Consider the following 135,638-nt stretch of genomic DNA (forward strand, 5'->3'; position numbering starts at 1 on the left):
GTGTTTTTTGCTTCATTTCCACAATTGGTTAGATCGCTGCTCTGTGCCTACCTTGCAGCCTTTTGATTCTGATTTTTGTTCTAAGGCTACCATTCAGCCTTTGTTTTATGGCTTCTCTTGTTGCTCTTTCAGCTCAGTAAAATGTGTTCTCAGGGATGCATCAGAGCCTCTCTTAGTTCGTGAAGTGAGAAATCGAAACCATACACTCTGTGCTGCAGTCAGCTTTGCGCTCTTGTGGCTTTGCTGTAAAACTGAACCATATAGTATATAGATTTAACTCCTGGGGCTTGGTTTTCCATTGAAATGCTGATAAATCAGGATCCGTTTCTAATCTCTTCAGAGCCTGGTGTATTTTTTTCCCCTGTGATCTGAGTATGTGATGCACAGCACATACCAGTGTTTTCTTCTCTGGTTCCACTTGCAGCACATTAATAATCCTTTGACCAGCTAATAGGTTTATGTTGTTAGTTTCTTGATGATTCATTCATGTGGCTTGGCAATCCTTCAGTTCTCTAGTAATCGTGCAAGTTCATTGAAGGATATGATTTCATGGTTACCTTGGGCAGGAGTCTGTGTAAACAATTGGAGCTGAGACGTCATTCATAGATTGTACATTTTCAGTCCTTTTAATTGGTTTATCAGAAGACTCTGATTGCTGCGCCACAAATTTGTTCCCTTCTTCATCAGCCCCAAAGTTCCTCAGCTTACAGCATTCAGTACTTCCTTCTTTTGAGCTATTTTTGGGCAGCCCAGGCTCTTTTACATAAGAAGGGATATAGGTTATGTTTGTGGTGGTATTTTTCAATGGAGAGTGTACTAAGTGATTTGTTGAATTAAATGCTTCTGAGAGTGAATGCAATGTCATCTCAGTATTTGGTATGAGCTTTGTTAAAGGGACAGTTAAATTAAAAATGTAGTTTAAAAACTAAAACAACCATTTGTGTCACCTTAGGTTTTTGGTTTTTTTTAAACTGGAAGGAATTTTAAAATCTAGCTTGATTTTTCACCATTTATTACTTGGAGATGTGGATTCTATTCCTGGCTCTGGCACTGACTTGCTATGTCACCCTGGGCAACTCACTTCCCCTCTATGCCTCTGTTTCCCTTCCCACCCTTAATGTGTAATGTCTATATTTAGATTGTAAACGCTTTGGGGCGAGGACTCTCTTAATATGTGTGAATTCAGAGCCAGGCTCAGGGGGGCCTTGATCTTGTTTGGGTCTTATAGATACTACCGTAATACAGATAAGCAATCATAATTTTATTCTGCCTAGATAAGGATGACTTCTTACTCTTCTATTTCATGCATGTACCTTGCAGTCTAACTCTGGCCCTGATTCAATAAGGTATTAAAACACCAGCTTAACTTTAAAGAATGCAATTAGTTCCATGTATTGCACTGGGACTATTCCTATAAGCTTAAAATAAAGCATGTGTTTGAGTACTTGGCTGAATGGGTGCATTTGGCATGGATTTATGTTGGCACTTCCAGAATCAGTAACGTGGTTTGAAATCAATTTTTTTTTCTATTTTAAAAATTCTCTACATGGTAATTTTATCTCCACCACAATTAACTGCAAGTTGATTTCATTCACTTGCCAGTGTTTACATGATTTAAAAAAAAATTAAATTGGAGGGTCTGCGTATAAAGGAATAGAAATTATTCAGTTTTCTTCCCTGTAAAATGACTGTCAAAGCTTGAGTAATAGTAAAAGATATTTTGATACTGAAATGAATGGGCATCTCCATTAATAAAACTCAAATGTGCAATAGTTTTAATTTATTTAAAAATTTTGGCATGCGTCTATTTACAGATCATTGAAACAGGTTAATCTGCTCCTCATGGCTTTTCTGGATGTGAGACTCCTCTCTTGAAGAGTGCTTCATCTTAACATATCATGGATACCTGGCTTCATTTCTTTTAATGTTGCAAATAGAACAAATATGGGCCAGATCCTGAACCCAGGGTAGTGCTTATTATTGTGACGAGTTCCATGAAAGTCAGTAGGGCTCTTCAGAATACTTTGCGCTAGCCCAGTAGTGAGTGTTTGCTGCAACAGGCCTTCTGGTTACAAATCTTTAGGTGACAGAATCTTTTCCTCTTGCTTTATTGTCCTTGCCTGAAGAAATATATGGGATACACTTGTTCCTTAGAACACTTAAAAATTTATCCTACTACTATTTGGGGGAGGGGGGCACATTCAAGGATGCATTTTAAGTGCCGTCCTAAGTAGGGATGGACTCTAGCATGTGCTGAAGTGCTTTCCTGAACTGGGATCTGTGTAAGGACGTAATCCTACTCCCATTGACTTACTGGGAGCGCGATAAAGCTCTTAGTCCTCCTGTTATTCCTGTTCATGAATCTGAAAGGTCTAGAGGATAAATCTTTGCATGAGGTTTAGGCAGGAAGTCTCCAGTAACAGGAGTAAGAATTCCTTCCGCCTGGAGTGTCTGCTCATTTATGCATCGTATATATTCATCTTTACTTAAACTGTATATAATCTGCAAGTTGGCTGGTGTTTACATTTGATTGTTACTCCTTGGATTACCTAAGGAGTGAGTAAGAGGGTGTGTGTGTGTGTGTGTGTGTGAGAGAGAGAGAGAGAGAGGAGTGTGTCTTTATGTACACAGGGAGGGAACAGGTCAGTTACTGTTTGTGTGACCGTATTTCACAGTGACCCCTCCCAAGATTTAGGGCCTGTTGTGCTAGGCACAGGACAGATCCTGCCCCAGACGGCACCGGGTTTAAACAAGCAAGACAGACCAAAAGCTGGGAGGGAAAATGGACAGAGAGGGGTGAAGTGCCTTGCCCAGGGTCACCTAGCAGGTCAGTGACAGAGATGGGAGTAAACCCTAGGTCTCCTGACATATAGTCTAGTGCCCTACCCACTAGCCCTCCCACTCTGAGTTGATCTCTGATTTGTGGCAGCCGTATATACATTTTTTTATTTTAAATCAATTTGTCGAGTAAAACAGTCACTATATTTCTCCATATCCTGTGCTTGGCTGAGTCCTGCACTCCTGCCGATTTTATAACCGTTGAATGAAGCATTTCACCATCCGAATGCTGTACGTCAGGCTGCCGCATGGCTAGCTTGCTCACTTATGTTGATGTGGCTCATGTACAGTGCATCTAATAGCTCTAAATGAATTTTGGGAGCTTTGGTATCTAACGGTGTTGAGAATGGGGGAAGAAATGTCATATCAGGTGACTGTTAATGTAATAATTACCATGGCTCGTGTTGTCTGGTAAATCATGTACGGTGCTGTGTCTGAAGCCACATATCTTCTCTCATTTCAAAATCAGCATGACTTTGTTCGCCGAGACCGGCCGCCCCGGGTTCTAATTGACCTAATACAAAGGACGAAAGATGCTGTACGTGAGCTGGATAACCTTCAGTACCGGAAAATGAAGAAAATCCTTTTCCAGGAGACGCGGAACGGACCACTGACGGAGTCCTTGGAGGAGGAGGAGGTACTGTAGATTGTTAGAGTGCCCTGTGGTTCAGCAGAGATGGAGTGAGGACGGATATGGGTGACAGCCCCAAGAGAAGGCAGTTACATTAGGTTAGGCATATGCACATGTTGGTGGCTTGAGAGCTCTATTTTGGACTTCTTTCAAAGACACAATTTTTTTCTTGAGAGCTTTGCAGAAGAAACTCCTTTTTAAGGAGGATTTTGAAGGAGAAGGTAGTGGCTTCTCAGGCCAGGTCAGGGAGGGAATAGGCAAGGTTTTAATGTGGAGCAGTGAAGCTTGCTTGCCAAACAGTGATTCGGAGATACTTAGAGTGAGGGAAGTAAATTTTCCTAAATCCCATAAACTGCAGTTGTGGGGAAGGCTTGTTCAGGCATTCTTTTACCGTTTGGCCTCTTAACTTGCTACATGGTGTTAGATTAGACCTCCACCCCTGATCTCAGGAGCACAAGATTTTTAGGTCCAAAGTGGGGTCCTGACAGCATTTGTTTGTGTGCACGCTTTATAAATGGATGCCAAGAAAACTCTGTGAGATATTAAATATATACTTCTAAGTCATTGTCATCCTTAACACAAGGAGATTCTGCTTTTGGATTGTGCTGTCTCACATCCCACTCACCTGGAACTGCCAGAATCTGGATGTGTTCATCTTTCAGGCACACTACAAAGCTCACCTCTGGAGGGAATGGGATGAGGGTGGCATGGGGTTATTTTATTGGCATGACATAATTGTTATTGAGCTGGATTTAATAATAAATGTGTGGACAGCAGGTTTAATGGGATTTTCGTGGGGTGGTTTTAAATCCTGTAAAGGATGCCAAGAGCTTGATATGGGCACTTAGTGGTGGAAGAGGAGACCAGCCGACCTCACTCAGTAGTGATCTCACCAGCTGGGTTTTGATCATCTGATGAAAACAGCGTAGCTGCAATGGAGAGCTTTTTAGGGATGAAGAGATGAAATTAGGAAGCCCACAGGGAAAGTAGAGGAAAGCTGAGGGTCAGGAAAGCCACCCCTTCCTGGGAAGTGAGTTCCACCAAGACACAGTCTCACTCAGCGGCTTGAAATGTACAGCTGGGGCTTGTAAAGGGTACAAATGAGGTGCTTTACCTTCAGTGACTGATGGCCTAGACTCTTCTAAATAAAGGCAAGTCTGTTTAATAGCACCATCGCAACATTTTCCCAATTGCTGAGACATTTCTATCAATTAACTGGCCTATCCTGAGCCGAAAATGAAATCAGATAAGCAGAGATGCTTTTTTTAAAAGTTCTTTGATGCTAAAAAATGAAAACCACTGTTTGATACACAAAGCCAGGCATAAAATTAAAATCTGATTCAGTTCAAACCGTCAGCTGTAAACAGCCCAATTAAACAGTTTGCAGTAATTGACACTAACTGTGCTTTAGAGAAGGAAACCAGTGATTTGTCAATTAATGATTTTAAAGGAAAATTATTTAATGTCACTTGATGTGGGCACATTTGGATAAACTGATGTCTAATGGTTTGGTGCATAGAAAACCTTTTCCACTGAGCCCCTTCCTATTATGTGGCCTTGACTATGTGTATCTTTTTCCTACAATGCAGGAGGCAGATGTGAAGGGGAGAGGTCAAAGTTCAGCACGCTGGGGCTAATTTTTTGGGCCAAATAGATCAGTTGTGCTATTTTGGGAGGAGAAAGAGTCTTGGGCTTGGAGGTGGGGGCATCTGTGCTGGGATACAGTGTGGCACTGAGAGCACTTCTGAAGAAACACCCGCCTGTTCTTCCAGTTGGAGCAGTGCAACCAGGGCTGTTTGCTGTGAAGGAGAATGGTAGCTATGCAATGGGAGCAGCAGCAGCACCTGCCACGAAGAGCAGAGTGGAGCAGGAATTTCCATTCTAACCCCCCTGTTGTCAGTCACTTAGAATTTTCCAAAACTTTCAGACTGAAATTCCTAGGCTTGGTCTCTGCCCAGGAGTGTTCTCCTCCTCCTCCTCTTTGCCCACCCCCCCACCAGTGAAAGTCTGAACAAAATAATTTCAAGGACAGCAAGTAGGGTGGAAGGGGAGTACTTTCCCCATTTTAATGTTTAATAGCTCTAGTGCTGGGGTCAGAGTGCTGAAATGTATCACGATGCAGCACCAAGAAGTGCCTTGGAGTATTCCAATAAAATTTGGTTTTGATATCACTGAATTACAGTCCACAGCTCATGTTGCACTGCGTTTTCTCACTAAGCTTGTTCAGTGTGTCACTAAGGGAGGCCATGTTGCGCACATGTACATGGCAAACTTAGCAGTACAGGATAAAAATTAGCAAGGAGGCACAATGAATGAAGATGTAGCCTCAGTCACTGCTCATCTTGTTAGCAAAAGCTGCCTAGCTCCTAAAGCCTACCCTGGAGGGGGAGGGAGGGAAGGGTTCCCTCCAATAGGCTTCCTAGGGAGTGCAGGAGATGTTTTCCCTATTGTGAACATCACTGGGTATATATCCAGTGAGTTCCACATCTTGGAGCTTTGACACTTTTTTCTAAAGGAACTCCCATCAAAAACTATCAGGAGAAAGTTAAGGTTACATGTTCAGGCACTCAGGTCAGGAAGCGAGAAATTTCAGGTTGTATGTGCTGCCTCAACACTGTCCTTTGTGCACACGCATTCTTTAATTAAATACCCATGGAGTGTTTCTCAAATGCTGCGGTATAATAGGTGGTTTCTTCTGCCGCTTTAGATACGCATGTGTAACTTGGTGTACAATTGTTCTTTCTTGTACATGTGCATCACTGTCAAATGCGATTTTTTTATTTTGGTTTGGGGTAATAAAAAGCACCCACACACAGAGATCTCTGCCAATTGCTTATCATTACAAAACTAAATACACATTTCAGTCAGCTAGCCCTTCTACCAAACAGCAGCTCTTACTACAGCTAACAGCCTATGAATTGGCTAGTAAAGTCCCTCTCCCCAGCTCTCTTCAAAGGCCAGACCAAGCAAGATGGCCCTGCACTGAATTTTGACTAATCAGGGCTATTGTGGACCAGAGATTGGAGAGCATTCCAGAGCCCGAAGTCCCTTATAGAGAATTACCTCCTCTGGTGATAACCCTTTAACTTAGATCACTTTATATAAATTCTCTTCTCTGTAAGCCAGTGCAGGTCAGACTAGCCCATTATGATTACCCAACTGATGCAAGCACCCAGGAAGGAAAAATATTGTAAGATGCTACTTTTGTGTATTTAAGTTTGTAGAAAAAAGGGCATGTTCTATCGTGGTGTTTGAGAAATAATTGAGATCATGTAATTAAATGTATTGTAATGCTTTCACCTATTGTAGTACAGCCTCTTCTGTGGAGTGATACTTGATGTATCTTAGTAGAAACTACAGGCATCATTTAAACTGACAATGTCATTTCTGTTTGGCCTGGACATCAAGGTTGAAACCCCTGCTCCTGGGAAAAGTGCCGTGGGATTCTTAAGGGATCACAAATAGTTGAGACCCCAGTTTTTACATCTCCGATACATGGCACCTCAGCTAATCGTGGCTGGAGCATTATTTCAGTACAGACTTTGAGGGAGGAGTGCCCCTTTCTTAATCACTGGCACTACTTACAGCAGCACCTCAATGTTCCCTGGTGGGTTCCCATTCAAACACTAATCATGTCCAACCCTGCTTAGTCTGAGAGAGACCTGGCTTGCAGCCTGAGATGCTATGGCCACAGAGCACAGAATAGAAAACTGAGTGAGAGCCTCTGGTAACCTTAGGGTGATACCTGGTTTGGCCTTTAGGAGGTGAACAACAAGGAATTTAGGTGCTGGAAAATAGCGGCAGAGAACCTGTAACTGCAGGATTGCAGAGCAATGTTGGGCACTGCAGGAATATGCGACAGGCAGTTCATCTCTTGCAGTGTTTGTAATTCTGGTGCCCCTTATTTTGCAGGACAGTGAGCATGGATCAAACCTGAATCGGAAGATGGACAGTCTGGGCAGCAACCATTCCATCCCAAGTATGTCTGTGAGCACAGGCAGTCAGAGCAGCAGTGTGAACAGCATGCAGGAGGTCATGGATGAGAGCAGCCCTGAACTGGTCATGATGCATAATGATGAGAGCACAATTAATTCCACATCCTCTGTGGTGCACAAGAAGGTATGTTCTCCGGGACTCTCTGCAGCTTCATGCATTGGCTTCTGTCCCTCGGGTTAGTTCAGGTTCCTTAAGGCCCAATGCAGCAATGTGTAGTGAGTGCCCTCGCTAACCTCTTGAGAGTAGGAGGCTCAGCAGACTCCTGTGGGATCAAGCTCTTTTTATTGTTTCTCTTCTGGCTTTAGCAACTAAATGATCTTTGAAATTAATCATGAAAAGATGTTGCTGTGACGGCACAGTCAAATCCAACCATCGAGCAGGTAGGTTCTCTGCATGCTTCCTCACCCAGCTCGGCATGTGCCCCGTCATCCTTGCCTGCAACACCTCTTAGGGTTCCGATCCTCAGGCTCCTCTGAGCAGTTGTGCCACATTGTGTGTTGTGGTTTGAAGTGGCCACATCTACTAAGGCACCACTTAGCAGTCACAGTTTGTGACCAAAGTCTGAGTTGTACTTGGATCCTTCCTCTGGACAGGAGCATAGCACACAAAAGCACTCCTGCGAGGTAAGTTTTAAAGCAAAATTCCACTCCGCCCTGCTCTTTCATTCTCTCTTTCACGGATTATCTGTTCTGCTTATTAGAGTGGCAGCTTCAGAGGTGAAGTCGTCTAGATACAGGCCAGGCGCTAACCCTGCACTTGCCATTCAGAATCAACTTTTACATAACCCTAGTGGTGTCCGCAAATGATGGACAGGAAAATCGAGGTGGTTTCTGCAACTGGGTTTACAAAGAGTTTGAAAATGTATATAGTGGTGTTCTGCAGCCAGAGACGCTAACATCCCACTGTATAGTACTACAATAGAAGTGTGAGTTTCTCAGTGGCATGATAACCGCAAAGCCTAGTTTTAACCATTTAAATGCTTATTCTTCTAAACAAGCTTGTCTAAAAAAAAAGAAATAAAACAAAACTGTAGTTTGTCATTGAAAATGACAACGCCTGCAATGTAAGACTTTTCTCATGTGCTCTCAATTGTACCTTCAAGCAATAAATTACCAGATATGTATATTTATAAAGGTACTGATAGGGAATTAGCATAATTTAGTTCTAGTTTAAAAGGTACTCCCGGATTTACCTTCTCAAATATGCTGGAAACCCCACCTTCAGCGTTAGCCCTTTTTAAGGAAACGGTGGTGAAGTATGAAACACCAGTTCGCGTATTCCCCCAATGGAGGGAAGGAGATGCTCCAGAGGTTTTATGCTGTCCCTGATCATAGCTGGAGCTTCTTCTCGTTCTACGTAGGTTTCAGAAATTAAATATTTTTATTCTTTCTTGTTATGTATTTGCATGTATGCCCAGATATACAGGATGCACTTTGAGGGGGATGATGTGGATGTTTGTTTTCATAAGTTACAATGATTTTACTGGCTTGTAAATGTCACTGCAGCTCATGAAAATAAAATGTGTGCAGCTCCTATCGGGCATGAATTGCATTTATTTTAAATGAATGGAGTAGCTCTTCATTTTAAGAATAAACTCATTTTGCAGTAATTTTACAATGCTTCCTGTGTATAAATACAGGATGATTGGTAGGGTTATGGTCTAGTTTTTCAGGATTTGTATACAGCTGTCAGTGTCTGGTGCTGAGTGTCTTCCATCTCAAGTAATGCCAATGAGAGTTTGGTGTCTAACTCCTTAGACCTTTTGAAAGTTCCCACATACCTCTTGGCTTACATGCAATGTTGATGCAGTGCTCATGACTGAAGACAAGTATATTACTGATGACATGGCTATGACAGGTATACTTGTTGGCCAGGAGAGTATTCTTGCATAAATTCATTGTGTACACGTCACTCCCACTGTATGAAATTAACATTTAAGACACCAACTAGCTGAGTACATTTCTTTTCTCAGAGCTTTACAAGTGAAGGAGCAGGCCTGGGCACTCATTCATATCTGTGATTTAAGGCACTTTTGCTGACTTATAGATCACTGAAAAATGTGTTCTTAGGCTAATTATTTGTTCTTTTTATATAGTGGTTATCATTAAAAAGTCAATATTTGCCAGCATTTGCCATCAGTTACCACAGCACACATTCTGAGAAAATCACTGTTCTCCCCCGTACTTACAATATGATGGATCTCTGGTAACATCTGGCAAATGTTACCTTTTTGTTGTCTTCTGCTGTATTTGCATATACAGGAAAATGCTGAGTATATACATAGATATGCAGTATAACATATATACATCAAAGTTATATTCTATATGTAGTTTTACCAGTATTTTATTAGTTTGGTGATAGCAATTCTCACATCTAGCTATATTTGTTATAAATGCACATGCCTGCTAATAAAAGCTAACTGCAGAGGTTAAAACACAGAAGTTAAATTGAAATAGGCTTTATATGTGTGTATTTACAGTATTTGAAGATAGACATTTTAGTTTCTTAAAGTTTCCTCCTTTGAAAAGTTTGTTAATGCAAGTTTGAGACTTCCTGTTAACTTAGTGCCCATATTAATTATGTCTCTGTGTGATCTGTGCTCTAAAGTATTCCACACCAACTGGTGTTTCTACTGGCAGTTGAAAAAGTACCATGGGAACAATAGGTTGTTAGTATCACTCGGGATAAACAAGTCATGATGAGCTCGGGTCCAGTTAAAATGAAGTCTTCATCTTCAGTTTAACCAACTTCTAAAGCAAAAGAAAAGAATGCTGATTTAAAACAAGTCTCTGAGCTTGATCTAGCCACTAGCCATCATCTAGTCTCACTTAACTCACATGCTTTCACACAATGGATTTGACCCTTATCTAAGTAAAACAAGTGCCATGTGCATTTAGGATGCTCTGTAAATGATTATTAATAATAATGCAGTCTCATGTATCCGAAAGCTATTAGAACATCACACACTGGCAAAATTACATAAGGATGCTAATGTTTTAAAGGAATCCAGCTTAAAATATTATAAACCCATCAATCTCTTCTTGCACACATTCCGCTTAAAAGTTTGTAGTAATTCAGTGGTATCATGAAAACTACAGGTCCCATCATACAGTTCTCCTTCCTGGTCTGAGAGGCCAGTCTGGATAGGAGCTGCAACTGATTTCTGTTTTATGTAAATTTGAGGCAGGCCTTTGGTTCTTGGCAAGACACCAATGAAGTCCTTGGTTGAGCAAAGTTTGGGTGCCCCTGGCAAAGATTCTAAGCATCACAGCTGTTCCTAGCTATTTTGAATGCTAAGTGAAGCATAAGAAGCAGGCCAAACCCCTTGTACTGGCATGTTCACCTCTGTTAGACAGCCATAGATTTTTAAAAATAAAGAAATGGAGCATGCTTTCTGGCCAAAAATAAATGAAATGACCTTGTGTTTCTCATCTAGCTGCTCTGATTACAGTAACTCTTTAGTACTTGGCTCATGCGTGCTATGTTTGTGAACATCATTAGGCTCTGCAGTGAGAAGGTGTGTCCAAAGCCCTTCCTAGGCACATAATCGCTGACAGAGAATTAAAGCCCGTGGCTGTCAGTAGCATCTAAGCTTGTGTTTCGAATAAAGGCCACTTGAGCTCATCTGCTAAAAGTCCAGCAGAGCAAGACTGAGTTCTAGATGGGAATGTAGGGGAAGGCTGCCCTCTGTAGGCAGGGTGAGTAGTTCTTCATATCAGCTCTGAGCCAGCTGTTACAGCTGGCACCAACAGAGCCCATGACACACAAATGGGCTAGAGTGGCAGGCAGCTGAATGCCTTCCACAGCCTCCCTTTTCTGAATCCCATTGCAGCTGTAGGACCTCCTGAGGGAGCAGTTTGTTGGTCCAGTGACCAACACCACATTTCTTAAAAGAATGTCTGTCATGTCTCCATCCAGGTCCCACAGGCTACCTGGGAGCTTTTTCCTTCCCAGTGTTTGCATCTTTGTATGCTGTGTTAATCTAGCTAGTGTAATGGCGAGGCATCTCACTAATTTACTAGCTGAAACGTGGATCAGTCTCTCGTTAGAGAGAGAGTTGGGTAACTACTTCTCTAGCCAAAGATCATGTTACGTATGGATATACATTCCCCTGGTCATCTCCCTTTGGAAGTGGAGTCAGTCATTCACTCAGGTTATGGATTGCGGGCAAAATGACATCTCGAGTGCAGACCAAACAGTTGTATCTTGGAGGAAATTTTTTTTTTTGCCAGTTGCACTCTGAATTCGCTATATGCTTCTAAAGCCACGTGACCCAGAAACAACAAAACCCACATGCCATCAGTGAAGGTATTCTGAAGCAAAGTAAGGATGACGATCTGTATCTTGGGAGGACAATGTTGTGTTTCCTTGCTTACGGCATCCAGATACTATTTTGCTCTGTGCATTAGAAATACAAAGTGTTGGTCAGGTTTGATTTGTCCATCCTGCATAACCATTTGCATGGTACCCCAGAGATGCTCTCTGCTACTCGTTTGGACTCCTGCATAATGCTAGCCGGGGATAGCATTTGAGAATTGCCTTCTTAGAGTTTAATCAGCAGTTACAGTTGCCTTTATTTTATAGGGAGGAATAGATGCTGGTGCCATCATAAGCATAAAGCACCAAAACCCATTGCAGTAATGGCAGCAGGAAGCATGACTATGTTCCAGATGTCGCTTTCACCATAAAACATGTTGACTGTGGCGGTAACTCTTCATAGCCAGACAGAGCATACTGTGTGTCCCTTTCGGCATTAGCTGCAACGGGACGTTTTTGGTGTATTAATATTTACCAGGGTGCTGTTCAGCAGCATATGAGCGCCCTTCCTTTTCGGCTCACACACATCACAGATGACTTATTGTCAACCACTCCGTCAAACTGACGCTGCAGTCATGTGTCTTGTGGTGTTTTGGTAGACATTGTCCTAGCTAAATATGCCAAGTGACAGGACTTGGAGCACTTCCTTGGGAGACTACATCACAATATTTCAGCTAGATTGGGTGTAATGAGGGCAGCATTTTTACTGCAAATAAAGATGGTGTCATTTTTTTTAAAGTATCACATTCCACGTTGTTGTTTTTGTTCAGCCACAATGCACAGCTGCTGCTGGTGTGCTTCTACCAACACTAAGCACTTAGCATTTCTTCATAATATTATTTCTCTGGTGAAACCCTCAGGATGTCAGATTGTAAATAAATACCTATTTGTATAAAACATTTTTTAAATAAGAGATCTGAAAGGAGCACATTTGTTGTTAATCTCCACAAACAAAATCGACTCCTCTTTTCTCTGCCCAATGTCCTGTTGCAACTTAAGAAACTTTCCAAATCATTAACTACAAATGAAAACAAAGTATGTTGCATAGACATGACTCCTCTCCTCTCCATGATGCATATGTGGCATCCTGGCTGGATCCAGTGATGAGAGGGATACTGGATGTGCAGCCAATATATGTGGAGTGGATGGGATATATAGGGGTATGTTGCCCTACAGGCTGAGATTTCTGATTTACCCCTGGAGAACGAGTAAGATCTGATGGAATTTTCCTTCCGGTTGGGAAGGATGAGTGGGGACTTTTGGAGCCTCTGGCTCATCATAAGTGGGGAATTCAGGGCTGTGTGTGGAGAGTAAGATGTGATTATGTACTTGCCCACCTGCCTTGAATGATTCCAAGCCCTGATATTGATGTGGAGCCTTTTCCAAAAGGACTCTTGTTGAAATGTGACCCTATCTGCAGGTTGTTGATACAGCCAATGTGTTGTGTTCAGCTGATTGTTTTATTCCTCCCCCCCTTTGAATTCTGGGAAATGGAGGAGGTTGTCACGGCTTCGTTGTACATTCCCTTTAGGGTCCTAACCACGGTTAGTTCAGTCACTCTGCCCTTCATATTTGTGTCTAGAAGGCTGGCAGTTCTCATGGTCTATTGCATACTGGTAGCATCTGTCCTCTTGAAGTGTCTGAGGGGAGTTTGCTTGCTGTGCTACTGCTTGTTTCCCCTAGCAGCAGTCAAGATACAAAATGTCTTTTGAAAAGGAAAGCTTGGGAATTTAGCTTCTTGCCGATCAAATGTGATCAGCATTGATGCAGTTTTTCTATGTATATGAATTTCTCCAATCAAATTTCTCAGCTAAGATCATGGAGACTTTTCTCTAATATTGTGTCGCCTTGATTCTTTGCACTTAAATACGCCTGCTTTACCTTTCACAGAATTGCATGGGCAACGATGATTTTATGTACTGGAACAGTCAAGGCAAGCTGTGGGTCTGCTCATGTTCCCATCAAAATCAAAGGCAAAATTCTCGTTGACTTCTGTGTGAACAGGCTCAAACCACATATACTTAACATGTTGAGTTCAGCTTTGTTTCATACATAACTTGCTCATTCCCAGCTATTGCTGGCTTCTGCTCTGCAGATATTTTGAGCATGTGCGCGAAGGTGGTTTCAGGAGTGTGTCCTCGTCCATGCAGCTCTTGGGCATGGGTCCGTTAAAAAAAAAAAAAAAAAAAAAAAAGACCCGATTAAGCTAATTCTCATGAGTGTGGTCATTAGAAAACTTGATGAGACTATGTGGTCAGAGCAGTGTGGGGGATATTGTTGGCACAATGCACTCAGTAATCTGAGTGCTAGGAATATGGAGATGTCCTTAGAATGTTGCAGTAGTGTAGTGGGTTAGCTTTTAAAGATTGTTTTTCAGTGAACAGAGGAGGAAGGATGGTCTTGGGTTGATAGCACTGGACTGGGACTCTGGAGATTGGTGTTCAGTTCCTTACTCTGACAGTGGAACCTTGAGCAAGTCACTTCACCACTCAGTGCTCCAGGTTCCCGTCTATAAAGTGGGGATGATAGTACCTTACTGCCTCACAGGCGTGCTGTGTGAATAGTCATTATTGCATATAAGGTACTCAGATGCCTATTTGAACCCAGTTATGTGCCTTATGCTGTCCGAGTCAACAAAATTTAGGCCTGGATAGACCCAGATCCAAACTTGCCCAAACTTTGGAGTGTTTGGATCCAATGCTCTGGTTGTAGAGGTTGGCCTGAGATGCCAAGTTTGGCTCCTAACATCATCAAAGACCCATACAAGGGAGCTTGGAACCAGGTTCCAGATTGGACCCATATCTGCTGAAAACTAATAGATGTTGCTCAGGCTATTGGCAGAATAGAAGCAATAGATGGAACCTACAGACATCCATTCTGTGTGCTTGTAGCTAGACCTGTCTCTCAGGAGCTGTTGGCCTCACCGCCCAGTGTATGCTTCACTGGCAGAGGGAGAATGGGGTCCTTGTGGCTCATTTGTCTTAACTCCTTTTACTTATTTGGTGCTAGCTGTCACTGCTACGATGTCACTTATAGGTCTTGACAACTATAAATATTGGATGTATATTTTTTCTGGCCAACCTGATACATTTCTCTGAATATGTTGCCCTGTTAGCTTACCCAAGGTTGCTGGAGATTTTGCATGAGGCAGAAGCCCCCAACCCTGACTCAGGGATTCCAAGGACAGTCATTGGGCTTTTGTCTACACCAGGTTCTCCAACCATTAAATTTTCCATTCTTTTTGTGTGCTTGGTTACAAATTAACTGCCATGTCCCTCAACTACGTCAATAAAGAGCTGTTGAAAGATTTTATGTTATTCACCTCTTGCAGACTGTTCTCTGGGCTGCCCTAAGATGCTGCTGCACATAAGTCAATGGAAGTTGCACATGAAGATGTGAGGGCACAATTTTAATCCTTGAGACTCCACCCCTTAGAGAATCCAAGGGATCTCACCCGCTTATTTCTTACGAGGGGAAATTAAAATGAATGAAACAGAGTCAAAGAGAAGGCATCATTTCAGGCTGTCTTGTGGAAAATGGAAAGGCGGTTACTTCACTTAGAAAACCTTTTTTTTACAGCAACTTGATTTTTTCCTAAGAATGTTTATTAGATTGCATTGACCTCCACCACACTAAAGTAATAGCTGCTGTCCTGCTAGAGCTAAAGACCTACGTCTTTTGCACACCCTCCCTTTTCACCAGACTCCCAAACAGGACATTTCTCTGTGCCTTGCTGGACTCTGGAAAATCGCCGTGTTTTAACCACTGGTGTCCCTTCCCCTTAAAGCTCTGAATTGAGACCAAGGTCCTGGAGCCAAAAAGGAGCGCATCAGCCTAGCTGAAGGTTTATTGGGGGTTGTAGCCTGCATTTCACCCTGGCCACTCACTCTTGTCCTTAGGTTGGTCACTCCAGAACGCTTCCGTAATCTACTTCTAAAAATGTTCCAAACTAGGATTCCGGAAGATTTATTTTTAGTGCCTGGTCCATCTGCTTGGAACACCATTGCCTATCCTATCAATAATGTCTTTTAGAGCCTCAATCACCTAGAACACTCCGGTCCTACAAAGCTTCATAGATTGATTATTTTCCCAATAGACCCACAAACCTAATTAGCTGAAAAATATTCTTGAAATTTAAAGATTTGATCATGATATTTCAGGAAAGACAGGAATCTGAGCTTTAGCTTCATTCAGGCATGTTATATATATTTTAGACCCTCCTCCCTCTCTAATGCGCACACAGCTGAAAGCTAAAATTCAGACTAGTTTCAAGAATGGCTGCTCTCTAACCTTACGGAGTGTTTGCCCCTGTCAAAAGTAATCGGAATTCAACAAAATGCCCAGCATCAGAATGACAAAAATGCAAAATAAAATAAAATTATTCTAACAGTCCAAAGGCTTTCTATTTCTAGAAGAGACTTCCTTTTATTAATCTCTTTCTCTCCCTGCCCAGTCTCCAATTTTTAAATCTTCCTTGTCCCCTCCTGATTTAGGTGTGGCAGGTTGTTTAGCATCTTCTTTCTTGCCTGGAGGGAAGATGCTAAAAATACAGGGATCATTGTAAATTCTGTTCTGTGATAACCCTGGCTATTCCTCCCACTCCGCCAAAGCTCAAATGTGAGATGTAGCGTAGAATGCAAAATCTTAAAATGAGGGACACAAGAAAAACGGTTGGCTCTAGGCACCTTTAAAATGGTATGTGGTTCAGTTCTGGATATCTACATTTCCTATATCCTTTACTTTCCTGCTACATATTGTTCACTGGAACAGACCCAGGCCAGTGTGGTACAGGAGTCTGGTAGAGGACAAATATACTAGTCACTGGCTGAGTAGTTTTCTGTTCCCTGAGTGACCAGAGGAGGGACTGCACTGGAGTAATCAGGAACCTTCTAGAACCAATTCAGGCAGACAGGCTGATTAGAACACCTGCAGCCTCAAGGCAGCTAATCAGGGCACCTGGGTTTAAAAAGGAGCTCACTCCAGTCAGGGAAGGAGGAGCTGGAGGAGAGGAAGTGCGTGTGAGGAGCTGGGAGCAAGAGGCGCAAGGAGCTGAGAGTGAGAGGGTGTGCTGCTGGAGGACTACAGAGTACAAGTGTTATCAGACACCAGGAGGAAGGTCCTGTGGTGAGGAGAAAGAAGGTGTTTGGAGGAGGCCATGGGGAAGTAGCCCAGGGAGTTGTAGCTGTCATGCAGCTGTTACAGGAGGTACTATAGATGGCTGCAATCCACAGGGCCCTGGGCTGGAACCCGGAGTAGAGGGCGGGCCCGGGTTCCCCCCAAACCTCCCAGCTCCTGATCAGACACAGGAGGAGCTGATCCAGACTGTGGGGAAGATCACTGAGGTGAGCAAATTTGCCAATAAGTGCAGGACCCACCAAGATAGAGGAGGAACTTTCTCACATCACCATATAGAAAGTGCACGAACTTTTGTAAAATGGTGATAAATATGGATCTAAAATAAAGTCAGTGTGAGCAGTGTGCTCCTAGGAGGCCAGGAAGAAGCATGTCAAGATGCACCTTGTCTGCAATAGAGTTGTTTCACACAGTTTCCTACCAGTAGTGCCCACCAGTGGGAATACTGGTGTAAACTAGCCAGTAACTGTGTTTTCTAATCTTGGTCAGCGCTGGTCTAGAGGACAGGATGGCTATGAAGTCAGTGGCCATCTGCAGTGTTGTCCCCACCAAGTGTTCAAAAATAATGAATCAGGCCTCTGAAAATCAGGAGCTTTTTAAAAAAATTAGTTTGTGGATCTTTTTATTTGCCTTCCGATGTGAGGGCCTTTGAGTCCCATTTTCAGCCTTTACTCTATAGCTACAAGGGCTAGAAACTTTCATGGTGTTTTTTAAAAGAAAACAGAGATTCTCATGTAATTGACTTCAGGAGCTGGGCTTTAATACCAAATGACAAGAGTTGGCAACTCTGTCTGCTCCAGAGCTTCCACCTTTGCCAGGTCCTTTCAATCTGCACTGGTGAGAGTGGCAGTTGGAATTCTTAGGCAAGATGTCCAGGATACTGACCTGGGAACACAGTTCGCAAATACTTTTTCCTTTTGGAAGTCACCTTTATAGCCATTTCTCTTAACAAGTCAACAGTCCTGGACTTTCACAGGCCTGTCTGGACCGAGGACATGGATTTTGAGCAATCGACAGAATACTGCTTTTTGTTCCAATGCTTAGAAGCATGGCATTTCAGCTGCAAAATCACTACTTCTTAAGCCTTTGACAACTAGAGAGTGAGAGATTTCAGAGAAGACCATTTGTAGTAAACCTATGAGCTGTCTCTTTAAATAAAAAAAAAACAAAAAACCCTTTGCGAGGCTGTGGAGAGAAAGTGCTAGAACCGTGCATGATCATGACTGGAAAGCAGGATCCCTGAGTGGTCACTGAGTCTTCCCAGCACAAGATCGGGAAGCTGGTCTCTTCAAGCCTGCAGTGTTTTCAGGCGAAATGATCCTTCTTCAGAGCAGCTAGCAAACAAAAAGATCAAATTAAGGAGAAAGCAAATCTTGAGAGGGAATGAGGCAAAATCTTGCTCCTGTGTTAAAAAGGAACAGCATCTTCCTGGCTAGACATGGAAATCACATTTTTAAAGGGATTATTTGGTTGCAGCGCTTTAAGCAAATCTTTCTGAAGAGTCTCATTCTTCTGCATTGCTTTGTGCTTTTGCTTCGTTTTGTTGCACATATGTAATTCTGGAGGTTAAAAAAAAAAAAAGAGAGAAATTCTGCCTGGGATTCAGAAGGCATCCCACTAGCGATCAGCTGACATTCTTAACTGAAGGCTGCAATGTGTTGCTTATTCATTTTGTACTGTGGGAGCTGCAGGGGCTAGCAGAGAGCTAAACTATGCCTTTCAAACAGCAGTGCTTGTGCAGAAAGAGGGGTGAGAAAGAGGCAGCCGGCGAGGAAAGAGCACAGCTGGACTTTCTCCTTGTTTTTATCCATTTCTGCAGGATCATGTATTTATAAGGGATGAGGTGGGCCACAGGGATCACAGGCCTGAGCCGCGGCCTACCCAGTCAGTCCAGAATCAGGCCCTCCACTACCGGACCCGAGAGCGCTTTGCCACAATCAAATCAGCATCTTTGGTAAGCGAACACCCCACCCCACCCCTTCTTCCTCTCTGTCTCTTTGGCTGGGAAGAGGATTAAGAATTTTCTTCTCATCCATATTTTTTTTTGTTGGCATAGCAACTAGATATTGCACAGAAAGGGGGGTGTGTGTGTGTGTGTGTGTGTGAGAGAGAGAGAGAGAAATGTAAAAAAAATCCATTCTGGGTGTGTTTCCAGTCTATGTAAAATCAAACACATTTATGAGTGAAGTTGATTTCCTCTCTGATTTTTTTTTTTTTCTATATTGCATCTCTCTTGTTAGTGGTGGCTGCTAGTAAGAGACTAATCAGTGTGCATGCATATATATTTAATTGCACGTGTATAGGTAATAGATTTTGGTTTTGAACAAAAAAAAAAAAAAAATCAAAGTGTTGATGTATTTGATCATTTTAAAAATGAGACAGTTACCTTCCAGGGATGAATTGCTGGCTATATGTGGCTCATTGATTTATTTCTTTCAAGCTACTGTATTTACTGCATTTTTTCCTCATTCAAATCCATGAAACATTGCCTGGCTCCAGTAAATGAGGGTTTACAGCAGCCTGTGGTCTCACAGAGAGAGAAGAAGCGATTGGTAGGATCAGGCAGCATTTGTACTATTGCAAATGGGATCGGTGTAGATGGCTTTGTAGTAGCAAAAGGGGTGTGTGCCGGAAGAGTTAGTTTTCTTGCCTCCTCCACCATCTCTCTGTGTGTCTCATACACACAGCCTGAAATCAGCAGCAGCCTTCCGAGGGAGGAGAGAGATGGCATAAGCAAGAAACGGGGTCCTAAACTGAAAATAATTGAAATATTGATTATTTCAGCTGGACTGACATTAGAGGTCACATGGGTCAGAAGATTTACAAAGTATCCAGTGTCTGGCCATTGCATTTGCTACCTATTATGACATCATCGCAGGCCAACCCAGAAATTACAATGGGTAACCCTCCCCCTTCCTGTTTTAGTGTGTCTCTGAATGATTCCCCCTCCCCCATCACCACCATTTGCTGATTCCCCATGCGTGTGTGTTAACCTTAGGTTAAAGCCTGTGCAGTGGGGATATTAATATTGTTTGTGCTGCTGAAACCTAAAATGAAGCAGTGGAATTCAGACTACCACCATTCCTGTAGGCCTGCATCTAGGGGAGTGAGTTTCTTTTCCCAGGTGTACTTCTGAGTAACACATGCTCTGATTGTTCCATCCTCCCCGCCCCCCCAATTCAAAGGGTGACCTAGAAACCTACACATTAGAGGTCTTCGTACCAGCATTCCTGACACAGCAGGGACCTCAGATAGCCTACACCCTTTCTCTGATATTCCCGTGTTGGGAACTGTCTTTTGTAGACTGTACAGTGCCAAGCAATTGTCTGCACTGAACAAGTAGGATAGCTTCTTTCCAGTGAAGATGGAGTCTGGGGGGGGACAAACGATAAACTACTCAAAATGTCATGGGACAAGCCAAATAAAACCCCATATCTGTTCTGGCATCTTGCTGGCTGATACGTTTTACCCGCCGTGGAAGGCTCCTCGCTACCGTAACCCCATCACCAGAGGGCATAATTCCTGGTCTCTTTCACCTTGTAATTCTCCAGGGGTTCTATTCCTTCGCCTTAATACTCAGTTAATTCTGCTATCCACAAGTTATTGTAGGCGATGGAGGAGTTTTGAGAGCCATCTGCCAGGCAATAGAGGATGCTCATGTGATGATGAAATGCATTGTCCAGACATCTCCCTGAACTTCTCTGCTCAGGGCAGCTGACGTCCCAAGGTCACTCCGAAGCCCCACTTCGTGGCAGCCTCCTCTGGGGCTGATACTCTATGCACTGGGTCTCTGGGATACTTGGATTTGCTAAAGCGTCTCTTCCTACGTGACCAAATCACCGTATAGTTAAAGGGGTTGTGAGGTTAAGTAGGGAACTTTCTTTTTTCCTGTCATTACCACGGGGCATGTTCCTGAGGCGAAGTACGTTTGGGGTCATGCGGGGCTGATTTGGAGTTCAGGTGAGTGCAGCGGTGCATGCGCACCATAGTATCTCCTGGCAAGAGTGAATAGGAGACTGATGATAATACCCGCTGGTTAAATCCATTCAGAATATCAACAGCACCACTCTCTTCTTGGGTGAAGCATGGGATTTCCTTTCCTCCATACGTCTCCATCCTTCTGCTTCCAGTATCTGTATCCATGGACACCTCCCTGTCCTTTCTTATGCCAGAAATGAAATGAAATGAAATGACAGGAAAGCAACATACAGTAGCAGTTCATGTGGAGGTTTTGTTGTTCCTCCCTTATCCGAATACAAAGAAAAACATTAAAATTGTTTTCCCCATAAAAATCTGTCACGGGTAGAGGAGATGTAGTTGTATGTGTGGCTATTGCAATCTTTTGTGTAGGTTTTATTTCACTTTATAATGGGAATACTTATTTTCTTTCCGTTCAGTTATATCAGTGGCTTTTCCCCCCTTTGATTCAAAGACCTTATATATATAACCTTTTTTTGTGGTTATATGCCTCTACAGTTGCAGTTAATAATTCTGTGGAGGGGGGAGGATTCATAACCTATTCTCACTCCAGTCTGTTTTTGGGTGAGCGTACAGAGGGAAAGCTCAGAATTGCCAGAAGAGGGTTGGTTACTTAGTGAGCATCACATGGGAGATTTCTAGCATCCGTGCAACCAGCCATTCAGATCTCAATGGTTCTTCATTCTTCTAGTTGATTTTCACTCTGTTGCTTCCATAAGGTATCTTAAATGAGGTGCTGTCTTCTCTACATGGACGTTAGATCCATTGGCATCTTGTAAAATAAGAGCAGGTTTGATTGCTTCCCCCACCCCAGACTGCAACCCATTGCTATCCATCAGTTGCTTTCTCTGGGTTCTGCTCCCCAACCCCCGAAGAGTTGTACAGTTGTGAGAGAAATAATGACTATTTCATAAAGGCCATGGACTGCGCTGATGCTGTTAGTAGTGATCTCTTGGGATGAAAACCTGTGAAAACATGCATTGTTGGGATGAAAAATCATCTTCCTATGAGATTCCCTCAAACCCCCCAGTCTGAGAGATGGACAGCACTGTAGATAAAATGCATTCTGCACTGGGGAGGGAAGCAGGTGTATTGTAGAATAGCTGTCCCAGCTGGTTGAATTCAGAAACAATATCTGTGATCTCTGAACCTTCAAGTTCTCCCTGGTCTGAACTTGCTGTAGTGCAGGCTCTCAGAGGAGATGGGTGTCTCTAAAAAGGCACTGTCAATTTGAAATGTAGTCCATAGCCAAACATTAGTAAAGTGATTTCAGGTAGCTTACCTGCCCCTGAGCCCCATGATAAATGTTATGGTTATACAGTCACACTTTCCCGTTGATTTTAAATGTGTTTTTCTGCCCTGTTTCTGCATGAGAGCACCACCCAAACAATAGGGAAACTGACTGACTTTACAGAAGAAGCAGTGAGATGGACGACCAACAAAGTGCTGCTGGAGGCACAAAGGAAACAAGCTGTGAAAACAGAAATATTTTTTTCTCTAATCTCTTTCAGAGACTGTGACCTTAGGTATTTTTTATAACAACAGTAGATAAAAATTATTCAGGCAGGAGTGTGATTGTTAACTTGGTGCGTCTTTTAAGGTCAATTTTAGTCCTCTTTTGGAGCAAAAGTTCTCAGATTTGTTCATAGTGTGGGCTACTGTTAACATGAGCTGCCTTCTTTCTCATTGTTTATGATTCAGACCATTTGCAATTCCGTCACATGCCTGTAGCAACAGGGACCATCACTTACATGGGACAGTAAGGAGAAAGCATTCCATGGGCTTTTTGTTGATTTTTATGCAATATAGGAGCTGTCAGCCTTGTGTGCCCTGCCACTTCTCCACAAATCGTGAAGCACATGTTTTGCAGATCACCAGTGGTCCATAGGCCACAATTCAAGAACCTTCGCTCCGGAGCTTGGAAAACCCCAGTTCCCCTCACCTGGAAAGAATGCAGAACATGCTGCATCTTGATCACAAATGCCAGGCAGCGTCCACCCTGAAAAGGAAGTTTGTCAGATCCATGCATTTAGAGACAGGATGGGGTAACAGTATTATCTGAATTTATTTATGGCTTGACCCCTTTTTCTGAGGACCCACACTTCTGGATTCCTGTCTTCATAGTTGTTCACTTAATCTGGGTTTTCAAGATGATGGTCTCTGGTGCTTAAAATCCTAGAGAGTTAGTGGCAGTAGCAATGTGGGTTCAACTGAAGGCTGCCTTATTCTGTTTGGAATCAAAATGCAGACCAGGGAATCTTGTATTCTCACTCTGGGACCTTAAACTCCTTAGGCATCTGGTACATGAAGGCAATGATCTATGGGGTCTGACCACTGAAATAACTTCAGGCCAGTTGGACTCCAAATACAGACATATATATTTGAATTAATACAGTGTTTTCTGGGTCTGTTGAAAATCTATGGCATTGATGTGTCTCTCTGGACAGAATCACCTGACTGCTGAAAAAGTCTTCAGTTGATACTGTCCCCCTGTTCTGTTGTCTTCTCATTCATAGTCCTTTTTTTCATTGTAAGAGATTGGGCATGTTTTCTTGAAACGCTCCACCCTGGTAGCAGGGGCTGATATTTCTGGAAAATGGTTATGTGAATTCTGGTTGCTCATCTCACCTGAATATGAGAGGTAGGCATGGCTCTCTGGGGAGAGGATATGGTGTGCAGGCTGAGTAGTGTGTAGGGAGGAATCTAAGTAATAGCTAGGGCTGGAGAGGAGGTTTGAGCTAAACTTTCTTACTGTTAATATCTGTTAATAAAACCAAATCTCAGGGAAGATGAGTCTGGATTCTACATAATGTGTAGAGTGGCTGGGAGCAGGCTGGAAAAGACACCTGGTTACACATGCCTTAACCATACTAAAGATAGGGGACAAACAAGTCTTGGTCAAAGCTGTTGTATTTTATTCAGCCTTTCAGTTCTGTAGCTGTCCTGACAACTGTTGTATGTTCGTTTCAACACAGAGCTTTAACAACATCTCCTATGTTTAGCCCTGAAGTATTCTGACATTTTCTGATCATCTGGGAAATACTTTTGCAGTGAACAAATCAGTCTTCTTCCTTTATCTGTTATAATCTGTAGGATTATGTTGTTCATAAAGCACTTTAATGTCCTTGTATAGGGCCATTAACATGTTGTCATAGTGCTTCCTCGCTGTTCTTATGACTTTGTGTCGTTAACATCTGACTGACCTTCACCCCCATCATACCCATTTGAAGACTGTCACTCGTCTTGTCATAGTTGGTTTCGCTTCCTATTGCCGGTGTACAAGTATATGATCAGTCTAGTTAACTTCAGAGTAATGTCCTTCGACCCTTGGTGTAAAGAGGAGACGCTTGTTTCTCTGGCACATGTTTGGCTTGAACAGGTTGGTTTTAATACAGCCACAGGTTGTCCCTGGGAACAGAGCTTGATTTGGACAGAAAATGGATGGTCTAGGTGGATACATTCCTCTGAATTAAATCCATGTTTCATTTTTTTCCTGCAGTGCTAGTGGTTGCGCATTTTGTGCCATAAATTCGATTGTTCTTATCAACAGTTATTCTGGGCCTTTGACTTCAGTTTTACTGATGATTCATTGTTACGTCCTGCTCGCTGTTCTAAGTCCACAACATGGTAAAGGCCTTTCAGCCCTCCATCCAGATCTGCTTTTCATAGCCCGCTGCAGAACAAAGAACTCTTCAGCCCTAGGAAACGGTTTGGCTGGAATGAATTTAAGCGTGCAGCCACCATGGTTTCACTCTACAGAGCCAGTGCTGTTGTTCCCAATGGCATCTCAGTTATCTTGTCAAACTTGAACTGTTTTGTTGATTTAGATGGTTTCGTTGATCGCTGCTTCTTGTCAGCTAGTTGTCTTAAAATGCTGGACTGGCCAATGAGTGTTTAATAACCAAAAGCATTTGTTTTTCTTCCTTCATTAAAATTCAAGCCATTCAACAGCCCTTGATGCATCCCATCCTAAGTCAGTGTTCAGCTGTTACTTCTTAACACCTTCTGGCGGCTGTGATGATGCAGTACCTTCCACTACTTTTTCTGTGGATGCTGTGGTCACCACTTAACTACCCACAGAGAAATTCAAAAAGAGCCTGAGGTCCCCCAAACTGCAGAGAAAGTTGCCACTGTGCATGAGAATAAGGGCTGTTTTTGTTTTGTAAAGTTTCCATAGTCTCTGTCAAAGATCTGAGCACCATTTGCTTCTTGCTCGATCTGTGGAGCAAGTGTGGAGTGCAGGCCTGCAGGGCTACGGTCTCTGATCCCATGCGCCATCCATGCCAGGCCCAACGTTCACCCGCAGCCACTACCTGTGAATAGCAGCAGATAGTGAGATGGTGGTTTTGGTAGGCAAACCTACGGTCCTACCTTTTTACCAAGAAAAGATGGTTGCGGTCTGTTTGACAATGCTCTCCTTTGAATGGGGAGCACTGCAATTGGTATTTTCTTCTTAAAATTCCTGGCATAACAGGCTCTTACATCTCCTTCACATGCCTGCACTTAGAACATGGAAATCTGTGCACCCTGTGAGTTTGTTTCAGCTGAACAGTGTTTGTAATCTGCTTAGCCCATATGATCCACCTTGTTAATACTGTTCAGTTATGGAACAGTGCGCCCTTGTGTTTGGAAACACTGGGTCCAATGGGCGGGATGGCTCTTTAAGGAGCGTGTGGTACCCAGCACCTCGCTTCTGTGTGTGCCACTTGTGGGAATCTGAGCACAGGGAGATCTGCCTGTGTGTGTGTGGATTGTCAATAGAATAAAAACAGGAACACGGCTTCCACATCCACCGGAAGCAGAAATAACACTGGCAAGCACATTTTGACGATCATTCCGGAGCAACCCATAAGGAAGGATGTAAGGCTGTTGCAGTCGCTGGGGGGGGATAAAAATCAAAGGGTAGAGAATCCTTATGGGGTGGAAATCAGGTATAACATATAAAGTGCAGATATAGATGGCCAGATGCAGGGTTTCCACCATGATCTTTAGTGAAAGGAGGGTGGAGGCCAGCACCCAGCAGTCTCAAGGTGAACCTGCGAAGTGGGCGCAATTTAATAAGGAAAAGTGCTGACCTGGTGCATTCTGGTGTTTCTCTAGGTTAGAGTGTGGGTAAGGGAAGGGACTGTCGGGGGGTAGACGATGAAAGTGAGCCGCCCTCCAGAGCTTTGAGAGGAAGCCTGGAATGAGGAAATGAGCATTTAATAAGGGATAGAAGTGGAACCAAAGCAAAGGAGTTTTGTTTCTCCCCCCATGTCATGACCATTTTGTGAACCCTGCCCGAGATGGACTCTGTAGGTCTTAGAGCTGCCTTTGTTTCCAAGTGCTCCGTAGGGTTCCCTAACTTGATCAGCGAGGTGCCTGCCTCTCTTCTGCGTAAATGGCTGGGCATTTCCTGCAAGGAACATGGCATGTTCTGTTACTGGACATGCCGTGAAACCCCTTTATAATGTGGAAAGATCTGGCTGTGCATCCCAGGCGAGAGGCGTTCCTGGCCTGTATGCTTTCTCGATGTTGAGCCGTTTGTGACATTAGACAGTAGCTGCCTCTATAAAAACCTGGAGCAGTGTTCCCAGGGAGTTCATTTGTGAGTGCTGGGACTTTGCTTAGCAGGTAAGTAGCTGTGAAGGGGAGACTTGCCTGCAAAGGGAGTCTCTAATGACTTTTTTTCCTTTTCAATGACATCAGGTTACAAGACAGATCCATGAGCATGAGCAGGAGAACGAGTTGCGGGAACAGATGTCAGGTTATAAGCGGATGCGGCGCCAGCACCAGAAGCAGCTGATCGCCCTGGAGAACAAGTTGAAGGCCGAGATGGACGAGCACCGCCTCAAGCTGCAGAAGGAGGTGGAGACCCATGCCAACAACTCGTCCATTGAGCTGGAGAAGCTGGCCAAGAAGCAAGTGGCTATCATGGAGAAGGAGGTCAGTAATTATATGAATTACATAGCTGGGCCGGGAGACTGAGCAGGAAAGCACTGCAAGTGATCTCCAGGGAAAGACTGCTCAACCATCTCTAAAACATGTATTTTGGGAGCTGCAAGTGACAACTGTCTGAGGGTGCTTTGGTAGCTTGTTTTACCCAAACCAGCTGGATCGCAGTCTAGTTCCTAATGGACAGGTGTCCCCAAGCACCAGTTGTCAGTGACTAGTAACGCTGCTGATTGAACTGCCCTCATAACCCTAGATATGATGGTTCTAGGTCATGGGGCGAGATGTCAATTGGTAGGGTAAAGAAGTTTGCACTGTCCTAGCCTTGAGGGTGAACGATTTCACATTTGGTTTTGGTGGAGGAGAAACAGAAGAAATTCCTAAATGTATGTGGGTGGTAAAATTTTTACAATTAAACTTTCATGTGGTTGAATACGGACAGGCTAGGACCTTGCACCGCAGGGTTTGAGAGTGACCAAATGCACAATTACAGGTTGCTTGGCAATACACTTGGTGCGCTCACTCTCTCTCTCACTCTCTTAGGCAAAGGCGACTGCAGCAGATGAGAAGAAATTCCAGCAACAGATTTTGGCTCAGCAGAAGAAAGACCTAGCGACCTTTTTAGAAAGTCAGAAGAAGCAGTACAAGCTTTGCAAGGAAAAGATTAAAGAGGTAAAGAACTGCCACGTTTCAAAGAGGTTTGAAGCAAGAACAGTCCAAACTTTGCTTTCGATAAATTTGGGCCTGCCCAGTGGTGTAATGCCCATTACCACATGGCGATCCAAATTCAGATACCTAACTCCTCGGGCCTTCAGGAACTGGGAGAGCCTGGTGTCGTTCCAGAGCAATTTACTAATATTCTCAGAAGCATCAGCTGGCTACAGGAAGGTGAATCTCCACAAAGTAGGATCTTTGAAACTGAAAGTCATAGGGAAAAGGAGAGGTCCTGGAGAATTCCCACTGGCATCCCTCATAGAGCAGCAACTTGCTCATCAGCTTTATTTAAACCATTTATAAGGCACCTGCCAATAGTCATCAGTGTGCACAGCAATTACCAGTACAAAATCAAAATAAATAAATGGCCTGCCTGTATATCCAACCAGTCCCACCCCAAACTGCATGCGTAAAGGCTGGCATTACACCGGTCAAAGGGACTAGTTAGCTTAAAGTGCAGGGAGAAAAAGGATAGCAAACGAGAAGCAGGAGAAGAGCCTCATTACAGGTGTGAATCAGCAAAGCACTTGAGTGTGTGCTTAAGGCCCACTGGAGTCCATGAAACTTAAGCATGTACTTAAGCACAGTTTCAGCAAAGTATTTAAGAAAATACAGACAAGGATAAGTCTGCAGAAATGGAGGCTTCTGCCTCAGTGCTCCAAAGGCGGCCAGCAGAACTGTTGTCCTGTGAGTGTTCCCGTCCAAAGAGCCTAGCGTGACATAGTTCTGCTTCCAGCCTCAACTTGTTAATGCGCTCTAAGGTGCAATGGTTTATCTGTGATGAGCTGTCTGACACAAGGAGTCTCCAGAACCTCGTCCCACCTTGCGTGCTAACGCTAAACAACATCAAGTCAGCTGCCCAGGTATTGACTAATTTATAGGGGGGGGTTGCCTACTCCTGATCAGAAAATAAACCAACTGCATCCCTACCCTCAGGAAGGGAAAATGCCTGAGAGACTCGTGGTGTCATTCTATATCCATATGCCCTTGAGGCTGGGGCCAGCACACTCTGCAGCCTGGGCTGAGGGCCCATTTGATACCACTGTAATGTTTCTCGTTAAATGATGGGGTATTGCCACAAGGACTGTTTTGCCTTTCCCCATCTTGTAGCAGAGCTGAGCACACTTTACGCTCCTTGTTACCTTGGGGGGACTGTGCCCAGACAGTGACTCTAGTCAGCCCTCAGGGATGTTGGAGAACAAGCAGGCTAGCCTGCCTCCATCCCATCTAGCCGACCTTCATTGAGCTGTAACGCTTGGCTGAAGTTTAAACAAAGAAAACCTTCCCCAAATACCCTGTTTTTCCAGGGGTGCTATACCATTAAAAGAGTGGAAACTCTTCAAAAAAAAAAAAGTGGATTGTGAAAGAGTGGTTACCTGAGAACTGCAGCTCAAATAGCGTTTAATGCAAGTACACGAACTGTCCAGACTATGCTGTTCTTCTTGTGGCTTGCCTGGCAAGTCTTTTAGTACATAACATAATGTGCATTTACATGGCACCTTGCGGTTGGGAATCAAAAGCACTTTACAAACCTTTCCTTTATTAAACTTTCTACCAAAAACCTTACGCATGTATGCATAAATATACACGCATGTACGCATAAATATACACGCATGTACGCATAAATATATTCATTTTGCAGCTGAGGAAACTGAGACATAGAAGGGTTAAATGACTTGACTTACCCAGGATCATAGGACAGATCAGTAGTAGAGCTGGGAATTTAACCCAGGAGTCACTGTTCCTGGAGTGCTCTCTAGCAATCCCTTTTGATACCATCACATTGTGTTCTTATCATTGCTCTCTATAACCCAAGAGATGTTTGCCTTGCCAATAATTTTAGTTCAGCTAGAGAGGGGGTGGTCTGGGGACCCATCCGGATCCTGTAAACCCCGTGGTTCCATTCTTGCCATACGTCACAGAGTTGTGTAATAAATTTATGCTTGAGAAACTGGCCAAAGGGTCTCCAAGCAAGCTGGACTGGCAGTGACTTGGAAACCAGGCCAGCTGTAGTTACCAAATGAATGCAGTGGCTCTCAACGTAGTGCCCAGAGGACTGTGTTTCACATGTGACGGGATACTTGGTAGCATTTAAAACTGTGATTAGTAATACCTATGGTGCTGTTTGGGCCCAGAGGGAGGGAAAGGAGGGAGGGATCGCTCAGCGGTTTGAGCATTTGGCCTGCTAAACCCAGGGTTGTGAGTTCAATCCTTGAGGGGGCCACTTAGGGATCTGGGGCAAAAATCATTACTTGGTCCTGCTAGTGAAGGCAGGGGGCTGGACTCGATGACTTTCAGTTCTAGGAGATAGGTATATCTCCAATTAGTATTTATTATTATTATTTATTATAAAGCCGAACTGGATTGGGGAGCATTTCACTACATACCTTAGAGGGTTTTTTTAAAATCATTTAAGATGTTACTGCCAGCCCTTGGTGGCTTTAAAGAACCATCCAGGCTGCAGGTGCTGGTTCAGACGGAACAAAGGAAGCCAGGTGTCAATTCGTCAGTACAAGGAACATGGCCTTCCAGTAGGGTGTGCTTCACTGTTAGCTCAGGACAGGTTTCACTTCTGTACTTTTAAACTGGTTCAAGTAGTCAGAATTTCCTTCTGCTGTCATCCTTAGCGCAAGCATCATATAAAAGCCAGGTGGTGTCATTGTCAAAGAATCCTAAACAGAACTGCCTTGATCGTGAACTCGGGTATTGGTGGCTAAGTAGCTAGAGCACAGAATTGGAATCCAAGCTTTTCTGGCTTCTGATCTGGGCTTTAACAGAGACTTGCTTATGCAGGCTTTGGGCAAGTCATATGTCCCTAGATCCTCAGGTGTAAAATGGAATTCAGTGGTGTAAGGTGTAGTGTCTCTAACGCACTTTGAGAGCCTAGGCTGAGGTGCTTACAGGAGCACAATGTGGTCTTGTTACTACTACTGTTGTTAAGTAGGTAAAGGGTAGTGCATAGTCACGTGAATGTACCGCTGCCATCTGGCTCCAGAGGGCTCATATGGGCATCACCTAGATAGACAAGTTGGTCCTAAGAAGCGACTCATTTCTTGATAATTTATTTGTGTGTGCACGCGCCCAGGAGATGAGTGAGGACCACAGCACACCAAAAAAAGAGAAGCAAGAGCGAATCTCCAAACACAAAGAGAATCTGCAGCACACGCAGGCCGAAGAGGAGGCCCATCTACTCAGCCACCAGAGGCTCTACTACGACAAAAACTGCCGCTTCTTCAGGCGAAAAACCATGATTAAGAGGCATGAGATGGAGCAGCAGAACATTCGAGAGGTACGTCACTCTTTAATATTTGACGCTATTTAACCTCTCACTTGCTGGACGGTTTGATTAGTTTGTTCTTAGCTGTGGTGTTCAGGGCTGTAAAGCAGAGGTTCAGGAACCAAGGGCTGTGGCTGACTGGTGATTCATAGAGTTCTTGCTAGTTCTCTGGTACTGGCTTTTCTCGCTTCTAACTGCTAAATTGCATAAAGAGCTAAAAATACATGTAACGTTCTGGCTGTTAATTTTCCAAGTAAGCAACTTCTGTAGTGGCAACAAGGCTTCTCTTGCTGGTGTGGGCAGCTCCAAGGGAAGATACTGGGTTTGGTAGTCAGGCTCTCTTGAGTGAAAGACATCTACTTGGTCTCCTTGGCATGGGATTTCTTGGGTGACCCCACTGGGCTTCTCTGTCAGGAGACCCGAGAGAGTCAGCTGCCATGTGTGCCAGCCTCGTCCAGGGTATCCCTGGGAGACTCTGGTACACTCACAAGAGCAGTAGCACAGTTGAGTGTTCGTCATGTGACGAGTGTCTACTCTGTTGGATTGGTTATGAACAGTCAAATGGCTAGAAGTAGATGTCACACCCATAAACTGCATTAAAAGAATATTAAAGCTGCAAAGTCAAGCACTCAGAAGTTAGAAATGGCAGCATTAAAGTTGCCTGTACAACCTTAATGTACCCCCTCGTGCGTATGCAGTATGATATTATGTAAGCATATCATTCAAAACTGTTTATTCCACAGGACCACTGCCTCATTCAGTGCACAGGATGGACCTGCTTTGGGATTAATCAGTATTATGTGGTAAAGGAGGATGTTGAGTCTATCTCTGCCTCTGCTAGAGAGTTCCTATGTGATACTGGGCACAGGTCGCTTACACCCAACTTTTCATAGTTGGTCATTTACTGGGTATCTGACTTGAGACCCGAGGGTCTGATTTGCAGAAGCGTGGAGCACTCACAGCTGCAACGGAAATGAATGGGAGCTGTGCTTGGAACATAAGTGCGATATAATGCAAAGCACTTTGAAAAACCAGGTCCTGGACATCTCCAAATGCGCACCTAAAATTAATGGATGCTTCAGTTCCCCATCTGTAAACAGAGACAGTACCAACTCCTTCTCTCACTGGGATTTTGTGAAGGTTGATCAATGTTTGTGAAGCTCTTGTTTGAGCATTGTAGAAAAGCCCATGAGGAAATTAAAAATTCTGCCTTCCAAGCAGGGACTGAATAGTGTGGTGTAAATAAGGCCTGGGACCACACACTGAGCAACCAGAGGACAGACTCATTAAGTGAGCACCATCCATCCTGTGCACAGAGAAGGGCAAGAGTCCTATGTTAAAATAGTATGTCCTCATCTAATTAAAGACTGTATCATAATGCAGATGCACAAGTGGGCAGAATTAAGGTTGCACAAGCATTTCCTAGCTTTTGACTGCCTGACTTTGTAATCCTGATGTTCTTGTAACATAGTCTTTTTTGCGTGAGATTTCCTAGGGTTTTAAAAAAGCAAACTGAAAAAACAGATTCCATCGTGTGTCGTCATATTGACGTGGATCATCAGCGGAGTTGGAACATGTAGATGCACAGCACAGACTCTGCCACTTGACTAATAGAGTAACTGATAGCAGTAGTGGGTTGTCATTCTCTGTGGACTGGCACTAGTGGGGAACGGGACAATTTGCCAGTGGGTTTCACAAGTATTTGCTGGCAGCAGAATCGTGAGACATGAAACACTTCAGCCCAGCTGACTATAAGCAACTGAAAACACGTTCTTATAATCGGAAGTGTCAGGCAGTCACACGGAGGTTGGCAGACAGAGAGAAATAAATCTGTATCTACACAGGTACACATGCAGGCCAAGATTTTCATCAGTGACTAGTAATTTTGGGTGCCTTGTTTGTTGGGTGTTAAGGAGTTGCCTTAAAAGCAGCTTGATCTTCAGAAGGAAAGTGCTTAGACCCTTGTGAAAATCAGGCCTCTTTGTGGGACACCCAAAATCAGGACTTGTTTTTTAAAAGCTTGGCCATTACCTTTGAACAGAAAAGTAAACGTCCGTTATCAGTGAGGTTTTCGTTCCATGGCAAGAGCAAAGGAATACGTGTAAACTTGGGCGTCTCCTTTCATTTTAGACTGGCTGGCACGGGAACTCAGAATTGCGGAAGGAGTGCGATCCATTTGTGTTCCTAGTGAGTTTTTAATGAGGATGCCAGGTGAAGATTTTTGACACAAAACATCACTGATTCCGGGGCCTGCAGTTCTGAGTGCCTGCAATCCACGAGATTCCTTTGCATAAGAGGGTGAAAGAGCATCAGTATTTTGGAGAGTCTGGCTAGTGACCTTGGTCATTAGATGCAGTTTGGTTAAGTTTAGGCATTGCATACTTGGCAGTACTGATCCCCTGCCAGAGATGAGCAATGGCTCTGAGCCTGCTTTTCTTTTCCTAGCTTAAAGCTGTCACAGTTGCTACACCAAAGGCAGGTCTGCGCTATGGGCTGGTTTACCTGCGTTCATGAGGGATGTGATTTTTGTTTTCCTGATGGTAGTTATAGTGGTGTAGAAGCCCTAGTGAACAGTTTCACCAGTGTAACTTATTTCACTTTTTGAACTGGAATGAGTTATGCTGGCATGGACCTCATCTGGAATGCTGTGGGCAATCCTGGTCTCCCATGTTTAAGAAAGATTCATTCAAACTGGAACAGATGCAGAGAAGGGCCACCAGGATGATCTGAGGAATAGAAAACCTCCTTAAAGAGAGCAGACTCAAAGAGCTGACTCTGAGCTTGGCTTGTTTAACCAAACCAAATGAAGGCTGAGGGGAGATCTGATTGCTCTCTGTAAATACATCAGAGGGATAAATACCAGGGAGGGAGAGAAGTTATTTAAGTTGAGAGCCAATGCTGACAAGAACAGGTGGATATAAACTGACCATCAACAAACTTAGGCTTAAGTTCTGGAACAGCCTTCCAAGGGGAGCAGTAGGGGCAAAAACCTAGCTGGCTTCCAGACTGAGCTTGGTAAGTTCATGGAGGGGGGGATGGTGTGATGGGACTGCCTATGATGGCATGTCACCAATCTGCAACGGCCAGCAGCAAATATTTCCAACGGGCAGTGATCGGACACTGGATGGGGAGGGCTCTGAGTTGCTGCAGATAATTCTTTCCCTCATATCTGGTTGGTGGGTCTCACGCACATGCTCTTGGTCTAATTGATCACCAGATTTGGGGTCAGGAAGAAATTTTCCTCCAGATCAGATTGGCCGAGACCCCCAGGGGGTTTCACCATCCTCTGCAGCAGCCTGGGGTGCGAGTCACTTGCAGGTTTAAACTGGAGTAAATGGTGGATTCTCTGGAACTTGAAGTCTTTAAATCAAGATTTGAGGACTTCAGTAACTCAGCCAGAGGTTATGGGTCTATCACAGGAGTGGGTGGGGGAGGTTCGGTGGCCTGCAATGTGCAGCACGTCAGACTAGATGATCACGATGGTCCCTTCTGTGCTTAAAGTCAATAAGCTGCTTCCACGCTGACGGATTGTAGCTCTTAACAATACTGGTATAGTTAAAACAGAAAAGTTTGCTAGTACAGATAATGTCTTGAGAAAACCTGCTAGACCATGTGGTGGTGGGCTTGTGCGAGGCCCAGGGCCAGAGGGAACCCTGCTGTGCAGGGCTGGTGTTATGCACTGCTAAGTTTTATGTAGTCTCATTTTTATTACTCTATTGGTTCACCTGGTCCATTCTCCAGGACAGGATTGTTCCCTATGGGCGGGATTTTCAGAAGCTCTCAGTATAAGCCTAATTTTGCTCCTACTTGTGTCAGTGCAAGTTTTATTCCAGTGCTTTGTCCAGTCAAATGTAAGTGACTCAAAGGATGGAGTTTCCATCCATCCTTTTGGGCAACCACGCGACAATCCAACAGAGTTCACTAGGGGGGCAGTTTCCTGATAATCAGCCTCTAGTGTACTTGGTTGTTTTTTGTCTGATGGCTCCTAGTTAAAACCCAGTGGAGAAATGATGTCCCCAGGAGTGAGTGAAAAGCCAATGAATTCTCCCCTCCCCCTCTGCAAGGTTAGGATAATTATGTCTGTGTCACTGCCTCCGAAAATGGCACGCCCCCTAGGCATTCATAGCCGGTGGAAGAGGGAGATCTGTCTGGATCTGGGACGGGAATGCGACCGAATGTAGACGTTTGGAAAATCCTTTGTCTGTGCGGAGATTCTAACCCTCGTTCATACAATCATAGACTCGTAGGACTGGCAGAGACCCCGAGAGGTCATCTAGTCTAGATCTAGTCTAGACCCCTGTATGCACTGCAGGACTCAGTATTATCTAGACCAGCAGTTCTCAAACTGTGGGTCAGGACCCCACTTTAATGGTTGACATTAGAGTTGCTGCGGGCTGAGTCCAACCTCCTGGGGCTGGGGCTAAAGCCAAAGCCTAAAGTCTTCAGCCCTTGGTGGTGGGGGTCAAGTTACTGACGCCCCAGCTGGGGCTGAAACCCTTGGGCTTTGGTTCTGTGGCCGGGGCAGTGAGGCTCAGACTTTGGCTATGCTCCATCCAGGGCAGCAGGGCTCGGGCGGGCTCAGGCTTCGGTCCCCTCTCCTGGGGTTGTGTAGTAGATTTTGTTGTCAGAAGGGGGTCGTGGTGCAATGAAGTTGCAACCTTCCCTGCTGGTTGTTCAGACTTGGCTTGCAATGCAAATTTCCCTGCACTGCTGTTGAGAAGTCCAGAAGGATTCCAGCGTGCCAGCAGCAGTCTGAGCGCAAGGACCCTGTGTTGGCTCTTGCTGCAGAGGCCCAAGTTCTGGGACTGGACCTTTCTAGACACTGGAGAGAGAGAGAGACACACTCTCTCTCTCCCCCCCCCCCCCCGGTGAACTTACAGTCTAGTGTGAAGCACGGCAGCTAGAACTGAGCATTGCCAAACTCATCTCATAGAATGGCCACCAGATATACGTTACATGAGAACTGCTAGTAATCCCTGCTGAGCTGAGCCCTATTAATACTGCTGACCTACAGGTGAAGGGCTCTGTGGCACCTAGCAATACCCTAATGCAGGATTATTAACAGCAGTCAGTGGAAGACCTGGAACTAGAACTGATAGTCTGTCCTAGCTTAAACTCAGGGCATGTTTGCAAGCTACAGGGGGTTGCGTGGAATGCTCTGTCCCAGTGTGCACACGCTCCAGTCACATGGCGTCAGGAGCATATCAAGCTTTTGCAAAAGCCACACGGTGGGGGCCGAATGGGGGCTCCCCACAGCAGTTGGCAGCACTGCTCTCCTGACGTGCCTTGGGGTATCCGAAATGCTCGGCCTTGCCTCGGTGGTGGTTCTGCTAGTAATTCATGGAGATGCCTTCACTCCTGGCACCCCGCAGGGCTTCTAAAAATGTGCTGGCGCTCAGCAGCCCCCTGGCATTTCCCATGCTTCCTGAGCATGCAGAAGCTGTGTTCACGTATGATCTGGCTGCACTCTGGAGTATTGCAGAAAGCATGTTGCCCGTCAGCGCCATCTGCTGGATGCTCGCTGGTAGTAAAAGGATAGTAGCCAGGTGAAGGGACAGGTTCAGGGTTAGGAGCACATTCGTTTTGGACCCACAGCACATACAGCTGTCCAGAACGTCAATCCAAATGCATGGGATGACTGGCCATACCTATCATGACTGGCCACGTGCTCACATCGGCTGAGTCTGTGCAGGAAACGGTTTGCAGCACGAGGGAGAATGAACGTTGCCTATTTCTGAGACTGCTCCTTCCAGCCCCTAGCTTCTGTTGCACTGTGTCTTACGCAGGAATTAAACAAAAAGCGGACCCAGAAAGAAATGGAGCATGCCATGCTGATCCGGCACGACGAGTCGACGCGCGAGCTGGAGTACAGGCAGCTGCATACGCTGCAGAAGCTGCGGATGGACCTGATCCGTCTGCAGCACCAGACTGAGCTTGAGAACCAGCTGGAGTACAACAAGCGGAGGGAGAGGGAGCTGCACAGGAAACACTTCATGGAACTCCGGCAGCAGCCAAAAAACCTGAAGGTATTGTGGGGCTTCCTTTTCTTCAGCTGTTTGCCCCCATCCTCTCCGCTTTGCTCTCTGCCCTCTGGCATGCCCTGACCAGCCTTTGTCATCCTACACCAAGCAGCCCCTCCTCTGGACACTTGGTATCCCCCAGGTGCTCCCTGTCCTGAGCTGGCCACCTGTGTCTGGTATACATTGCAAGCGCTTGGGCCAGGGGAAAGGCAGTTTCTGGGTTTTTTTAAGTGCCGTGTCAATGTAGGTAGCTATAGAAGTGTTTGATTATAATACTCGCAACTGACAAGGCATTCGAGAGATTTTGCTCCTCTCTCTGTCCTTCCTTCAGCCTCAGTATTGAGTCCATTGGTGAAAGGTTCTGGTGTTGCTTCCTTGCTTCTGATGTTAGCAAAAAACTAAATAAATGTGGGTGTGCTGGTCCTTGGGTGTATCCTGCTAATGCAGCCCCTGAACAGTCAGAAACCCGCCAAGCCGTTGGAGCTTTTCCTTTCATCTTTTCGGAGCAGTGGGTGAAGAGCATGCGCCTTTGCATTCTCACTTTTCAAATCCTAGAGTCCTCCAGTGGACATATTGTGGAGGCATTTGTGGGATAGAAAGATGGGGAGGATTTGGGGAGCAAAGGCACTTGGCAAACCATTGAATATGGCAACTGACCCATGGAGCAGTGATTGTAAAAGAGAGAAAACACTCTAGGTCAGGGATGAGCAAACTACAGCTCGCAGGCTGGATCTGGCTCCTCAGGGCTTTGGATCTGGCCGACAGGATTGCCCCCTGTGGTGCCGCGTGACCCGCACCGCTCTCAGAAGTAGCCGGCACCATGTCGCTGCGGCCCCCGGGCAGGGGGGCAGAGGACTCTGTGCGTTGCCCTTGCCTCCAGGCACTGCCCACCCCATGGCTGCCATTGGCCAGGAACGGGGGACCGCGGCCAATGGAAGCTTTGGGGGGAGGTACTTGGAGGTGCAGCAAGGATAGCGCACACGGAGCCCTCCGTCCCCCATCCCTCAGGGGCTGCAGCGCTTCCTACAGCGGTGCAGGGCCAGGAACAGAGCAGGCATGCAGGGAGCCTGCCCTGGCCCCAGTTTATGCCACCACTTTAGGTAAGCGGCGCCAGGCCAGAGCCTGAATCCTTCTTGCATCCTGCCCCACAAGTCCCTGCCCTAAGCCCCCTGCCTGCACCTCGCACCCCTCCTGCACGCCATCCCCCTGCCCTGAGCCCCCTCATATACCTCACACCCCTCCTGCACACCATCCCCCTGCCCTGAGCTCCCTGTGCACCTCAACCCCTGCCCTGAGCCCCCTGCTGCACCTTGCACCCCTCCTGCACGCCATCCCCCTGCCCTGAACCCCCTCGTACACCTCAACCCCCTGCCCTGAGCTCCTTGTGCACCTCAGCCCCTGTCGAGCCCCCTCATATACCTCACACCCCTCCTGCACGCCATCCCCCTGCCCTGAGCCCCCTCGTACACCTCAACCCCCTGCCCTGAGCTCTCTGTGCACCTCAACCCCTGTCGAGCCCCCTCATATACCTCACACCCCTCCTGCACGCCATCCCCCTGCCCTGAGCCCCCTCGTACACCTCAACCCCCTGCCCTGAGCTCACTGTGCACCTCAACCCCTGCCCTGAGCCCCCTGCTGCACCTTGCACCCCTCCTGCACCCCAACTCCCTGCCCTGAGCCTCCTGCTGCACCTTGCACCCTTCCTGCACCCCAACTTCCTGCCCTGAGCCCCTTCCTACACACTGCACTCCCTCCTGCACCCCCAACCCCAAGCCCCTTTGTACACCCTGCACCTCTCCTGCACCCCAACTCCCTGCCCTGAGCCCCTTCCTACACACTGCACTCCCTCCCGCAACCCAACCCCCTGCCCCAGCCCTGCATACAATTTCCCCACCCAGATGTGGCCCTAGGCCCAAAAAGTTTGCCCACCCCTGCTCTAGGTTGACTAGCCTCAAGTGGATGCTACTGGTTAAGGCCCTTATTCAGGCAAACACTTAAGCACACACTTAATTTCCGTTATCTTCCATGCAACTTAAGGTTGATAATGTGCTTACATGATTGTCTGAATAAAGGCCTAAGTCAGAAGCCTCTTCTCCCTCAGAAAGAGAGCACTGCTTGTATTAGTGGATCAGCTAGTCACCCAAGTCAGACAGTGGGTATAAGGTGATAACTAGCTGGCACTCTCCTGTATATTTGTTTTGGATGTACCATAGCCCTGCCTGCCAGCCCTCTCAGTACCCAAAACTCTCACTTTGTCCTCATGTGCTCCCATGTTTCTGCAGGCCATGGAAATGCAGATCAAGAAGCAGTTCCAGGACACGTGCAAAGTGCAGACAAAGCAGTATAAGGCGCTCAAGAATCACCAGCTGGAAGTTACTCCAAAGAGCGAGCACAAAACAATCCTGAAGAGTCTGAAAGATGAGCAGACGAGGAAGCTCGCCATCCTGGCAGAGCAGTATGAGCAGAGCATCAATGAGATGATGGCTTCACAAGCCGTAAGTGCAAAGTCCAGAGCTTCAGATCCTCTTGGTGAATGAGATACGCCAGAATTCATGCCCACGGTGAACCATGGGCGTGAATATTAGTATAGTGCAGAGGATAGAGCCAGGTATAATGTGAGCAGCTTCTGTGACAGCATCTCCTTCCATCTCTGCCAGTGCACCTCACTCCTAAGCTGCATGACCTGTTGGTCCCCACATAGCTTTGCCAATGCATCTCCTGCTTGACATGAAGGGCCCTTGCTTTTCTAGTCATGGGCCTCTCCTGTTCCGTCTTCCAGGCATGCTGAATTGTGGTAGTTTATAGGGTGAGGATTGTTGTCAACTGAGCAGCAAATAAAGACTCTTAAATGAGTTTTGCTTCTGATCTCTGAGTCCCCAGATGTCTCCTGCCTGGTGGTCTTTGCCCTCACCACTCTGCTGCCCAGATACTAGGTTTACAGTTAAAGAGCAGGCACCTTACCCAAATTGCTCAGCAATGTACACAGTGTGTGAAGGTCAAATTCACCCTTTTCCTGGGATTTGCCTTTAACGAAGAATACAAAAGCCTTCTCCCAAGACATGGATGTGGCTAGGGTTCCTCCCTCGAAGCTGCTCAGCCCACATCCTAGGTCATCAGTGCCCAGAGAGACACTCCCACTTCATTTACATCCAGTGTGGTACTTAGCCACCTGCCTCACTGAGTCGGTAGAAGTCACTTACCAATGATCAGAACCTATATGTTGACTGGGGTGTTTGAGGCAGACACTGCAAATCTCTTGCAACAAATAACTGTCTTGAGTTACTGAATGTGAATAATAAAATGCAGTGCCGCTATCTCAACAGTGGGTTTTAAAGTAATGCTTTCCACACCACGGCTCTACCAATGAGCAAGCAGATCGGTTCCATTACACAGCCCAACCCCACAAATCCAGCGGTGTTTCTATAACTGGGACCTCCAGTCTGATGGCTGCTCCCACGGGCCACTGGAAAGACAGACATTTCTAATGCAGACGCCACTTGCCGTCAGCCATCAGCACTGTTGATGCTGGGATTTGGGTCGTGTTTAGGTGAAAACTCATCAGTGAGTGTAGGCAAGGAGCAGCATGTTCCCATCTAGCCCCAAAGCAGGGAAGTAACTGGTTGAAATGACATTTTATTTTTGAACAATCTTGCAGCTACGGCTGGATGAGGCTCAAGAAGCAGAATGCCAAGCCCTGAGGCTGCAGCTCCAGCAGGAGATGGAGCTGTTGAACGCATACCAGAGCAAAATCAAGATGCAGACGGAAGCACAGCATGAACGAGAGCTCCAGAAGCTGGAGCAGAGGGTGTCTCTGCGAAGGGCCCATCTTGAACAAAAGGTACGTTTCGGACGTGCTGCCGGGCAACATCTGAATCACTCCATTGTGAATCGCTCCTTGGAGCTAGCAGTGTCTGAGCTGTCCTTGTTACAAGTTAAATCAGTGCCAGGAACTGAAGGTTTAAATAGAATGGATGTGCTGACGGAAATTTGGACAAATAATTTCAAAATGGATCAAAAGAAATGCTTTGTCTGCACATGTAGTTCACCTGTGGAACACCCTGCCTATTTGTTGAGGCACATAATCTAGTAAGACTTCTTAGAGAATCACTCATTTACATGGGCAAGGACAGCATCTGCAGTTAGCCCTTGTAATTTTACTGTCTGGGTTTAATCAGCCCTCATGCTTCAGGGCTGAACTCCAGCTGCAATTAGGAAGAAAACTACCCTGCATGGTCACATTAAACGGCGAGGTGCATTTAAGTGCTTTAAGTATCTGGCACTGGTTAGTGCTGGAGCCAGGATACCAAACTCTCTAACTAGGCCTTGGGCTGCTCTGGTGAGGTGGTCCCCAGGCAACAGTTGGATTGTCTGTTCTAATAGTGGGGTACGTCTGCCTCCAGAGAGGCCAAAGCCATCCAAGGTGTAGGATCAGGAGGGTCCCTAGCAGTTCTCCTGTCCTTAAGCCCCCTTTCCATCTTGCACATCACAGCTTCCCACTTCAATATGGGAGAACAGATGCTGCTCCTAAATCAGCCAGCAGGGGAGTCACCCTAGAGCAGAGGTTCCCAAATTGGGGTTTGTGAACCCCTGGGGGTTCACAAAATGTTACAGGGATTTCTCGGGAAACAATTCCCTAATGGCAGACAGAGCTGTTCCTAGGGACCTTGGGCAGCACAGGGCCAGTAGCCCAGAGCCCCTGGACTTCCAAGAGCTAAGTAGATCAAAGCAAGCAGGGGGAGGGATAGCTTAGTGTTTGAGCCTGGGCCTGCTAAACCCAGGGTTGTGAGTTCAATCCTTGAGGGGGTCATTTAGGGAACTGGGGTAAAAATCTGTGTGGGGATTGGTCCTGCTTTGAGCAGGGGGTTGGACTAGATGACCTCTCGAGGTCCCTTCCAACCCTGATATTCTGTGATTCTATCACACTAAGGAGATTTAAACTCAAGACTCCTTATAAGAAATGGAAAGGGAGGTGGATATTTTTTGCTGTTTTTAAAATTAAATAGGCAGCTAATCTTGTTTTTTAAATTATTATGAAGAACAAGTTTAAGCTTTGTTGTAATGTGCGTTGCTTGCCTGGACGGCTCAAGACCTGAATGCTTGTGTAGGAGGAACTCTTTGAGTTGGCTTCTTAAATAGCTTCCTGCTGTTTTACATCTGATACTCCTTGATGAAACATAGGAGCCTTGTCTTATAACAGGCTTATTCAAAGTGATACAAGCTACCAAAGTGAGCTCTTGGAAGAGTGCGGCCGTTTTCATAACGTAATAAAAACACTGTAATGATAAATAGTAATTAATAATAAATAGTGTGTAATAAGCATGTCATAAAAACAAATTTTATATTTCCAAGATCACTGCTTCTATAATTTATACTCAGGTAAAGGAGAAAATCCTTGGAAATACTCATTTTAGGAAGGGGTTTGCGAGACTTGACTTTTTAGTGAAAGGGGTTCACTGGTTGTTAAAGTTTGAGAACCACTGCCCTAGAGTGGTGGACACCAGGCAGCTAGTACAACTGTTACCCGGAGCTTGCTGTGCTTTGAGGTGCTGGCTAAAGAGGTTGCTGACTGTGCTTGTTTCAGATTGAAGAGGAGCTGGCTGCCCTCCAGAAGGAACGCAGTGAGAGGATAAAGTTTCTGTTGGAAAGGCAAGAGCGAGAGATTGAAACGTTTGACATGGAGAGTCTGCGACTGGGCTTTGGGAATTCGGTCACATTAGATTATCCCAAGGAGGACTATAGATGAGATTAAATTTCTTTTGCCATTTTCAAAAAAGCAAACAAAAAAAAAATTATGAAAAACCAACATTCCCATGTTAACGGGCGTGCTCTCTCTCTTTCTGTCTCTTACTGACATTGTGTCGGACTAGTGCCTGTACGTTCTTACTCTGTCAGGGCCCCTTCCCCTGCGTCAAGTGCCAGTGCTGGACAGCTCCTGGCGGTCTGTTTTCGTAGTACGTCACAGTATTGATGTCTCTGTGCAATGATGACAAATGTTTCAGTGAAAGCTTTGGAGACAGTTTTAACGAATCAAACAAAAGTGGATGTCTGTTGCTTTTGAGCAATCACTCATTTTACCACCAATCAATGAAAGTACAAGCAAAAAAAAAAACAAAACCCCAACCCTATATATGAAAACCCAGGGGGAGAGAGACGAAATCCGCAGCCTTACCTTAACTAGCTGCTGCATAATTTTTTTTTTATTTTTATTTTTTTTTGGTATTTATTCATCAGGAATAAAAAAATAAATTTATTAAAGATTGAGAAATTTGATACATTTTACAGAAAAAAAATCTTAATCGTGATGTACATATCAGTGGTGACATATTATTACTTTTGGAGGGCAGGGGAGGGAAGGGAGCGGGGTGAAGAGATCTCGTGATTTTTAAAAGAACCATGCTGGGCGAGGTTGGGGTTTGACCTCAGCCTTCGGCATATTCTTGATTGTATCATAATCATTTTCTGCTGTCGCAGAGAATGTGAATACACTTAAATGGGCCCACAGGTTCCCAGTAGCACAAATTGGGCTTTGTCAAATCGTGTATTTTGTGTATAGAAGGAATTTAAGGAGAGCTTTTACTTATTTTCATATTGTATTTTAACTGTTTCTCTGATCAGAATTTTTTTACTCCTTTCCTCTCCCTATCCCCAGCCACCCCGCTCCCCCCGACTTTCCAGTTCCGTATTTGGAGTTCAACACTGTCTCGGTCAGATCATCCTGATCTCTTTTTATTTTCTTTTGTTGTCCCTCCCCCCAAACCCACCTCCGTCCCCAGAATCTCAGTCATAAATACTGCATTCTTCACACTTTCAAACTGTGTATTTTCTTACAATAAAAAGCGGTAAAAAAAAAGGCTTTACCTTCTTTTGCATGCACTTTAAAAAAACAAAAACAAAAAAAAAAACATTTTTCAGGTTCCAAGGAAGAGCATGAATAACTGTCAGAGCTTTTAATTATATTTGTAAATAAAAGTGTTCATCACAATGCCTCACTGTCTCATTGTCGTGGAACAAGCAGCTCTTGCCCACGAGGAGTGGTTGTCCACTCCCAGCCTCACCCCTCCTACTTCCAAGCTGAGAGCAGAACCAGGGCTGTGGGATTTAATATTGGCCTAACACCACCCTTCCAAGCCACTGGATGCATGTGAAGCCTCAGAGTAACATCTCTCTAAGGACTCTGCTTGTGATGCGGATGGAACGGATGGTACATGTTCAGCCCAGACTCTCTATACATGGAGATGGGCAGTTCTCTCTGCATGGCATTGATCATATGAATCCATCTGCTTACAGCAAACATTTCTTTACATGGCTCTCCCTGCCTCCCCAAGAATTGGTGACTCTGATTTCTCCATCATTCTGTAACCTGCTGCTGCCTTAGGGTGGATTTGAGGGACTAGGATAGTGGTTCTCTGTGTTTTTTTGGAATTTACAGTGCAGTAAATGAATGGTCCAGCCTCCCTTCCTAGGCGGCACCCTCCTGTCCTATCTCCTCTTGGCCATGCCCTGGCACAGTTACCAGCATCTACTTTTTCTGTCCATTGTATTGTTATACTTTCCTCCCTTTTTCATCTTTAGTTCCAGCTTGGGGGAAACAGAGCTAATACTATTGTGTAGTGCAGCCACTCACTGCTCTTCAATCCTGTCCGGGTTCCTGTTTTGCTCATGTATCTCCACTCTGCTACTCTATCTTCACTCACTTTCCCTGGGCATTCAGGAGTCGGGTGCTTAGGTTTTGGCCTGAAAGGGACCAGTTTTATTGATATTGCAGCCAGCAGTGCAAAATAATAATATACATATAAACTGTTGCCACTAACGCCCACAGCCCTTACCATCTGCATGGGTACCCCTTGCATTCATAATGAGTGAGGGAGAAAAAATAGCAGCAATGCATGCTACAGAAAATGCTAGCAGAGACCAAGTTTGCAGCCCTGGAATGACTCAGAGGTAGAGATCTTCATTTGCTGTAAATGAGCATCCCTGGTAGAGCCATGCTCATTAATATCAGCTGAGGATCTGGCCCCAGATGCTTACACCGGCATTTTGTTTTCCACTAGTAGGTCACTTTAAGTGCTTTACATTTCTGTCTCCCAGGGATTGTTGGAGATGCCATTAAAGACTGGTGGAACAGCCCTGCTCACAAGTGAAATTGTAACACAGTGCTGATGCGTCCCATATTTTTCCACACAGTGCTTTGATTGTGGCTTTTACAGCCCCACTTCCATGAAGCTCATGGAGGGTAGTACCGAATATTAGCCAAAGTGTATACACAGCTGCTTTGTCTCAAAACTTACTGTTTCATTTTGGATTCACGTGTCTTGCTTCCCAGCCTGAACCACAAGTGCATTTACCTGGAATGTGCCTCTCCGCAGAAGCTTCACAGCCATTGTAACATCATCAAAGCACTTGGGAAATAAATGTTTTCTTGCAACCTGGCAATGGCCGTGCCTTCAAGGAATGGCCCTGGCCTATGGTATAATTGGGCAGGGGGTGAACTGAAGCCTCTGCAAATGGTTCGGGATTTGTATTGTTTCAAGGAAAGACATCAAATGGGCATTAGAATCTATTACTAGAGCAGGACGAGTGGTGCTGGAGCTGGATGGATCCTCACACTGTGTTTGAGTAGCACCTGCTTGTGCATGTGGTGGCTGAAAAACCATCAAGGCCATGGCTTGTTCTAGACCCAAGCTGGGAAGGAACAACCCCAGCAGCAGACTTGAGTTGCTGTCTGCCAGGTTAGCCCAGACAGCATGTGTAAGTCCTCCTTCCAGCAGATGGCAGGCGTGATAACGTGCCATGATACTCTACACAAACTGAGTGTCCTGATTCAAAGAAATGAAGGTGGTGTTGCCATCCAAAGAACAAGGGTGTTTATTTGACCTTTGCCTAAAATAAGATCTTTCATAGCAAAAAATTTAATTCTCAGGGTATAGCCCTCCCCCCTCTTTTTGAGCTGTGAAATTAGGGCAAAATGGTAGATTCTTACACCTGAAAAGGACATTTCTGAAAAGTTTGTGGTGGTGTGTTCCTCCTCTCCACTGTACTAAGCCTTTTTTGGATAGCGGCCATTGCTGTAGCAGGCAATATTCAAGGGAGAAAAACACCTTGAGAGAGATATTTCATTTTCTAGCCACCTAGTGTTTCTATTAAATGTTCTTCAGAGAGGGCAAAACCTTTGTTGCTCCCTGAATAAACTTAGCACCAGCACTTGCCGTGTGTACCTAATGCTAGTGCTAAGATGCATTGGGTCACCCTTCAAAACTTAGGTGTACAAGGAGCTCCTACAGCCATAATGCTGTTTCCTTATGCTGATAAGCATGTGAATAGTGCAACACCAGCTCTTGCTTGGATATATACATATTGCTTCGAAGTGCCTGGGCAGAAACAGGCTGAATTCTCATTTGTGCTGTGCTTGCTCAGCAAGGTCTTGGAGCCCATCTCCAAAGTTTTTAGATAAGGGGAATTGTGCTACAGAGGAGATTGCGCTACAGAGGAGATTGCTAGATCTGCAGCCCTGCCCTCATTTGCACTCAGGATTTAGATTGCAGTCTAAGCATTTGTCAGACTGTGGTATTTCAGTGCCTGGGGCAGGCCTGTTTCTCTAACAGCCCCCAGGGCCTGCTCTTGGGCTGGAGGAGTGATGCATTAAGGTTCCTACCCTGCAAGGAAGTTTAACCTGCATTACTACTAAAACACTAAAGGGACACAAATAGCTTCACAGGATGTAACTTCCAATAGAGGCAAAGTCTTTTCAAACACTTGGGGGGGCTCCACATCAAGCAGCTGTGTCAGCAACAAGGGATTGCCCCTGCCCCCAGCAAAACATTTCCTGGGCCATGTTCTGTCACAGCACTACGAATGTACTACATAACACCAGCCAGGCTCACAAAGCCGCCCTTTCACAGCTGGGTTGAACTTAATGACAATGTTCCTCGAGCCCTGTACAGCTCTGTGAAGTGGTAGAAACACTAGTTTAACTGAAGGGCAGTAATTTTAAAGAGGCTGCACCTTCACACCCTGTAAGAAAGAGTCAGTACTTCACAGGTGCAGAGAGGAAGTGCCACTTGGGTTTACAAATGTTTTCTGTTACCCCCAAACACACAGCTCCCCTTGAGCTCCAGGTGCTCCCTGGACCCTGCCCACATACATTGTAGAGAGAAAGAGGATACTCTTCCCAGCCACTGTTTCCAGAGCCTCTCCTAGAGCATGGGTTCAGCTCCCTCCCACCCCCAGAGGAGTTTAACAAAGGTGATCTGAAGCCACCTAGAATGAGTCCAAAGGCCAGTTGTTAGCCAGTGAGGCCAAGGCTTTTTCCAGAAAAACAAACAATGTTCAAGTCCACCTGTGAGTCTGTCCTTTTAATTGAACTGAAAGTAAACAGCAAATATTGCACAAACACTGACTTGCACAAAGAAGGGTTTCAATAGAAGCTAAATTAATTTTCTGGTTTAACAGAAGCTTCCTGGGCAGTTTTGCTCCCTATTCTAGTATATAGTTAAATCAAATCAAAGGGCACAGCAGTGGCCCGACACACTGCTGTGGAACAGAGCAACTCCAACCTACTGCCACCTCCAGGGAACATCTGAAAGTCTGTCCTTGGGTAGTTACTACAGTATTCCCCCTCTTACGGTAGCATCAGTGTTTAGCAATTAGTGAATTCCCTCTTTCCCCACTACTTTGCATGTCTGCATAAAGGCAGGCTTTGCGTTTTAAGAATTTATTTGCTACCATAAGTCAAATCTTTCTGCTTCCAGACTAAATTGTGAAGTTTGACATGAGATTGCAAGGGCAGGTGGGAACACACGCAAGAACCTCAGCTCACTCATACCAGGAGGGAAGAGAAACAGAAACCATATTCTCCCACCCCCAGGGTTTCCAAGACACAGGTGTTTCAAGATAGCCTAGGAGGTATAAGCAGCTCTAAGCATTTCACCATAGCAGATTTCTGTAATGGAGTAGTGCTCTTTAGGCAGCAATGGTTTTGGCAGAAATGGGCACCATAAATGGTACATTTTCCCTTTACCCCTGTCTGGGTAGGGCCTACTTGCTACTAGCAACTGAAATCTGCCTTGGTGCTTGGGAAGGACCCCCCACCCATGCAAAAGCTACATTAATACTGAAGCAGGTTCAAGTCATGGCTGTACATGGGGTAAGAGGCTCTGGTTCCACCCCGTAATTGTTTGCACAGGCAGCATAGAGCTGGGTGAGAAGGAGCCCTGTGAGCAGCAGGGACAGTGGTAGAAATTGCTCTACTCCAACACTTACATTGTCTGCCAGAAGACTGATACATCTCACTCAAAGCTAGTTTTGTTCTAGGTGATGGGATTTGGGGATGCAGGAACAAGGCTAAGAGGCTTAAGGGCTGCCCCTTCCAACTACTTCCCAGACAGCTGCTCGTAGAGTTTTGGCACATAGCTATCCCACTCTGCCTGATAGCAGGCGCCAGCCACCGGCTTTCCCAGCTTGTACTTTTTGCGGAAAGAGGCCACTTGGAACTTCCCACGTTTGTCACCAGATCGGTTCGTGAGGATGGGTTCGTTGCAGTTCAGTGGCTGCGGCTGTTCATAGACCAACCACACGTACCGGTGAAGTCCTGCAGATTGGGTGGGAGAGAGAAGAAAAAAAAAGAATAAATCTATTTGTTTTCAAGGAAAGCACTATGGTACATAAGCTTGTGATCATACACACCCCTATGTACGGGTCTGATCCACACATTAATCTTGTTATAGCATATAAACAAACCATTCTGGTATCCTACACCATGGAGGCTGTCATGAGTCAAGTATACAAGGAATGTGCTGACAGCACCAGGTGTAGACATTAGATAAGCGTGCCAGATGTTGTACACAAACAAGAGCTCTAAGACAGACATCTTACAGGACAGGACAGATGGAACTTTTGTTGGTTCCATCATTTGCCTTTTTAGCCATTTTATTGCATAAGGGTTAAGGACAAGTTTGAGGCCTTTTGGAACAAGTGTTTTAATGGAAGGACCTGTGAGAGATAATGGACTCACTGGCACTATCGTATCAACCACTTTCAGTAGTATTGTCCACTTTACAAGACTGAGGCTGAAGGCAGAAGCATGTGTTTCGCACAGATGTTAGGTCTGGAACAGCAGAATAATTGGTATTTCTCTGGCACACTCCAAGCAAGTCTTGTAAGAATGCATGTTCAGCACCCAGAAGAGCAGCAAAACAATTCCCACAGAATGTACTGACTCAGGGGAATTGCCAAGCATGGCCGTGTGTGACCCTGCAAGAATGAGGGGTCATCAGCTGTCAGTTTAAAAAGATGAGTATGGACAGTTCACACCTTTGTGCAGGTAAATATCTGCCAGGATCCTTTACAACTGAAGTTGTCACTATATTTCCCATTTTTTCCCCAGGTTTGAGGGTGGCATAGGAAAAGTGGCTAATACAGATCTGTAGGGTTTGGAAGCTGAAATGTTGGCATATACTGAACACACATGCTGCAAATTGTTCTTCAGCTGTGGTGGAGCAGTTTTTAATGCAGACTGCACCAACTCCCAAATACAGAACTGTTTTAGTCTCCTGGGCCTAACACCTGTTTTAAGTGATATAAGAGCTTAACAGATTCCCAGACAAACAACACTAACCAACTTGTCTACTACGTTTACACAGAAGAGATGTCCAGCAGCTGGTAACTCCCAGGTAAACAGATATTGAAACAGCTTCTTTACTTACAGGAAAAAAGATTTTAATACATGAACAAAATGCACCAGCTATGCCTGAATAGCTTTCAGGGTCACATTTGAACTCAGTTCTCATCTGGGAACCACACAGATATCAATTCAGTGAAATTCCCTCCTGCCCCTGATGCAGGCAATACGCTAGTCATTTACTTCCCCCCAGGGTGGAAATATACTAGCAGCGGATGGACAGTGCTTGGCCGTGCTATCCACATTGCTGCTTAGGCAGCAGTTTGCTCCGCACTCCCAGTGCAGGGGGTATACATATGACTCCTCGTTTCTATCAGGTAGCTTTGCCCATCAAGATGGTGACTTCTTTCTCTCTCTCTACATTGCACATTCCTGCTTGGGTTCCTCTACATTACGATCTACTCATTCACAGCACGGATTCGTCAGTCGAGTCTGAGTACTGGAGTATTCACTATAGCAAGGAGTCCTGCATTAGGCCAAGCAGGAACTTAGTGATATGTGGGGGATACCACTTACTAACCTGTCCCTTTGGGTGGCCCAGAACCAACATAATCAGAAAGGACACACCCACTGCTGATGTCGTTTCCTTTCATGTTAACGACCAAGAAGTGATGCCATTCCCTAAGAGGAAGAACATGCCCAAGTTAGAACCAACAACAGTCTTTACAGATTACTGGACCTGCCAAGTGAATTAAACAAAGAGCCAGGATGATGGCTGTATTTCCCCACTCACTCCCTGTCCTGGTAGAACGTCACAGGCTCTTGCTGTCCCTGCAAAGTTTGCGCCATATACACACACAAGGATGTAGTTTCACATGAATCTCATTGACTGGAACTGTTCAGATGAAGCCAAGAAGCCAGCAGGGCAGAGGTAGGTACTTCTTGCTCACCACAAAGTATCCAGCAGCACTGCTCTGAGCACTCATTGTCAGCATTCATGCTTCCCATCATTGTATGTCTAGTGGGGAAGGATGTTACTGGCTAATATTCAGGAGCAGGAGCTCTGAGTTCTCTTGCAGGCTTTGCTATAAGCTCACTACAAGGCCCCTAGCAAGTCACATCACCCTTCTCGACAATTTCTGCTGCACTAATCATCAGCTGAAAGAGACAGCATGAAAGTTCAACTACTGTTCAGCGGTTAAGCTATTGTCATTGATGGCAGACAAGAGAGGGACACTTCCAAAATTCTCCCACGCTGTTACCTGAACTTTGGATCCTTCCTGCTCGGAGCATCTGGGTCAGTAAGAACCAAGGTGTAGAGTTTCTGTGGATCGCATCCATCCCACTCAATGCTGGTTGGGCGGTTCTGAACCTATAATGATTAAGTTGTATGCCATTCATTAAACAAGAAGGCAAAGAGTCATTTGTGTAGCGAATCCATCACCCCTTCTCCAGGTGCTGTGAGCCACAAGTTACACTGGGCATGCAATTGACACATCACACTAATGTTATTACATAGACCTGTTTTCATTACACCAGAAGGGAGACTGCTAGTAGAGTACACCTAAAAATGAAGGACTTTAATGAGCTGAATGTTTTTTCCTCCACTCAGAATGTGTTTGAATAAGAACAACCCACACAAACTGCAGCGTTTGGCACCTAAAAACTGCACCTCCGGGGTAGTGACAAGAACTTCACTGCAAAACACAGAAATGCTAAAAATGATGCAAGTCTGTTTCCGTCATCCGGGGGTAGTGAAGCGTAACTAGCAGATGCATGCCACAAAGGATCAAGGTTGGAGACCTTGACTCAGTTATGGAATGCATCTAGTCTTTACCTTGTACTTGGACAGTAGAAACACTCCCTGGAGTGGTGGAATTTTCCACCCGCCTGAGCAATGGATATCCAATGTGCACTGGTGTTGGAATATACCCAAGGAGGATTCCAACCAACCACCACAGCACTGTGCTCTTAAGTACTCTATTTCCTGGTAAAGGGGTCGTGGTGTTGGAGCAACACAGGCATTACCACAACCATTTGGAGCACAACGGGCCTCAGTTTTGCTCTCATGCTGGTGCACCATGCATAACAGTACTGAAACCAATGGCGTTAGCAAACAGAGGCAAGTCCACTCTCAGTTAAAGCCAGAGGCGCCCAGGTGGGTTCATCAGGCCAAGCAGATTATTTCTGTTGGGCGCTCAGCTAGCAGGAATCCCTGCGAGCTCGCATTCATTCCTGTGTCTGTATCCACAGCCAAAGCCACCCCACCCTTAGCCGGGCAGCAAACAGGGTCAAGTCTCTGCCATTCCCCAGGGCTGGGTCTTTGCAGCAATCGCAGCAACGTCACCAGCCCCCCCGATTCCCCGACACCCACCCCTGCAAGGAGCCTCTTCTGCGAGCACCCGCCTTTCCGCCCTGCCCCCAGCTCCAGCCGGACTGTCCCGTCCCGGGGGTGCGGGGGCAGCAGCCTCCCCCGTTACACCGGCGCTGCACGTAGCCAGGCTCCTCCCGCCCGGCCCGGGGCGGGGGCTGCCTTGCACCGCTGCCCGGAGCGGAGCCGACGCCTCTGCACGGCCGGGCTCCCGGGGCAGCCAGGCTCGGGGCAGGGCCCTACCTGCGTGGGGGTGAGCACCTGGCCCAGCTCGTCCAGCTGCAGCGCCCCGTACCGCACCCGCAGGGGCAGCGCCGGCTGCTGCTCCACCTCGCCCAGGCTCAGCGGCCCGTCCCACGACCCCAGCGCCATCCTCCGCACCACGGGCTGCAAATGCTGCAGCGCGAGAGCGGGGCCCGGAGTGACGGGGGGCCCGGCTCCACCCTCCGCTCCCATTGGCCTCGATGGGCAGACGGGGCGGGGCCCTGCTCCGCTCTCCGCTCCCATTGGTCTCGGTGGGCAGACGGGGCGGGGCCCGGCTCCAATCGCTCCCGGGGCGCGGGACGTCTCGCGTTGCAGGGCAGAGGGCGGAGCAGAGCAGGGTCGCAGGCTCCCGCTCTTCAGGGCTGTTCGCTGCAGCGTGATTGGGGGCGGGGGGTACTAGCCCAGCTCCCGCCTGATCAAGGCGGGCAGCGCCGCTCCTGTGCCAATGACACCCCCCCCCCAGCCCCGTGTCCTGGGTGCTGCACAAATGCCCCCGAGTTACAATGCAAATGCACAGGCGTGAGCTCCCCCCGCCCTCCCCCGCACCATCCTGTGTCATGGGGCCACCGGGAACCTGTCTGCTCCCTGCATAGCTGAGAGCAGCCCTGAGGGTTGCTCTAACTTGCACCCGCTGCTGGTAGCTCAAAGGGACCATTGCAGCAGCTAGGAATAGGCACAATGTAGAACTGCCCCCTGGTTCCCTGTAGTAGGAGGGGAGATAGAGCTGGCTGGACTGACTCAGCCTGCCAGGGACTTCCCCCTATGCTGGAGCAACACCCCCAAGGACAATCCAGCTGTTTTACAGTCCTCCCCCAGGGCAGCTCTGAAGTGGGCCCTTACAATTTCTGCACTCCGGGGGACCCCTGAGTACCATTTTGCAAGGCTGCGCTGGAGCGTTTGTGAAGCGTCTACCAAGATGTACTACGCTTCCTGAGTTCTGTGTAGTCACAGGACGGAGAAAAGATTTTGAACATTTTCTTTGCAACTCCAAGGACTATAAACTTCCTTCTTTTAAATGAAAACTTTAATTTCTTCAGCCCAGTGTGGGGAAAGGAGTGTCTTGCTAAGCTGCCGCATGTGGGCCCTTGCGATGAAGTGACTATTGGGCAGTGGTGAATGGAGCTCAGCTTTGTATTTTTTTTATTTTAACTAAAGTCCTTAAAACAAAAAACTCTACTAGAGTCTGACCAAATACCCCACCCATGGCCTGGGAAGCAACGCAGCCCGGCATCACTTTTCATGAACTATGGGTGCCCCAAGGTACACTTCCTGCTGACAGTTACAGCCATGACTGGAACCTGCAGTTGCACAGAGGTTGCCTGAGGTGAAAGATTAATTTCCTCACTGGTTTAACCTGGCTAATCATCCAGTTAATACCAGTGACGTAAGTCCATGTTACTGTTGTAAGGGTGTTTAGGTAGTTTGAGGCACTTCCCCGAACGCTATTCATTTGACACCTTTGCAGTAAGTGTTACACTTAAACCATACTGTATAGAAGAGAAACTACTTGCATCGTCAGAATCATGTGCCTACCAAATTGCAGTATGTTAGGGCACTGGTTCTCCGCCCTTTCTACACTGGGAGCTCTCTAGTCTAGCTGGCATCCCCCTCCCGGTTAGCAATGTTGGGAAGGGCAGGGTGGCTGCAAACCCTGACCATGGTTTGCAGCCTGGGTTGAAAATCAATTAGGGTGTTGTTAGGATTGTGCAGCGTATATATGGGGCAGGTCACCAGGACTCCTGGGTTCTCTTCCTCACTCTATTACTGGCTCAACTTCTGTGTGCCTCAAAATTTCCCTATCAGTAACATGAGGATAATCATTCTGCCCTTATATGGGGTGGCATGAGGCTTACATCTAAAGCGCTTAAAGATTCTCAGAAGAAGGACCTCATTAGAAGTTTAAAATATTAGTATTAGCTGTGTGCTAACTAGGCAGTTGACATAGCATATGGTGGCCAGTTAGCAGAGTTTTCCAAAGGATCCCAACAAATGTCAGAGCAGAGGTTAGACCTGGTAACCTATTAGTGACAGAAATTCCCATATCATTCACTCGCAGCAGAGTGTGGTATTTCCAGCTGCTGTTGCAATGGGAAGGCTGGTAGGGAAGCAGCAAGGGCACCTCCTTGCATGTCTGCATTCGGGAGATAGGTAAGTGACTTTTTCTCCGGGAATCCAGGCCTGGGAATCACCTTGTTCGCCCTTCCCTGGGGTGACCAGATCATGTCCCGATTTTATAGGGACAGTCCCTACATTTGGGGCTGTGTCTTATATGGGCATCTATTACCCCCCATCCCTTGTCCCGATTTTTCACACTTGCTCTGGTCACCCTACGAGAGAGACAGAAACAGATAGACAGACAGACTTGCTTGTGCTTAACTGGGTGTGAGCTCCCTGACTCCACAATCCACAGTGTTACCCACCCAAACAATCCCTTCTGGGCACTGCCAGCCCTCACCTTGCCCTCCAGGTAACAATAGGTGCGCCCAGCCCCTGAGTCCCTCCGAAAACATCCCCCTGTAGCGTCCAGCCTTAACCACTGCACACTCCCAGAAGGACCAGCTCAGCTGTCCCCAGAGGAATAGGGTGTTTGTTTGATTGAATCGAGCTCAGCTCCAGAGTGACATCACAGCTCTGACTTACATTTATGGAGAAAACAATCATAAGTTTATCATCAAGGGCTAAGGGGTAAGAGCTAGTGAATCAGAACAATGGGGATGGTTAGCTATAAAACACGCAGACCTGGGTCTATGTTTATCAGTGGTCACTCCTCTATATAACAGTGTAGATTTTCCCCAAAGGTGCAGTCTTTTGCAGAGCTAGCTGGTTTCAGACAAAGCAGGATGAAAGCATCCCCCTCTGCCAGTGCCAGAAGCTGTCCATGGTAACTGCATCACAAAATATCTCCTTGCATTGTATTTATGTTCTTCAAAGTTCATTTTTTGCCCCGCCAGAGACAGGACAACCCCCTGGGGTTTAGTTTCTGGGGTGTCTTCCCACCCTCCTGTTGATTTCATAAGTATATTGAGCTCCCATTCTGTTGGCTTAATCTCCACTGAATGGAGGCAGACGGGTGAACATACATCCCTCTGTTCATCAGCCCTGCTGGGACACAGAGTAAACACATTTTTCAGCACGTACACACAGCCCCTGAAATATCATCTCTGCCTATGTCATGCAGTGGCTATGGGGCTCAGTGTGGCACAAGCTTTTATTAGGAACCTCATATGGCCTTTTCTGGAGCAATACTATGAAAGCAATGTGTTAGGCATAGTGAGTTTGTCAGGCCTGACAGGCATTGCTGTTAGAGACCAGTAAGTCTTTCGCCAGCGAGCGTCACAGTAGCATGGCTCTTTGTTGCTGTCAGAGGAGTTATTAGTAGGAAACCTCGTGTTTTGGTCAAGATCTGCTTTATTTCCTTGTTGCACGTTGGAGTTGGTAGGCGCCTGCATAACATGTATCTTAACATGCTCCAGGTGGGGGCAGTATGAGAAGCTGCACAGAGTGTGGTCTGATCTGCAAATGTCTATAGATGTATCAGTGTTTTATGTCCTTCTCACTGTCTCTGGGGTAGGAGGTGCATTATACAATGATTCATGGACATTAAGGCCGGAAGCCATCATCCCAGTCACTTCGTATGTAACACCCTGTGGTTCCTACATCCAGCCCGCTAACCTGTGGTTAACTTGTTGCTGGATGGTTCTGGCTGGCAGAAGTACCATTTAGCTGTTTGCAGCAGGAGTGGGTTTCTGAGGAGTTGTCTCTGCGTGGACTTGATCCAAAAGCCATTGACATCAGTGGGCTTTGGATCGGGCCCCACATGTCCAGGATACTCTGCTGTTGGTAGCGCTCGGGACATGGGAAATCAAAAGCTGTGCACTCAGGTGGATTTGGACTTTTCTGCCTACTCAGAGTTAGAACTGCCCTTGAAATCTGTGCACAAAAGGGCCCCCCCAGATATGGCTTTCACACTCCTGTGCGTAAAGAAGGAGGTCACACAACACCTCTGCGGCACTGTCTCTCCCTTTGAGGGCCCCTTGGGGAGCTCAACTGTGTTACCTATAACTCAGCCTTCCTCTGCAGTAAGGAACTCTCACATGTGTAGGGGAGAAAGGTGGTCATGGGAGGCCCTACCAGGCATTGGATAGGGTTAGCAAGGCCCCAGAGCCAGCGTGAAGTTTGTTTCACAGATGGGTTGAGGGGGGAGAAACCTCCCTGCCCTACAAGGCAGTGATCAGAGGGAATCCCTTCAAAGGAGTCCCCACAGGGGCCTGCTGTGTCTTTTGCTCTTTGCAGAATAAATATAAAATAAAGGAACGACACAGGCACGGTGGGGTTCCAGTAACACAGCATGCAAGGTCTAGCTACTGTCTAGCCCAGGGGTGGGCAAACTTTTTGGCCTGAGGGCCGCATCAGGGTTGCGAAACTGTATGGAGGGCTGGATAGGGAAGGCTGTGTGTCACCAAACAGCCTGGCCCCCGCCCCCTATCCATCCCCTCCCACTTCCTGCCCCCTGACTGCCCCCCTCAGAACCCCCGACCCATCCAACGCCTCCTGTTCCCTGTCTCTTGACTTCCCCTTCCTGGGACCTCCCACCCCTAACTGCTCCCTGGGACCTCACACCCTATCCAACCCCCCTGCTCCCTGTCCCCTGACTGCCGTGACCCCTATCCACACCCCTGCCCCCAGACAGGCCCCCTGGGACTCCCATGCCTATCCAACCCCCCATTCCCCATCCCCTGACCCGTCCCCAAGAACCTCCGCCCCGTCCAACCTCCCCCTGCTCCCTGTCTCCTGACTGCCCCACCCCCTATCCACACCCCCACCCCCTGACAGCCCTCCGCAGGACTCCCACACCTATCCAACCACTCCCTGTCCCCTGACTGCCCCCAGGAGCCCCTGCCCTTTATCCAAACCCCCTGCCCTTTATCCACTACCCGCCCCCTTACCATGCTGCTCAGAGCAGCAGGAGCTCGCAGCCCTGCCATCCGACCAGAGCCAGCCATGCTGCCCACGCTGCCTGGCAGGAGCGGCGGGCTAGAGTGCTGGCAACGTGTCATGCTGAGGCCACAGGGGAGGGGCTGGGGGCTAACCTCCCTGCCGGGAGCTCAGGGGCCAGGCAGGATGGTCCCGTGGGCCAAATGTGGCCTGTGGGCTGTAGATTGCCCACCTCTAGTCTAGCAAGATCTAGCAGCTTTGGCTGGGTTCTGGCAGCTTCTCCAACACAGAACATGGTGAGCACCACTAAAGGGCTTGCAGACCATTTAAATGGATACCCTGTTCCTGCACACAACAGGGCCTTCTCCTGCCAGGGCTTAGCAGGTGCTTAGCTTCACTTCAGTGGGCTCCTCAAGAGCATAAAACCAGTCACACACACAAATCTGTGCAGGATGATGGGTCCCAACTTTCCTCATCCTTCTAGGGGGTGATCTTTCCTTTGTCTCTTTCAATGCACTACAGATTCAAATAAATATGGCAGGATACAGTGGAGTGCCTGAGGAGCGGCAAATCAGTCAGTGCTGCAGGCACAGGAAGTTACTGTGAAGTGGACAAAAACCAGAGAGGAATCTCACAGGCCTGGTTGCTTCCCCCTGTCCCGTTTGACAAGCACCTGATGGAGAGCATCATTCATCAAAGGCATATTAACAGCGTAAGCGTAAGGAATTAGATTGTCGAGAGCATGTTCCACAGGGGACTGAATGGCTCACAAGCTTGGTAGTGACCAATTGAACACATCACCTGTAGGGGGCTGGTTCAACCCTAGGCTGGGTTGGGCGTGACTGACACTGGTAGTGGGGTAAGGTTGCTGGGGGACCTATGTGAAATAAGGGAGGTGGGTCTCAGTCTACTGCGAAAGTGGTAAGTGTTTGTGTTTGGTGTTTAAGGTCACAGAGTCAATCAGCCCTCACTGGGCACCACGCTCCGCGTGGAGATAGTCCTGTTTCCTGTGTATTTCAGGGTGACGTACGGCTGCAGTGTGTGAACAAATGATCAGTTACAACAGGCCTATCACTTAGGACATTAGCCCAGATTCACTTGGGTACTGGGGCTAGGGACGGTGCAGAGTCTGCTCTGGTTGGAGGTTAGTTTGTGCCATTGCTCCCATGCATCAGGAGTACAGACTCACCAGGGCCTAAGAACACTGGATAGTTTCTCCTCCCTCCCCCAACATGACCCTGGCCTGCCCAGGGATGCACTTTGCACCAGGAGTATTTGTGGGGTTTTACAGCCCCTTTATGGGGCCTAGCAATGAATTTGCCCCCAACGTCTCTAGGGTGCTATTTGTCCCGCTGTGTGCAGAGCCAGTGTCCTGTGCCCAGTGCCATCCCCTTGTTAGCTTTGGTAGTGGAAGACTCTTGTGTTCAAGCTCCAGGTCTGTATTTACCCTTGCAGCTTGGTGTCCCAGCTGCTGGGATGGGAGTGGCAGGTTAGGACTAGGTTAGTGTGATGCACGCAAAGGGGCTGGAAGGGAGGAGTGCAGAGAAGTCTGGCAAAGCAGAGCAATGGCAGGAGGATGTAAGAAAGGGGTTGTTACATTACAGCAGGCCACCCCCAGCTTTAAGTGTCACCTTCTTCTAGCTCCTCAGCATGTAAATGACACCAGCATACACCACGTCCCGGGCACTCACACATCGGGATGAGGGTGCGTATGCCTGAGGGATCGCTGGCACCACCGTACATGCCCTCTCTGATCTTGACCCAGTGAGTGTGACTAAGAACAGAATCTGGTTGTGAGCCAAGTCCTTATCCTCATTTGCACAGTCTTTGTTAACTAAGCTCCAGGCCTCGCTGTTTGAAATGAAATGCAGGCCGGTATGGCATGGAGATGGGCAGGGGAGTGTGGCAGGAACTTTTTAAGAGCGCGCCAGATACAGTAATTCCCGATTTAACATCCTCTCGCTTAACATTGTTTTGATGTTAAGTCCCTGCTCTGTTACAGGACATGCTCGTGTAAAGTTGTGCAATGCTCCGCTATAATGTGGTTTGGCCGCCTGCTTTGTCCACAGCTGGCAGCCCCCCATCAGCTCCCCTACGCCTCCCCCCAGCATACCCCCGTGGATCAGCACCTTCCCCCTGCTCGCAGCAATCAGCTGGTTTGCGGTGTTCAGGAGGCAGGGGAGGGAGGGAAGAGTCTGTGTGCCGGGTCCTCGCTCCTCCCCCCAGCCTCCTGAATGCCACAAGGCAGCTGATTGCTGCGAGCAGGAGACGGGGAGAGCAAGGGGAAGGCACTGATCTGTGGGGTCTGCCAGCAGGCGGGAGGAGTTGGGGTGCGTGTAGGGGAGCTGATAGGGGGCTGCCAGCCTGTTTAATACCTGTATTTAATTGCTTGTTTAAAATGCATATGCCTTATGTCTGGCAAAAAAAAAAAAAAAAAACCCGGAAACCTCCCCCCCCCCCCCCCCCGTGTACATTAATTCTTATGGGGAAATTGGATTCACTTAACATGGTTTCGCTTAAAGTCACATTTTCCAGGAACAGAACTATAACGTTAAGTGAGGAGTTACTCTGTTTGGCCCTTTGGGTAAGGAAGTGCTGTATCCTGGGGGGTTAACTGTTAATGGCCCTTCTTCATGGCCGTCTGGGATGAGCTAGGCAGCCAAGGGCCAGGGTTGCAATGATCAAGGATTCTGATCTATAGACTCACAGCTGTTCCCTTTGCCATGAAATTGACAAATTAAGAATCTCTCTCGTTGTAAAGTTCACCTCCAACCCCTCAGTCTCTGTATCAGAGTTTAGCACCTTCGCCCTGGCCAGCTCAGCAATGGGGAGTGGAGATGTAGCCCCATATATCCTCCACCATGGCCAGCAGAGGGCAGGATTCCTGTAGGATAAGTGTAAAATTAAAGAACTAAAGTTTGGTTAAGAAAATAACACTTGCACCTTATAGTTCATGGCCAGTAAGGAGAAGGCCCCAATCAGCAAGTAAATGAAGGCCGGGAGCATAGCAAGTAGTGTTACGTGTAATATGGGAGGGATGTATGGTTCCAAAAGTTAATAATAAAGTAAAAGAGCTGTAGTAACAAAATAAAGAAGAACTACCTTAAAAGCAGGGGCGGCTCCAGACCCCAGCATGCCAAGCGCATGCTTGGGGCGGCATGCCACTGGGGGCGCTCTGCCGGTCGCCGCGAGGGCGGCAAAGCTTGCCTGCGGAGGTCCGCTGGTCCCGCGGCTTCTGCGGACCTCCTGCAGCGGGAGGTCCGCGGAAGCCGCGGGACCAGTGGACGCTCCGCAGGCAAGCCGCCAAAGGCAGCCTGCCTGCCGTGCTTGGGGCGGCAAAATGCCTAGAGCTGCCCCAGCTTAAAAGAAACAAGCCCAAACCTTCCCCTGTCCTGCTGGTAAGCAATAGGTGGGGGGAGGGGGGGAAGAAGGTAAGAAAGGAAAAGCCTTAGGAAGAAAGGAGGCTGTAAATCTTCTCTAGATTAAGACTGGAAATAAGGATGAATTGTCTCAAGTGGTTTTTAGCTGAAGTCAGAAAAGGCAGTGACATCACTTGTTTGTTAAAGGGTATAAAAAGTAAACTCTTAAAAGGTTTCATTTAAAGGGTTTCATTAGTACCTCCCTGACCACACTGGAGCCAACCAATATGGGTCAAAGCACCCTGGATTTAGCCCATCTGTAAGTATCTTGATCAAATGCGTATAAACGTTTCGTTACCGGTTGGATGTCTTACATTGCTCATTAGTTAGGCTTTTTAGGCATGTTTAGAGCAATTGTATAAATACTGTTTTGGCCTTTGGATTTAATAAAGGCGTTTATGGTTAAATTAGTTTAGTATTTGGTGGCTTCCCATATCAATATGAATCATTTCAAACATTATTAATAATTTCAACAATTCCTGGTCCGGGGCTGGGAGCAGGAGGGCTGTTTGCACCCAGATGACTTGAAGGGATTGGCATGCACCTAACCTACCCACACACTCATTCACCAACATGTTGACAGGCAGCTGCTAGGCTCACCTCCTAATGCATCTGATGCTCCTCTCCTTTTTTGTACTGAAGGCCTGATCCAGCTCTCACTGAAGTCAATTGGAGTTGGATCAGGCCCTGGGAATGGATCCTGCTCTGCATTGCTGGGATTGGGGGAGGGAAGGCAGACATCTGGAGCTCCCAATGTCCTCTTGCCCATTCCCCACACCAGTGTAACAGCGAGCAGGACTGAGGTCTCACGCTCGGTTTCCTCTCAGGTTTCATAGGCAAGGCCTTGGCTCTGCTGCTATGACTCCCGATATGGAGGCTGTAGTTTTAAGCATAGATGTGGCAGTAGGGAGCCCAAGTTGTAATCCTAGCTGTGACATGTAACAAACAGTTTAAGATTGGGGCTGGAGATTATTTTATCCCGCGGCGTTGGAAGTGTTTGTACATTGAGGGGGCTGAAAGCCATTGAACCACACTGTAAACCCTGTATACGATGGAAACCACTTCAAACCTGGGGTGCTATTGCACCCTCAGCACCACTCGTTCCAGCATCCCTGATCTTACCCAGCTGATGCTGCAGAGCCCATGTGGGTAGGCAAGGTGACCTGCATAGGGATTTAGCCAAGATACCAGATCAAATAGCACCAACTCTTGCAAAAAGATGCAGGAGACCTTTAAAGACGCAAATGATCCTAGCATTGGTCTTGTGCCTCATCCAAAAGACAGCTCCATAAATACCATGGCACCGTCTAGGTATGTGCTAGGGCAACAGATTTGGAGCTGATCTGGAGGAAACCACCTTGTGGTGCTGGCTTGTTTGTTTGGCACTAATAATCAGGAGTTCCCAAACTGTGGCCTGATGGCTCTTGAAGAGTGGGCTGGTCATGCTGTGCTAACTCCCAGAGAGAAATAGAACTAAGAGAGGATAAGACATAAATCCTTTGCTAATATTACTCATATTATCACTGTTGTTGCCACAAGAGTCTTACTTGATTATGCATAGAACAGTATCTCCTAAAATGTGTTCCGCTATGTGAAAAAGTGCCTCAACCCCCCATCTAAGACATACCCAGCAATACCCACGTCAGCCTGGAGATTGCTTTCTGTGGGGGGGTCTCATCTTGGCGCTTAGCAATGTAGGGGCATTACGTCCACCCAGTATCCGTTTGGGACATTTTCCTCTAACATTTCTGCTGTTGATTTTAACGACCAGGTTTACCTTTCTCAGTTCTTATTCTTTGGGCTTTACTTTCTCCTTTGGGTCCTTTTTGTCTGTCCTGCTTCCATCTCTTTTCCTTGTTCACCTTTCCTTTTGCTCCCTCTTCTTTGTGGCTCTGTTGTGCCATTCCCTTTCTTTCTCCTGTGCTGCTTTCCAGTCACCAGCTTTATTTTTCTCTCTGCACTTGAGAGCCTTATTGTATTTTAATGTGTGTTTATTATTAGTTTTATCTTCATCCTTCCAAACTGTTTTTCTGGCTGTTGACTCCATGAGGTTTGTTCTTCTCTCCCAAAGCCTGTGTGTGATGGAGGGGGTGGGATTGGGACTCGGGGGATGAAATCCTGGCTCCAATGAATTCGGTGGCAAACCCTGCATTGAACATCAGCGGGGCCAGGATTTCACCTAGGAGCTTGATTTTCAGAGGTGCTGAATACTCAATCTCTGTTGAAATCAGTGGGAACAGCAGGTGCTCAGCACCTCTGAAGCTCAGGCCTTGACTCCCTTTAACCCCAAGGTAGTTTTATCTGTAGCTCACACCCCCCAGAATGAAACCTTTGGGCAACATTTAGCCCTGGTATAAGCAATTGCAACTTAGTACACATCAGTGGAGGTGCATCCACTTAGCAGCAGGTATGAATCTGACCGTTTGTCTTTCTGTCCGGCTGTGTCCCCTTTCCCTCCCCAGCCTCTTTCCTTTCTCCTTTATCTGTACAAGTAGGTGCAGGCAGCAGAGTCCTTATTCACTTGTGCATTCCTCACAGCTCACGTGCTGAGCCCCGCAGTCAGCCAGGGCCAGCACATCCACTGCTGGGCCTATGCACTGTGGCCCTCTGCTCACAAGCCACGAGGACCCTTGCCATGCCCTCAGGGCGTCTTTATTGTGGCTCTTTGTTCCAAGCCAGTTTTCCCCTGAGTTCTGTGCCTGGCATCTAATCCCTGAGCTGAACCAGGGCGCCAGCTGTTGCTATGAAACCTTTGAGAGGTAACAAAGAGAGATAAACAAAGCAGGTCAGTGAGGCAGAAGCAATTGACACAAAGGTAGAGCATGACTACAAAATACCTGTGAGCAGGGCGGGGCCTGGGATTGTCATGGCCAAAGTGTGCAGGGAGGCAGGCATATGAGGAGCGCATGATATGGCTGCTCAGTAGGAAACGCTCCATAGAAAAGGTTAAACACAGGAGGAGGGGAAGATCACGGTCAGTGTGGAGAACACACCTGAGTATCAGTAAGGAGACTGGGTGGATGAAACTCTGTTTCTGCAGGGGGACTAAGCAGGGAGCCAGCTCTCAGGGCACTGAATATGGTCAGACCTCTCTGAGGTCCTTTCTCTTGCAGTGCAGTTGCACAAAAGCAGGCTCATGAACTAATCCAGGGGTCGGCAACCTTTCAGAAGTGGTGTGCCAAGTCTTCATTTATTCACTCTAATTTAAGGTCTCATGTGCCAGTCATACATTTTAGCGTTTTTAGAAGGTCTCTTTCTATAAGTCTATAATATGTAACTAAACTACTGTTGTATGTAAAGTAAATAAGGTTTTGAAAATGTTTAAGAAGCTTTATTTAAAATTAGATTAAAATGCAGGGCCCCCCGGAGCGATGGCCAGGACCCAGGCAATGTGAGTGCCACTGAATCAGCTCGCATGCTGCCTTTGGCACCTGTGCCATAGGTTGCCTACCCCTGAACTAATCCATGTTTAGTGTGGGCACCCATGAGGTTTTCCAGGTGAAGGGTGCAGGCAGGAGAGTGGCACAAACAGCATGAGCTGAACAGGGAACAGGCAGCAAGGAAGACAGAGAAGGGAGCTGTTCCTTGCCAATAGGGCAGGGCTCCTCCCTGGTGTCTGAGCTGGGTTTGTGGAAGTGCAATTGCCTGTGTGTGCATTTGGCCACCTCTCTGCAATGTTAGCAGCCTTCTGTAAATAAAACATCCTCTGGGTCCTGTCTGTGCCAGCTATTTCCTCTTCCAGTGAGAAGCTGACTCCCTGGGTAACCCTGAATCTGCTACTGCTTGGAAAAGATGCAGCAATATCAACTCGGGACCTTGGGCTGAGTGCTATCCCAGTTCTGGGCTTGGAGCTCCTGATGTCGGTGAGGGCTGTATGTGCAGATCTAAGACAATACATGGTCCGGTGTGGTGCACGGTGGTAGGCACTAATGGGAGACTGAGGGAGTGCTAATTATTCATTGTCCTGCATCACATGCACATCTGCGTAGCACTGTTATAATGCTGACTTCCCTGCAGGGCCCTATCCAGCAGAGCTGGTTCAGCATCAGAGGAATTTCTAGTACATACCTTGCTGCTCTGTTAGGGTGATAGAACGTAACTGTAAGCTCTGTGGGGCAGGGGCAGGGGCACAACAGGGCCCTGGTCTGTGACTGGGAGCAGTAGGTGCTACTGCGAGAGAAAAGGCCCCTTAATCCTTTCCCCCAAAGTGCATGACACGGTCCCAGAGGCAATAGCAACCATACTGTACCCTCACAGAGCACCTTCACTCAAGCATTAGAGCACTGTGGCCAAGTGTTGTTATCCCAGTGCTACTGATGGAGAACCAACGGCTCACCGGGGTCCCCCAGCAACCGGTCCTATGGGGACCTGAGGGCTTGCCCAGGGTACCCCAGCAACCGGTCCTATGGGGACCCAAGGGCTTGCCCAGGGTTCCCCAGAGACTGGTCCTATGGGGATCCAAAGGCTCGCCCAGGGTCCTCCAGTGACCAGTCCTATGGGGACCCGAGGGTTTGCCCAGGGTCCCCCAGAGACCGGTCCTATGGGGACCCGAGGGCTTGCCCAGAGTACCCCAACGACCGGTCCTATGGGGACCCGAGGGATCGCCCGGGGTCCCCCAGCGACCGGTCCTATGGGGACCCGAGGGCTCGCCCAGAGTACCCCAGCGACTGGTCCTATGGGGACCCGAGGGCTTGCCCGGGGTCCCCCAGCGACCGATCCTATGGGGACCCGAGGGCTCGCCCAGAGTACCCCAGCGACCGGTCCTATGGGGACTTGAGGGCTTGCCCAGAGTCTCCCATTTACTGGTCCTATGGGGACCTGGGGGTTTGCTCAGAGTACTCCAGTGACCAGTCCTATGGGGACCCGGGGGCTTGCCCAGAGTACTCAAGTGACCAGTCCTGACTGGAACCTGGGGGCTCGCCCAGGGTACCCCAGTGACTGGTTCTGACTGGAACCTGGGGGTTCGCCCAGGGTACCCCAGTGACTGGTTCTGACTGGGACCTGGGGGCTCGCCCGGGGTACCCCAGTGACCGGTCCTACTGACAGGGAATTGAGGGCTCACCCCAGCGACCAGGCCTGACGGGGACCTGGCGGCTCGCCCGAGGTACCCCAGTGACCGGTTCTGACCAGGACCTAGGGACTCACCTGGGGTACCCCAGTGACCGGTTCTGACCAGGACCTGGGGGTTCGCCCGGGGTACCCCAGTGACCGGTCCTACTGACGGGGAATTGAGGGCTCGCCCGGGGTCCCCCAGCAACCAGGCCTGACGGGGACCTGGCGGCTCGCCCGAGGTACCCCAGTGACCGGTTCTGACCAGGACCTGGGGACTCACCTGGGGTACCCCAGTGACCGGTTCTGACCAGGACCTGGGGGCTCGCCCGGGGTACCCCAGTGACCGGTCCTACTGACGGGGAATTGAGGGCTCGCCCGGGGTCCCCCAGCAACCAGGCCTGACAGGGGACCTGGTGGCTCGCCGGGGTACCCCAGTGACCGGTTCTGACCGAGACCTGGGGGCTCACCCGGCGTACCCCAGTGACCAGTTCTGACCGGGGGGGCTCGCCTGGGGTACCCCAGTGACCAGTCCTACTGACGGGGAACTGAGGGCTTGCCCGGGGTCCGCCAGCGACCAGGCCTGACGGGGACCTGGTGGCTCGCCCAAGGTACCCCAGTGACTGGTTCTGACCAGGACCTGGGGGCTTGCCTGGGGTACCCCAGTGACCGGTTCTGACCAGGACCTGGGGGCTCGCCTGGGGTACCCCAGTGACCAGTCCTACTGACGGGGAATTGAGGGCTTGCCTGGGGTCCCCCAGCGACCAGGCCTGACGGGGACCCGGTGGCTCGCCGGGGTACCCCAGTGACCGGTTCTGACCAGGACCTGGGGACTCGCCTGGGGTACCCCAGTGACTGGTTCTGATCGAGACCTGGGGCTCATCCGGGGTCCCCCAGTGACCAGTTCTGACCGGGGGGGCTCGCCCGGGGTCCGCCAGCGACCAGTTCTGACCAGGACCCGGGCAGGCAGTGGCAGAGTTGGGAATGGACGGGAGAGTCCTGGCTCCTGCAGTAATCAGGTAGCACTGGCTGCTTCACCGGCTCCATTGACACCCTGCTCCCCTTTGCCGCCTCCCCACGGCCGGGGACAGACTCGGGGGCTTCGTGCTCCAGCCTCCAGCGCTGCTGCTCCCACCGGGCCGCCCCCACGCTTGGCTAGGACCTCGGGCGGGCGAGAGGCGGGGCGGCTCCGGCGGGGCGGGGCGGGTGGTCCGGCCCCCAGCGGCAGTGCCGGGGCTGGCGGCGGCTTGGGCACTCGCTGCGCGGCGTCTCTGTGTCCGCCCGCCCCGATGCGGGTCCCAGCTGGAGCCGGCCCGCTCCTCCTCGCCGCCTGCCTCTGGCGGCTGCCGCCGGGCCGGGGCGCTGCAGGTACCGGGGCGCACAGGGGGCGGCGGACCCCGGGGCGGGGCGGAGAGGCGCCCGCGGCGCCGGCTCGTGCCCTGCTCGCACCTGAGCAGCGCTGTGTCCGGCGCTGCACCTCGGCCCCCTCCAGCCTGCCGGGGGCTGTGCAGGGCCCGGCCGGGGAAGGGCCCCCTCCTCTGACGCGCTATTCCCGGGGCAGGCTGTGGGCCTGACGCCTGGTTCGTGCTGACCAGCGCGGCCGGGTAGGACCTGCCCCTCCGGGGGAAGCGGGACAGCTGTAAGGTCAAACGGCTTCTGCTCCTTAGCCCTGCCCGGCTGCAGTAACCATCCAGCCACGCTCCTTGGGAGAGCGCTGTGCAGAGCGGGGCAAAGCCTCGGGGTTCTGCTTGTAGAGGTTGGGGAAACTGAGGCACAGAGCCTTCCCGGGGCCGTGGCAGAGCTGGGAACGCCGCATTCCGTCGGACGCGTTCCACTCTCAGGTATCTGGGGCTGCTGTTGTATCCGACTCCGCTCCTGGAACCTGTAGCTAGGTTTGGTTTCACAAGGCCCTGTGAGGTAGGGAAGTATGATTAATCCCATTGTACAGGTGGGAAAGCTGAGGCACAGAGAGATGAAGTGAGCTGCTCAAGTTAGTCTGTGGCAGAGCCAGGAAGAGAATCCAGCTGTCTTGGGTCCTAGTCCGGTGCTTTAACCACAAGACCATGCTTTTCTAGATCTCTGCCCAGCTCTTAATGGACATGTGTCTACAACACCCAAATAGTCACCTCCATAGCTGGCACTAATTGGGCATCTGCCAGTCAGTCTCAGCAGAGAAGATGGTCATGGATACTCCCACACTGGGAAACATTGCAGGGGAGGGATGTGGAGGATGGAGGAAGATGGCATTACCACTGCACATGCAGTAAATACAACGAAAACTTCAGTGCCCAGCATTGCCAAGCTCTCTTGCGTGATCACTGAGTGCACAGGAAAAAGCATGTGAATTTTCTCTTAAAGCTACACAGCTAGTGGAAACTTCCCCACAAGTCTTGGTCGTCTTGACAGGACAATTCCTGTTGCCTCATGGAAAAGCCTTCAAAGCATTTCTGTTATTAAAACTTGATAGTTACCCTTTTTTAAACAACCAAATTGCCTACTTCTGTGTGTCATCAAAATGCAGAAGTATAGTTATCCTAGACCTAACAACAAAGAGTTACAGGACGAAGCGGTGAATGAAGCATTGAACTGGGACGCAGGACACTGGGTTTCTGTGCCCAGCTCTGCTGCAGGACTCTGAGCAAGTCACCTTCCCTGCCAGTGCCTCAGTTTCCCATCTGTGAAGCAGTGAGAGCTGTCCTCTGTAAAGTGGTTTGAGAGAGCTGGATGAGGAGAGCTATATCAGAGCAAGCTACTGTGATTTATTACAAATAATCTGCTAATACAGACAGTGCTTTTCATCATAGAGCTCAACGCGTCACAAAATGGGTAAGTGGTGCTATATCCCCTGTTTGTAATTGAGGCACAGAAAGGTTCAGAGCCAGAATATCACCCGCAGTTCCTATTGCTTTCATTGCTGCTGTTATTGGCTGATCTGCTTGTATTTTGGTAGTGCCTAGAGAGCCTGACCACTAGGCCCTGTACTGACACTTACTGTTAGACAGCCCCTGCCCCAGGGAGCTTCATACTGAAATAGGGTGGGAAGAGAAACAGAGGCACAGAGAGGGCAAGTGAATTGCAGCACTGAGACTAGAGCCCAGGTTTGCAGGGTCTTGTTCAGTGCTCTCTCCACTGGGCAGCAATGATCCAGTGGAATGGGAGAATGCCTGGCCCGTCTCAGAATCAGGCCGTTAGCTACTGGCCTATGGGGAAGGGCTGGGAATGGAACGCAGCTCTTCTGGCTCGGGCTCTGTGCTGAGTCCACAAGCACAGTGATTTATGGCTAACTTGGACCATTTACATAGCCTGCTCCTCCCTGCTGCCCTGAACCTGTTTGCAAAACAAGCTCCAGCCAGTGTCGACGAGTGATTAACTATTTATATATATAGCCTCTGGAGCATGGTGTGCATAGGAAAGAACAAACACAGCACCATTCTTGTCAGTTCACCTTCCTTGTTCTGTCCGCTCCAGCCTGGTAGCAGTTGCGCTGTGAGATATGTTATCAGGGCTTCCGGTAAAGCACAAACAGGAGAGACTTTTACCAAATCATCTGTTCTCCCCCCTCCTACCCCTCGTTATTTTGTAAATAGCAAGGCAGTTTCTGTAGACACCATTTTAGTGGTATGGTCACCACCTGCCTGGTGTTAGACCAGGAGTCCTGGCCTGGGTAAGCCAGATTCCAAGGCCTGTTTTCTGAGCGTTCCTCTAATCCAAGCCTGGCCTGCATTGGGATCCAGCGCTAGGTTTGCTGCTAGAATACAGCGTCTTGATGGGAGTTCTGCTCTCCGGCGTTGGCCCTGGGCCAAGCAAGCCGAGCTCTGGTCAGAGGTTGAGGAGGACTAGGTGGCGTCTATCGTCTTCCAACTGCTGCTGATTCAGGAGCAATATTATTGCACTTTTACTGGAGACTGTCTGACTCCCCCGCCAGTGGATGAGTGTTGCAATTGGAGCTGCTATAAAGGAGGAAAATGGGGAGGATGCAGGGAAATGGTGGCTGTGAATGCTGAGATGGGTTAGTGACTCTGAACCGTACTCAGACCAGATAAATGTAGCCTCCAGTCACCGCTGGCTCTCGATGCACTGGTCCTAGTAGCCCGGATGAGATTTGACTCCTCACAAATCTGTTGCTCGCCGTGCTGCTGGGAGGGAGGGAGCTGCTGGCCCTGTATCTCTCATTTTCAGCCCAAGCTGGGTCCCTGTTTCTGCTCACTCATCAGTACTAGGCATCTTTAGCTGCCAAATGCATCCCAGAATCCTTTGCAATGGTTTGTAGCAATGCTTCAAAGGAGGCACCCTGGCAGCTGTTGCAAAGGATACTACTGGTTACACTGACGCTTTACAGCGCTGTAACTTTCTCGCTCAGAGATGTGAAAAAAACACCCCGCTGAGCGCTGCAAGATACAGCGCTGTAAAGCACCAGTGTAAACAGTGCCACAACGCTGGGAGCGCAGCTCCCAGCACTGCAAGCTAATCCCCATGAGGAGGTGGAGTACGTACAGCGCTGGGACCACACTCACACTTCAAAGTGCTGCTTCGGCAGCGCTCCCGCGACAGTGCTTTGAAGTTTCGAGTGTAGTCAAGCCCTGAGACAGAGACCCAAAGACAGCCTCTTGTGCAACTGAGCAGAAACAGGGATGCAGATTTGGAAGGGGATTTGGGTGGGCAGAAACTCAGCAGCCAGGGAAACATGCTTTAAGATGGACCTGTTAGTGAGTGACCAGGGTGTTCCCAGTATTCTTCCAGCAGCATGCATGCACCTTAGATGGCCTCCTGCTTAGTCAGGGGTTTAGTACCCACTTTGTTTCATGGACAAGGCTTCCGCTTTGGTGCATGGCAAATCTTTTGCTGTGATGGCCAGGGGATTCATCTGCCAGTCACCAAAGGGGGTGGTGAGAACATGGGGGATAAGGCACGTTCTAACTCTCCGCTTCTCTTTGTGCAGGAACAGAAGAGGTGATCATCGGGGAGGCCGGAAAGAGTGTTGTCCTCATGTGCCGAAATGTGTCCGAGCGAGCGGACGAGGTAGACTGGTTTCACGGGGACCCTGGCGCTGTGCCCCCACTCTTCTCCTCCAATGCCACGCTGCCCGAAGACGCCCGCTTGTCCCTGGTGGACAATAGCTCTCTGCACATCTCAGTGCTGCGCCCACAGGATGGGGGCAATTACACCTGCAAAGAAGTGCTGAACGAGACAGTCCGAGAGCACAGAGTCCAGCTCCTAGTAGCCAGTGAGTTTCTCGACACACGGTGTCCTGTAGCTGCAAGGGGCTTGACCTCACGGAGTCCTAGAATTTAAAGCTAGAAGGGACCATTCGTTCACCTAGTCTGACTTCCGGTACATCACATGCCGTCTACACCAGCCAGCACCCACACACTAAACCCAACAACTGAAGTGAGACTGAAGGAAACGGGACCCCCAGGAGATTAGACTATTCCATGCCATGGGCAGAGATCAGGAGGAACTGAGATGTGCCAGTGCCCGAGGCCCCTGCAATTGTAAGGAAATGATTAAATGAGAGATACCCAGATAATCCTGGCAAGTGACCCCCACCCACAGGGTGCAGAGCAAGGCGAAACCCCACCAAGATCACTGCCAATCTGACCTGGGAGTAAATTTCCTCCCCCCTCACCATATAGCAATCTGACCCTGAGCATGTGACCAAGAACCAGGCAGCCAAGCCCCTGAGAGAGGCAGAATGCTTGCTGCCATCTCAGAGCCCTGGCCTGGGCTGCAGATTTGGTCTGCCAAAGCAGGTGTGCAGGAGGCCATATGTGATATGGCAACCTCACCTCCAGGGCACCCCTGTTCGAGGACGGTAAATACTAGCCACAGACAGCCCTGTGCCCTCCAATGGGAATGGCTTTCGGGGTTAAGATAGAACCACCCACCTGAAGGGGAGAGGGTCTTTATCCCACCCCCAGCCCCTGAGCTACTTGCTTTCCCTCTCTCTGAGTCCGAGTTACCCTTTGGGTTATTTAAGCTGAACAGAAACAGGTTATGATGTTGGAGCCATAGGCGGGCTCTCATTGTCTCACTTCTGCTGGCTCGCCCCGGTTCTGTGCCCTAGCGAGTCACAGGTGCTGCTTTGTGTAGATGCACCGTCTCCCTCCGCAGAGATCTGTCCCTTTTGAACAACAGTAAGGAAACCCTGACATGTCTGGGCCGAGGTGGGGATAGCTCTGTCCAGGGGATGATAGAGGATGTGAACGGTCGGGAGACAGGCAAAGCCACTTGCATAATTGAAATGGAGAATGCATTCCTGCTGGCAGCCATCCCACCCTGGGCTGCCATCCTGGTCAACTGCTCCGGCTAAGCCAGATTGGTTGGTGCTTCGATGGCAAAACACAGGCTGTTGCAGGACATGGTGGTGGTCATTCAGCAGATGGCCCTCTTCCCACTGAGTCAGCATTGAACCGGTGTCCCATGGAGGTGTGGGAGATGAAATAAAACCAAGGTCCTAGCTGCCTGTTAAATATCCCATGGCCCTGTTTCCTGGCCAAATTTTAGCTGAGGTAATTGTATTCTGCTGATTGAAATTGAAGCTTCAGCTCTGGACAGAACTCCTTCTTAAATCCCTGTCCTGAACTGTTATGCAGTAGTGCTGGGCATTGTTAAATGGCTACTGGGTTCTTCCCCAGAAGGTTCCTATGTGTGTAGTCTGGGAAGTGTGTTGGAATCCTTTGGAATGAAGGGCACTGTGCAAATATATGCTTAATTTAGGACACCTACAAGGGGGTCTTAGTTTCTCTCCGTTTCCAGAATCTGCTCCCCACTCCTTCCTGTTTCCAACCCCTCTGGAGGCTCTCCTTACACCTCCATCCACGGTTTTGCCCGACACTAACTGGGAATCTAGTGCCGGGATGGCAACATAAGAGCACAAAGCTTAGAAAACCCGCAGCACAGGGAGGCAGGACGTCAGCCCCTTGTACTTCCTTGCTGATGTGCCTCACCTCTCACTCGGCCACAGCCGCCTCTAGAGATTAGAGAGGAGCACGGTCTGCCAATATACCTGTTAGCCGCTCTGCTGAGCCTAAATGGGTGCAGTGGGGACTCTGATCCACTAGGGCCTGGATTGTGACCACCACTTTCACATGCCCCGCTGCACAGCCCGTACTGCTGTAATCTAGTATAGGGCTGCAGTCGAGCTGGAGGAGGAATGTCTAGCTTGCGTAGACACCCATTTGCACTAGTTTTGATGGAGCTAGTGTGCTAAAAATAGCAGCGTGGCCACAGCAGCTTGACTGGTGGGCTGGGCTAGCCGCTGGAGTATGTACCTAGGGGCCCAGGCAGGATTGTACAGCTGGGGTGGTCACTCCGCTCTGTCAATCAAAGCTAGCACGCCTGCATCTACCCAAGTCGACGTCGGAATTTACAGCTCCAACTCAAATGAAGATGTACCCTGGAACGAGGAAGAGTCTGTATCCTGCTGTCTCTTGAGCTATCCAGCCCCCTTGCGTGTTCTGCGTTAGCTTTGCTCCTTTCTTCCTTGTTGGTTACCTGCTGTGCACAGGCTATTGTATCCTTTGTATCCTTTCTCTCAGCCGTACTTCCTGCTTGTGTTCAGGGTGTTCCTCTCACTGAGAGCTGCTGCACCCATTTTGCCCAGAGCAGTGCTCTGAAAGGTCATGCAGAGAGAGATGCCTTTTGCAGTGCAAGGAACTCCGCTGTGGATTTGAAATGAACAGCTGATTTGTAGAGTATTCAAATGCAAGAAATAAACCTTAGGCTGCTGCAGCATGTGGGTTAGTGGTTTGAGCATAAGGCTGGGAAGTGCGCACTCTAGAATTCTAATCCCAACCCTGCCGCTAATTCCCAGTGATCTTGGGCAAGTCATTCAACCTTTCTGTGACTCAGTTTCCCCAATTGTAAAAGTGTGTAACCACCTCATAGGGCTGTTTGTGAGCCTTAGTTATTTACGCTTGGTCGAACACTGCAGACATGGTCTGTATTATCATTGCACTGGGGGGGTTTGTTGGTTGTTTGTTGATGTTTTGGTGTTTTACATGGAATATATAAAATGGGGCCCAATTCACGGACTTCCTGTTAGAAGGCTGGCTAAGGAGTGACGGACAGCTCAGTCTTTTTAGTTAATCCAACAGAAGGTTAAGCGTGACTTGGCCACTGTCTACAAGGACCTACACAGGGACAGATTTCTGATAGCAAACAGTGCTTTAACACAGCAGAAAAAGGTATAATGAGATTCAGTGGTTAGATCAATTCAAACCAGAAACAAGGGGCATATTTTCCACAGCGAGGCTCATTAAGCACTGGAAGAACTTACCGAGGGATGTGGTAGTTTCTCCATCGCTTGCAGTCTTTCAGTCGAGATTGGGTATCTTTCGAAAAGAGACACTCTGCCTCAGGCAGAAAGGGCGCAGGAGTGGTTGGGTGAGTTCTCCGGCCTGTTGTCCAGGACGTCAGACTGGGCCATCAGAATGGTCCCTTCTGCTTTAAAATCTAAATGAAAAGGTCCCAAATATCGGTGAGAACTTAACGATAGCAATCAATAGGAGTTCAGTTGTGGCTTTTAGCCGTTGTCCTGTGTTTGTGGTGGTGCAGAGATGTGTGATTTGAGGGGAAATGCACACCCAATCTCCTGGAATGTTCGTACTTACTTTGGCATCAGCGGTGGCTCAACTCCCTTAATTGTAAGTTAGCAATATGTTTGTGGGGCAAGTGAACTCGCATGCACGGGCTAGTCATTAGTGTTGATCATCACAGGTGAGGACAGTTCTTGAGCTGCTGGTTTGAAATGTCTCTAAATGCCAGTAGTGTTATATTGATGTAAACCAGGAGTTCAGAAGCTAATAGAACACTAGTTCAGGTGGCAGATTCCAAGACCCAGCACCAAAATGCAGTGCTTTTCTGCTGAGTCACCCTAAACTCAGGTACTTGGACCCTGAATAAAGATGTGGAGTGATTTCTGATGACTCTTGCTGGCAGGTCACTCATATTAACTCCAGCAAAGGTTGGACTGGCTCTTTGGATCTGGGACAGAGGAAGTTCTGCAACTAGAAACATCCAATTTTGGCAAGAAAGCTTATACTGAGGCTTCTGCTTAGTCACTGGAGTTACCAATAAAGCCAAATCCCAAGAAAGGATATGTTTGCAGTACAGAGACTGTTCAAAGCAGGGTGGGGAGTTCACCTGCATCCAGCTATTTTGGCCTGAACATTTGTATAAGGTGGGTGAGTCATAGAAAATGAATGTTCTGTTTGTTTATACTAGTATGCGAATGAGCTCTGGCTGAGCCTGTGCAGCCTTCCATTATCAGCCAGAGATGGAGCAGGGAACTGGGCATCAGAGTCTGGTCCTGGCTCTGCCACTAACTCTCTGTGTGATTCTGAGCAAGCTGCTTAACCTCTGTGTCTCAGTTTCCCTATCTATAAAATGGGGATAATCATTCTTCCTGCAGAGGGGCCAGTGCGGCTTAATTACTTCGTGTTTAGAAAGTGGTGTGAGCTCTCTCAAATGGCAAAGTCTACATCAGGGTAAACGTTTTCCCGAGCATACATAGTTGATGCTGTTTATGAGCAAAATAAACCTCACTCTCAAACCTTGTGCACAGCATCTAGCCTAACTCTGCTGCCTATACTTCACGTAGAAGAGAAAGGAAAGGGAGGCTCTAGGTTTGCTACGCTCTGTGTCCTCTCTAACCAGCCCAATGGAAAAGTCCATATTAGGGCTGTCAATTAATCGCAATGAACTTACGCGATTAACTCAAAAAAATTAATCGCAATTTTAAAAATTAATTGCGATTAATCGCAATTTTAATCACACCATTAAACAAGAGAATACCAGTTGAAATGTATTAAATATTTCAAATGTTTTTCTACATTTTCATATATATTGTATTCTGTGTTGCAATTGAAATCAGTGTATATTATTTTTAATTACAAATATTTGCGCTGTAAAAATGATAAACAAAAGAAATAGTATTTTTCAATTCACCTCATACAAGTACTGTAGTGCAATCTCTGTCATGAAAGTGCAACTTACAAATGTAGATTTTTTTTGTTGTTACATAACTGCAGTCAAGAACAAAACGAAGTAAAATTGTAGAACCTACAAGTTCACTCAGTCCTATTTCTTGTTCAGCCAATCACTAAGACAAATAAGTTTGTTTACATTTGCAGGCGATAATGCTGCCCTCTTCTTATTTACAATGTCACCTGAAAGTGAGAACAGGCATTCTCATGGCACTGTTATAGCTGGCATTGCAAGGTATTTAGGTGCCAGATATGCTAAACATTCGTATGCCCCTTCATGCTTCAACCACCATTCCAAGGGACATGCTTCCATGCTGATGATGCTCGTTAAAAAAATGTATTAATTAAATTTGTGATTGAACTCCTTGGAGGAGAATTGTATGTCCCCTGCTCTGTTTTACCTGCATTCTGCCATATATTTCATGTTATGGCAGTCTTGGATAATAACCCAGCACATGTTCTTCGTTTTAAGAACATTTTCACTGCAGATTTGACAAAACTCAGAGAAGGTACTAATGTGAGATTTCTAAAGATAGCTACAGCACTTGACCCAAGGTTTAAGAATCAGAAGTGCCTTCCAAAAATCTGAGAAGGACGAGGTATGGCGCATGCTTTCAGAAGTCTTAAAAGAGAAACTCTCTGATGCAAAAACTATAGAACCCAAACCACCAAAAGAGAAAATCAGCCTTCTGCTGGTGGCATCTGACTCAGGTGATGAAAATGAACGTGCGTTGGTCCGCACTGCTTTGGATTGTTATCGAGTAGAACCCATCATCAGCATGGATGCATGTCCCTTGGAATGGTGGTTGAAGCATGAAGGGGCATACGAATGTTTAGCATATCTGGCACCTAAATACCTTGCAATGCCAGCTACAACAGTGCCATGAGAATGCCTTTTCTCACTTTCAGGTGACATTGTAAATAAGAAGAGGGCAGCATTATCTCCTGCACATGTAAACAAACTTGTTTGTCTGAGCGATTGGCTGAACAAGAAGTAGAACTGAGTGGACTTGCAGGCTCTACAATTTTACTTTGTTTTATTTTTGAATGCAGTTTTTTTTTATATAATTCTACATTTGTAAATTCAACTTTCATGATACAGAGATTGCACTACAGTACTTGTAGTTGCAGGTGAATGGAAAAATGCTACTTTTTGGGTTTTATACAGTGAAAATACTTATAATAAAAAATAAAGTGAGCACTGAACACTTTGCATTCCATGTTGCAGTTGAAATCAATATATCTGAAAATGTAGAAAACACCCACAAATATTTAAATAAATGGTATTCTGTCATTGTTTCAGTGCGATTAATCACAATTAATTTTTTTAATCGCTTGACATCCTAGTCCATACTCCTGCCCAAAGGAAGGAGATGCTCCTTACTAAACCCTGTTGCAGTTTTTGCTGCCAACTGGATTAATGCCCTACAGAGCAGCCCTCAGATCTCCTTTCCCTTGGGCCCGCTCCTGTACAAACTGCAGCGCCGGGCTTTGTTTGACAGCCCCTGTGTCGACAACTGCTTCTAAAGATAGAGTTGAATTACCAGTCAGGTTGCGCAGGCTGGCACGGTAGCACAATGTGCTAACCCTGAAATCCCCAAGACTATTACTAGGGGGAGTTGTTTGATTACTGTCTGAGTGCCAGAAATACACATGAACGGATGTGGAGCTTAAAGAAAACAAAGTACAGACCGGAAATAAGGAGAAAGCACATTCAGCCCCAGTCTTTGCAACAGCTGGGAGCAGCCCCCTGTCCTGTGTTCCACCACCCCCACCCTTGCACCCCTCTGCGAATGTAGCAGTCTGGGGCTTCGGATGGCTCTTGACTTGCTGTACCCTTGTTCAGTTCTTTCACTATTTAAATAATAAACCAACATAATCCCAGTTGCTATCAAACCAACAGCCCTGGAAGGAGTCCAGAAATGACGTTTCCTGGGTCCTCTGGATTGTGGAATTTGCCCCTGCAGCTGAATTGCAGTTTGTACGTTGATCTGGGCTGCAGAACAGAGCTGGCACATGCAGCCTTCTTGCAGCAAGCAGAGTAGGGCTGGCAGGAATGGAGGAGGCCTGGATCTGGGCCCAGGAGTTCATTGCTATGACCCTGATCCCACAAGCTGAAGACCAAGGCTCCCATCCTGCAAGCTGTTCTATGGCCATGTGGAATGCCAAACTTCAGCCTCCTCCTGCCTAAGGGCTGGGCTGGCAGGGTTCTTTCTGGCCAGGTGCACTGGGAAGCACTCAAGCTTTGGCTGCCCACAGCCTGGCAATGGGGGCTCCTGGCCAGTTCCCCATGAGACCTTTAAAAGCCATTGGAGGTAGATCGCACAGCATGCACGGGCATTGTCAAACAGGGGGACCCCTTCAGAGCTTGTGGGGGGACCACAGATAACCAGCATTCCCCAGCTAAATAGTGGGCAAGCTTTGCCCAGATGTAAGGTAGCACTTTATGCTGCTTTGAGGGGACTGTTTTGTTACACCCTCAGTTCTGGTTTCTCCTTGCCCATTTCAGGTGGCCCCAGCAACTTGGCTGTCAGCATCTCCCCCGCCGCAGCACTGCCCAATGGCACAGTGTATGTAGACAAACGCGACACTGTGATGTTCAGCTGCACCAGCAACTCCCATCCAGAGCCCACAATGGGGTGGACTTTCCAGCCGCCCAATTCGACCCCAGAAACATTTACTGAAGTCAATGGCACCTCCACCGTCTACATCCTGCAAAATCTATCCTTGCGCTTCCAGGGGAACTACTCATGCACAGCAAGGAACCCTCTCAGTGGCAGAAGTGAAACATCAACCAAGGAGCTCCTGGTCTACTGTGCGTAAGAGCGTTTGCGGTGTAATGGCTTGGTGAAAGGAATGGGGAGAGGGTTTGCTTTTCCAGTGTTTTCCCTGCCAATAGGTCTGGGTGTTAGCACAGGGGGTGATCAGAGTGGGAATGGTATCCTGGCTTTTGCTTCTTAAAACCTTTTGCTACAAAAAAGTGGGTCTAAATGTCAACCTCTACCCTGAACCCTCCTAGGAACCAGCAGGGGAGGCGGGGTTGGTTGGTTGGTTAGAATCTCTGTATTAAAATCTGCCTCAACCATGCTTGTGAGTCTGATCCAGGATAGGCATATTGTCCGAATCAGGTTTGAATGGGTGATCTTGGTGATGTAGGCCACAGGTCTCACCCTGAGCTGGAGCTGGGTCTAACATCATTGGCCTGGTGCAGCTTTGCACACAACTGGAAATGGACATGCTGATCATTTCTGCGGCACCAAATTTCATCCTATGTCATCAAACTGAACGCATTTAGCAAGAGTCTTGTCATTTTCCACGCTCGTTGGGTGAAATGTGAGAGATTTCACTGGTGAAGATTGATTATGATATTTACAATTTGCCGTGTTGGTCCCAGGATATCAGAGAGATGTGGTGGGTGAGGTAATATCTTCAACTGGACCAACTTCTGTTGGGGAGAGAGAGAAGCTTTGGAGTGACACAGAGCTCTTCCTCAGCTGCGGGAAAGGTAATTTCCAGAGCTGGAGCAGAGCTCTGTGTAGCTCAGAAGCTTGTCTCTTTCATCAACAGAAGTTGGATCAATAAACCATATAACCTCGCCCACCTTGTTTCTATGCTATTTACTGACAAGTAATATTTGTACAGTGCTCTGAAGCTGTTGGGTCCTATTCTCACCTGATGTAAACTGATGTAGCCCCTGTGCAGTCAGTGGAGCTATGCGAATATATGACACCTGAGATCTGGCCCGCGAGGGACTGAGTATGCACCACAATGTATCAGGAAGGACAAAGATGTGATTGCTAAGACATACTGCTGTATTAACATTAGCTAACGCAAAAGCTAAAACCAAAACTGTCCGGCACAGCATAAGGATGGTTCACTGCCTAGAGTTTAGGGGGACAGGCTTTCTTGCTCCCCGTAAGGGTTGGGTTGAGATTGCCCCACTGTCTTTTCTGCTGGGGACCTCATCCCAGGTCTCCAGTGGTTGCTGTGTGCTGCTATGAAAAGAGCACACGTGCCCCCCAAAGACTGGTGTGAACTTGCAGGGAAGGAATTGAGGCAAGTGGGAGGAGAGAACAACCGTAAGATTTTTAAAAGGAGCTAAGGGAAAAATAATACCTCCCAGGCTAAAGTGCTGACACTGTCACGGTTTCACAGCATGGTGTACCTCAGCAGAGATGAAGGCGTCTTTAACCTTGTGCTGTTTTGCTGTTAGATCCCCCACCGTCAGTCCCAAGGTGTTGGGCTCAAACTGCCCAAGTGGGGTTGATGCTGCAGTTGTTTTGTAACTGGCCCGGGGGATACCCGCACCCCGTCCTCCAGTGGACAGAAGAGGAGCGAGACCTGGAGAATTCAAGCTGGGTTGTTAATGCAACGGGCACTGGGGACACCCACGTGGAAACGCTGAGCAGCTCTCGCCTCCTCCACGGGAAGGAGTTCAAGTGTGTCGGAATCCACATCCTAAAGCAGGGGAAAGTGGAGCCGACCTGCACTGTGCAGATAAGTGCGTCAGCCTGTCCCTCCCTGGTTAGCCATTAACGAACCTGTGCACGTCGAGAGCCAGGCTAGCAGCTTGGCTCCAGTGAGAGCCCTGGACACGGGTCTGAGGGCAGGGAGTCATCCAGGGAGTCTAATTCTCCCCTGCCCTGTGCCTCCCATCATGACTTCCAGCTGTGCAAAGTAGGGGGAACACTAGTGAATCCGGATGGGCGCATTTGACATGACAGTAAATGGCTATGCAGGGCCCAGGGCAGCGGGGATCAGAGCCTGTAGCCCAGAGCCTCTGCCTGGGCACAACTTGGTGGACATAAATAGTTCCATGGAGTCCATGAGATGACTCACGTGCAAACGGCGACTCAGGCACGTACAGGTTTGCAGAAGCGGGGCTGAGAATTTAAAAAGTCCATAGAGATGTTGGGAACCTTGATTTTTTTGGTTGCCCAACTTGAGATCCCGTAAAGGGACTGGATTTTCAGTGTGTGCGCGCTAGGACAGGGAAACCGAGGCACAGAGTGGTGTAGTGCTTTGGACAAGGTCACCCAGCAGGCCAGTGGCAGAGGCGGGAATAGAACCCAGAGCTCCTGAGGCCCAGTGCAGGGCTCTATCCGTTAGGCCACGCTGCCTCACAAAGTAAGGGATCCAGCCCCTTTCAGCAAAGCACATACTTAACTTCGAAGGTGAGCAAGTGCTTACGTGCTTGGAACCAGGGCCTATGACACTTGCTCAAGGTGAAAAAAGGCAGAGCTGGGAATTGAATGCCCATCTCCCAAGACCCAGGCCCGGGCCTCCTCCAATTATCTGGGTGGGCAGTGCCTGCCTGGCAGTGTGGATCCAGGGTTCTTGTACGTACACCCTACACGAGGTCATTTGCAAGTTGCTCTAGGAACATAAGATCTTTTTCCTATAGGATTTTCAACCTTCTTCTTGACTCCCTCCCTCCCTCCTTGTTTAGAGGCCCCTTCGCTGGCGACGGAGCCGCTGAAGACCTGCTTTGTGGGTGGCACCGTGTCCCTCACGTGCCAGGTGATGGAGAGCAATCCCCCTGCGAGAATCAGCTGGCTTCGGAATGTCTCCCAGCCAGAGGTGGAGATCCGGCCTGGTGGGAGGTACCTGGTCACCCAAGAGGGCAGCGTCTCCAATCTCACCATTCAGAACTGCTCCCATGACGCTGACGAAGGCTACTACATCTGCAAAGCTGAGAACCCCGCGGGGCTGAAGGAAGCCTACGTGTCACTCACCGTGAAGAGTAAGTTAGCAGTGCTGTAGCTGAGGGGAGCGGAAGCAGGGTGCGAGGAGAGGGAGCATGACATGAACAGGACCAGTAAGTGAGTCTCTGATGTACTGCCCTGGATTCGTTCCCTCTAGGGCTCCCCGTGAGACATAATACCCCAGGGAGAGGTGATCTTATGCCTCATTCGTGTGCGTTCATAGTTGTCTCCCACGTTCCTCTGTCCATCGGAGCATTCCCAGCTGTGGGGGGGCGGAAGGGGGAGCAGCGGACGCTGGCTCGCAGAGCCGCGATCTTAGTCTGGTGAATGGGTCCAGTTGCCGGAGGTGGCAGGATCAGTGTGAAAAATGACACAATTCTTCCACACTTGATTCTAAAACGGGCCTGATGTATGCAAGAAGCTGTTTACGGGTCAGCTGAGTGACTGGTGCGGTCCCTTTGTGAAGTCGACAGTGTGTGTTACTGTATAGCTGTCCTGAGCGCACGTGCTGAAATCTGCAGTCGGTCAGAGCCTAGCCGGGGCAGTTCATGTGGCACACTGTAGTGGTTTTCATCTGCATGAGGTGTGTGTGCACGATGGCAAGCGGGCGCCCGATGCACCCATCCCGCCGAAGGAGCAGGCCAGTTACAAGGTAACCATTGGCATCAGGGCAGCGCTGTGACCGGCTAGTGACAGTCCCATAGGCTGAGCTGCTGCGTCTCTCCTCTCCTCTACACAGAGCCGGTGAATATAGTCGGGGTGGTGGGAGCAGTTGTGGTCCTGCTGCTGCTAGGAGTTCTGGTCATCTCCGGAATAATTTTGTACTACAACCCCCTCCTGTGCCTGAAAGGTAAGAGGAGCTGCCACCCCCCGGCTCCCCGCATCCCCTCTGCCCTTCCCAGCCACAAGGCACACGGATGGGAGCTCTGCTTCTCCAGACCTGACCTGGCGCAGTCCTTTAGTTTTATCCCCAGCCTGTAACCCTGGGGCCCTCCTCCGCCCCACTAACCTGTGTCCACCACTGATGTGCACACCTTACCTCCGGCTCCTTCCCCTAGCCCCTATAGGAATGGTGTCTGCTTTGGGAGCAGGAACAGAGGTACCCAGAGAGCGGGGCACTTGCATAGCCGACCAAGAGTGGATGGCATGGCTGTCTCTCTGCGAGACCTTCTGCAATACTGGAGATTTTGTGTCCTGTGTGAAACCACCCTTCCCTTCCCCTGCAAAGTTGTATCTGATGCTGTGTCTCATCAGTCTCTGAGCTGACCACAGCTGCCTTCTGCTGCTTCAGTGGGACAGCACCATCTCCCCGAGGCTTTCTGGCACTTTCCTGGGCTGTGTGTCTGCATGGCGATTTCCTGGGACAGTCCCAGTTCAGTATAATAGACAGTATTGCCAAAGGCAGCAAATGATCTTACTGGGAAACTGACTTTGCTTTGTCTAAGGAATCACATTTATGAAGGTCTCTTAAATCCTTTTTTCCTTTCTCCCTTCTTCCCCCCCTCCCCCACAGGCAACATATTCAGGTGAGTGTTTCCTTTCCCCGATCTCTGTGCAAACCTAGGTATAGCTGCTGTCCGGTAGACTTGCTGCGGTTGTAGCTAGGCTATACGCTACCCAAGGTAGGAGCTGTATCTACTGAAATGACAGGCTAAGGCGAGTATCACGTCCTGCACAGAACCAAGGACCAAAGCCAGAGGCCCCAGTCACGTGAGCTACTTGAGACTCTCTGTTAGCTATTGCTAGTAGCCAGGCTTCTGTCCCCTGTGGCATAGCCGCTAGAAGTGGGGAGATCACACATGTTGCACTGACCCGGGGGAATATGCCACCTCTAGGGAAGGAAACACCAATGTAAATTCCTCTCCTTGGCTGTTCTTGTTATGCAATGTCTTTGAGATTGCTGGAGAGAGCCTGGCTTTTGAGTCACATCCCCTGTCCCCTGAAGACAAGGTAGTTCTGCCTTGATTCTTTAAAGTGTAGGGAGTAAATAAAAGCAGCAACATGCTGCCTCTCTGGTTTACAAATAGCTTCTCCAAACCCCAGTGACAGCAAAACAAGAACCTTCCTGGGGTCATGGTGTTCTTCACTCCCGCTCCCTTTTCTAGTGCTTATTGTCCCTGTACCCCCGCCCCGGGTTCTGTCCCTGGCTCCACTCTTGTGTGGCTTTGGGCGATTTCCTTCCCCACCGCCGTGCCTCAGTTTCCCCACCTGTGCAATTGGGAAAGTACTCACCTCACAGAGTGATTATGGGGATTTATCCATGAATGTTTGTAAATTGCTCTGAGGACTTTGGATGAAAAAAGCTGCCGAGCTGCAAAGCCCTATCAGCACTATTGCTGCCAGTGGGCTTTGGGGGCGTGAGTACAGGACTTGACATAGCAGCTGTAACTAGCAGCTCCCTGTTAGAGACAAAGGTACAATTCCGTAGCCCCCTGGGGGAATGGAGGAAGGCTGGGGGCTGGAAAAAAGAGGGAAGGGGCAGCCCTGTTGCCTTCTCAGTCACTTTCATTTGCCCTCCTGCTCACAGGAATCAAGACTCAAATGATGTCTTGGTGCTGGTGGATTCAGATGGAGAAGGGGAGGAGGAGAGGGAGGAAGAAGAGGCGACTGGCAACTCCAATGTACATCGAGTGACGGCCCTGGTGAACGGGAACAGCACTCAGGCTGGCTGTGGCTACCATTTTACTGAGAGTAAGCACCTGGCTTTGGAGATGCATCACTGCACAGGGAAATAGGCTGCCCCTATCAAGCTGCTTGGTAAAATTTATGTGGGTGAGAGAGGCCACCATTTTCCCTGTGTCCTCGCTCAGTGGGCGGTGTCTCAGCAGCACCAGCTGCAGGACGGGAGGAGCAGAGATGGACTCCACCTCTTCTCTCCATCCGCACCTACTGCATGCAGTCACCCAGCTGGAGTTAGGTGATGAGGATCATTTGTATTGTGTGTGTCTAGCGGCCTTGGTCAGGCGCAGGGCCCTGTTGTTGAGGGCACAGCACACACCTAGCGAGAGAGAGCCCCTGCTCTGAGAAGCTGCTCACAGTCTGAATGGGCAAACAGAGGAAGGACAGGAGAAAGGCACGCTAGACAAATGCACACTAATAACATGGCTACGACAGCTTAGCACCCAGGGGCGGGGAAAGCCCTGGGTGCTTGGCTTGGCCGGGCCATGGCTCTGGTAGTAACTGTGTGCCAGGGTCTCCTGCCTTGTGATTTCTTCTAGGTGACAGCAGTGAGATGCACAGTGAGCTCTCAACAGAGGAAGTGGAGAGAGAAGAGAGGCCAACTACGCAGAGGCAAATTCTCCCTTTTCTTGCTGACATGGATGGAACTGTGGGTGGAAGTTAAACTTCAAATGCATCATTGATACGTGGCTGCACCTAGGCTGTTCAAATTCCTGCAGTGAGATCTGTCTGATCTGGTTGTTAGTTTCTTTCTTCCCTCGCCACAGCCCTGTTTTTCATTCTTTCATTTTGTTCATTCTTTCATCTCACACAGTTATTTTCTTCTCTTTGTTTTTGGCTATTTCTTCCCTTCTCTCAAGTTTTCTTTTTGTCTCAGGTTTTCTTGTTAATAAGAGGAATTTCAGAGGCAGACAGAGTTCAGGAGGCATGTGTCTCTGCTTCAGAAGATCTTGTCCCGTGGGTATCCTCTTTATCGCTAAGCCTGCCGCCGACTGTGTCCAGGACCCACGGGGAGTTAACAGGAGGGCAGTTCTGGATCACGAAAAAGGCTAAAGGCAATCCCAGCAATATACTTGTCCATATAGGATGCAGCAAAAACTGGGGGGAAGGGTTGCAGGAGTTTGCTTCATAACTGCTAGAATGTGCATGGGTCTGTTTTTATGAAAACGTTCCGATGCTGGAAGGGAAGGTCAGGATGTACTGTGCGCTGCATGGCTTTCGCAGGGCCAGCTGGCCTGTTCTGCACTGAGGAAGTGAGAAGATCTCCTTGGAGCTTTGCATGTGATTTTGACCCAGAGACCCGACTCTGCTCTAAAAGCATTATCCAAGCTACGGGGTGCTCCTACTGCCAGCTCTGCCTAGTGGGGAGGAAGAAGGATGTCCTTGTGGTTAAGATGCAGGATCTGGGTTCTGCTTCTTCTGCACAGACTTCCTGCAGGGCAAGTCTCTCAGGCCTGAGTTTTCAAAAGTGGCCACTGATTTTGTTGCCTCCATTTTGGGCTTTCCAACTTTAGATGATTGTCAGGAGAGGTAGAATCCTAACTTGCCTACGTGCCATTTGCCTTCTACTTCAGCAGTGCGACTGCCCGGAGGGGAGCAACATGCTCGGAATGGTCTATGCCAGGGGTGGCGAAAATTACCAATCCTCTGAGCAGCATACAATAATCTTCAGACATTTGAGAGCCTGGCGCACCTGCTTGGGGCTTCTGCCCACTGGGTAGAAGCCCACAGCCTCACCACCCTGCTACAGGGCAAAAGCCCTGAGCTCCTCCATCCCCCCACAGTCTGGTAGGTGGAGAACAGGAGGACGTGAGGGACTCTGAGAGTTGCACTTGAACTGTAAAAGAGCCGCATGTGGCTTGCGAGCAGCAGTTTGGCCACCCCAGTCTCAGTCACACAGGAACGTAACCCACAAGAACGCTCAAAGAGCGGTATGAGCTGACCCGGCCCAGGATGGAAGGGCACTGTGGGGCGGATTGCTTGCTCATCGGGCTGGAGCCCTGCCTCAGCAAACCCTTACCCCATAAATGCAGCTAGTATTTATTCCCTATCTGATAGCCAGTTGTGTGCTGCCCTTGCCGCAGCTTCAAAGAGCAGCTCTCTCTTGATTTTCCTCTAAAACAGAATGTTCCTAGCGGTATGTGGATGTGATTTTTGTTTATGGAATAAAATTATTTTTCTGACAAATCTGTCTGCTCTGCATTTCTGCCTGGAAGGGAGGGGCAGCCATCCCTTTTCTGAGACATAAACATATTCAATAACTCCAATTTGTCTATGGCATTTGCTCTGCTGGGGCCTTAGCTGGAGGTGCCTATCGCAGTGCGTGATGTCTAAGCCGGAACCTGCACAGCCAGCCCTTAGCAAAGCAGGAAATGGTAATGTTTGCCAAGCTTATTAGTGTTCCTATAAACCTGTCTGCACCAGCTTAGTTAAACACATGCAGAACTCCTCTGCGGCAGTCGGGTTAGGAAGAGCACATATCGCTCCAGCTGAAGTTAATTCCTTAATGGACATAAACCATGTCTACATGGCTCTGTCCAAGGGGCCATCCTGGAGGCTGCACTGGTTTGGCGAAATGGCCACAAGCTGATGTACAGACAAGGCCAAACACCCTATAAGCAGGAAGGCCAGTAGGATATTCCCTGCCCCCCTCAGTTGTTTGACATTAATGGAAGCCTTCGGGGGCTAGGCACAGCTTCTGCTAAAGCCCCATATAAGTAGTGACCCTAGATACATTTTGCTGCCCATAAGACATGGCTAGAGGGGCTACCAGATATCCCTCCTGCTCTGGGACACACTTGAGTGCTCTGCCAGCTTGGGGAGTGAGAGGAATCTTTCTCTCCATTGGGGTGGAGGTTGCTGTGGCCATAACGCTTCTCGACCCTACAGGGCTGCAGAGTGAAAGAACCTTTCCCCAGAGAATCTGCTGCCCTGATGTTTGGCTTTTGTTAGAGTCTGATTTTCCTGCCTGTGTGCTCTTGCCAGCCGGCTAGTTCCAACCTCAGGCTCTTCCCCTGCACAGTCATCTCAAGCCCTGTAACATTAATACCAAGGCTTCTACTTTGCAAAAACTCCTGCTTGCTGGGGTGAAATGGATGCACTGGAAGCCCAGCAGATTGTTAGCAGGAGACCAAGACTTGAACACCATTTCTGCTTTGAATGCAGCACTGACTGCTAGTGGGTGGGACCCATTCACAACCCATGGCTCTTTACCTGCTACACCTTTACCCAGTTTCCAGGGGGTTGGAGATCACTTGGTTCCTACCTTACAATACACTCTGCTGTTTACCTGTGGCTTCAGCTGGATTTTCCCTTCAGCAGCTACACACACAAAGCTGCAAAGTGTAGTTTTTGGTGGGTGGGGAAGTGCATTCAATGGGTGCTTCTCTTTGCAGAGTTTTAAAATCTCTCTTGGCAATCTAAGGGCTGGGGTACACAGTTCTGTACTGGTATAACTATGTTGGGGAGGGATGTGATTCTCCCCTCCCCCTTTAGTAGACCAGTGTAACCCCAGTGTGGAAGCAAGTGTAAAGGTGCCTTATGCCAGGGATTCTCAACCCTTTTCTTTCTGAGGCCCCAACATGCTATAAAAATGCCATGGCCCCCCTGTGCCACAACTGGTTTTCTGCATATGAAAGCCAGGTCTAGCATTAGGGGGTAGCAAGCAGAGCAATTGCTTGGGGCCCCTGCAAAGCTACATTGCTCAGGCCTCAGCTGGCGGGGCTGAGGGACCCGGACTTCACCCCACGTGGTGGGCCTTCAGCTTTTTGCCCTGGGCCCGCTGAAGGGTGACTAGATGTCCCGATTTTATAGGGATACTCCTGAATTTTGGGTCTTTTTCTTATATAAACTCCTATTACCCCCCCCATCCCCGTCCCAATTTTTCACAATTGCTGTCTGGGCACCCTACCCCGCTGAAACTTGCTCATGGTGTCCCGGTCCCGAGGCCGGGCTCAGACCCGCTGCCCTGTGCCGATACAGGACCAGCCGCACCTCGATGGGTCAGGCTCGCTGGCTTGTGCATCAGTCCTGGCAGCCGAGCCTGCGTCCCCACTAGGTCTGGGCACCGCTGTGTCGGCCGGGGCTCACCCCCGCGTCCCGCCGCCAGGGGGAGCAGCCAGCAAATGTGAAAAATCCGAACGGGGGGCGGGGGGGGGGAATAGGAGCCTATGTAAGAAAAAGACCCAAAATCCAGACTGTCCCTACAAAACCGGGACATGTGGTCACACGGGCTGTGTCCGCCAGGGCTCCGGCTGCTCGGGGACCCCCACGCAGGCTGCGCGCCTGGCCACGGGGCCCCGGCCCGGCTCCGGGCTCTGCGCGGGGGCGGGTCCGTCACGGGCCCGCCCCTGCCGCTAGGTGGACGGCGCCCGGGAGCGCCCCCGCCCCCGCCCCCGCCGCCAGTGACGGGAACGGCCTGTGCGCCCGCCCCGGCGCCTCCCGGCTCCCGGCTCCCCCCGCGGGCGCCGAGCGGCCCCCGGCCCCGCCGCGCTCAATGGGCCCGGCCCCCGCATGACAGCCCCGGGCTCCCGTCGACGGCTTCCACCGCCCCGCCAAACACATGGAGGCGCCGCCCGCAAGGCACCGCGGCGCAGGAGGCGGAAGGGAGGGGGGGGGCTGCCGCACCCCCCGGCTGGAAGTGGGTGCCCGTAATGTGCAGGGTTTGCAGTTGGGGCAGTACGCTCAGCCCCCCACCCCCCCCCGTGCACATTGTCCAGCGGCACTGGGGGGGGGTGTTAGATGGGCAACGAGGGAGGGGGCACAGTGTGGTGGGGAGGGGGGGTGCTGTGTGGGGAGGGGCAGGATGGAGGGAGTGTAGATGGGGGCAGAGGGAGGGGGCACAGGTTGTGTGTGTGGAAGGGGGTGCTGTGTGGGGCAGGGCAGGTTGGAGGGGGTGGCAAGATGGGCAGAGGGAGGGGGCACAGGTGTGATGTGTGGATGGGGGGGCTGTGTGGGGCAGGGGCAAGGGTGGAGGGGGTTGTAGATGGGCAAGAGGGAGGGGGCACAGGATGTGTGGGGAATGGGGGTGCTGTGGGGGGCAAGGAGGGGTTGGGAGGGGGTGTAGAGGGCAGAGGAGGGGGCACAAGGTGTGTGTGGATGAGAGGTGCTTGTAGGGCAAAGGGGAGGTTGGATGGGGGCAGATGGGGCAGAGACAAGGCACAGATGGGTTTCCGTGTGGGGCATGTTTGGAAGGGGGGAGAGGGGCAAAGATGGGGGACTAATGGGATGGAGTGCTGTGTTGGGAAGGGGGCAGATGGAGCCAAGGAGAGCAGCAGATGGGGTGTGGAGGGGGTTGCTGTGGGAGGCAGGGAGTGTGGAAGGGACAGATAGGCAGGGGAGGAGGCACAGATGGGAGGATGGAATGGGGGTGCGAGGGGAGGTTGGAGGAGGTGCAGATGGGGAAGAGAGGGGGCATGGATGGGGGTGCTGTCTGGAGTAGGGGGGTGGGGCACTGGCAAGGGGCGTGTTTGGAGGAGAAAAGGGAGGGGGCACACAGGGTGTTGGGGGCAGGGAGAGTGATTGTAGGTGGCGGGGAAGTAAAGTGGAGAGCAGGAGGCAGCTTGGGACAGGAGGTAGGTGGCCTAGGGGTCCTGTGGGAAGTGGAGTCTAGGAGCTCTGACCTGGCCTCTCAAACAGCCTGCCTGCTATGCCCAGGAGCCCTGATTGATTTGGGGGTAGCTAAAGTATTCTCCTTCCTGCCAAGCGCAATCCTACCCCAGCTCCTAGCAGTGCAGCGAGGCCCCCTTGGCAGCTCTCCCTGTGTCCAGCTGGCACTCTGCTTCCCCCAGTGTCCTGGGGCAGCCACACTGTGCCTCCTCCCTACAGTCCTGAGAAGCTGCGTCAACCTGTCCTGGGGGACAGCGGGGGTGGGGGCTGTTTCACCTCACTGTGGCTCTTTCTGGGGGGGCTTCACCTGCCCTTGTTTCATTAACATGGAGGCAGATTTTCGAGGGATGGTCTCATGTCAATTTCAGAAGATCTGTCTAAGGTACGTAACCCGGCTGAGTCCTTCTGCCAAGCTTAGTGACTCTACAGCCACTTGGTCCTGGGGTTTCTTGCCCCTGTTGCTGTGTAAAAGACCCAAACCAACCAGCTAACTGGGCTTGCGTGGGCGGGGGTGGGGGTGGGGGAAAGTGAAAGGGACTGAAGGTCGAGAGCTGATTAAGGCACGCTGGAGAAGTATCTTTCGCTTCCAGGTGCGGTGGCCTTGGGTGTTACCTGGAACAACAGCAGTAAAGCCTTTCCAGAGGAAAGGGTGGCTTTTATTTTTTTTTGGATGAGGTTACTCTCAGGTCACTTAACTGTGTAGTTAGCTGGGTACACAGGTATTGATGTATGCTGGCTGCTCAGCACGGCTCTGTTTGCTGGGGGGCGGGGAGGAGAGAAGGTATTTCAGGAAACTATGGCTGGGAACACCTTGGATCTACACAGAGCAGGTGTCCCAGGCATTTTATGAGGGCTGGATTTAACGACTGGCTGCACGCTTAGGAATAGGTCTTCAGCAGTGTCCCGCTGAGCCTGTGTACTCTACATTGGTTTTTTTCTGCTCAGAGAAGCAACGGCTGTTGCAATTCCACTGCTTCATGTGATGGTCTTATTTCCATTCCACAGTCAGGGGAATTACTCCAAAGCCCCTGCCCTTGCACCAGTGCTATGTGCTGTGGGGCAGGAGTCCCAGAATGCACTGGTATGGGGTGATTTTCAGGAATGCTGATTACCCATATATCTCCCGTTGACACCACACTGCAGAAAACCAGGCCTACTGTGTGTAAATGGTTCTGTTCAAAACGATGTTGCCTTGAGGATGTGCATGATGGTTGCAGAGATAATCACTGCAACAAACCATTCAGTACACAAGTGGCTGTGCCTGCAACAAGCTCCTGCTTTTGAGCAGACATGTCTTCACTAGGAAACCAAACCCACGCTGACAATGGTTGTTAGTCATGGAAGGTATTGAAAATGGTTTAAAGGCTAACATAGACCAGAAAAAAAAAAAACAAACCATTTCACAAAGAAGCTGAGGCTGGACGAAAAGCATTTTCCGTAATAGGTGAATTTCCTAGCGTAGATCGCCCTCAGGAGACCCCTCCATTCATTCTGCTGATGTGGGAAGGCCTCTCAGGGATAGCTGTTGCTGGGGTTGCAATGGGGAGGGGGAGAAAAGAGAATAGATAATCTTTATGCTTATTAATAGGTAGCCCAGTTCTTACATCATATGTTACAGGAGGCATTTCTCTTCACTTTTGGAGGGGTGAAATGTAACTTCATGTTTAGTGTCAGACACTGGTATTTTATCAATATACAGTTTGCATTTAAAACCTACCAATCTCCTGCTACAAATCAGTGACTATACTGTATCCATTTGTTAGTATTAGATTTTTTGTGTGCGCGTGTGTGTGACTGGCGTGTTATGGAAAAGCCATATTAAGGTGCACAACTTTTCTGTCGCTGTTGCAATTGTTTATTAACCTGTACGTTTTTTCTGAATGTCTCTTTCGCACCCATTCTCCGAAATCTAATACTGGGGAAGATTGCAAATGATCATGATAGCTTGTGGGTCTCAACCAAGATGTTGCCTGTTCTACATACTGATTATATCCCTGGGTTCCTTTGGTAAGAGTAGGGGCTTGCACTGCTGTGTCAGCCTGGAGTTTCCTCTTCCTGGTTGTGCAATGTGGCGTGCATCTGTTGCCACCCTAGAAGTGGCTGCATTTCAGTGGTGGTCTGGGTCTGAAGTTTCTAAAAAGCTCTGGGATCCACTGGGATGAGAGGTGCTATTTACGTGCAAACTATTATCACACTGACAATCAAAACCTAATTGGAAAATAACGTACTACATTAGTTTTGGTGCAGTGTCAGTGTGATTATTGTACAGTGCACTCCTGTAGCATCTTCCATCCAAGGTTCTCAAACTGCATTGTAAGGTTTGATGAATTGTCACTTCTCCCAGATTCCCAAATTAACTGGTGATATCCCCATTTTGCAGTTGGGGGAAACTGAGGCACAGAGGCGATGTGATTTGCTCAAGGTCATTGTGAATCTGTGAATGTGGGACTAGAAACTTGGTGGTATCTGAGGCACTGACATCCAGTCTCACTGTGTGCAGTAGTGTGGGCCAGTAGCTGTTCCTGTTTGGGATAAAGATGAGAATGGAGCTGCTGTTAATATCCGACAATACCCTTGCTCTGTTCCTTACCAGATTAGAGCGGTGATAATGAAGCATTCCAGTTCCCACAGCATCTCTCTTCTATAGTGTGGTTACTGTGAGTGTTCCATTGAACGATGTGGTTGCCCAAATGTTCCCAAGTGTGTTAGGATGTAATGTGCACCTGCTGCCTCTTTCATCATACAGTGTCATTGCCTGGGTAGCTCTGGTGAGACCAAATTAAATATTCTCTTCTTCCCCTTGCCCCTCCGTGCTCCTGGGGATCCCCCACAGGGACCAAGCTCTGCTCATGGAGGACTGGAGAGGGCTCCCTTTGGATTTTTTTCAACTCTCTTCCTGAAATCAACAATCCAAGATTCACTGAGCAACTCTCCCTCATTGCAAAGTAGCAAAAAAGGGCACAGTCCCCCATTCCCCACTCTTCTTTTCCCTTTGCAGGTCACCTTCCAAATCTCTTGCAGTGTAAAACTGGACACCAGGATTGCTGTAGGTTAGTCCCCTAGTGTAGTTTCTGGAGAGCTGGGTTACAAGTGAAAATGGATTTGGTGGCTACCTCAGAAAAGTCCGGTGACTGGCAGCCTGTGCTCAGAGGCAGTGAGTGCAGCAGGCAGCATGCGTCCGTTCCCATGCTCAGCCTTGGCTTTAGCCTCTGCTAATCCTCTAGGCCTGTATCATTGCACTACTGCAGTCTCCTTTCATCCTGGGTTTTGATGCCATTTAGCATAAGGTAGTTTCCAGAGTTCTGCTGGGACTAATGCCTCATTGATATTCGTGTACTTTGAAGTCTTATTCACCTGAGCAAAGGTTAGTATACAGGAAAGTTGGAGTCATGGTTACTGGCTGCCTAGTTTGCTAAGACTTGGAGCTGTAATGTGACCACTGTGGAGTATAAGATGTTGTCCCAAGCAGATCCAGTGTTTATACTTCTATTTGGAAGGCTTGGTCATGTAGTGGTTTAATAAGACCATAAGAACGGTCATGCTGGGTTAGACCAAAGGTCCATCTAGCCCAGTATCCTGTCCTCTGACAGTGGCCAATGCCAGGTGCGTCAGAGGGAAAGAGCAGATAATCATCAAGTGATCCATCCCTGGTCACCCATTTCCCAGCTTCTGGCAAATACACTTTTGTTTCTGGTTTCTGGTTTCAAATGTAGTTTAGCTGGGGGGGAATGGTGTCAGCTAACCCCTGGAGGGTGTTTGTCCATGTTACAAAACCATCGCTCAGTTTGACTCAGTGGCTGGCCAGAAAGTTTTTCTGCGTCAAGGCTGCTTTGGAGTAAGGGCCTCGTTCTGTTTCAGGCTTGAAGTACAGTAGAACCGCAGAGATACGAACCCCTCAGGAATGGAGGTTGTTCATAACTCTGAAATGTTCCTAACTGAACAAAACATTACGGTGGTTCTTTCAAAAGTTTACAACGTAATACAGCTTTGAAACTTTACTATGCAGAAGAAAAATGCTGCCTTTAACCATCCATTTAAATGAAACGACCCCAGAGACATTTTCTTTACCTTGTCAAATTTTTTTTAAACATTCCCTTTATTTTTTTTATTAGTTTAGATTTAACACAGCGCTGTACTGTATTTGCTTTTTTGGTCTCTCTGCTGCTGCCTGATTGTGAACTTCTGGTTCCAAAGGAGGTGTGTGGTTGAGTGGTCAGTTCATAACTCTGGGATTTGTAACTCTGAAGTTCTGCTATGTGTTGCAGGACTCCAGGCAGTAAGTTGGTCTAGTTCAGTGGCACTAAATTTGCGCATGAACATAAGGGGAATCTGTTGTTCAAAAAGCAGCGGTGCAGCAGGTGGCCAGTTTAATAGGATGCAATGTGAACTAACCAGTTGAATTGCCTCCTGGTGCCCTAATGAAAAGCTCCTGCTACATACTTCTGGTATGGTAAAAGTACGCTGTTCATTGGTAAGGATGACCTCTTCTGTATGCTGAAACTGAGCACAACAGGGGGCTGAGAGATTGTGTTGCGGGAAAAGGAGATTTAGACTCGTATGTCCAATCTGAAGAGCACACCTTAAACCATGAGACACACCCCCCGCCCTCCAAGGGAGCTCAGTGGGTTGATTCTAGCCATGGGTAACATGCCCACTCTGGACTAGTCACAACAGTCGGATATGTGGTGTTTAACATCTGAAGTGGTAAATCCTGTGAGACCTAAAGCAGAACAGTAACCAGACGGTGCTGTCTTACAGCAGAGCCCGCAGTAGAGTGGTTGCTAGCAGGAGGCTGAGCCAGTTAGTATTTAAATAATAACAGAGCTCATCATCTGGAGCCCTCAAAGGATTCCACACCTCGATATCTTCACAAATCTGGCCTTGGGTGACTTGCTGAAAGCCACACAGTAGTGTTGGGAATAGAACTTGGGTCTCCTGCCTCGCAGGCTGATGCCCTGTACTTCAGCGTATGCATGATACTCTGCTATGGGAGCTTTCACTAAGCTTTTACGGGGGCTGTTTTTTCTCAAAATACGTTGACATCTTCAACTGGTCCTTAATGTCTTGAAAATGTGGTCTGGGGGGCCCAGTGCTGCCCCGCTGAATTCAGTGGGAGCAGGACAGGGCCCGAAGTGACTTGCCCTAAGCTTGCAGAGGGAATGTCAGAGCTGGGGTTAGAATGTAGGAGGCCCAGACCCCAGCCACTAGACCACGCTGCTGTTTGCACAGCCTCATGTTTGCGGTCGACCCTTGGCTTGGCTTGGGCTGCCGTCCCCACACGTGTGCGTGGTCTTGGGTGGATGGTTGGCCCTGTCACATGCTCTATGTGTAACCGTGCCATCTTGTTCCCCAGTCGAGCCTCTCCTGCTGGCGGAGCTGAAGCCAGGGCGACCACAGCAGTATGACTGGAAGGCGAGCTGCGAGACATGGAGCGTTGCATTTTCCCCAGACGGCACCTGGTTCGCCTGGTCTCAGGGTCACTGTATTGTCAAGCTGATCCCCTGGCCCTTGGAGGAAGCTGAGCTGTAAGTACCCTGTGGCGGCTCAGAGAGGGAGGGCGTCTCTCCTGCTAGAGTCAGGGCCAGCTCCAGGTTTTCTGCCGCCCTAAGTGGCGAAAAAAAACAACAAGAAATGGTCAGCGGTACTTTGGCTGCAGCTCAGTCACGCCGCTGCATTCTTCAGCGGCTGGTCCTTCACTCCCTCTCTTCCTCTTCAGCAGCAGCTCACAGAGGAAGAGAGGGACTGAGGGACCCGCTGCCCAATTCCCGCCAAAGACCCGGATGGGCCGCCCCAAGAGTGAACAGAGTGGCCCCCCTCTGTATTGGCCGCCCCAAGCACCTGCTTCCTTAGCTGGTGCCTGGAGCTGGCCCTGGCTAGAGTCCATTGGCTGCTCTTCTGTTCCTTTGTGCACTAAGTCAGGGCCCTCTCACTCAGCGTCCCCCACGGCTCAGCAGGCCTGGGCCAAGGAAGGCGAGGGACTGAGATTAAAGCTGGCTTCCCATAGCTCCCGCAGCATCAGGGTCCATCCCCCTCCAGGTGAATTGATCAGTGGGGTTAGCAGTCTCTGCTCTGTGTCCTCCCGTAAACCAGCCATCAGGGGAGTCTAGGTGCCCCCTAATAGGTGCTATAATAGCTGAGTCTGGGTGCTGTTAGGGCCCCTCACAGAACTCTGCCGAGCCATGTTACAGTTCTCTTAAAGGTCCCTGCCCCATAAACTCCCAGGAGAACACCCAGCTGGAGCAGAGAAGGATTCCTGCTGCGTCAGAACCAGCTCCGCTACACAGAGCATGGAGTATTTCCAGGACTAGCCACCGAGGCTGTTTACAGATAAAGCTATGGATAAGCTTGGGAGCGCTAATGGGAAAGTCAAAAGCCAAGGGATTCCCCATCACCACCACACCAGTTTAACCTTCCTGTATGCTTCCCTCTTGCTATCAGACCACCCTGGGAGCTTGCTGTCTTGTTAACGGGACTTGTTCTATGCATTCTTCTGGTAACATGTCACCAAATCTTCTGCAAAGGAAATGCTCCTCTGAGCCTGCAGCTGTGAAACCTCATCCCTTTCATGGGTTAACTTGCTTGGTTTGGGCTTTTTTAAATTGGAGGATGAAACCTTTGCAAGAGATCACCTCAGCTAGGCAGCCATCCTGTCTTCAGAGACCATAGGCCTCAGTTTACCTCCCTCCCCCTGTGCTGGAAAACTACCTGCATTAAGCAATCAGTTTTTGTCAGTCCCTTGGATGGTCAGATTTCACTGTAACGGGACTGTCCGTAAATTATGTAACACATCAGGGAGTGGCTGAGTCCTTCATTTTTCATGTTTATTTTAGTGTTACAAAGGGTTACATGGGGGTGGTGGGTCTTGCAGATCACCAACAAGAAGTTTTGTAATTTGTGGACAGCCCCAGACACTTTGACTAATCACATTTCACTGGAAGATCCCCACTCCATTATCAAAGTGGTAGGGTGAGTCACTTTATACAGAAGATGGTGCTTCAAGCTGTTGTGTTGAAAAGCAGGTTTCCATGCGCTGAGATCTACGAATAAATAGACTGGACAACTGGTTGAGTAAGGAGGTAAAATCCCTGGGGCATGTCCCTTGGTGAGTGGCCCTTGCCCTTGTATCAGGGCTGTTGCAGCATCCTGGGAGAGAAGAGAGGGACAGTTCAGTTCTGCGTTGCTGGCTCTGCTGACTCTTAGGAAAACAGGGACATGGGAACTTCACTTGGTTTAGGAAGTTGGAGTGTGGGGGAGTGAACCAGATTTCAAGGAAGGAAGCCTCCTTCTCAAGCTTTGAAGGGTCTTAGGGTGAAGTAACAACATACAGTAGGTGCTGGGAGATCTGGTTTCAAGTTGGCACCCCTCCCTACGCTGGCGGCCTGGCAAGGGCATCTCATTACCCATGGTACTTGTCTGGCCCCCATTCCCATAGTACCTGAGCACTGCACCTCACCTGTGGAGCAGGGCAGTGCTGTTGTCCCCCTGCTGCAGATGGGGAACTGAGGTACAGAGGCCAAGTGACTCACCCAAGGTCATATGGAGTCTGTGGCAGAGCAGGAAACTGAATGCAGGTCTCCTGAGTTGCAGGCCAGTGAATCACTGGCCCATCCTTTCTCTCCCTGTATGGCTTTCGCTCAGCTGTTCTGTGCACCTGAGTGAAGGGGCCAAGTTAATGAGAGCAAGCTGAGCTATGTGCCCATTATGGCAGGAAGGTAACCCCGTGGCTGGTCTGTTTGGGGAAAGCAAGTAGATCTGGGTGGGACAAGAATTTTAGAAGAGTAAGCAGCGACATGCTTTGAACTGTAAAAGCAGCGGCGCTGGAGTGGTCCGAGGTGTAATGAGCTCTGCTGAGGCCACCTAGAGGATCCGCCCCACCTAGGGCCAGGCACAGACAAAGCCCTGGTTTGACCAGACAGCTTCCTCTGGTTTCAGGCAGGGCAAATGGCATTGGTTTAAACTGTGTCTTTGCCTGCCTACGCTTGGGAGATTGCTCCTGAGTCTGGCCACTGCTAGCTGAAATTCCCAGTGCAGAGACAGCCCCCGAGCCACGCCTACCTAGCAGTGTGCAGTAGGCTCTAGTTCCCCTGCTGTGAATTAGGGTGGGTGGGGGAGGATCAGGCAGCACCTGCAGCTGCTGAATGACCCGATGATCCTCTGCTCCCTGCAGAAGCTGCAAAGCCTCTGAACGCAAGAATCGTGGCATCAAAGCCGACGTGAGAGGCAGAGGGGGCTCGAAGGAGAAGACACTGGAATGTGGCCAGATTGTATGGGGTCTGGCCTTCAGCCCCTGGCCTCCGTCTGGCGCCAAGGAGCGGGATGGCCTGCGGGCTCCGGGTCAGTCCTGTCTGATCCTTGCCACGGGACTCAATGACGGGCAGATTAAAGTCTGGGAGGTGCAAACAGGTGAGGGGGTTGCGGTGGATTACATCTGCTGGATTAATCTAGCTCGTGAGGAGAGGGATGGGGCGTCGCTGTGTCCTGCAGTAGCCCTGTCCTTGCCATATCCCGGAGAGGGCTAGACCGTCTCTGCCTTTCTCCTCCTCCTTCTCCACCCATGGAGCTTTTCTGGGCCCCTGAGCATGTTCCTAGTATTCTCCAGCTCTGATTTTCACATTGCAGCTCCTCTCCGATCCATCCTGGCCCAGCGTGCCCCTTGAACCTGCCCGTGCTGCTTCTAAATCACCTGGCAGCAGCCATTCCCCACACACACACAGCCTCTGCTTGCGTGAGGAGGCAGGAGAGGTAGCTGTGGCTCTGGTGGGTGGGTCGCTGAGCTTGCCTTCTCTCTGTTACCACTACTGGTCCCCCTTCTCCTTCTAGGCAGCAGGTCAGAACTGCAATGACCACTCCCTGTCAGTGGAAGTGAGCAGGGGACAGGCAGGTTGGGACTCCTGCCTGTTCTCCCACAGGAGTAGCCAGTAATATTGACCTTCTGTGAACTAGGCGTTTTGCCCCTGGTCTTGCTTCCTGGTAGCCTGAGACAGGCTGTGTCCATAATCCCTAGGGCGGTAGGAGTTCACTGGTGGCTAAAGAAACTGCCCCATGTTTTAGACCACATGCCTTGCGAGTTTTAGCAATGCCCTCGAAGCTGGAAAGTGTAGCTAGCAGCGGGGGTGTGGGGTGTCTCCGGTGAGCACATCTGTCCAACGCGGGCTGCGTTCCTGCGGGTCAGGCGAGGCGCGCTTGTGTCTGTGCCCATGGTGAAACCGTACTGAGCCGTGTGCTCGTGTCTTCAGGGCATTTCCTTTTCAATCTCTCCGGGCACCTGGATGTCGTGAGGGACCTGAGCTTCACTCCCAACGGAAGCCTGATTCTAGTCTCTGCATCCCGGGACAAGACCCTCCGCATCTGGGACCTGAGCAGAGATGGTGCTAGTGAGTGCACACGTCCCCCGGGGGTTTTCAGGTGGTGGGCCTCAGACTCTCAGGTCGTTATGAGTAAGGCTACGATTTAGTCATGCAGGTCATGGCAGTCACAGATTCTGTGACTTTACAGGACCTCTGACTTCTTCAGCTTCAGCTGTCAGTGGCTTGTGGCAGGGGCTGCAGAGGGGTTCATGTGCCCCCCTTGCAGCTTCCCAGGGCCCTGCGCCTGTGGCTGGGGTTGGAGCCTGGACTGTGTCCCCCAGCCCCGCAGCTGCAGCCAGCTATGAGCGGGTGCTGTGCACATACCACCTCCCCGTGGGTGGAGCCCCTGGAGCCATGGTTGTACCCCTTCCATGGCGGGGTGGCTCGGCCTGTCATCCCCCCTTCCCCCCCCCCAGGACTCTGGCTGTCATTCCTCTGTGCCACCTAGCCCTGCCCCTGGCTATTTTTTGTAAAGTCATAAACAGGTCACAGGCTCCTGTGAATCTTTGTTTAGTGCTCGTGACCTGTCCGTAGCTTTTACTAAAAGTAACCATAGCAAAATCTTAGCTTTAGTTATAAGTGCTTGTGCTACGCTGTGGGAGCTGGCATCTCCCAGACAGGGGCTCTGCTCTGCTTGGATGCAACCAGGACTTTGCGGTCAGAGGTCCATACCCCCATTATTAATGTGCTGAGCTGTTCAGTCCCAGCTCGTTGAAAGCACTTTGAACCTAACCCCATGGCGGCTCAAGGAAGCCAGGATCGAACGCGCTGAGTTACTGTGCCACAAGTTAGCAGCAAGTGGAGTGAACTTTGGTTCCCCCCTCCCCCCCCAGTGTGTGTGAGGGACGCATGTTAGGAACGCTGGAGGCTGACTGAGGACGTGTCTGCACTGCAATCGGGGCGTGGGTCTAGCTTGAGCCGACCTGCCTGAGGTAGCTAGCTTTGCTGCTCTGGTACCCACACTACCTAGAGCAGAGCTTCAGCATGGGCTGTGCCAGCCCCCTTGGAACTCTAGGTAATTACTTGCATGGCTAGCCTGTGCCGAGCATCATGCAGCTGTGGCTCTGCTACCCAAGCTAACTAGATTACAGCTAGCTACAGTGTGTCTACACAAGCCACAATTGCCGCCCCTACCCCCCAGATTGCAGTGTAGATATGCCCTGAGAATAAATCTGATGCAGCAGAGAGAGCATCCGCATGGGGAAATCTATCAGAACTAATCTGGTCTGATACCCTGCTTCCGGAGCTGGCTTCAGAAAGAGCAGCTGGAGGTAGGAATGAGCCTTCCAGCTCTCCCTGTCTCTGGACTAGACACCTCTCTTACAAACTGTTGCTGCCATCCCCAGGTAAGCAGGTCCAGGTGCTGTCTGGCCACAGGCAGTGGGTGTACTGCTGCTCCATCTCTCCGGATTGCAGCATGCTGTGCTCTGCGGCTGGAGAGAAATCGGTGAGTCTTGCCTATTATTGGGAGGGGTGGGGGGAGTGGTCTCATTTCTTGCCCGTTCAGCTGTCAGAGAGCCCACCGTATGCTCCGTAGTGCGGACGAGCTGGCTTAGCGGTGTGTGCTGGCTCTCGGGTCTCTGGGATCCAGCAGCTCTTCTGAATGGACCTGCCTTGTGTCTACTGCCCCTGGCGGTTAGCTGTCTTGCTCTTCTGCCATCCCAGCCCTTCTCCCTGACCCAGTGGTGCTGTTCCACAGGTTGGTCAGCAGGGGTCACCCTTGTGCATTGTACCCATGTTCCATCCCCCCCAGTTCTTGCCCTTTATCTTTCCCAGGTACGATATCCTGCCCTCCCCCACGCCATGGGTCCAAAGCCTCTGCTTCGCTGTGTCTCAAGCCCAGGGCTGCTGCTTGCTCAGCCCGTGGGGGAAGGGAGGGGATGGGAACATCTGGAGAGAGCGCTGTCTCTCCTGCCTGCGTGATGTCGCCTCAGGCGCTAAGGCAGGATTCTCCCGGAAGCTGGGTTTGGGCATGCTGCTCTTCCACCACCGTGAGCTGGGCTGGAGCAGGCCCAGGTGAAGAGCTTGCAGGGTGATGCTGAATACGCTGTCCCCCATCACTAGACTCCACTCCTGCTGCTCATAGGACTTGCCAGGTGGGGCAGACACGCTACTATTCCCCCTGCTCCCGGTTTCAAGCCCTGTGGTCTGCTCCTGGGGTATGTTCTGGTGCCCTGGACGCAGTTGTTGGCAAGAATGCCCGAGACCCCCCGTGAAGGATCTGGGCCCCGTTGTGCATGTGGATGTCAGGATGCAGCGAGCAGAGGGGATAGGAGGACAAGGTCCATCCATACATGTCCCAAGTTCTTTTTGTTACCATTACCGGGGGGAGGATTCTGTCAAGGCTCTGGGTCCTTGCCCCCCTCCCACTGGTGACAGTGGCCTGCTCTGGGTGTTACAGCCACCCAAAGGAGACTCTCCCTGGCTAACCCAGCGAGCTTGGGGGCTAGACCCCCGATCCTTCCCCCTTGTGCGGTCACTGCCATGCACTGCCGTTCAGTTGGAGTCTTTATGCTGCAGAGTCTGTCATGCTGGGCCGAGAGCTGGCGGGTGTTAGACTGGCTGGTGCCCACATGAGCAGTGCCTGTTTTCACCCACCCTTCCGGTGTCTCAGAAGCTAACACTTGGTTGGTGACAGGCCACGAGGGACGATAAGGGAGATCCTTCTCCCCCCAGCATTCCCAGGCAAGGAGCTGCTCCGCACTCATGAGCAGAGACCGTAACCCTCCCCCTGTGCACTCTCCCCCAGGCCTTCCTGTGGAGCATGCGCTCCTACACCCTCATCAGGAAGCTGGAAGGGCACCAGAGCAGCGTGGTGTCATGCGACTTCTCACCAGACTCTGCCCTGCTGGTCACGGCCTCCTACGACACCTGCGTGATCATGTGGGACCCCTACACAGGGGAGCAGCTGAGAACGCTTCGGTAAGGAGAGCAGCCCTGGGAGCTTTCTGGGCACCAAGTGAGCAGAGGTGCATGGGGGAGAAGGAGCGCTGGCGGAGTGTGTGCCTGAAGGTGCTCCGGTATTGGAGGCTACTTAGCCTAGGGGCTCCTGCACACAGCTAGCCACATTCCCCCTGCTGTGCATGTTGTTCTGCACCACTCCTCCCCAGGAGGGAGAAGGCAGCAAATGAATGGCCCTTTCCCATACACGAGGGTAGGTGGCTGCCTGTTACCGCTTTAGGTGTTGCTGTCACGGCATGCAAGGGAAGAGATGGCCACAACGCTTTCCCCGCGGTGATGAATGCCCAGCCCCAGCCTCCCCACAGCTCAGCACTGGGGCACTTCCCTTCCCAGTTTGTAAAGAGCAGCCCAGGGACTGGACAGTTCTCGCCATGGAAAGACGCACAGTTTGACATGCTCTCAGCAAGGGAAATGCACGTTTAACAGTGACACCTGTGAGCTTTGCTCCAGTACCAGCTACGATGACTCCTGGAAGGCAGGAGCTCTGATTTACCATGTGTCCCCCCAGACAGCCGTATGGGCCAGGGCTCCATTACAGCTCAAACAGATGTGGTGAGTGAGCTCTTCCTTTTCCCTCCTGCTTAGCCACGTTCTGCTGCCCCCAGCATTGGACTATGGCGGTGACATCCATGTCAGCTCCCTGAGGTCTGTGTGCTTCTCTCCGGAAGGCTTGTATCTTGCCACAGTGGCAGATGACAGGTGAGGGGCTTGGTATCTTATGGCTGTCTATGGCAGGGGCCCTGCCAGAGCAGCGAAGATGAGCTACAAAGCTCTTTTCAGCTTCTGGTCCTCAGCTTTCCAGCAGGGACCTCTGCCTTTTGAAGCTGGCTGCTTCTGCTGGTACCGGGGCTTTCAGAGCCACATGACTTGACTCTGGTTTTGGTTTGGTATATCTATGGTGCCTGGTCTGTTTGTCCTGACACCACAGCTGCTGGGGGGTGTAGACACTGCGCATCACGGGTATCTTAAGGTAACTCCTCTTTGGACATGGCTGCCGGATTGCCATGGTGACAAGGCCAAAAAGTAAGATCAGCAGGTAAATAGCTGGCTCAGGTGTGTATACCAGTGCCATGCTCAAAAGTGGGGTTGGATGGATGTTGCCACCATCAGCCTCCAAAGACCAGTGTCTTGTTGGGCTACACACCATGAAGCACCAATAGCATCCTGACTAGCAACCCATTAAGTTCTGCTGCCTCCACTCCCTTGGTGCTGTCAGCAGCCTTGGAAATCTGTGAAGGAACCTGGAGAGAATTCCTTGCAGATTGAGAGCCTATTGTGGGCTAAGATCAAGACTGTAACTTGGTGCTGCTGCTTTTTGTCCAGTGCCATTGATGGCACTGTACAGGCAGACTTCCCAGCTGCTTGTCCCAAGGGACTTTGCAAGGGTCTGTAAGCTTTTATGGAACCATTAGTTTTGCATGTCAGGGTTGGTGACACTGGGAATGTGCCTGTGGAGATCGAGCTAACCCAGGTATTGAATCATTGGCCTGATTACCAACTGAGCGAGGTCAAACTGGCAATGGTGGTGTGTGATAGTCCTTTCGTCCCAGCTGGTGCTGGTATCTCTAGCAAATTTTTTTTGTGGGAGACGGGTTAGGTACATTGAAAGTTCTCAGAAGCAGAAACCTCTTCCATCCACCTAGTTTGCTTATGGGCCACTGTCACAGTCAGGATACTGGGCAAGATGGACCATGGTCTGACCCAGCATGGCAGCTCATACGATCTTGAGCCAAGTCACTGTATCTCTGCCTCAGTTTAAGTCCCTCTAAAATGGGTATAATTCCTGGCTTGCAGTGGAGTTGTGAAGCTTATGTAACCTTGTAAATTGCTTGGAGGCCTATGGATGAAATTTGCTTGAGAATGTGTGTGGTTATTTTAACTTCGACGGCTGAGAATTTGTTTTAGCTGATGCAGTTGGAGTAGCTAGTGCCACTTGGGTTTGTGAACTCCAGGGCCAGCATTGTGTTTCTCTTTCTCTCCTTTAGACTCCTGCGGATCTGGGATTTGGAACTAAGAACTCCAGTGGCATTTGCACCTATGACCAATGGCCTGTGCTGCGTCTACTTCCCACACGGTGGATTTATTGCTACAGGGTGCGTAATTCTGTGCGGCCCGTGGGACGTGCTCTGCCAAGAGCACATTCTGTTCATGCTAAGTCTGGGGTGAGAGAGGCAAGGGAATGTGACTCCACCTTGACCCAAAACCTTATGCAATGCTGCTGCTGTCTCAAAACTGGGCATTCTCAGGCCAGGTCTCCACTATAGACTTCTGCCGGCATATAGCTATATCTGTCATCACACTCGACCGACACAGCTCTGCTCACAGAAGTCAGAGTGTAGATGCTAGACCAGCAGAGCTGCACTTCTACCAGCAGAGCATGCTTTGACCATACCAGTTCAAAGCACAGGGTTGCTGGTATATCTGTCTCCACACTAGGAGCACTTTGCTGGTGTATTCCTATACTGGAATAAGGCTCCTAGTGTGGACATGACCTTGGTGCCTGGAGAGAGCGATGTTGGAAAATACTGTGCTTGGGGTATTGTTTTCCCTCCCAGTTCCCTACTAACCAAGCGTTGTTGGGTTCCTGCCTTATTTTTCCACCTCAGCTAGCAACCTCCCGATTCCTGCCCCTCTTGAGTTCAGCAGCGAGCTGTAATGTTACAGAGTCAGCCTTTCTCCTGTGTCTCTGCAGCAGCCTCTGCCGGAACACATGGTGACAGTGCAGCTTTCTCAACCAGAAATGAAAGGCCTTGAGTTCTGGGTTTCTCTTGAGTGTGCCGGATGGGCTCTCATGAAATCATCCCACCTGCTAGTGGGGGAAAGGGGTCCAAGTGAGAGCCTGTGCTCTCCTGTAGAGTGAAGTCCGTAACTGATGACTATCCACTTTCTAAAAGTCCTGCGAGGGCAGCTTTTTCTTTCCTCTCTATGCAGGAGTGGGGTCAGGGCCACAGTCACCAACTTTCATGTGGTAAATAAGCATCCTGACTTTCACAATAGGCCAAAAATCAAGCTACAGGCAAGTCGCATCTTTGGCGCATTTAACATGCGCGAATTCAGCTTTGCGCAGTCGGCAAAAACGGGGAGAAAAAAGAAAAATAACAATATAAAAACTGCATCTGTAGTGCGGGTGATTCCACCTACCATTCAACTCAATGAGTGTTTCACTATACGCGGTTTTCGCTTTATGTGTGGAACAGAACCCCCCACCTAAGATGAGACTTGCTTGTAATTCCATTTCAAAACAAGCCAATCCCTAAGAACCCCAACACTCTATGTGACTAGACCTCCCCCGGCGTGCAGTCTGGGACTGGTGGGCCCGCTGTGCACCCTGACTCTCTCTACACCTTGCCCCTGCTTGCTGGGAGCTGATCAAAAACAAAGCAGCAACAACAAGCTACAAACCAAAAACAAGCCAACAAGCAATTTACAAGCCAATTAAGCCAAAAACCAGCCCAATTACTGCGTTTTTTTTCGTGGGTTTGGCATGTCTGGTCAGTGCACACATGCTGTTTGTTCAGATGCTGAGCTGTGTGGGTGCTAACCTTTGTCCTCGGTCTCTTGTTTCAGGACGAGAGATGGCCACGTCCAGTTCTGGAGTGCCCCCAAGGTCCTCTCATCACTTAAGCACTTGTGCCGTAAAGCTCTCCGCACCTTCCTAACAACGTACCAGGTCTTAGCACTACCCATTCCCAAGAAAATGAAAGAGTTCCTCACTTACAGGACTTTTTAAACCCCGTGTAGCACATGAGGTCCAAAGAACCCTGGAGCTGGCTGGCTTCCTTCAGAGCTTTGTTCTGGAACGGAGGAGCAGCTGGGGTTATAAAATGGTCATGAAGACCCACTCTGCTCTGTGGTTCTAGTACAAGAAGGATTTCTTTTCCTCTGTTTGGGGCTGTATCTTTGACCATGTAGGTTATTTTAAGAAGAGAACCCAGCAAAAACATGCAGTGGGCTAGCTGATTGAGCTTTGAATTTTTTAGAACTCAACTCTGATGAGGAGGAGCAAGAGTTCTACTCAAGTGATCCATCCACGCTGATGGCTGTGCCGGGTATTTGGTTCAGAGGGGCCCTGCCAACAGCAACACACATTTCAGTTCTCTCTAGGTGTTTTCACTTTAAGTGCAATTGCTGAACATTGTGTGTTAAAAGCTAGAGGGCTGTGAGAAGCCCTCACCGGTATGGCAACCCAAACTCAGACCTCCACTTGGATGAATGAGAAGCTGCGTGGCCTAGTTGAGTTACTCAATGAGGCAGTGGCTTTCACGTTTGTTACTTTCTTTGGCCTGGTTCCAAGACTGCTGAACCTGAACAAGTCTCTACATTGTGGGCAAAGACTTCAAAATAAAAGGTTTTGTTTCCCCCTTTTGTGTTTGAAGAGTTAGAGATGCTCTTTCTAGAGCCATTTTGTGGGTGACAAAAGTACATGGCACTGAGGGAGTCCTACATATTCAGTCACAGGGGCCTGGTGTGGCATGAGATTGAGGTCTTAACTTTGAGGGGTGAAAGATCCCCTTAATACTAGTGTGGCTTCCAGTCTGAAATTGGCTTGATCAGCTCATTTGCCAGAGACACAAGACACTAGCAAAGTACTTGTGGTTTGGTTATATGGTGTATGGCATGGCTTTCTCCCCTGTGTGTAATGGAGAGATGAACACCTTAAGGACAGTGACTGGGGGCATAGGGAGGTGCTCTGCTGCTGGTCTGTTTTTGTTAAAGTGATTTCAACTTTGGGCAACTTTTTATTTGTATCCCCATGGCACACACTAATTGTGGCAGAGCCTGGCTAGTTTCCATTATGGGGGAGGCTAAGCATGAGCTTGTGAATTTTGCAGATGGGGGGGCGAGGGGGGGGAATTTAATAACAACCAGTAACTACCAGAGCTGATTTGTTCACTTAATTTGACAAGTCTAGTTACTGAATTATCCAGTGTGCTATTCTAGTAAATGTTCTGTGGCCTAGTTTATAAGAGTGGTGAATTCTTGGCACTATAGCAGAGAGACAGCAGATGACCAGTTTTTCATGCCGATGACAGGGCTCTATTGTCCTGCTCTTGTGCTTCTTGCTCACTTTCTCTCCTGCCAGAGTACTGCTTTTGGGAGTCTAGTTTCCAGGGAGTTTTCCAGCCAGGGCTAATGACTCGTGTACTGTATCAAGGGGGTGGGGAGGAGAACGATGCTGTGTCTCATACGCCTCCGTTTCATTTGGGCTAGTTTCTGGCAGCAGTAACAGCACATGCTTTATGGTAATTGCTCCATTCCCCCTTTGTATAACTACCCCTGTATCTAGTGCCATACAACTGGCAGGGCCATACAAGCTACTTCAGAATGCATGGCAGTGACTGACAGGACAGACTAATAACTTCCCCTTGAAACTAGGGGAAGACTTCCCCCTTTTTAGAAAAATTATATCACTTATAAATTGGAATCTAGCCTCAAGAGACAAAGCTTTTAATATCCCTGTATCTTGCAAAAATACCCCCCAAACCTTCAGTGCCATTGGACTTTCTATTAATGAGCACAAGTGATAGCATGGGTTAGCTGTCCACACCCTGCTGCTGTAATAGGAAAACAAAGGGAAAAGTGGTACCACTCAGCTTGAGGGAAGCTAGGTCTGAGCCAGCAAACCTAAAACCAATATGTTAAAGTTCTGAACAGGAGGTCATGAAAGGATCACAGCAGCAAAAGACTCTGTTGCCCTTTCTCTAATGCTGGGGGCAAGGTTAGTGACAGGAGGGGGAACTGTCCCTTTAAACTAGCAGTTTTCTTAAAGATATATTTTGGCCAGCAACTCTGAGCCCCATGTGTGCACTGAACCTGTAGCAGAAAGGGGTAGTGAAATCCCATCATCTGCACCGAAGAGCAATCTCAACACCCCAGCTATTTGTTATACCTCAGTACCACAGCTGCCCACCTCAGGTGTGCAGCTCAATAGCACAACTGGTACATGGAGCACTGCTCTCCAAGCTAGTAGAAGGACGGGACCCTATCGCTCACAGCTCTTCACTTGGGTATTTCTTCTGCATTGTACATAAAGAGCACACTGGGACGCACCTTGTCAAGCATCCTGATTGGTGAAGTTGAAGATGGTTTTCATTTTTTCTTGACCATGATCTGTAGTATTGCCATCATGTACACAGGAGCCTGAGAGGTTAACTTCAAGAGGCAAAATAAATTTTTCCCTTTCATACAACTGACTACTCATATGCTGTCATTCCTAGGCTGTAACTACACTAAACTGCTGCAATTTAGCATAGCAGGCCAGAAGCAGCTACTGTAAAGCCAGCTTACAGAATGTAGGGTATTGATTAAACCAAGAGACCCCTGTATTCTGCACTAGGTAATGGTACACCCTCTCTGACTGAGACAATCCTTCGGAGCTCAGTTAAGGCTTCCTGTGAAATTGTGTCATGGGAAACATTTAAAGTCTCATACAAGGGGAAAGCTCAGCACCCTTCCGCTATACACAATTCTACCCTTAAAGTTCCTGCAGGTTAAATGCGTCAAGTCTGCTGCTGCTGTAGGAGTACAGTTCCATCAGTCAGGGAGAGTTAGCTACTTACACTGGTGGTGAATATGGACCAGAGTCTCCCAGTACATGAAAGGAGCTTGCAGCTTTAAAACCCAGCAACAGCCAGCTTCAGTTACACAGTGTGCACCACAAAGTCAACCCCTTTCTCAGGTGTAAGGGAAGAGGTGAACCTACCTTACTTCCCTTCAAAGGTGTATTTCATGCTGCAGCTTATACATAGACACAGCGCTAAGAAGTTGTCCATTCCCTCACACTTAGCTGCAAAGGGCTAAATTCTTCCCTCAACTACTTGTGCTGAGTTCCCCTTAAGTCAAGAGCAACGAGGTGCCCATATCTGAAGGTCAAATTTGTCCCCTACATTGTCACCAGTAGATAGGGCTTCTAATACAGTGCGTAAGGAACTGCAGAAGCCACTGGACTCGTGTTCAGACAAGGACATTCTTCTTTTTTTTACTGCTTAGCAGGAGGGGTGAGGATGTAAACTGTGCTCATAGGAAGCCACTGGACCTAAGCCTCAGCTACAATCAAATCCCTGGTGACTTGAAAAGCAGCAATAAGGGAGCTTAGCTGAATCTTCTCGCTTGTACCTGCAGCCAGTCTGTGCCTAAGGCAGAAGAAAAGCATACATGTAAATACTCCATTTGGCCAGATCCTGCGCTGAAGGTATTGCTGGGTCAGGCAGCAGATATGGGTTTTACAATTAAACAAATGTATTTCACGGATAGCTTCTGGAAATACAGGCAAGTCGCATATTAGGTGCACAAATTCAGCTTTGCGTGGTTGGCAAAAACAAGGAAAAACTGCATCTGTAGTGCAGGCAATTTCACCTGCCATTCAACTCAGTGAGTATTTCATTATACACGGTTTTCGCTTTACATGCTAACTGCGGAATGGAACCCGCATGTAAGATGAGACTTGCCTGTATACAATTTTGCATGTGCCCATGCTAAAACACATGCAGGAACCACTGAAGATGGTGGGTGCAGTCCTGTAATGTGATACAAAGTTGTGAACCGGGCATTGGGCAGCATTAACAGTAACCTTCCCTTAGGAAGGGTTCAGACAGGCCAAACCTCATCTTAAAGATAACTGTTAGGGGAGAAAAGGCAGCTGGGGCAAGCAAAGCAACAGGCTTCGAAGGGATACTCACTCGATGTCTGCCATTTTGATCAGGAGTTGGATTCGGACAGAAGGTGGAAAGTCAACTAGGGAGAGAGATGAAGACAGATTGAGTAAATGTGGTGTTTTAAGAAAGAATCAAGTCATTTAGAGTGCCAGCAATGCCCCTCTGCCATGTACACTGGCCAAACCAGACAGTCTACACACAAAAGAAGAGGGAGGGAATCGCTCAGTGGTTTGAGCATTGGCCTGCTAAGGGAGGGTTGTGAGTTCAATCCTTAAGGGGGCCACTTAGGGATCTGGGGCAAAAATCAGTACTTGGTCCTGCTAGTGAAGGCAGGGGGCTGGACTCAATGACCTTTCAAGGTCCCTTCCAGTTCTAGGAGACAGGTATACCTCCAATTATTAAGAATAAATGGACACAAATTAGACCAAGAATTATAACATTCAAAACCAGTCAGAGAACACTTCAACCTCCCTGGTCACTTGATTAGAGACCTAAAAGTCACAATACTCCAACTGCTAAACTTGAATTAGGCTTGAATAAAGACTGGAGTGGATCGGTCACTACACAAAGTAAAACTACTTCCCCACACTAATTTTTCCCCTACAATTACTCAGACCTTCTTGTCAACTGTTGGACATGGGCCATCCTGATTATAACTACAAAAGTTTTAGTTTTTTTCTCCTGATAATAGCCCACCTTAATTGATCAGTCTCATTATAGTTGGTACAGCAACACCCATTTTTTCATGTTCTCTGTGTATGATATGTATTTTCCACTGCATGCATCCGATGAAGTGGGCTGTAGCCCACGAAAGCTTATGCCCAAATAAACGTGTTAGTCTCTAAGGTGCCACAAGGACTCCAAGTCATTTAAGGCTCCTAAGTGGACCTGCCCTGTGAGGGAGAATGGCTATTTGAGACAGTAATTGAAGATGGCTGCACAGCCCAGTGTTAGCTCTGCTATAGGGAGACAGCAATAGCAGCCAATCTGTCCCCAACCAAAACACATGCTGCTAATAGCAAATGTGTCTCAGCCATAAAGACCGTGCACCACAAAGCAAAACAGGCAGGTCAGACACTACTAAATAGGAAGTGAAAAATCCAAACTGGGCTATTGCTTTGTGGCCAGCTCCATGTCAGTTCTTCCCCCACCTCTGGCCAGTCTAACCGATGAATGGAGCCACATATGGTGAGGAGTTACCTGTGGGGCTGCCTCTTCCCATAGCACAGACACCATCTTCCCTGGTTACAGCCTCATCCAGAGTCCCCAGACCGTAGCCAGGCCCCAAGAGGGATTTGTTTCTTATGGGTTAATGAGGAACACTGTCAACAAGCTACTTTGGTGGATATGCATGTTAAGATGGAGTGACCACGTCGTGCTGGCCAGCCAGAGAAGCATTACCTCGATGCACAAACAAGTGGATCTCTGTCAGGATGTCATGCAGAGCCAAACCCTTCAGTGTCTTCAGCTCCAGGATTTCTCGGGAGAGAGTCAAGGGATTTTTTTGCACAGAATTCTGAAGCCCAGCAGTAGATGCCATTGAAACAAGGGATTCCTGTCCCCCAGTTCACTGGATCCTTGGTGGGGTGAGCTAACATAGGATCAGCTCTGAACCAACAGCCATGAGGGAGCAGGATCGGGCCCGGAGCTCCCTGGCAGTGGTGCACCGAATGCTCGGAGGTTGGAAATGAAAGGAGCTGCACCACATCCGCAATTCAGACATCAGCCCACAGGCCTGCAACACCCAGAGCTTCCCTGTGCTGATCAAAGGGAACCTGTGCATCCCTGGGAAGCACCACTCCCCATGAGAGAAGGGGAGATGCAGACGTATGACCTGGGCATGCTATAACGATGTAATTGGCATGAGTTACTCGAGTGGTCAAGTGCCTTATAAAGCAAAAGCCTCCCTTTTCCATTTGCACAGTTGGTAAAAGGGGCCACGGGATGCCATCCCATTGTCACCATGCTAGTCGGCCGCCCATCTCACTTGCCCCTCAGGGTAGTGTAAGGAGGACGATGGAAAGGATACTTTTATAGGCAGTGGAGAAGTCCTGGTTCAGCATCCAGTCGAGAATGTTGGCAATGTCAGACTTCAGGGGGTGCCCTGTGCAGGTGTACACGGTGTCCTCTGTCACCTTCCCAAAGGCCATGGTGGTGCTCTGCCAGGAGAGGAGGAGAGGTCAGGGGGCAGCTCCGGCCATCAGACCTTTAGGGTACGTCCACACGGGGACAAAAGACCTCCAGCATGGCCACAGCTGGCTCGGGTCAGCTCACTGAGGCTCCTGGGGCTTGGCTGGTGCGGCTAAAAATTGCTGTGAAGACCTTCAGGCTCAGGCTGGTGCCCAAGCTCTGGGACCCTTCCTCCTCGCAGGGTCTCAGAGCTCAGGCTCCAGACCAAGTGTCTACACAGCAGTTTTTCAGCCTCAGAGCCCAAGCCCGGCTAACCTGGGCCAGTCATGTGTTGTTTATCCCTCTGTGGATGCAGCCTCTGTGACTAGAATGGATTTTCCCTCCCATTAGCCCTGTGGGACCCATGCACTATGGAAGACCAAGCAGGATCCTGTTCTGTCTTGTGCATCATCAACAGAAACAGCTCTAAGTGCACAGATGTCACCCATTATAAATCTAGGGTAGGCAACGGGGCTGCGTGGGTGTCACTGGCCCCTTAAGAACCTGTGACAGCATTTTAGGAAGGATTCTGAGCCTGCCGTGAGTTTCAAGGAAGGTTGTGGCAGGAGCCGTTCTGCTTGTCATCTGAACGAGTCACCAAAAGGCGGACATGGAACCCCACCCACGGTGCCATTTCACAGTTGCTTCAGTACAGGGAGTGAAGAAGAATCTACCATGGTCCCCTCACCCCCACAATACAATCTGTGCAATCAGAACAGACTAGCTTCCCCACCCGCCTTCCCTGTATACCATCTGCTGCTGCTGCAGCTTTCCTCAGCCACTTGCCAACGGTCCTCAGCCAGCGCTGGTTCCCCAGAAGTCACTGCAATGGTGGGGAGAAGGGCTGAGGGTTCTGGAGGGCGCTGAGGTGAACCCGTTGCCTGTGGTTGCATTACCATCTCTACCTGGCTGCTCCTGCTGTAGCCAGTCTCACAGTAGACCCTGGGCTGGAGCGGAGCCAAGCACGGGCACATTGAGATGCCTAGGCCCGCAGTGCACTCTTGCCTACAAATACCACCTGCAACACTGAGTAACTGGAGGAAGAGCCCCTGAATCTCTCCCTTATCCATGGGGATGAGGGTGTTGCACATGACCTGACCCCGTGAACCATTCCACGCACACATCAAGGAAGGAGACGTCCATCTGGCCATTACACAAGTGGCACCATTGCCACTCTGAAATCAGAGATGCAGCCTCTGGTACTGGGAGGTGGGGGCAGCAAGCTGAAGCCACACACAGGACTGTACCTGCAAAATATTCAGAGCTCTGCGCATGTCCCCGCTGGAGAGGGTCACCAGTGCTTTCATCCCATCTTCACTTACATCAGCCCTGAAAGACACAGATTTCAGGATGCACAGCAGGGGCCCTGAGCCCTGGAGAACTGCCGAGTCACACAACAGCCACCAGGGGACACCCCAATATTTGAACAGTCCTGACAATGTCAAAAAGCCATGTACGGACATGGCACCGTGACAGGTTTGGGGCCCTCTGTCTCTATGCAAAATAGTATCTTCTCTCCTCTTCCCGGCTGCCAGGCGCAAAGACAACAGATCCTGACACCTCAGGACCATTTGTTCAGGCCGAAGTAGACTGATAGACAGTCCACTCCCATGTGAGCAGGCAGCTCATCCGATTGCATTGCCTGGAGCGGGGCTGTGCAAGACAACCTTCAGTCGGACCAGCAGATTCCAACAAGGGCATGCAGGGCATGGGAAGAGCCATGAGGCTATGGAGGCAGAAAGCAAGTATTCCCAGGGGAGAGGCTTAGTGAAGTAGAGGAGAATTTGCTGGTCGAAAGAGAAGCACTGGCTAGAAGCAGGTGTGCAATATCTGCCCCCGCGACGACCTTCCATCACACACAGGACTCTGCCACTGCATTCACATCTCACCTACGCTACACTTGCTATTCCTGTGGCCAATCAGGCCAAAAGGTTCATGTCAAAAACCCCAATACTTGGGGCTAGGCTGAGTTCAGACTTGTCTCATTTGCTACCCAGCTCTTCAGAAGTTAAACACCAGCCCACACCTCCGCTATGCCACCAAGGTTTTAACCACAAACCGTGGCTGGTTCCATTTGTCTTAAAGAGCAGTTCTACTCTGAATGGACAACCTTTTCTCTCCCCAGCACAAGCTCCCTGGGTAGGCACGCAGACAGATCTTTAGTACGAAAAGCAAGGAGCCAACACAGCTATAAGAGAGGGAGTGAGCTGGTTTCCACTCTGCCTGAAGCATTATTAACAGAGTAATTAAGCTCTAATGAAAGCCTGGTTCTGCTGTGCTGCACCTGGGCAGGCCCAGTGTCAATGGAGCAACTCAGGTGCAATTAGGGCCCAATTTGGCCCTGCAGAACCTTCCTTAGTGGGGATGAGGGTAAGGAGGAGAAAATCCAGCTTAAGTTCACACAGCTGGCAACCAGTAGAGCCGAGGGGACCTGAGCAAGTTTGCCCTAGAAAACCACAAACAAATGGGACTTCAGGAGGCCTCTCTTCTTTTTAGTCTTACAATTGCATTTGAAGCTGCAAAGCAGCTTAAGGAAGGGACCTGCTCAGAGACTGAGCCCCCAAGGACCTACAGGCATCTCTAGCTGCCAAAGGTTGAAGGGAACAAAAGAAAAGACACAGAGGAAAGCCACAGTTCCCTGCAGGAGGAGAAATGTGTGGAGGAAACTGGAGAGAAGGAAAAAGGCAGCTGGTCCTTCCAGAGGTAAGAGGAGGATTTAGGAGAGCCCAGACAAATTGGGGAGGGAGGATATTATGGAAAGCAATGAGGACACCCATGATTGCATGAACAAAGGCAGGAGGCAGCTGAATAGGTCAGATGTTTCCCTGATGTGAAACTCCATTTCCATTTTGTTCTGACTCCCCTCCCATCCCCAACAATGCTTTTTACTCACATCTCTTCCTTGATGACATGCTGCAGCCTGGGGACCATGAGTTCTGGAGTCAGGGGGCCAAAGCGGAACCTTGTGCATCTGGATTGCAAGGCAGGGATGATCTTGGAGAGGTAGTTACAGATCAGGCAAAACCTGGTGTTCTCAGTGAATTTCTCAATCACTGCAAAGGGAGTGGGGGTGGGGAAGGGGAAGGGAATTGCCAGTCAGAACTTGCACCAATCTATGTTGTTGCAGTCAGAAGAGAGTTAGTGAACACAGGCAATATAAGCCATGGCATAGACCATTCCACTCTGCAGAGCGGGGGCACAGGAGGCTATGAAATAGCCTGGAATTCCTGGAGTTTGAGTTTCACCTCCCAGAAGGCTGGACTCAAGCCCCTTATCCTTCCAAAGAAGAATTTCCAGGAATTTACTGTGGGTGGTCCCTTTGGTCAAGACCTGGAACACTGAGCCCATGTCATTATCATGAAGATACCATACAAAATACCATTATGAAGATTCCTCCTCTCATAGCTGCCTTCAGGAGTTAACGTGTATTGCTCCTTTCATCCCAAAGCGTGGTACTGGTGGATATATGCAAACACACACACCACTCCAGCACAGGAGATGCAGTCACTGGGGTGTTAGGCAACAGCTCCCTTGCATACAACACTGCTACACACACTGTCGTGTCACATGCACAGCGTTACCACTTGCTTGGGAAAAGCTTAAGTAGACAACTTGCTCTGAGGGTGGGAGTCACAACTGCATGAAATCACAGCTGGGCCTAGGGTGACCAGATGTCCTGATTTTATAGGGACAGTCCCGATTTTGGGGGCTTTTTCTTATATAGGCACCTATTTCCCCCACCCCACCCCATCCTGATTTTTCACACTTGCTATCTGGTCACCTTAGTGGGGCCCTGTCTCAGCAAATTACCGAGAGCCGTTGAGAGCTACCACACCCTTCTCCGGTCATAAGCTGAATGCCACTCACCTCGCCTTAGGGCATTCTGGGCATCCTGGGTCATGGCATCTGCTTCATCCAGGATCACAAGCTTAAAACCTTTCCTAATGGAAAGAGAGGGGATGGCTGCTTCAGTCATCCCTGCCTACAGCCTAACCTACTGTGGGCGAGCTGGAGGAAGCCCATGGAGTCAATTCGAGCTTGGCCCCGGGATATATAGAGCTAGGAGAGACCTAGCCCTACTAATGCATTAACCCCTCCTTACGCCCGTCTCTTTTTCGGCTGAAATCGAGTATTTCAAGCCATCACTCCCACCTGATTCACACCACTTTACCCCAGACTCACAGTAGCGTCCCTTTGCGTACCCAGAATCCTCTATCTTCTCTCCCGTCCGCAGCATTGTTCACACACTGCTGATGAATAAACACGTTTCAGAAGTGGCCATTGAGTGTTGGTGCCTAGCTCGATACACCCAAGGGCCTGACTGCCAGAGGTGCTGAGCTCCTGCAGCTCTAGTGACTTTGGGAGTTGATGTTCAGCATCTCTGGTAATCAGGCCCCGGATGGGTCTCCCAAAAAGCAAGGCACTGCACATCAGGGGCCACTTCTGAGAATGTTGGGCCTTGATTCCTTTCATCTGTTAGTCCGTTCCCACCACACTCTCATCCCAGATGCTCATCTCAGCACTCTCCCCAGTCTTTTTACAGTAAAGCCCCCAAAACAGCATACCAGACTGAAGCTGTGAGGACATGCTTCTCTCCTCTGCGTTACACTACTCCCAGAGACTGCAATAACTTTCTTATCTCCCTGAATACTCTTATTTCCTCCTCCTTTATCATGCAAAGAATACTTTCCACATATCTCCTGTCCAGTCACTACCTACTCCATTCTGTTCCTGTCTGTAACCGTCCACTGAGAAAGCATGTGCTTCCCCCCAAAACTGACCATCTCCTTTTAAGCCAAGAGCGCTATTTCAGTGTCATGCTATACATTCTATGGACTCCTTGTGACTTGGTGCATGTCAGAGAGAGGAAAGAGACAAAGCACAGATAAAAGGAGAAACCACCTCTTGTGAGGCAAGGGATGCAAACATGTTATGGCACTTACTTAAAGATTGTCCTTGTGCTAGCAAAGCTCAGGATGGGTCCTCTGACGACATCAATTCCTCTGTCATCTGAAGCATTCAGCTAGAGAGAGAGGGAGCTAGCATTATTTAATGCATCTCTGCACAGTAAGAGCTTGTCTACACCTGAAAACTGCACTGGTGAAATACTATGGTGGGGATTTAGATTTAGTTAAACTGGTGCAAGCCACTGCATGGACACTTATTTTGGTTGAAGAGCAGTTTAAGTTTACTGAGATCTACTGATGAAAAGTGGTATAAGGGCCATGTATTGCAGTTGTTATTGTTGATTATAATAATAGGGAAAGGTTTAAGCTAAATGGACATAAGCCTCTCAAACTAAAATAAGATTGTCCACACCATGACTTGTACTGGTCTAACTTAAACCAGGTCAACTTCCTTGGGTACACCAGGCCTAAGACTGCAGCGTACATGCAGGTCTCAATATTTAGAGAGGCAAAGGGAAGCTGATCTTTAGTTGTGCTTATGGAGAAGCACTCCAGGATGCTAACTGTAACCCTGGCTAGCCCTTCACCATACCAAGAGCAGAGTTACGGGAGCTGGAAAGTACTACCTTCAAATGAACAAGAGCACCGGGGCCAGCAGGACACTGTGCTTTACCTCCAAAACCATGGCATTGAATTCCTTGTCTTTGTAGAGCTGTTTAGCACAGGCCAAAATTGTGGAGGTCTTGCCAGTGCCAGGTGGTCCATAGAGGAGAAGGTGAGGCAGACGATCTTCGCTGATGAACTTCTGAACTGATGAGAGATGGGTTACGGGGTGAGGAAAAGAAGAGACCCTTCTGATTAGATACTGAGTGAGTGGCTGTTAGTCTTCCTGCCCTTAGATTTAGGGGGCTAACCTATAGCATCCCCTGCATGCTGAACTCCAGATACCTTCAGAGTACAGCACATGATCATGAGACCATTTTGAGAGGGGCACATTTGAAACAAGTTTTTTTTTTTTGGCTCGAAAATGCTTAAAAATCCTGCTTGGTTTTGACATAGTCTAGTTTAAAGTTCTGCCCTTTGCTCCTGAGCATTTCATCAGCTATCTACAGAGTCCCCTTGCATGACAGCCACCCATGGAATGTAGGGTTCATGAAGTTAAGTGGGGCCCAAAGGAGGTGGGAAGGGGACGCTGTAGGCTAGGACATCCTTGCCCTTACAAACAGTGCCACAGGATCTTCAGTGCCCACCAGTGGGGATGAGGAAAACTTATCTGTGCTTACCTGAAAGTTTCCTTTCTTTGAGCAGTAAGATCCACAGATCTCTTACACTGGGCACTTCTGCCTGCCTGCCTGCCGCTTGGGAGCAGAACTAAAACAAGCAGACACTAGCAGTAGGGAAATGCCTCACACCCTGAAGTTCCCTGTAGCTCAGTCGTCCTCAACCACGGGTACACGTACTGCTGGGGGTACACCGAGGTCTTCCAGGGGCTACATCAACTCGTCTAGATATTTGCCTACTTTTACAACTGGCTACATAAAAAGCACTAGCGAAGTCAGTACAAACTAAAATGTCATACAATGACTTGTTCAGACTGCTCTCTATACTATACACTGAAATGTAAGTACGGTATTTATATTCTAACTGATTTTTATTATTATTATGGTAAAAATGAGTCAGCAATTTTTCAGTAGTAGTGTGCTGGGACACTTGTATTTTATGTCTGATTCTGCAAGCAAGTAGTTTAAGTGAGGTGAAACGTGGGGGTACGGGAGACAAATCAGATTCTTGACAGGGATACAGTAGCCTGGAAAGGTTGAGAGCTACTGCTCTAGCTGACAACTTCCACAGCTGGGATAATTCCATTCTACTTTCCTAAATTACAGATTGTGTTAAATATTGAAAAAGCACAGAGCATGAGGATAACGTCCCCTAATGAAATAAACCTGAATCTTTGGGGGTCAATTTCCATCTCTATTCTGGATGACCGTTTGTCTCCAGGGTGTGCTGGATCCGTGGACCTTACTATTCAAAGAAAAGAGATTTTTAGGTAGAGTGCAAATAAATGTCCCTATTCTTCACCATACTAAGTTCCACAGGTTCGTTACAATGGGGTTTTTGTGCAGTATGGCTCCAGGGGGGAGAAACAGGATCATCCAAACTGAGAATTTATATATCCTCTTCCTTCCCCTGGGCACTGAGGTATGGAGAAGACTTCTGCCAAAAAAAGGCATTGGCTAACGAACAGCTGAACGATATGTAGTATTTGGTGAATGTATCTGGTCACTTAGCCACCTAGCAGCTCTCAGGACAAGGGAAGAGACTTCTCTGCCCCGAGACTGTCAATGCCCCTTGCAGACAGAGGTTTGATTAATTGAAAGAAGGAAGAATATTTCTTGAATTCTTTTTGGGAATGAATACTGAGACAGTCGTGAGGACTCCCTGTCTGAATTCTAAGTACAGTACTGGTTCTCGTGTAAGAGAGCTCCCACTGCCTTAAATAATGGACTTCACCCACGTGAATAAGTTTCATTTGTTGACATCTTACTAGGACCCAACTGATCATCACTTCCTCCAAGGATCCATTTTTAACCTGTCTGGTGCTGGTTGGGGGATTGGATTTGGCAATAGCAGCCCTGCTCTGTGAGGCAGAGATAGTGGAAGATCCCACGCGAGGGTAATCAGACCCCAAAGCCCCAGCCTCTTCAGCCAGAAAGAAACAGTCCCTCTGCTGCTCTCCCAAAGCCGTGGGAAAGGTGAGAGACATTGCTCAGCTTTAAATAGACCATTCACCACCTTGCAGCCGGCGTCTTGACAACCAGAGAGGCCACAAGGTGCTTTGCTGCTGTTTCCACATACAAAAAGATTAGTCATCAATGCCCACCAACCTGACTTAAAACGAGCAAGGATATTTCTGGCTGGAAATTCCAGTTTGCTTAATGCAGCCACTGCCATATAAATCTTGGAGTTGCTCTAAGGCAAGAGAGAACAGCTACCGACCTCACCTTGGAACCTGAAATCAGGCGTGCAGGAACAATTTTTACAGTAGGAGTGCTAAGAGCCATTGACCCAAACTGTAAACCCTGTGTATAATGGAAACCACTTCAAGCTAGGAGCAGCAGCACCCCACACTCCCTTAGTTCCAGCACCTATGCCTGAGGTTTGTTCCAGCTGCCACTTACGAAGTGGTATTCTCTCTTGTATATTAGGACTTGTTCAGCTTGCCACATGACCTGTACTGCTCTCAGAATCCAGCCAGAGCCAGGACTGACAATCTACTGGTCTGGTGACTTTGACTAGCCTGAGCTTCCCAGGATCTCCCATGCTAACATGAAGAGAGCTGGGAACAGATCTGCCCAAGCACCTGATTCAATGACAAAAGGCCCCTATTACCTGTATGAAACAGACTGGTGTCCCGCTCTCTGAGACAGGGAGACCCCTTTAAGCTGTGACATTTTGAGGCTGAGAGGCCCATGCTTGCCAGACCATCCGCCATGTCAGCACTGCCTGTGACAGTGGATGGAGGGTGTCAGATGACATGCCATTTATTTTTGTTATGGGGCTGATGCCACCTGAGTGCTTTCCTGCCCAGGGGAGGGGCCTGAGGTGACACCATCCTGGGTGCGGCTGTCTGCAAAGGGCCTGTCTAGTGAGGAGACCACTCCTTCAGGTTTAAAACAAAAAAAAAATCTCCCCCAGTTCAAAGCACTGAGTCTCCCACCAGCAGGGAAGGCGGCCATGTTCACCTCTGTAGTGACTGGTGCACACTGGGGAACCCTCAGGCCTCCTAAAACGGAGGCCAAAGGAGCTAGAATGCAGTAAATGGTGGGGCAAAGAGGCCCTTTCCTGCTTGTTTGTTCTTCCACAGCGAGGCTGCTCTCCCTCTCCTCGAGCCACTTGCCCCTGAAGCTGGCAATACCAATCCTGATGGCCTCTTTTCCTTTGTGGGAGAGGGTGCCCCAGCCGGACTGGGCTGTGAGGGGGAAACTGTGCTCTGCCCACACAACTGGCCAAGCTCTCAACAAGTGGAGTGAAGCAGGACCATGGCCTTGCCTTTTGCCTCTGGCTCTTCCTCGCCTAGCTCCCTCCCGGAAGCGTGCTAGGGCAGCAGCTACTGAAAACACCACAGGGGGAAAAGGAGCTCACGGGACAATCTCTCAAGGAGCAAAAATGCAGCCCTAGGATGTGACTGGGTATAAGACAGATCAATTAATTAGCAGTCATGTGAGCCAGAAATCTGAGGGAGAAGATGGGAATGTTCCTCAGGAAAGCTCTGCAGCTGAGTGGTCTGGTCAAGCTGCCCATTGCTGGGAAGGTGGATAAAACCAGGGGGAATTTCAGGGAGAGGGGCATTCCCCAACTGCCAGTGACGGACAGGTCTGGTTCCTCCCCCAGGCAGGCTAAGATACCCACCGTAATGGATCTGTGGCCGCTGGCACCAAAAAGAAAGGATGATGAACTCTGACTCCTTCTGATGAGTTCCATGCAGTATGTTTGTTATGGTCAAGACTGTAAAGCTGGATTGACTCTCCAGGAACAGGCATGTTCATTTACAACAGTTATGCTGAAAGGCTGATAAGGATAGGACAAGAGGCAGGAAGAGCATCCTACAAAGGCTGCAATGATGACCCCCTTAACAGGTTAATTCTAAGCAGCTGTGGCACCTTTCATCTCTCTCTGCGATTTCATATGGATCATTATAGTATCCAGGCCTCCTCCCATATAAAAGAACCAGAGCATTTCCTCTAAAAAGGTTCATGCAGGTCCCAAAAGGGTTTATTATGAGAGACCCATGTTAAAATAATGGCAACACATCACTGACTGGATGAGGAGGAAGTGATTCTATTTAACAGGCTTCTGTAAGCTTGCCACCAATTACAAAGATATCTGTTTCATAGCGAAAGAGAAGCTGCATTATCTACTGGCTAGTACAGGACCTCTGGGTTTAACTACCAGCTCTACCACTGACTTCCTCCGTGACCCCAGGCAAGTTATACCATCTTTGCCTCAGCTGCTTCATCTGTAAAATGGGAATTATAGTTGCCTACCTCAAAGGTATCCTGGGAGCTCATGTCTGCAAAGGGCATAGAAAGGCTCAGATGAAAAAGAGTGGCAATACTAAATACTCACTGGTGCTCAGAATGTCCTGATGGGAAATTAGGTCATTCAGTGTCTGAGGACGATATTTTTCCACCCTGAAGATAAAGATATTTTAATATAAATGCAGATGAAGAGCTGAGACTTCAGGCATTTCACAAGTGTAGAAACCAGGTGTTCCAGGCATGAGATTTGTCTTTGTTCTCTTCCCAGTGTTGGATAACAACCCACAAGGCTAGGTTAACACTCACCTTCAATCTACTCTGAATTTGTACTGACATCAAAATCTAGTCCTATAGTTCTGTCTGTAGTTCAGAGGGGTCTGTTTTCTGAATCAAGTCTAAGACGATAAAAACTTCACAAAAAGAGCTGGGCTTGTAATTTTTCTGCCCAAACCTGGAAGGAGTAGGCTCCAGTGTCATCAAATCCAAACCCCTGCTGAATCCTGACACAGATAGTCCAGTCCAGGCACCAACTCATCCCAGTTGAACTCTTTTTAAACAGGATTCCTGTTGCAGTTCCCTCTTTAGTTTGGAAACCAGGTGACTCTTCTGGCATCTACAGTATCTTTACATACTCCAAAGGTTTGTCTTACCCTATACATTTAGAAAAACCTTTGCATGAACCAGCTGCAGTGACATCACTTTATAGATGCTGCAAGAAGCACACAAGTTTAGGGACTAGATCCATCCCCATGCTTTTAACTGCAAGATACTATGCAAGTTCTATGTCTTCACACTGGCTTTTACAGGAGATTGATTGGAGGTGAGCAGAGGACATGCTGAAGGCAGCCGAGTTGGGAGTTGCAGTATGGTCCCACCTCAAAGAGCAGGTAAGGTGTGTTCTTGTGTGGCTAAGTACAGGACTGGTTGGACACCCTGCTTTTTAAAAAAACAAAACAAAACCACAAATGTTTTGTATTGAGCTTAGAGTGGCCCAGGCCTAGTGAATGCAGAACTAAGAGCCACCAAAGCAGGGTAGCCTTATTTCTACTGATCCCTAGGGAACTGGCTTTGGACAAGTTGTCCCAGATATAGGAATCCATCTCCCATGCTAGGAGGAAAATGACATTTGAAGTTATAAAAGACTTAGTTGTTGATTTACTCAAGTGCTCTCCCAGATGAGGTCCATGGAGAGGGCAGGCTTTTCCAGATCAGACCTGGCAGGCAAGCAAACAAACCAGCGTGCCCCAACTTATACAAACTAAGTGCCTGAGATTGATCCTGCTTCCCTAGCATCTCCCCTTCCCACCCCTCAGGAACGAATGACTTCCCCAGCTCCCTGCTGGAAGCAGGACCCCTTTCAGACTGCAGGGCATAAGGGGTGGAGGAGGGGAGTCTAGTGCAATTGCACAGCCCCTTGCAGGGAATAAAAGTTATTTTGACCTCAGGAATTGCTGCTTCAATTTGGCTCACCTACAATCCTCCATTACCGAGCTGTTGCCTCTAACTAGGAGATAGGGGGAGGGCATGAGGGAGTTAACAATCGGCAAGGCAGAACCGTGCTGGCTTTGAGCTATGCCCTCCGTGCAGATTTCGCATGCATCAGGGGAAGGGGGGAGAGCGAAGCCTAGATAACAGCTGCCCCACATATCCCATGCCAGCTCCTGCATGCAGCAGGCGGATGGAGCTGGCTCCCACACGCAGCTAGGGGGAGTGGAGGGCCCGGATCCCCGCTGCCCCACATACCCCATGCCAGCTCCTGCATGCAGCAGGCGGATGGAGCTGGCTCCCACACGCGGCTAGGGGGAGCGGAGGGCCCGGATCCCCGCTGCCCCACATACCCCATGCCAGCTCCTGCTGCGCTGGGTGGGGGCATGGCGGGGCGCTGTCTCTCAGCAGCCCCAACCCATGCGGTCGCTGCGGGGCTGGATTTCAGCTGCCGCATGCAGCGTGGAGGGGCCCGATCCCAGGCACGCGCCCCCCTCCAGCAGGTTCCTGCTCTTCCCCGGCGTGGCGGCTGCTTGGGGTCCATGGGGCCGGTCCCCCGCCCTGTGCGGCGGCGCGCGCGGCTCGCGCTAAACCGCTGCCTGCTCTCGCGACGAGCGCTGGCGGGCCCTCTCCGCGCGGGGACGCTCGAGCCCGGCATCGCTGGGCAGGTGGCGAGCGCGCGAGGGGCCCCGCTTGGAGCCCACAGGGGCGCCACGCCGCTGCCGGTTCCCCCGGGGCTGGCTGTGTCTGGGGGCTGCCTTGCAAATCAGCCCCCTGCGCAGGGCAAAGGCTCCCACCGGGCGCGGGGCTTGGAGAGCGGGGCAAGGGCAGTGCCCCCCGCCCCCAGCTAGTCTGCGTCTGCTGGCACCTCCAGGGCTCAGCCCCTCCGCACGCTGGGGCAGCCTTAACAAGCAGGAGATTTTGGTTTTTAAAGTTATTAAACTTTGGGTCCTTTTTGTCCAGCAGGGGGGCTGGAACAATGTGTGTAGCGGGGGGGGGCCGGTGCTGAGAGCCATTGAAAGAAGCTGTAAACCCTGTGTATGGTGGAAACCGCTCCAGCTGGCACCCCTAATTCCAGTGCCCCGACATGGGCCTTGTGATTTCTGCAGCTTCGGGGTAGGTTTAAAGGGCTGCCTTTTCAAGCTTATCTCTGCTGCCACAGGGCTAGGCTTATTTGTTTTGATCAAAAACAAAAGCTGGGATTCTCCTGAATCCAAGAGGTGGGACTTGAAGGAGAAATACCTAAATCTTGAGAGACTCCTGACAAAATCACCAGAGTTGGCAATGCCTGAAACTATGTAAATTTTCCTCCTTTTAGCTTCTGGACACCTGGAAATACTTTGTCCCCCTCTTGCAGTGAGATCCCTTGAGGCTAGTGAGACATCTCACCGAGAGCAGGCATCTGCCTGGGAATTACCAGTGGTGCTGTATCCTGCATCCTCTGTCTTGAAGTAGTAGTAACAGACACCAAATATATGGTTTCCATCATCCGCACCCCCAGTATAAAAATTGTTCCAGCAGCACCCCTGGGAATTACCAATGGGGCTTTGCACAGCCTTGGGAGTCTGCCTTTGAGGATCCAATTGTGAGCCTTAATTGGTTAAATTGCCTTTTGGAAATAAAAAAAACTATTAGAGCTCTTGTTTTAGAAACAGTTTTTTAAAAAAACTTAACTTTTTGGAGCCTGAGAGCAATATGTAAAAGGATTTTCTTGAACACATCCCCAGTTATTTAATTCAAAGATATAAGTGTCCTGAGCAGCTTATTTTTGTTAGTCACGAAACATTATCTATACGTACATATTTTGGAACCCACCATCTGCTTAAGCTGGAAGGAATATTGAATGGGAAGCTGTTGGCATGCCAGAATATGGAGAAATCACTGTACTCCAATCTTGCAAAAGCAAAATCGTGTTAGATCTCATAAAACAATTTAGTGTGATGGGAGGTTATCCTTAAACCTGTAAAATAGTGAGAGGAGAATGGAAAGTGCTGGGTGAGTCACTTAGTTTGTCTAAGAATGGGAGAATATGAAACTTTCTAAGTGTTTTAAATCATGATCATATACAATGCACAGTTCCAAATGTAAATCAACCAGCATTTTTATAGGTGGTGTGTAAAGCAGGAAAAAAAGGGTATGCTCCTTGCTGCTGTATGATATATAATGGAGGCCTGAAGGCATAGCATATTAATTTACTTTTTATTAAAAATAATCTGCTGGTTTATTAATTTAAAACTTGGCATTTCTGACTTTTTGATTTAATCTTTCCTGGTTTTGCTGGAGGACTGCTTGGATAATTCAGAGATGTGGACTGGGGGCTTTCTCAACCTTAGTTGTAGGGGTGGAGATGCTGAATTGATTAACAAAGAGAGCTTTTTCTCTCAAGTATATGTTAAACAGGTGTTAAACAACAAGAAAAAATCCCAGAGTTCTGAACAGTCTCAATAAAAATCTATTCCCCTCTCAGTTAATCAGTTTTCCTTAGGTGCCTCTAATGCCATAAATATGCTAACATCTAAAAAGGCCATAGTGTCCTATGGAAAATGGAGTAGATAAGATGGGAATTTCCAATCTTTAAAAATCAAAAAGCAGCAAAAAAGATTGCAAACTAATTTCCCCACTATTAAGTCTCCTGTAATGATAGGGGCTCAGTGCTACTGCATTGCTTATCTGCCCCATATGTACCTTGTTGTCATTGGCACACTGCAGCCACTTATTCAGTATTAAAGGTTTTAGCCACTCCCACAGCTCATGAAGGTTTGAAAACAGGTTTTAGGTAACATAACATCTCAGTGTAATATGCCTGGAGTGGGATGACACAATCAAACCAAGATAATGTAGTTCTCCAAAGCAAGCTATTTCTTTAAAAACACACAGAGAAAAGCAATGATTCCAGTCAGAACTCATCAAATCTAATTAATTTTCCTGAGAACCTATTGTAATTAACAGATCAGATGACCACCCTGAAGTGCCACTAGGGTACTTCAAAGAGCATCTAGTGGAAATAGATATCAGTCGTAAAGTACACTGTAGTATACATGAGGGTTTTGAACTTTGCTTTTACTTAGCTCCTTCCTGTACATCATCTATTCTCCTCTTTTCCCGCTTCCAGCTTTGTACTCCAATCATGCTGCCCCCTTTGCTTGGAACAGGCCATCCTTCCCTTCATCTTTTAATACCCAGCCCTTCAAGCACCTCTTTCTTTCATCATTATTAATAACCCTTTCATTCTGTCTACTTTTGTGACATTTCTGTGCAAGGAATTTTTGCTACTTTTTTTTTTTTTTTTTTTTTTACCACTCTCTGAGCTTGTTGAAATATTTCAGTTTAAAAAAAAATCAAACTTTTTGGACAACAATTTTCTTGCATTTTTTGACCAGCTCTATCCTGAACTGTTGACCGTTGTCTAACCTACATTTGTATTGACTTATTTACATTATACACTTCTTGGGGAAATGGAACGTGCTTTATCAATCTCTTTAAACAGCAATATAAATTTATGGTGCCGTACAAATGTTTATTAATAATCATGTGCTGTATGCTTCACCTTGTGTGAGGATGGAGGAATTCCAATCAGCTGAAGATAATAAGCCTCAATAGAAACTCTTCTGTAGTGGGGTAACCATCCTATTTGTTATCCTTTCTATTTTAGGTGCTTGCAGGACACCCATCACCACTGTATCTTCATGGATCATAGATCCCCATCCTCATTTAATTTGCATGTTACACAGCATATTACCTATGGGCATGCACATTGAACAATGAAGATAGAATAGGATTATTAAAATGGTGCCTCATTCACAGAGCAGCATTTGGCCTGTGCACTGAGGGGAACATTAGTCCTAGTTTAAAGGCTTATGCAATGTTTTAGCATTCACCACAGGTCTTAAGTGGTGTACAGGCCGAACACTGGCCCTCAGACCAGTAAGAAACAGGGGATTTGTAGAATAAATAGTATAGGAACATGAATTAATGGTGATATCTTAATATGGATTCACAAAGGGCAGAGTTAAGGTGGTGTGGGCAACCTTTACTTCCAGAGCACTTGACTCTACAATCTTGGTATTCTTTTAATGTACCGGTAGTTTCTTTTATGGAATATTGATTAAAATCACTGACTAACATCATCCTTTCTTTTCCCAAGGAATGATTAATTCACACTGCTTGGCACAAAAGGCTTTAAAAAAGGCTAATTTTGTCAATGATGTAATGCCACTGAAGTGGGTGGATTTACACCAAGCCTGAATGTTGTGCCCCCTCATTCAAGCAATGAGATGGTCTGACTTAAACCTCCTTTTAGTTAGATACTACTTCTTATGCTATTCTAAAAACTGGTAAATGTCCTATTTGTGAGTTAGCTAGACATGAATTATTCATCAAAATATGTGTGGCAATGGACTAGGTGAGCCAGTGGGAAGCTCTTTCACCTCCAACTTCTATGACTCCTTGTGAAAGGAATACTGTTTCTCTTAGAATTAAAACGAAAGCATTAAAATCAGCATTTAAAAACATGTAACTGTCCTAAACTTGCTGCTGTATAGTACAATCAACACAGTGATGTAAATAGTAGTAACATACATTTATTATTTGCTCAAAAGAACTTGTGTTTAAAAAAAGTTAATGATGATGGCAATGTCCTTACCTAGCACGTTTACAAAACCCAGGCACCTTCAAAGAAGGAAATGAATCATTAAAAATATCCTAGACTGTCCATATCATAAATACAAACATTTTTCTTATTTGTCTTGGTCCCCAATCTTGCACACTTAGGCACATGCTTCACTTTACACACTGTGGGCCTAATACAGTGTCAGTCACAGTCAGTGGATCAGCACCCATAAGTCTGATCCAAAACCTACTGCAGTCAATGAAAAGTCTCCTACTGAATGCAATGGATATTGGATCATCCCCGGTGGGCTTGATTCTGCAAGATGCTGAATGTGTTCAGCACATGCTTAGCTTTAAGCATATGAATAGTCCTATTGACATCAGTAGGACTACCAGCAGTGGGCAAATTTAAGCTGTGCATAAACCTTATTAGGATTGGGGCCTGAACTTCTGTTTAAAAATATTTTAAATTGTTTCTTGGTTTCTAAATTTCCAGAAGTGAATTTTATTGTTTACATTTTTCTTTTGTATAAATGACAATATCAGTCATTACTGGTTATTTTTATGTTAACTGGATGTCAGGGCCACTAGATTATAAATGAGTGAATAGAGCTGGCCAAACCAGTTAGTGGGAAAACAAGCATCTAGATTTCCAAGTACACTGATTCTCTACCTGGGGCTAATGAACCCCAGGGGGGTTGCGAACAGATGGTGGCAGAGTAACAGGAAAGAAGAGGGTGTTATGACCATTCTCCCCTTTTCATTTTGCTAGGTGGGATGGGAATGCCAGGGAGACTGTGACATGGAAAAGGTTGAATACTGTCCTAGAACCTTTGACATTTGGGTTAAAATGTGTCATTGATAATGCACTGAATACAAGGAATACTTCACCCTGTTATCTTTGCTTTGATTACTGAAAGAATTTATCAGTGATAGAAGTCATCGGGGGGAAAGGAAGCAGGGCTATATTTTCCACTGGCTTTTTCTTTACCCCCTTAGAAATAGTGTCAGGTTTTCAGACACTGACAATGTCTTACACATCTTGCTATCCATGCCCTCACAAATTGCCTGTTGCACAAGTCAGTGTCAAAAATCTGTCTCTCTACAGGTATGGTATAACATGGTAGTATTGTACTTGAGCCCTGGTAACACAGTGAAGCAACTGGGCCAGAATCTCAGCCAGTGTAAATTGGTTTAGCTCCATTGGAATCAATGGATCTGTGCTAAATTTATTTTTGTTGATAAATCTAATCTATTGCATTCTCAATGTTGTGATGTAATCCCATTTCATTGAGCAGACAAAGGGACACAGAAATGTTACACTTAAAAAAAAAAAAGGAGTGATTTTAAGACTTTGATCTTTTTAAAAAATTACTTTATTAAAAAAAATTCAGAACACATCCTACCTGCCAATAAGACTTAATCCTAAATATTACAAAAAGCATGTTTGTTTATTTGTTTGTTTTGTTTCAGGTCCAAGGGGATTAAAAATCAGCCTTACCTAGGGATAGGCTACTCCCTCTGCATAAGGTGGTGCCTGAGATCATAGCGTTTTGCAGACTGTCTAGGGTAGTCATCATCTGACCCAATTCAGCTGTCAGAAGGGTAAGAGCTTTAATAGTTTTAGAAATAATAGGCTGGTATCTCTTTGTTTTTTTAACTTCCTGATTTGACGCCTTATCATCCTTTTCTTAATAGTCAGCTCCAAGCTCTTTAAATATTTCTATCAATAACAGTGATGGATTCCTGGAGGGAGTCCAGCCTTCGGGTTATTAAATCATTGCCCCCAGTAATCATTTCTGAAAGTTTCTGCAAACTCAGCTTCCCCTTTGGAGCTGCTTCTGCTAAGGTTTTGTCGGATGAAATGGCTCTGGGCAACAGAAGATTTAAATGGAAGGAATGGCTGTCTTTCAAGGGGACTGTCTTTGACCCCTTAGGCATTTTTATCTTGGGTGGGGCAGAGGGACCACAAACAGAAGCTGGAAGGAGAAAAATATATTTCAAGTTCTCAAAGCACAAAATCATGCTCGGATCCATCCTCTCCTTACATGCATGGAACTCCCATAGATGTCACTGTTTTTCTGCCCATATAGATAAGTCAGAATGCCACTGAGCCAGCTGCAATCTGCTCTGCTGAGGTTGTGAGAAAAGGGTTTCCCCTACCAGCCCCCAGCAGAAAACTTCCCAGAGCAATACAACTGCATATTTGCTCTGTCCAACTACATAGCAATAGTCCCTCACCCCCAAAATTAAAAGAAGCAGATTTATCCAGTGCACCCTTTGGTTTTTCAGTTAAAATTCAAACTGCCCTTTCCCTCCAAAAGAGCGTAATTTCACAAGTGCAAAAATCACCACATTGCCTTAAAAGATATAGTCACATTTTATTACAAATGTGGAGACCAGAATCTTCATCAGCTTCCCTAGCCATCCAGATACACCAGTGTTTCTCAAACTGGGGTCCCCGTTTGTGTAGGGAAAGCCCCTGGTGGGCCGGGACGGTTTGTTTACCTGCCCCATCCGCAGGTCTGGCCAATTGCGGCTCCCACTGGCCACGGTTTGCTGCTCCAGGCCAACGGGGGCTGCTGGAAGCGGCGCGGGCGGAGGGATGTACTGTCTACCACTTCCAGCAGCCCCCATTGGCCTGCAGCAGCGAATAGCAGCCAGTGGGAGCCGCGAATGGCCGAACCTGAGGACAGGCAGGTAAACAAACCTGCCCATCCCGTCAGGGGCTTTCCCTACACAAGTGGCAACCCCAGTTTGACAAACGCTGAGATACACTCTTTACATGGAAGACAGCGACCAGCCACAGCAATCTTGCCTGAAATAGCCAAAGGGGCTATTTCTATCTAAATGACCCATCTAAACCATCTATAACCATCTAAATAACCCCAAAGGGCTATATCCATCTAAAACTTTCATGGTCACCCTCACTGCCAATTGGTTTACTTAAAATTCTGTGGTTAACTTTATGCATTCTACTGGAAGAGGCCAAAGAATGAAATTCAGCTTTGGGGTGAGTTCAGTTCCACTGATTTCAGTCAAATTGCCACATTCGACAGCAGGCCTGAGTTTAGCCCAAATTGCTTAGATGCATTTTGGAGTCATGCTCCAAAAGGTGGATGGTGCTTTTGGGGTGGGTTCTTAGCACTAATTCTGAATCTGAATCCTTCCTGTGCTCTCAGATGATGCTTGTAGTCCCAATAAGGCTCAGCCAACCCTGTGTAACTTGGGTCCCAAAAGTTTTTCCTCTCTAAGTACAATATTGTTCAACAGAGGGCTTCTTTTGGTTGGCACACCTGTCATGGCAGATGCTCTGGTTCATTCTTAGCACATGGCCCAGATATTTCTGTCTTCTTTTCTGGATAATTTTAGAGATAAAGAGTAGTCAAACTCCCTGACAAATCTCAGCATTTGTTATAAATTTGTTCAATTTAACACTGAGTATTTTCCTGAGGCATTTTCTCTTTGAAGGCACTTGGTGGATTTCCTATCCATATGTTAAGGTGGAAATAACATTTGAGTTAAAGGTGTGTGTGTGTGTGTGTATAAAATGTATTATGTAAGATCCCAGTGTGTATTATTGGGAAGGCTCTGGGGGACAGACCTCAATTTATAAACAATGGGATCACAGGCAAAGCTGATGTCCAGGTATCAATGTGGTTGTGCCCCCACCTAGCAGTAATTTAATCTAGACAGCATTTCCTTAAAAAGAACAGGAGTACTTGTGGCACCTTAGAGACTAACAAATTTATTTGAGCATAAGCTTTCAAGCATAACTTCATCGGACGCATAGAATAGAACATATAGTGAGGAGACATATATACATACAGAGAACATGGACAGCTGAATAGCTGAGCCGTTACGCACTTTGAATCTATTTCCCCCATGTTAAGTATCCTCACATCTTCTTGTCAAACTGTCTGAAATGGGCTATTTTGATTATCACTACAAAAGCTTTTTTTCTCCTGCTAACAACAGTTCAAATTAATTAATTAGCCTCTTAGAGTTGGTTGTGCAACTCCCACCTTTTCATGTTCTCTGTATGTATATTCATCTCCTCACTATATGTTCCATTCTATGTGTCCGATGAAGTGGGCTGTAGCCCACGAAAGCTTATGCTCAAATAAATGTTAGTCTCTAAGGTGCCACAAGCGCTCCTGTTCTTTTTGCGGATACAGACTAACATAACTGCTACTCTGAAACCTGTCAGCATTTCCTTAGTTTGCTTATGAGAATGGCATGTGGGACTGTGTCAAAAGCCTTATTAAAATCAAAATATATTACATCTGCTGCTTCCCCCTGTCCACTAGGCGAGTAACCCAATGATGTCCGTGCAGTTGCACATGTGTAAATTAGTACAGGATCTGGCTCCTTTCCTTTCCTTACCTGTACTTCAGATCTTCTCCCTCATGTCATTCTCTTCATTGTCTGATCACAGATCCTGAAAATCTCCTCAAATTGCAAGAGCACCAAGGTCTGTAATGTAAAACTACCAGCAACATGGAGCTGATGTATGGCTCCATCCATCAATCATTGTCCAGGAAAATCATCAAGCTGCAAGTGCCAATAAATACTTTACAAGCAACAACTTACCCCTGTGCCTTGTGGCCACCATTAGTCTCTGCATCCATGGACCAATGAATATTGCCTACCTGATAAGATAGCAGAATAATACCCAAGTCTGAGTACAGTATTAGCTGATAGCCAAAGTTTAGCTGCTCCATCCATAGTTCAAAGTGGGTCTAACCCTGCACTCCTCCTTACTCAGGCAAATCTCCCATAGATGAAGGGCATTTTTCCTGCATGAGTTGTACAGAACTTAGCATAGTAATTGCATTTAATCATAGATAGCCGTGGTTGGGGAGGGCAAAGCCAAGCTTTGGGTTCTGCCATGGGCCTGATGTGTGAATTTGGGCAAGTCACTTAACCTCTCTGTGCCTCCGTTCCTTGTCTGTAAAATGGGGATAATGAAATTGACCTTCCTTTGCAAAGTACTGTAAGATCTGCAGGTGAAAAGTGCTATATATGAGCTAAATACGAGGTGCCAAGGGCTGCCAGTAAATGATATCCCTGTTTAATAAAATGAGAATAAATGTGCATCTATAGCCAAACCTTCTTAGCATTAGGGCCAAAATTTTCTTCAGTTACACGAGTGCAAAGACTCCAAAAGCTTATGTTGGCATTTAAAATCCTATTGTGACAACCAAGAGTAGCATTTCTAAGACAGTAGCTCACATGAAATCCAAGCAGACGGAGTAACTGATTTTGTGTGTGTGTGTGTGTGTGTGTGTGTGAGAGAGAGGGGGAGATGGTTTGCAGCAAGCATGAATATGATGCTTGGAATTTTTTTTTTTTCCCATTTGGAAGTAGTTGCTTGATTATGGGCCAAATCTTGATCCCCACAGAAAACAATGGGAGCAAAAGCTGACTGTATAGTGTCCCGCATTCTCTTGCACTCCTCCTGCTGTAGGGCTTTATCCTGCTTGCCTTAATCTCACTGGTTGTCTCTGTGACTTTGACATGGCCATGCAAGTTAATAAAACAAACAGAATTTAGCCCATAGATTAACAATATTCACTTCCCTTTGAGGTGAAATGAAGGTGGGAGGGGAGTTAGGAGTGAAGGACTTTTGAAACCAGTGCCACTGTTTCTCCAGCTATACAGACTGTAAGTCTGGCTAGTAAGAAAGGTGGTGACGATTACAACACTGCCCATCTTTCTGTTGACAATTCCTATAAACCTATTTCTGTTATGTTGAAAGGGACACTATCTATCAGAAATTTATGGCCCAAATCCTGCTATCCCTATACAGCCCAAACACTTACTGAAGCCAATGGGTGTTTGGTTTGCTAATAAATGCAGGACTTGGTCCTGCATATGTGTCTTTTAATTCCTAAATATATTTCTGGCACCTATAATAATAATAATCTTTCTGTTCACTCTTTATGCTGTTTATTTTTATTATTTAGAAAACATGTTTCTAAAATATCTAAACTGTGGACCTAAAATTAGTTGGCATTGTGCCTTGAATTGTCCTGATGATAATCCCTGAACAAGGGGCATAGATGAGAAAAGGACATGTACCTGAAGCAAGGGAAAAAATGACAATAATAGTTGGAATACGTGGGATGCTTCCTAGGCACCATTATATTTTAATGGTTATTTTGGACTGAAGACAAGTTTACAAGCTAAACTGAGATGTAATACTACAGCTTGCAAAGATGATATTGCTGCTTTTGGGGGCATTGCTGTGGAATACTCTAATGTCTTTTTTTAATAAATGGAGCCAGTTCACAAGTCCTACAAAACAGGGCAACAGGACTCATGAGAGTCTTCAAATTGTGTGGCTGCACAATTGCCCAGTCAGGTAAAGGATCAGTGTTCACATCATGCTTCCTGTCAGTACCTGGCCTGGGCTGGGGAAGCTAATGATCCAAACAGTGGACCAAATTTGGCGACGAATCTTGGTCACGTGCCATCCTTTGCCTTTAGAGCTGTTGGACCGGCGCGTCGAATTCTTCAGCTTAATGTTGAGGGTGTAACAGTAGCCAAGCAGTTTACACAGTTTAAGAGGCCCTAATTTGCAGGACAGTCCTGCATTTTCATGTGGGACTGAGAAGTTTCATGTGGAGTTGTTGCTCTGCATGCTACTAGCTGTGCCTGTCCTCAGGTGTGAGACAAGGTGGGTGAGGTGGTATCTTTTACTGGACCAACTTCTTGTGGTTAGCGAGACAAGCTTTCGAGTTTACACAGAGTTATTCTTCAGGTCACCTTAAGATGCCCCATGAGTGCTCCTCTTCAAAAACCCTCCCATACTCACCCTGTGGGTACCCTTGTTGCAACCCTCTCCAGAACCCCTCCCACACCATGTGCTCCTGCTGCACCCCTCTCCAGAATCCTACCCACCCACCCTGGGGTATCCCTGCTGCACCTTTTTCCAGAACCTCTCCCCCACTGGGTGCCCCTACTACACCCCTCTTGAGAATTCCACCTACCTGCCCTGGGGTGTCCCTGCTGTGCCCCTCTCCAGAACCCCTCCCCCACACCCACTCTGGGGTGCCCCTACTGCTCTCCTCTCCCCCACTGGGTGCCCCTGCTACACCCCTCTTGAGAATTCCACTTTCTCACCCTGGGGTGCCCCTCTGTGCCCCTCTCCAGAACCCTCCCCCACATGCACCCTGGGGTGCCTCTGCAGTGCCCCTCTCCAGAACCCTCCTGCATATCCACCCTGGGGTGCTCCTTCTATGCCCCTCGCCAAAACCCTCCCCCACACGCACCCTGGGGTGCCCCTGCAGTGCCCCTCCGCCGACACCCCCACCCCACCTCCCACGCTTCTCCCTCTGGGAACCTCTGCGCGCTCCCTGCCCAGCAAGCCCGGCTCGCGCACACAGCGGGCTCGCGCCTCTCCCGGGGCCTGGCGCGCGCCGCGCTGATTGACAGGCAAGATGTCGGTGTGGGAGCCAGGCAGAAGGGGATACAGCAGCCAGCACGCGAGCCAGGCAGCAGCATCAGCACCAGAGCAGGAGGCAATGCAGGCAGCATCTTGGAGAAGCCTCTAAGGCACCCCCCCTCCAGCCATCACCACCTCCACAGCCTCCAGCGCCAGGTGGACAATGCAAGCCCCTCACTGCAAGGGGCAAACCCGGATCGCACCCTCCGCCAGCAGAAAGAAACTGCCACCCAAAATTCTGCATGGAGCTGGCGTGTAAACAGAGAGGCTCTCGGATCGCTGCCGCTGCCACCGGCTCCTGAGTGCACACACACAGCATCAGCACCGCTACCTGGGGTGCTCCGGCTCCAGCATCTCGCTGGCGCGCTCTCCCCCACCCCTTCGGAGGAGGCACTCGTAGGGGAGAGGACACTCGAATGGAGGCTGCTTAACACACAATCAGATCCACTCTTGCTATTTATTTATTTGTTTGATTGGGTTGGGGGGGGGCTTGTTGTCTCCAGTGGAAAGATGCCGGCTCCCTTCACATTGCATTGTTGAGGGGGGGG

At 48.4% G+C, this 135,638-nt stretch overlaps 5 protein-coding genes across 12 annotated transcripts in view; 3 read left to right on the forward strand and 2 right to left on the reverse strand.

Annotated features, from left to right (window-relative positions):
- The window catches only part of TAOK3 (TAO kinase 3), a 143,877-nt gene extending 100,060 nt beyond the window's left edge, over window positions 1-43,817 (forward strand). For 5 of the 7 annotated variants that reach the window (XM_075059930.1, XM_032799992.2, XM_075059931.1 and 2 more), the window contains 10 exons: window positions 3,308-3,475; window positions 7,382-7,588; window positions 18,735-18,869; window positions 26,582-26,818; window positions 27,368-27,496; window positions 30,624-30,827; window positions 36,602-36,841; window positions 39,118-39,330; window positions 40,491-40,673; window positions 42,417-43,817. In XM_075059930.1, coding sequence (XP_074916031.1) covers window positions 3,308-3,475; window positions 7,382-7,588; window positions 18,735-18,869; window positions 26,582-26,818; window positions 27,368-27,496; window positions 30,624-30,827; window positions 36,602-36,841; window positions 39,118-39,330; window positions 40,491-40,673; window positions 42,417-42,578 — 1,878 coding nt within the window. In that variant the 3' untranslated portion in view covers window positions 42,579-43,817. Of the gene's footprint in view, window positions 1-3,307; window positions 3,476-7,381; window positions 7,589-18,734; window positions 18,870-26,581; window positions 26,819-27,367; window positions 27,497-30,623; window positions 30,828-36,601; window positions 36,842-39,117; window positions 39,331-40,490; window positions 40,938-42,416 lie in introns of those variants that run through there. The other 2 variants (XM_075059928.1, XM_075059929.1) reach the window with 1 other exon arrangement.
- A 3,343-nt stretch (window positions 43,818-47,160) lies between these two features.
- Window positions 47,161-52,257, reverse strand: PEBP1 (phosphatidylethanolamine binding protein 1). The gene is made up of 4 exons (XM_032799996.2): window positions 52,066-52,257; window positions 50,714-50,823; window positions 50,032-50,132; window positions 47,161-48,422 (listed from the first exon to the last, which is right to left on the reverse strand). Exons 1-4 carry the CDS (start codon window positions 52,192-52,194, stop codon window positions 48,205-48,207), a joined length of 558 nt encoding a protein of 185 aa, XP_032655887.1. The 5' UTR covers window positions 52,195-52,257; the 3' UTR covers window positions 47,161-48,204.
- Window positions 52,258-66,752: 14,495 nt separating this feature from the next.
- On the forward strand, window positions 66,753-86,046 carry VSIG10 (V-set and immunoglobulin domain containing 10). Its single transcript, XM_032799995.2, has 9 exons — window positions 66,753-66,857; window positions 70,429-70,713; window positions 77,985-78,290; window positions 79,689-79,976; window positions 80,925-81,218; window positions 81,920-82,030; window positions 82,694-82,706; window positions 83,708-83,871; window positions 84,399-86,046. The coding sequence occupies exons 1-9, from the start codon at window positions 66,779-66,781 to the stop codon at window positions 84,521-84,523; spliced, it is 1,665 nt and encodes a 554-aa protein (XP_032655886.1). The 5' UTR covers window positions 66,753-66,778; the 3' UTR covers window positions 84,524-86,046.
- A 6,000-nt stretch (window positions 86,047-92,046) lies between these two features.
- On the forward strand, window positions 92,047-107,968 carry WSB2 (WD repeat and SOCS box containing 2). 2 transcript variants are annotated; one of them, XM_075060101.1, is made up of 9 exons: window positions 92,047-92,123; window positions 94,820-94,991; window positions 97,634-97,869; window positions 98,703-98,840; window positions 100,160-100,260; window positions 101,563-101,735; window positions 102,360-102,473; window positions 103,760-103,867; window positions 105,342-107,968. In XM_075060101.1, the coding sequence occupies exons 5-9, from the start codon at window positions 100,231-100,233 to the stop codon at window positions 105,502-105,504; spliced, it is 588 nt and encodes a 195-aa protein (XP_074916202.1). In that variant the 5' UTR covers window positions 92,047-92,123; window positions 94,820-94,991; window positions 97,634-97,869; window positions 98,703-98,840; window positions 100,160-100,230; the 3' UTR covers window positions 105,505-107,968. The 2 variants fall into 2 exon arrangements, with proteins under 2 accessions (XP_074916202.1, XP_032655888.1); XM_032799997.2 differs by lacking the exon at window positions 92,047-92,123 and adding an exon at window positions 92,548-92,620.
- On the reverse strand, window positions 107,847-121,695 carry RFC5 (replication factor C subunit 5). Its single transcript, XM_032799998.2, has 10 exons — window positions 121,636-121,695; window positions 117,179-117,315; window positions 116,542-116,621; window positions 115,466-115,539; window positions 114,492-114,651; window positions 112,846-112,927; window positions 111,459-111,588; window positions 110,831-110,908; window positions 109,454-109,508; window positions 107,847-108,907 (listed from the first exon to the last, which is right to left on the reverse strand). Exons 2-10 carry the CDS (start codon window positions 117,188-117,190, stop codon window positions 108,811-108,813), a joined length of 768 nt encoding a protein of 255 aa, XP_032655889.1. The 5' UTR covers window positions 117,191-117,315; window positions 121,636-121,695; the 3' UTR covers window positions 107,847-108,810.
- Window positions 121,696-135,638: the final 13,943 nt, after the last annotated feature.

Source organism: Chelonoidis abingdonii, chromosome 22 (genome assembly GCF_003597395.2).
Source record: "Chelonoidis abingdonii isolate Lonesome George chromosome 22, CheloAbing_2.0, whole genome shotgun sequence".
Classification (NCBI taxonomy): Eukaryota; Metazoa; Chordata; order Testudines; family Testudinidae; genus Chelonoidis; species Chelonoidis abingdonii.

Bases quoted from the DNA above. Each gene is read 5' to 3' on its own strand.
- WSB2 (XM_032799997.2), top strand. From the start codon at position 92,563: ATGGATTTGGTGGCTACCTCAGAAAAGTCCGGTGACTGGCAGCCTGTG. The intron at 97,870-98,702 runs GTGAGGGGGTTG...TCGTGTCTTCAG, and splicing joins AGTCTGGGAGGTGCAAACAG to GGCATTTCCTTTTCAATCTC. The intron at 98,841-100,159 runs GTGAGTGCACAC...TGCCATCCCCAG, and splicing joins CCTGAGCAGAGATGGTGCTA to GTAAGCAGGTCCAGGTGCTG.
- RFC5 (XM_032799998.2), bottom strand. The intron at 115,540-116,541 runs GTAAGTGCCATA...TCTTTCCATTAG, and splicing joins AGCACAAGGACAATCTTTAA to GAAAGGTTTTAAGCTTGTGA. The intron at 111,589-112,845 runs GTACAGTCCTGT...CTCTCCTGGCAG, and splicing joins GAGCTCTGAATATTTTGCAG to AGCACCACCATGGCCTTTGG.
- VSIG10 (XM_032799995.2), top strand. From the start codon at position 66,779: ATGCGGGTCCCAGCTGGAGCCGGCCCGCTCCTCCTCGCCGCCTGCCTC. The intron at 70,714-77,984 runs GTGAGTTTCTCG...TGCCCATTTCAG, and splicing joins AGTCCAGCTCCTAGTAGCCA to GTGGCCCCAGCAACTTGGCT. The intron at 81,219-81,919 runs GTAAGTTAGCAG...TCCTCTACACAG, and splicing joins CGTGTCACTCACCGTGAAGA to AGCCGGTGAATATAGTCGGG.
- PEBP1 (XM_032799996.2), bottom strand. From the start codon at position 52,194: ATGGCGCTGGGGTCGTGGGACGGGCCGCTGAGCCTGGGCGAGGTGGAG. The intron at 50,824-52,065 runs GTAGGGCCCTGC...TAATCATTATAG, and splicing joins AGGTGCTCACCCCCACGCAG to GTTCAGAACCGCCCAACCAG. The intron at 50,133-50,713 runs GTAACAGCGTGG...TCTTCCTCTTAG, and splicing joins AGGAAGGATCCAAAGTTCAG to GGAATGGCATCACTTCTTGG.